Genomic DNA, 121,113 nt, shown 5'->3' on the forward strand with positions numbered 1-121,113 from the left:
TTTAAGGTTTCCTCAAAATCTGAAAATCCTTTAAAGAGTTATGATGACCTCATCCAATCCTTAAGGCCACTTTTGGTAGGTGCTCAAGAGGGAAAACTGGTCAAGACCAATTTGTCATCTAAACCTGGGTTTGATCAGAGCTGTATTTGTGCTAAAAATGCTTTAATCTATGCCTATAAGTTAGCACTGAGAGCTGATGAAAAGACCAGACAAGATGCATATAGTTCTCTTTCATTTTTTAAAAAGAAATATAAATCACTGGTTGCCCGCTGTAAGAAAGAACATACCAGAAAACTGTGGGCCAATAGCAGCTACGAGCAAAAACTCAGTGGTGTTCTGGAAACTAGTGTCAAACTGCGCCTCCACAGCCGCCTCCCCCTTGGCTTCCTCTATCCCCCCCCAGATAAATGGACTTCTTTTTTCGAAAAAATGTATGATGATCCTATTCAACCCCCTCCTGCCCTAACAATAGAAAATCTGGCCAAATGCCCCCCAGTTCAAGCCGAAGAAGTAAAAGCTTATATTAGCCAGTTAAAGAATGCAAAAGCCCCTGGGCTTGATGGAATATCTCCAGAATTACTAAAAACAAATAAGGACTGGTGGGCAACTTTCCTAGCCTCCCCATTTACTTATATTGATGAAACTGGCTACATCCCCAATGTTTGGGGAATGGCTATAGTAGTCCCCTTCCATAAGAAGGGAAAGAAGGAGGATCCATCCAATTATAGACCAATCAGCTTACTAAGCATTGTAAGCAAGTTGTCTACGAAACATCTGCTGAAGAAATTTTTAGACTGGCTAGAACAGGAGGAAATAATTGCTGATGAGCAAGCTGGGTTTAGAGCTGGCAGGTCAACAATAGATCACTGCCTAGTAATGCAACACCTTGTAGAGAAATACGCTACAGGAAACCAAGCATCACTTCACCGGGCATTTGTTGATTTAAAAGCAGCTTTTGACACAGTCTCTAGAAATAGACTTTGGAGGAAACTGCAGGCCTCCTCTATTGATAGGCGACTGCTGTCCCTTTTGGGGGCTATGCACAAGCAAACTGCCTTGAGTAAGGTGCAGCTGAATTGGGCATTTGACTGACCCCATTCAAACTTACAGGCAGGTGTGCCTTCTAGCCCCCTTTCTGTTTATCTTCTACATCAACAATTTGGTAAACCTTTTAAATGCCCCTGGAGTGCATCCTCCCAAATTAGCAAATAGGCACATTCATGTACTGCTCTATGCAGACGATGCTGTATTACTTTCTAGGACCCCCATAGCGCTGAAACGAGCCCTAAAAAATTCTCCCAATTCTGTGATACTGAACACCTTCTAACTAATTACCAAAAAACTAAGATCCTGGCTTTCGGTAAAAATCCAAAGATCAGACGATGGGAGCTTCAGGGGCATCAGTTTGAACAACTTACCAGCTTCAAATATTTGGGTGTAGTTTTGCAAGCCTCAGGTACCAAAACAACACATAGCAGCTTCATTGCTGATGTGGGAGAAAAAACAGCACATGGTATACTGAAATTCTATCGATCACAAGGGGGGCAGTATGTACCGGCTGCGCTCAGATTGTTTAAAGCCAAACCATTGGCCCAATTAGTATACGGATCATTCTTGGGGCTGCCATCCTCCTCTTTCTCTCAACTTGAGAGAGTGCAGTCCAAATTCCTTAGAGCCCTATTACAAGTGCCCAAATGCATGCCTAACTCATGGGTTAGACTGGAAACAGGAATGTTAAGGGTAGAGGCCAGAATCACCATCCTTTCCATTTTCAAATGGCTGTCAGGACGTCTAAACCCGCAAGGTCTGCTCCCTCTGTTATTCCAAGACAAATTTCAATCTAATTGGCAAAAGGCGACTCTGAAATCCCTGGGAAAATTGGGTCTTTCCCCTCAAAGTTTGCTAGTCATGGGGTTAGACCGAGAAAAATCACTCATTAAGCAGAGAGTGACAGACATTGAAAGACAAACATTTTCTTAGAGCACCAGGTTTTATTTCTTCAGATACTACTAAATATATTGCCGCTCCTGCAGCCTATTTTTACTTTCTTGAATCCAGTAACTCCAGAAGGGCATTTACTTTAGCTAGAAGTTCAACTCTACCCTCTGCCGTTCTGGAAGGAAAGTTTAAAGCTGTCCATTACTCTCTTAGGCTTTGCTCCTGTCCCCTAAGAGAAACTGACTCAATGGAGCACATCTTCTTCAACTGCCCAAGTCATAGTAAAATTAGAGCGGAAACCATCAGTCCATTAGTAGAAAGATTCCCTGTAAGTTCAAATAAAATCAAACTTGATTATCTTTTGTCTGATCAGAATCACCAGACACCATGTCAAGTAGCAAGATTCTGTGCCCAGGTCTACAAGCAACGTAAATCACATAAGGCAGCTTAAACAACTAATTTATGATGATCTTATTTTTTTACTCTTATATTTATTCATCGTTCTTCCCCAGTATCCAGTCTCAACTGTTTTTAAACTGATTTGCAAATGGTTTTATATGTACTGGTCCCAGACTGTAATAATAAACTTGACTTGACTACCTCTGCACTAAGAACAGCAGAAATACCTGAACCTACTTCATGGGGTGAAATATCCTAGCTACCACCAGAAGAAGCTGAGAAATGGAGAAAAGCAGAGGGTGTGGTGTCGGTGTTGAGGAGAATGATAGCAACAACCAGTTACTTCCAATGGGACAACGAATTCTATGAACAGATAGATGGGGTGGCCATGGGGAGCCCTCTCAGCCCAGTTATAGCAAACTTCTACATGGAAAATTTTGAAAAAATAGCTCTAGAATCAGCACCCCACAAACCTAGTGTATGGTTCCGGTTTGTGGATGATACATTTATCATTTGAAGCCATGGGGAGGAAGAATTGATGGGGTTTTTGAATCATCTCAACAACATCCACCTGAACATACAATTCACAATGGAGAAAGAAATCGAGGGAAAACTCCCATTCCTGGATACCTTGGTCATCCGCAAAGCAAACTTTCAGTTAGGTCACAAGGTCTACAGGAAACCAACTCACACTGATCGGTACTTACACAAAAACTCCAATCACCACCCCCGACAGAAAAGAGGCATAATGAAAACATTAGTGGATCGTGCAAGACGGATATGTGAGCCGCACTTTCTCAGTGAGGAAATTAATCATCTAAACCATGCACTTCAGGCAAATGGCTACTCCCGAAATGAAATCCGAAGAGCAATCAAACCCAGGATGAATCAAACAACCAAGGAAAAGCAGTCTCCTACAGGAAAAGTGTTTTTGCCATATATCAAAGGAATTACTGATCAGATGGGAAAGCTTATGAAAAAGCATAACCTTCAAGCAGTATTCAGACCCACCCGAAAAATACAACAGATGCTACGATCAGCAAAAGACAGTAGAGACCCCCTCACCTCTGCAGGAGTATACCGTATACCCTGCAGTTGTGGACAAGTTTACATTGGGACCACAAAGCGTAGCATCCAGACAAGAATAAAAGAACATGAAAGACACTGCAGACTTGGACAACCTGAAAATCAGCAGTGGCTGAACATAGCCTAACTCAAACAGGGCACAGTATCTTATTCCAGGACACCAAAATACTGGACAACACTTCCAACTACTTTGTCAGACTGCACAGGGAAGCCATTGAAATTCACAAGCATAAGCAAAATTTCAACAGGAAAGAAGAAACCTTAAGAATGAACAGAGCATGGTTTCCAGTTCTGAAAAACACCAGGCCAACAAAACATTCTATCCCCGACAATAGCCCTGCAGAGAAGATTAGCACATCAAGTACCAATCCATATGCAAAAGAACCTCCTCAGGATACAGTGAAGCCTCCCGCCATTAGCATTCCACACCCTGGGAAACTCTTACAGGATGACTCAGCTCAACCCCACCCCTCCTGAGTAGATACAAATGACCTACATCTTTTCCACACTGTGACACTGAGAGATCTCTGTCTTTTGGTGCTACACCTCTGAAGGTGCCAGCCACAGCTGCTGGCGAAACATCAGGAACTACAATGCCAAGACCACGGCAATACAGCCTGGAAAACCCACAACAACCAGAATGATAGCACATTGAAAGAGCTCCATCTCTCCCATGCCGGAAATTTAAAATTTATGTTGAAAGGGTAAAGTAAAAATATTTACCCTTCCAACGTAAAAATACACTAAGAGATCCGAAAGGCAGATTCATATTTATTAAAGGCACTATAGAAAACCAAACTTACACATTTGGCTCAATTTATGCCCCAAAACAAGACAGCCTAATGAAATTCTAAAACAAAGTTCATTAGAATACACATGTATCACTTAGTATAATTTGCTCTAAACCATATTTTCATGACAAACCCACAGAAACAGCAGCAACATAATCTAAGAGTATAATGAAGAGCAACAAATAGAAACAGAAGGATTAAAAATATCCTGCTTACTAGGTTGGAGGCAAGTTCTGACGACAACAGGGCCAACAACAAAGATTCTCAGGTCAAACTCCATGGTCAAGTAACAGATTCCAAAATCAAAGACTGTGACCCACCAAGGCTCAGGCAGCCAGAACCTAAGAGCTCACCAACAGCTAAGTCCAGAATGCCACAATTCTGACTAGCTAATCCCATGCTAGCTGCGGCCTTATAAAGGGAGTTTCTCCTACAGGTGAGGCTGGGTTCGTTAAGCTTCTTTCTCCAAGCTGGCTCATCTCTGCTACTCAGGAGGAGTAGATCAGATCCTGTACTGGCTCTCCTGACATTTCCTCAGCAGGGGGAAGGCCGTGGGCTGCCAGGCATGCGCTCCTGTACTTGGCCCATGACTCTGCCCTTACCCTCAGCCTTCGCTTCTCCTGGGGTTCTTTGGGAGACAGTGGCAGTTCTGGCAGCAGGCAGGACCATGCTAAGGCCGCCTGGCTTGATGACACTGTGGTTGTCAACCCTCCTGGAGATCCCCACAAATTACAACTGATCTCCAAATGACAGGTTTTAACATTCTCCGAAACATGGAGGTTTCTTAGGCTGGCCTATGTGGAATTATACCCCACATAGGTACTACCTGACAATTGATGCCAACCCACCTAGAGAACTCCGAGAGTTACAAATTATACCCCACAGAGGACCCTCCATATTATGATTGCCGTACCTGGAGATCTCCTTCCACTTCAGCTGAACTCCATATGGCCTATTTTACCTAAATTGGAGACAATGATGGTATTGGGTATTGGCAACTGGGTATCTGAAGCACCTCCTTACAGTAGTTGCCAACTTGGGGTTTCAGGGGGCTTATATTTTCACCACTACCTTATTCAAAGCCAAGTCTAATACAGAGTGCTTGAAGGGAGGCCACATTCGAGGCCTTAGGTCCAGAAACAGAGACTGGATCAGCACCAGCACATGTCCTCTTGTAGGGGACAGTCTCTGGAGTTCAGGGGTGTGTGATTTGGGGTGATCCAAAGATTGTTTTGATTTTCAGAGGGCTTAAATTTTCACCACTTCCTTATTCAAAGCCATGTCAAATACAGGGTGCTTGGAGGGAGGCCACATTCGCAGCCTTAGGTCCAGAACCAGAGACTGGATCAGCACCAGCACATTTCCTCTTGTAGGGGACAGTCTCTGGAGTTCAGGGGTGTGTGATTTGGGGTGATCCAAAGATTGTTTTGGGTTTCAGAGGGCTTATATTTTCACCACTTCCTTATTCAAAGCCATGTCTAATACAGGGTGCTTGGAGGGAGGCCACATTCGAGGCCTTAGGTCCAGAACCAGAGACTGGATCAGCACCAGCGCATGTCCTCTTGTAGGGGACAATCTCTGGAGTTCAGATCTGTGTGATTTGGGGTGATCCAAAGTATTTTTCTGCTGCAGTTGCCACCCCTTTCTTCTTATTGAAATGTTCTGGGGGCATCCTATTTTGCAGCTGTTTACTCAAGATCTGGGTTTTGTAGTATGACCCAGTATAGGTCCACTTAAGAGTGCTGAGTCTTCTGAATATGGAGGTGTATAATATGTGCCCCTGCAAACTTCATTTTGGAACTATAGCTTTTCAGTTTTCCCACAATATTTTTCTTTGGCTTTGCGAATAAGGAATAAGGAAGAAGAAACTGCGAATAAGGAACTGGGAACCAACTTCAGCTTCGTCCCCAAAGCGTGTCTTGCGCGCCGAGAGCAATACTTCTAAGGCTCAACCCGCAGATCTCCTCAGAAGTAAGCGCCATGTTAATGAGTGGTGCTTACGCTCAGGAAAGAGGCCTCAAGACTGCAGCCTTAATAAAGCAGAGGGAGGGCAGCGATTGACGCTCCTCCTGTGCCGCGGCGCCTCCCCGGTATTGCAAGCTAGAGGGAGGAGCAAAAAGAGGCCTCTCTGTAGCGTGCAGCGGGGAAAGAGGCTGGCCGGTTCGGTTCTCTTCTGCCGCAGGCAGGTTTCTCTGACGGTAAGGTGGCGCTCGGTTCCCCGGCCGCGGTGAGCGTCTCTCCCGCGCCCTTTCGTCCCCTTCTTCCCCACCCCGTTTGCTCGCTGCAAAGAGGCCAGGCTGCGTTTTGCATGGCGGGCACGCTTGCATGGCTTTGCACTCCGCCTGCTTTCGGCCTTGGGCGAGTGTCGGAGGGCGCCGCAGTTTCCAGTGTGGGCGCGCAGACTGGGAGGCTTTACAGAGCGGGGCGGCGGGGGGCGGCTTTCGTGGCGTGGCGCGCGTGTCTGCAAAGCCCTGCTTTCTCCTTTAAGAGCTCCTGGACCTTTAAGAGGGACCCTGGGTTGGGAGATGCTCGTGCTCGGAGATAGGTTTCCCCAAGGGCGGAGATTACGGTTGCCAGCCTGCAGGCGGGGCCCAGAGATCTCCCAAAATCACAACTGAGCTCCAGGCAACAGAGATCAGTTTCCCTGGAGAAAATAGCTGCTTTGGAGGGGCAGCTCTATTACGTCACACTGAGGTCCCTCACCGAACCCTGCCACTTCCCAAATCTCCAAGAATTGCATAACCCAGAGTTGGCAACCCTAATTTTCCAAGCAAGGCGGCAGAGGATCAGAGTTATTCAACATCTATCTGCGCCCCCATCGCTCAGTTGGTGTGGAGTTTGGGGTTGGTCTGTCATCAGTACACTGATAACTTCCAACTTTATCTCTCGACATGGGACTTATTACAAGAGAATGCTCACCTGAAGGGAGTTAGATGCCTTTATTTGAGCATCCTCTTGGAAGAGGTCTAGTGTAGAGAGACTCTTTATCCACTGATGGGCAGCAGGCCGAACAAGTGGGTGATGTGAAAGACCTATCATTTTGCCAGGCCTGTAAGATGGAGATGATCCGGCCAGGCTTATGGGGGTTGAGGCAGACGAATCATCCAACGGCCCCTTCCAGTGGGGAGGGGAGACATGTGCCCCAATCCTGTATTAACTAAATCTTAACCACCCAGCCCCATGGATCTTGAGGATGCTGAGATGAAGGGTGCAATGTGAGCTGCCTTAGTATTCTTTTAGTGCTGTATTTACATGATTGCTACCATTATTTTATTTGTTTTTATTATGTGTTTATATGCTGTTAATCCGCTCTGAGCCCGCTTGCAGGGAGAGCGAACTACAAATAAAATATATAATATATAAATAATAACAATAACAATAATAATAATAATGATGATGATGATGGCAGCCAAACCCCACCCTTCAACTCTTGAGAATTCCCTACCCTGGAGTTGGTAAATCTATGGAAGACCCAAAATGGGCATCTTTCCAAGCCAGGTTGTATTGCAAGTCATCAAATTCTAGTACAAGGCTGCCATCTCATTAAAAGGCTCTTGCGCCCTTAAGAGCTGGCCCACAGAAAGAAGTTCCACTGGTGCAGTTCTCTCCTGTTAGAAGAATTTCCTTGCGCTTGCGCACAGTGGTTCCCCCCTCCCATTTGATTTCAGCAAAGGAAGATTGTTGTGCCAAGTTAGAGTCCAGCAAAACGTTACAATGCTTACAGATGCTGTCAGCAGACCTTCAGTTTGCCGTGACTTAATGAAGACATTGGCTTTAGGCCACATTTGTTTATTCTGGAATAAAAATAGAGGGTTGTCTCCCCCAAATCTCCCATGCAATTAGGGGGTCTGCTCATTGCATTTGAGGAAAGGGGGGGGCTTTAGTTCACAAAAAGCTTGATAACAGTTTTCTCACTCTTTAATCCAGAGGAGTTAGCCGTGTTAGTCTGTAGTAGCAAAATCAAAAAGAGTCCAGTAGCACCTTTAAGACTAACCAATTTTATTGTAGCATAAGCTTTCGAGAATCAAGTTCTCTTCGTCCGATGCCTGATCAGGCATCGGACGAAGAGAACTTGATTCTTGAAAGCTTATGCTACAATAAAATTGTTTGGTCTTAAAGGTGCTACTGGACTCTTTTTGATTTCACTCTTTAATGTGTCACAAAATTGAACACAATGCCTGTAGCACCTTTAAAGCTAAGAAAATTGTATTTGAGCAGCCGTTTCCATGAGTCAGAGCTCACTTCATCAAATGTATTGGGAGTGAGCCCCTTTCAGACTTTAAGGTAGCACTGGATTTCTGTCCCCTTTTTGCTGCCTCAGACAAATGTGGCTCCCCTTTGGATTTGCTATGGGGAAGGCTCTGCCAGTCTGGTTGCTGTGTTGCATACGTGTAAATCGATGCTCTTGTTGCTGCCTTCTCATTTCAGGGCTCCTGTGCTCTTCACAGGCTGACTTTGCAGACAGAAGGGCAACAGGTGAGGTTTTCCAGACTGCATGCAGTGCGTGTAGGGGCAGGGGGGTGGTCTGCCCTTGTCGTTCATATCGAATTTCAATGTGTGGCTGACTAGGGGATGGGGGAAGAGTGGAATTAGTAACAGGAATCTGAGTTCTGAGGTGGGAGCTTGGCCTTGTAAGCTGGGGTTGCCAAATCTGGGCTGGAAAATTCCTGGAGCTTTACAAGTGGGGCCTGGGAAAGATGGAGTGAGTGGGGGGCTCAGTAGGGATACAATACCATAGAGTCCACCTTCCAAAGTTGCCATTTTCTCCAGGACAGCCAATCCCTGTAGTCTGGAGATCAGTGTAATCCTTGGGGATCTCCCTGCCCTACCTGGAGGTTGACACCCCTCGATACCCCCATCTTTGGCTGTGCTGCACTCCTGAGTGACGGGGAACACCACGCTGAATGGTTTCTAAACCAGCTCTGATAGAGAACTTGGGCTGCCTTTTGGAGCCCACTGAAGGCTGGTTGTGTCCCTTAAGGGCTTGGAGAAGACCGGCTTTGGGAGATTCTAAGCTCTTTTTTGAATTTTCAGAATTCCCCCCCCCCAATGGAATAAGTGTTTAGCCCTTAGAAAAGCATACTGGTGGGATTCTACTAGAGGTGTAAAATTTTTGGAAATTTGGGAGCCTTCTGGGGGGGAAGTAGTGTGGGTGTGTTTTCCTGGAAAACAAATTTTCCAGAAGGTTGAAATATGTGCAGCATTTTTCTCATCAAGCCTAAACTTATTTTAGTCCTGTAACAACACAAAATAAAGGTAGCAGTTAAAAGCATATTGTTTGGCAGGTTTATGGAATTTAACAGTATAAAACAGATACATTTTCTGCAAGCAAAACTGCAAATGCGCCCAATGCTAAGAGAGAGAATTGCAAACTACAACACCTTCTACTATCTTAGCATGTGTTTAGTTCTTGCTGGTTGAGACGTGGTTGAAAAAGTTGAAAAAAAAATTGCAGTACAGAAAACTTTTCTGTCCAAATAACACATCTCCTATAGTAATAACTGGACTAGCAGCATTTTTGGATATTGACAAACTTTATAAACATTGAAAACTTTTATCTGCTCAACAGGAATATCATATATATAATAGCATGTTAATTGAACATTATTTGCTTGTAAATATTATTAGAAAGCTAGATGGTTTGGTACTTTGACTAGATATTCCAAGGATTTATTTTTGAGATAAATCAATACCTTTAGATAAGGAAATTGAAAAGCAATAGGTGAAAAACAGGTTAAATTTCAGAAGCTACGGAGGGATCTTCAGGATTATGAAGAGCAGGGCTTTTTTTAAGCTGGAACACAGTGGAACAGAGTTCTGGCACCTCTTGAAAATGGTCACATGGCCGGTGGCCCCGCCCCCTGATCTCAGACAGCAATCTAAACTCTCCTCTGGAGATCAGGGGGCGGGGCCACCGGCCATGTGACCATTTTCACCGGGGTGATTTAAACTTTTAAAAACTCCTCCCTTGTTCTAGCTGACCCAAAGTGACATCATTGTGCAGTCCTGAATTCCACCACCTCTTTTCCCAGAAAAAAAGCCCTGATGAAGAGACTAGGGTATATAATTGATGGCAGCCAGCAGGTCATGTTGGTGTTAGGGTTTTTTCATGCACGCGTTTTCTTTCTTCTTCAGCCGTTAAAAGTCTTAGCCATGGCAGCCAAACCTGTTCTGGCCTCGAAGCAGACGGAGGAGGTGGTACAGGGTGTCCCGACGGAGGTGGTATGCACGGCTTTTGCTAACACCCTCCTTGTGGTGGTGACACAGTATGGGAAGATGGGCACCCTCGTCTCAGTGGAGCCTGATGTGGTGGCTGATGGTATCAGCAAGCCATTGTTCACTACGAAAGTCCTCCTCGGCAAGGATGAAGTAAGAACTGGAAGCAGATAATCCCGGGTTGAGGGGGAGAAGTCTCATGAATCAGTGAAAAATCCAAAATCGGAGCTAAGATGCTTGGGAAATGGGACTGTGGTTAAGATCCACCCTATAGAGGTGAAGTGGGTGGTGATGACTAGAGACAGGGTCTTTTCAGTAGTGGCACCTCACCTGTGGAATGCCTCTGGCACATCTCTTTTCTCCTCTAGGTGCCACGCCGTAACTTTCTTTCCTCCCAGGCTATTCAATTAAGAGGTTGATCTTTTAAAATTGTTTGCTTCTGGTCCAAGGACTGTTTTATTAGGATCATTTCAGGATGCTAAACATTTTATGCTCTGACTGGTGTTTTTAATAGTTTGTTAATGTTTGATGCTTTTTATGATGGATTGTATAGTATTTTAATTTACAAGTCGCTCTGAGCAGGTTCTCTGGAGAGGCGGCATCTAAACTTTCTAAATAAATCATTGCAAAAAGCCACTGAACCAGTTTCACTACCTGGAGGGCTCCCCAGGTATGCAGAAAAATATGAGCATGCAGCTGAAATATGAGGACTGCTTTTATGGGGCTAAGCCCCACTGAATAAAATGGAAAGTTACTTCTGAATAGACATGCCTCAGCTTGCTCTCTAAATTAACCAGAAGAAACCTAGACCTTTAGAAAGTATCCTGATGAGGCATAATATGCCCCAGAAGGGATGGAATATTAACGGCAGATAGATCAAAAAGTAGCCTGGTAAGGACTAAATATGCCCCAGAAGGGATGGAATGTTGAGGGCAGGTAGATCAAAAAGTAGCCTGGTAAGGACTAAATATGCCCCAGAAGGGATGGAATGTTGAGGGCAGTTGAACATCGTTTGAAGAGGAAAGGGGGAGGGAGACTCTCTATGTACTTAGGGGACTCTCCAATCATGCAACTCTGTTTTTAGACAAATTAAAAGGAAAACCTCAGAGAACAGCCTGATGAGATCTGCTGTTTATGAGAACTCAGTCCAAGTTAGAGCACTCTCTTATACATCTCCATGCTATGGGGTGCCTTTCCAAGCAGTCAGATAGAATTTACAAGGTTGTGTTGCTAGAAGAGAGTCTCTGAGCATTTAAAGGATGGGACTATGATCTTCCAGGATTCCGGGGGGGGGGGGGGGCGAGGACATCTGTATCCACCTGTCAGGCTTTTGACCCTGACCCCTCTCTAAATGGTACCATCTGTCTGTGCCATCGCAGTACTTTGAGGCAAAGGTCCCCAACGTGGTGTGTATGGGCATCATGGCACCCACTGACAACATCCCTGGCACTCACCAAATGTTTTTAGAATATAGGTGGGGCCAAGTGGGGCTTTTGTCCAGCAAGGCTTCTGATTGGCCATTGGAGAGTTGATTGGCTGTGCAGATTTTTTAAAAAGGTTGTTTTGGCAGCAGCTGCCCCAACACCACAAGGATCTTCACTGTGCAACTGAAGGTAAGCTGTAGCAGCCATCTTGAGGTGGCCATTTTGTGGTTGCACCCACTATGCTATGTCAGAATTCCAGTACTGTTCGGAGACTCAAGAAGGTTGGGGACCCTGCTCTGGGGTCTTGCTATTGGACAGGACCCACCCCAGCTTGGGAGAGGGCGCCTCTGAAAGACTGTCTGCTTTGGTTTCCAGCCTCTTGTCCACATCTGTGCCAAACATCTGGTGACATCCGTTTCTCAAGAAGCTGGGAACAAGCCCGTTCTCCTCTCCATGGCCTTGAAGGACAGAAGCATCGAGGGAATCCAGACTTTGCGGGAGGTGATCCAGAGGTGCCGGGTGTGGTGAGCTCACACTGCCAGCACAGAAGCAATTCCTCCTGGATGAGTCAGCTGCCTCAGTGGGAGGTAGACTTTGACCCTTTCGGTTGAATCCTGGTTTAGATTTGAGCTGCCTGCCTCTGCTATGCAGATCCACTGTGTGAGGGGAGGAGGACAGGATCCTGGTTTGACCATTGGGAGTTCAAACACCAGTTTCAAGATAGATACGAGAATTTCATCTGCCATCAAGAGCTGTATTTTTTCTTTTTAAGCATCAGTCTGATTTTTTAAAAAAACTTGTCCTTTAATTTTGCTTTTTGGAATACACAATCCAGCTGTCTTTCAGGGGTGTTAGTGAAACTTGCAGCCTCTTTACTCAAGTAAGTCCCAGTGAATTGAGTGGGCCGTACTGTTTAGGTTGTATGCTTAGGAGTCCTGAACTTTGGCTGCGTCAGGCCCATAGAATTTCAGAAGGCATGTGTGTGTTTCCTGGTTTTTTTTTTTCTCATTTCTGTTGTGGATGGAAAGTAGTTTTCAGAAAACCATACTATGGTTGAGATTGAGAAACGGAACACTTCCAATGTGCTTTTTGTGTCTTTCTCCACTCCCTCCCTTTCCAGAAACAGCCTCCCTTGAAACTGCATAATCCTGAGGCAATTTTAGGAGACTTTCCACCAGGAGCGCGAAGAGCTGTGGTTTTGAATATAAACAGGGATTGCCCTCATTTGTGACTCGGCCCATTCGGCATGCCCCGAGAGATCTTGGGATCCTAGCCCAAGAGGAAAAGAAAGCAAGGTTCAAGCCTGTAGGCTGGAAAACAGTGTTTGACACACTATAGGGAAAACACTGATATCGGCAAATACCTTTTTGCCTACTGAATGAACTTGGAGATCTGTCTCAGCAGCACAGTTAAAGGAAGCATTTCAGGTTGCAGTGGAAAAGATCTGAATGGTCTTTGAAACAAGATATGAAAAACATTTTCTTGAAATGTTCTAGGCTGACATCTGTACACCTCTGGCACTGTGTTAGCCTCTGTGAGATACAGGGATATTATCAAATAAAAAATAAAGTTATCTTTGTATGTCCTGATTCTTTCCCAGGTGCCTTATTGACAGACACTTGTGTTCATTGGCTGCCTTGTTGAATCAGCTGCTCTGCAGCCATCTCAGTCTGCCCTGTCGATGCTTGTATCTCCGTGCCTGATAATAGTGGAGTAATGATTTCCCTTAATACTCTAGATTGTCTTACATAGTTGGTAACATATTGAAGGGGTCAAGTGTAGCTAAAGTCGTATTTAAAGCCTTATCTTGAAGCATTTTACTTGTTCTGCAGAGAAGAAATATTTCATAAGACATTTTATTATTTTTTCACTAGAAAAACGTTGGGGATTAAAGATGAGGATAAGTGGGGGAACTCTCTATCCTCTATTTCCCAGGCCTCCCCAAGTATTAGAATATTGAGCTTCCTGTTGCTTCAGCAGTCCCCACAATGACCCTGCAAGGAAGGCTGATATTATTCTCCCAGTATTGCAGAAGGCTGCTTGAGAGTTAGAAACTTGACTTAGACTACCTAATAATTTTGTGACAAAGTCTTTGATGAACTTGGGACTTATTTATTTTGTACCATTTTAACCTGCCCTCCTTCCAGTGAGCTGAGGGCAGTGCCATTCTGTGCTCCTCAATTTTATCTTCTCAACAACCTTGTGAGGTAGGTGGGCTGAGGAGGCATAGCTGACCCAAGGTCATCAGGTGAGCCTCTACGGCACACTGGAGATTCGAACCCGGAGCTCTCGGATCCTGGTCAGACACTAACCACTAACTATACTGACTTAAGATAATAGAAAGCACTTCAGACTGCATGGAGATGGTTGCATTTGGAGGATGATCCCCTGGTTAAATCCTGAAAACAGAAAACAAACTCATCATCCTAACCTACCTCACAGGGTTGTTGTGAGAATAAAGGCAAGAATGTTGTAAGCTGCTTTGGGTCCCCATTGAGGAGAAAAATGGAGTATAAACGAATTAAATAAGGGGGGAAGCTTTTTCTTTGCAGCGCCTGTTTTCTATTAGCAGTGAGTTTTCACAAAGAAGCCATCAGAGTTGAAATCTGTCACCCTCACTTTGAAGGGGCAGCAGTCCATTCTCAAATTCCTGCCACCTCATCCCGGCCTTGGTCCCTGAATGGCCTTGTCTCTGAACATCTCTGGGAACTGAGATCCCAGCTTTCCCAGATCTCGGAGCATAGCAGAAGGCTATTGGCGGGGAGGGGGTGCCCTGATGACAATCATGTGTGATGGTCATCCAGATGAAGTCAAGCAGGTGTTCTAGCGCTGCTGTAGATTTCGCTTGAATGGGAGAGAAGTTATGCTACTTAAGTGTCCATCAGCGCTTCGTGGTAATTCAGAGGGAGATGGTGTACCACGTTGGAAGAGGCATGTTGCTCTGATGTTTAAATGTGCCTCAAATGCAGTTTTGTGGCTCCTTCAGCTAGTCCTTACAGAGGGATAAGCGGGAAAGCTGCTCAGAGGTCCGTCATGTGCATATATTTTTACAAGTGGGGGTGGCAACAAAACTGCACAACAATTTGGAACGTCCAATCTTGCCTTTCCATTTTTGCATTTAGATGTACACTTGCTCCACCTTCAAAGGTTGCGGGTCTGTGAGCAGCCTGTCTCCTGGTTCTCTTGATTGTTGGCACGTGTGAAAGAGGAAAACTCAACAGCTCTCTGCACTCTGTCCTAAATGCCACTGCACATCCACTGTCAAAACAGTAAATGCCGCTAATTTATGTCAATATTTAGGCCCTGCTTTATTTCTCTGCAATGGGGACACAAAACAGCGTACAACGCTGTGCTCCCCTCTGTTCTATGCTTGCAGTAACAGCCCTGTGAGGTAGATATGGTTGCAAAAGTGTGATGGCCCAAAGTCACCCGACAAACTTCCATGGTGGAGTGGGAATCAAAGTGGGGTCTCCCAGATCCTAGATAAACATGCTAATCATTCGCTCCACCGTGACTATAGGATATGTTACTTGCTAAATATTATTATTAAAATACTGAAATCCAGTGTTCAAGTTGAATATTGAAATCAAATTGGGTACCATGTACGGAAATGAAATATTTGGCCATATTTGTTAGGTGAGACAGGAATGTCTTGATAAATACTCAGAAAATATCCTATGAAGCAACATACGAATTTTAAACATGAAATCGGGGAGAAAATGTTTCAGTTCTCATATATGACCTTGGTACTCTACAAGTACTAGGCTGGAGACTTGGAGCACAAAATTAACCTGATTTTTTTTCTGCAACAGGCTCTTCTTTTGGGCTTGGGGTAACACTTGTAGGGTGTCCCTTTCCTTCTAATGATAAATGGTCACCTCTGCTAAACTTTTTATTTATTTCATTTATAGTCTGCTTTCTCACTGAGGCCCAAGGTGGATTACAAGTTGTCTCGGACTGCCGCAGAAAGGCCTCTTTGTTCAGCCATCTCAGACGCCTGATGCTTGATAACATGCCCTTGTACTGAAATCTTAAGGGATCAAGTCAAAACCTCTAGAAGAGCCGTAGTCTTTAACAAGCTTCTTGCTGGGTTTGAAATAAAGCTCTCTCTGAGCCTAGGCAGAAGAGGGGGGGGGACAATCTACAGGAAGGGGTGGAAGGAGTCCTTATATTTTAAAAAAAAATGTTTTTGGCATCCTTTTTTAAATGTTTTGTCAAAAATAAAAGTCTATGGCTGTGACCCACCGTGGGTCCTGAGATGCTTGAGAGAAAGGGGGCATATAAAATTTTTAAATAAGGCAGGAGAAGGGCATAGAAGCTTACTTTTTTCAAATGAAAAGTGGAGTTCTTAGGAATCCACGTAGGGTACAATGACCTTGCTAGCATGGATGGAGTCTGTACCAAATCAGTTGTTTCGGGCAACCGAACAGGTGCTCGCTTCTTTTCCCAAAATAGTATCCGGTCGGTCGTGCAAACAGGAAGAGCGAGTTTGACTCCTCCTGAAACAATCTACAGGAAGGAGGAAGGAAGGGGAGCAAGTTTAATCATCAACGGTGGGGGGGGGGAGATAAGAGATGGATTTCCTGCCCTTCTTGTTATAGAGCTACTCGTATGCTTGGTACCACCTGACATCGGCCTGGGCTGGGAGGCATCATAGAAAAATTACAAATGTCAGAAAAAGAGCAAATTGAGACATTTTTGTATATAAATAACCAGAACTCACAATTGCCCAAGAAGGCTAGATTTCGTCAGGGCAGCTAAAGGGAAGTCCTTCATAATTATCTTGCAGAACTCACTGCCGCATGCCGAGTGCTAGCTTAGATGCTATAAGGATATTGGATGGACTGAACGGAGTCCGTCTACCTCTGAGGATCAGGTGCTGTGAACATGCTTGAGGACTTTGAAGAGGAACTCCTGAGGATGCTTACTTTAGAATAAGCCACACTGAATTCAGAGAGAAATCTATGTAAACAATCCTTGACCCCTGCTGCGAAGAACTCTCTATCCTTTGGATGGAGCTGCAGTGAACTCTGAAAGTTACTTGCGAGTAAACATGCTTAGGGCCAGCCTGCAGAAGCTTGAAACGCTTCTCTCACTGTTCTTGTGCCTATTTACTCTGAAGGAAGTGCTACTGTTCAGTTGGGCTTATTCCCGCTAAGTGTACATAGACTCACAACCATATGATGGTTTGGTGCAGTGGTTAAGAGAGGCGGGACTCTAATTTGGAGAGCCGGGTTTGATTCCCCACTCCTCCACTTGAAGCCAGCTGGGTGACCTTGGGCTAGTCACAGCTCTCTGGAGCTCTCTCAGCCCCACCCTCCTCACAGGGTGTTTGTTGTGGGGATAATGACATACTTTGTAAACCGCTCTGAGTGGGCATTAAGTTGTCCTGAAGGGTGGTATATAAATCGAAGTTGTTGTTGTTAGAGAAAAGTTGCATGGATCTCCGTGTCTTGGGGGAAGGGGAGTTGGTTTAAAAGAAGAGCAAGATTTGAGACCAAAAGCACATTAAAGACCAACAAGATTTTCAGGATATAAGCTTTGGAGAGTCAAAGCTCCCATCTTGTGTCTGAGGAAGGTAGCTTTGACTCTGGAAAGCTCCTACCTTGGAAATCTTGTTGGTCTTCAAGATCTATTGGACTCCCATCTTGCTCTTCTATTGCAGACCGAAATGTCCCAAGAATAGTATTTCTATCTTTTATCAGGCTGTAACTAAAATGCCAAAAAATTACCATGCAAGGGTGGCCCATAGATCGTTTTCATGTGGCTCTCCTGCCGGCAAACGTCCAAAGAAGTGGTGTAATATCTTTTATTAGTTCCAATTAAAATATCCCAAAGTAACTCGCAGGCTGGTGCATTCCGCAAGCTTCCACTAGGTTATCTTCTCCCACCCCCAGAAATAAAACCGAGAGCGCTCCAGAAATAAAACCAAGCTAATACTCTGGAAAATCTTGCCGGTCTTTAGTGTGCTGCTGCTGGACCCCAATCTTGCGCTTCTGCTACAGACCAACACGGCTATCCGCCTGAATGGGAAACCCCGAGGCAGCCGCCAGTCGCGGACTTCGGCGGAACTCAAAACGTTGCAGTAAATTACTGTTTATGTCGGTCGCCCTAAACCGTCGGCAGCGGACGGACTCTGGCCTTGCCCGGAGGTGCAATTCCGTGCACACCTGCGCCAGGTGCGGAGGGCGGGGGAACCGGTCCGCGGCCAGCCTGGCCGGGCGTTTGTGGGCCATCTCTAGGGAGACGGGCAACAAAGCAGGCGGCGGCCCCGGCGTGGAGCTCGGCCGGCAGGAGGAGGAGTCTCTGGGGAAGGAAGCCAGGTGGAGGTTCGGCCAAGGGAGGGCTCTCTCGGGGCGGCTGGGAAGGGAGGCGGCGGCCGGGGCCTGGCCCAGCGTTGCGCTTCCAGGAGCTGCGCTCGCCCTGCGCTCGCCCTGCGCTCCAGCCCCCGCGCGCCCCCGCCGCTGCGCTGCGCCTCCAGAGCGGGGTAAGTTACTCCGGGGGGCGTCGCGGGTGGGGCTCGCCCTGGCCGGAGGGAGAAGGCGCGCCGGCGAGGCTCCGGGGCGCTGCCTCTGCCCGAGCCGACGCTCCCGGGCCACTTGCGGGGGACTTCGGTAACTTCCCTAAACGCCGCTGAAGCTCCGGAGGAGGTCTTTGGTTAAGGGGCGCACGCCCGCCTCTTTGAAGACTCACCACGCCCCGCTTTCCCGGGCACCCCGTCCTCATTTCTGCCCCTCCCAGCCCCGAGCGCCCCTTTGCTTGCTCTCCTACTCTATAACTGCCCCTTTAGCAGTTCTTCTACATCGATCAAGTGGGTAGCCGTGCTGGTCTGTAGGAGAAGCAAGATTCGGGTCCAGCGGCAGCTTAAAGACCAGCTAGATTTCCAGGGTCTGGACCCGAATCTTGCTCATCGATGAACCTGCAGCCCCAAAAGATTCGCTTCTCTAACCTGAAATATTTCCAGCCGTCTTTTTTCTGGGCGTCCAACCCGTGTTTAAAGGGCAGGAGCAGCCCGGGCTGGCTGGCAGCCCGAGAAAAGACTGCGTCTGCACATTGCTGGGCTGCGTTTCAGAGGTAAGCACCTGGATTGCCTGGTGCGCACAGGAAAATCCAGTTGCTAATGCCTGCTACAGTCAATACTGTGAGGGTGCAGCTCCAGAGAATCCCCCCCCCCCCCCGCAGCAGAGGTTTAACCATTTCTTGGAGTTTGGGGGCCTTGAGAGTGCGAGGAAGGGAGTGGATATACCACCACCCCCCATTCCCTCCTAAACATTGTTTTCATGTTTAACATTCTGAAATCCTATCCGGCTCTCAGGAGCGATGGGCTTTATAATTCCCATCTTGGTTGTAGAGAACTGTGTGTCTTCGTCTATGTAAACAACCATGTAAAAAGCAGCTATTTTATTGCATTAGAGATTTTGGAGCTGGGAGATATAGAAGTATATTGCTTTTGTAATATGGAACGCAACCAGAATTAGGGGACACCAAGGGAGAGCTTCCTGATACAGTGCCACAGGCACCTCGCAATCCATTGACTAAGTTCAACATTTCTGAGTTGAAACCTCTGTACAATATGCCAGTCAGCAGGGTGCAATTGTTTACTGTTTATTTCATAACTTTTTTCATGGGACCCAACATCTTACATCATGCTCCTTCACAAACAGCAGCGAGGTGGATTAGGCAGACAGCATGGGACTGGCCCAAGGACGCCCAGCACACTTTTGTGGCAGTGGGGATTCGAACCAGGATCGCCCAGATCCTAGACCAGTGTTCTGTACCTGAAGCTTACTCCCAGCTACAAGTGCACAGGAGTACAGTCTTTGGGCATACGTACTTCCAGGGTTCTGTGCTCAACGGTTGCACCGTTCCACAGAACGTTATGGAGAAAGCCCGTGGACAGAAAGGAGGGTGATGTGTGGCAAGAGGTAATTAATCAATGTTACATGACCTCTGTGGTGCCAGCGGTATTGCTTCCCAGTGGATGAACCCCATTGATGGAGAAAGGCCAACCAGTTAAATGTCCTTTAAGCTGTGATCTAATTTACAAATGAATATATGAAGCTGTTTTATATTGAATCGGATTATTGGTCTATCAAGATCAGTACTGGCCTGACAAAAGGGGGTTTCCAGGGTCTCGAGAATGGTCTTTCCTATCACCCATGACCTGATCCTATCAACCGGAAGTGCCAGGTATTGAACCTGGGACCTTCTGCATGCCAAGCAGATGCACTACCATTGAGTCGTGGCCCTTCCTTATTGAAAACAACACTGATGCTGGTTGTTGTGGGTTTTCCGGGCTGTATTGCCGTGGTCTTGGCATTGTAGTTCCTGACGTTTCGCCAGCAGCTGTGGCTGGCATCTTCAGAGGTGTAGCACCAAAAGACAGAGATCTCTCAGAGATCTCTCTTTTGGTGCCACACCTCTGAAGATGCCAGCCACAGCTGCTGGCGAAACGTCAGGAACTACAATGCCAAGACCATGGCAATACAGCCCGGAAAACCCACAACAACCATCGTTCTCCGGCTGTGAAAGCCTTCGACAACACTGATGCTATTTGGAGGTTGTCTGAGGAGTTTCTCTTGAACTAAAAAAAGTGAATGAATTCATTATCCTGTTCTCCCTGCCCCCCTTCCAAAGCATTTTTGAATGCTGACTGAATTGAGAGGCGTTTTGAGAAGCTATGGAGACCTTGGGGGAACATCTCAGTCCAGCAAAAGCGGAGTTTGCTTTAAGTGGTTGTTCTAAGCTCGGGTGGATGTAAGCCTCAAGGTAGATCAGCTGGGCTTGTTACTAGACGTGTTCAGAATCGTGCTCTTTGTCTTAATGGTGCTGGTTGAACTTCTGCCAAAGTATGACGCTGAGTTAGACCATTGGTCAGTGCTGGCTGCTCCAACAGACCGGTCATCTTGGGCGGATTTGTGCCTCCTTCCACTACTCTTCTTGCTCGACAGCCTTCAAGTGTAGATGCTGGTGATTGAACCAGGGGCCCTTTTGCGTGCAAAGTAGATGCTTTGCCACTGAGCCACAGCCCCTTGTCCATACTTTTATCGACATCAGTGTTTCCAAAACTCAGGCTAAGCAAAACAAGGTAACACACAACACTCAGCACCATTGGGGAGCTGGATTTATGTCCCATGGAGCTGTTTTTTGGCAAACTGCTTGTGTGCCATGTCATCTTAACTGGGTTTGCTTGGAAGGAATTCCCACTGAAGGTCTTTCCTTCAAGGAAGTGTGCTATAAGACTTTGCCCAACAGCCCCCCCTCCCCATGTAGGTTTGGAATCCCAGAGAAATGTAAAGGTGTGTGTGGGGGGGGTTACGTGCACTTAAATTTCCTCTGTGATTCTGCATGAAAAAAATGATTGATCATACCTGGATTCAAATCTGGCTGAGTGGGAATTTCTTAGCTCTGCTAGTTCCTCCTCTGGCAATTGGGAATCATAATTAGCATATCAGCTGTGTGGGTGTTTTATCTAATCTGCACCTTACAGTCCCCATCCTCCTCCTCATAGGTGTCTAATTTTTAATGGAACTCATATTTCAAATTAAGCATTCTAAAGACTTGAGTGCCTGCTCTATTGCAAACAAGCAAAAGTGGAGGAGGGCATTGGGCTCGAACCCCCTTCCTCTCTGATTATCCCCTTGGGCAGAATTTCCCCCTTGTGCACATTAATGTTCACTCTCATGTGCTTGTGGCACTTCACAGGCAGTGAGGGAGAGCAGCTGAAATGCATATGGGAAGGTCTTTTGCCCAGGGCCTCTGTTGCTGTTCTCGCTGGTTAGAGTCCTTTGCTAGCATTGTGGCTCAGAAAAAAGTGGATGCGGTGCATGGTGAGGGGGGGGGGGAGTCCATGACATCAGAGCTGTGCTAGGGGGCTGGGTGGGAAGCTGTGGGGGGAACCAGATTGGACCTCTCCAGCCCCACCTTCCCTTTCTCTCAGTAGGTGATTAGCTTACACCGTCACAGCACATGATGCACCATGACAATTCAATTCATCACGCTGATTAATCAAGAAGTGTTTACTACCCTCAGTTGCAATTGGTTCCCGCTCAAGATTGGAGCCTAAAATGTGCATGAAGCGCAGTGTTGGCTAACCTGTCTAGCTGGTGATGCGATAGATGATTCGCACTGAGCACATGTTTAGCTCAGGGCAAACAAAAGCTTAAGGTGCGGCAAGCAAAACACGTGCTTTGCTTATTTACTAGGGTTCTGAGTAGCTGTAGGGTGAAAGTGACAGGCTTCTTTCTGAACTATGTCAATGTAAGAGTGGGAAGGATGAGAGCAAAACACTGTCTTATTTTTAACAGCATGTGTTCTTGCTGGGTCTGCCTGTTTGTACCAAAAACCAGTTTTCTAATTACAGCGTGACAGCATGATTGCGCCGCCGATGGAGCTCTGGGCTGTTTTGTATCAGGATAGAAACAAATAAGGAAAGCTTGCTATAACACCTGTGGAACATGGAGTCTTTGACTCTAAATTTGACTGCTTGGTGCATTGGTGGTTCTGACAAATACCTATATTTTATCAATTTATTGATACCCTCCTGTTAGATCCAAAGTGGCTTGTAACACCGTAAGAACGTAAGAAGAGCCCTGCGGGATCAGACCAGAGGTCCATCTAGTCCAGCATCCTGTTCCACATAGCGGCCAACCAGTTGCCCTGGAAGGCCACAGAGGCCAATGCCCTGAGATATAGAGGTTGACTGCTTCTGAACATGGAGGTTCTCTTTAGCTACCATGGCTAGTAGCCATTGATGGACCTCTCCTCCATGAATCTGTCTAACCCCCTTTAAAGCTATGCTTGTGACCCCCCCCCAATTTTATCCTCACAACAGTCTTGTGAGGTAGGGTAGGCTGCGAGTGATTGGCTCAAGGATGCCCAATGAGCTTCCATGACAGAGTGAGGACATTCTAACAGCTACACCATGCTGAGGGCTTGCCCTAATATTACCAACTTATAGCCCTCCCCCCCCCCCTCCCCAAGTTTCAAGCTCTTGGCTCTTTAGGTACCTGAGTTGGAACTTGCACCTTGGGTAGGGCTGAGCAAGTCTCATGTCCTAGCCCTTGCAAAAGTCCTTCTAAGCAGGACTCAGTAACCTGGATGGTGGTATACTGTGCTGAGACAGAAGTCCACCCCCCACTCCACCAGTAGCCTGGATTGTGCAATTGTGAGCTGAAAAAGAGAGGTTGCAAATGTCACCAATGTGTTGAGAAAAATGGATGTATAACCCATGTGAAGAATACCCACAAATTTTAGTAACGTGAAAATTATGCAGCTATTATATGTGCCTCCTTGGCCCTTTTAGCTTTGACAAGGTGTTACTTACAACCTTTCAAACTTCTCTTCACGGCACAGAGAATGAGAAACTTGCTTTTTAAAACAATGCAAGTGGCAAGCAGCTGGTTGTTGAATGTCTTGTCCGATCCCAGATTCCGTATTGAAGCTTCCCTTCTGTAGCCCTTGTAGTTTGGTGATAGAGGTGCTTTGTGTCTAGGAAGTCCCAAGTTCAAGAGAAGTATTTCCAGTTAAAAGAATCTTGGGTAGCTGAAGTTTTTCGGGAATGGGGGGATTTTACTCTGCTTTGGACCCTGGAGTCCTGACTGCTGCTCGGAGTAGATAATGCTGAGCAATGTGGACTCACTATAAGGTAGATTGTATGTTCGTAACTATAATAATTAGCAGTTGCCTATTGGGAAATGGAGACTAGATCTCTCCAAGGCCTTCCAGTGCATCTGTGTAATGTTTCAACTTGGGTTTCTTGTACTCAAGTCCAGCTGTGGATCATGATTTATTTCCTTTACAAAGTCCCAAAGTGGGAGGATTTATAGACTTGGGGATGTGATGCTGCCAGATAAGCACCATCTTGATCTGTGTTCTAAAGGTTGGCCACAGAGTCAACAAGGAAAAAGATAACTGCCGGAAAACAAAAAAGCAAACCCCTTCTTTCCCAGTGCCTTTCTCGTGCGCTGGAGCTGGCACTCTCTCTGCAGCCTGGTTAATGTTTAGGTGGCAGACTGTGCCATGGTGTGCCAGGCTGGCTCAGAGGACTATTTCTACCGCCAGCTCCCCAATGACCACAAATGAGCTGGTGTTGTTGACTTAAGCAGGGCATCGACTCCTCTGGGGACCCTCGTGGTCAGCTGCTGTCTTGGTAATCCTAGCCTCTCTTCGAAGCAGGCGTCCATGGGTGGAACCTGGAGCCCTTTCCAACAGGAACACCCAGCCCCCAGCAGCTGATTCTGTTCCTCTCCCTTCGCCCAATGATTTCCCCTTCTATTTGGGGCAGGGTGGGGAGTATTTTTAGATGCGAAGTGTATATTCATCTGTGGCTCGAACACATCAAAAGTGCTTCCTTTGCAAAGTGCTAAGGCTTTGGGGTAAGTAGCTAAGCCCGTGTGTTGCAGTTGGGGTTATGTAGGTGAAAATGGTGGCCAGCCAGGGCTAGTGATGTTAGTGGTGGCTAACAGTTTTGGTGGTAGGGGCTCAAATGCTGGGCTCAACTTGCAGAGGAAATGTTTTCTCTAGGAAAATCATGACAATGATAAAAAGCTTAACTTCCAGGTGTTTGGAAAGGGACAGAGTTAACCAGGTTGTGCGCACCGATCAGTTTAATTGGTAGATTAGACTATATGAAATCTTCTATTGATCAGACAGAACAGGTTTTAACCTAGGGGCCAGAAGAACACATGCTTGGGTGGGTACTTTAAAAATGGGTTTTGTTGCGGCATGTTAACTCTAGCAGAAAAATAAAAGGGAATATTTATTTAGAACAGGTCTTGATGATTTTTCTTTGGCGCCTGCCCAACAGTTTAGGAATCTGACTCACTTTTAGCCTTCAGGCTTTCATATTTTACTGACATTTTTAAAATAGCTGCTGCCACAAAATGGAATCCTAACCCCTTTGCCAGTTTTTTCATAACTTTATTAATGCTATGGCAAAAATATTCAGATATTTATACCTTTCTTTTCTCCCCAGCAGGCGTACAGCAACATTCTCCCCTCTTCCATTATATCCTAACAACCACTACACCATGAGGTAGATTAGGCTAAGAGAGTGTGATTGACCCATACAGGGAGATTCCATGACAGTGTGTGGAGTCGAACCCAGGCCTCCCAACTGCTGCTAGTCTGATATTCTAACCACTATACAACTCTCTCTCTCTCTCTCTCTCTCTCTCTCTCTCTCTCTCTAAACACAGGAGTAAGCGTGGTTGTCATCACTGCAGCAAAAAGCTATCCTCTAACTCTGATGTAAAATGCTTTTTTTTAAAGAACTGTTTTTAAAAAATTAAATTAGGATCTGGAGAGTTAACTTAGAAATATGCTCAAGTGGCTAAGATCTCAGTATATATACACCTTCAGGGTTCTAGATTCCATTACTTAGCTTGTATTAATGAAATAGGAGTGCAAGATTATGTCTTTTCATGCCACGAATCTCCACCCAGTCCCAAACAATCATAGATGGACCTTTCTGAAGGTAGCAAACTAAAGTTCGGAGGGAGGAGTGGGTCAGGGCTGCTGGGATCAGCGACATCCAAGCTACAAGATGAAGGGCTTGTGCTGGACCAAAATTCTAGGTGCCGTGATCAATTTCTAGGTACTATGAGGACTCGGCGCCTGGGGTTTGCTGAACCCTGTATAAAATTGCCTGTCCTGTGGAAAATGAATGGTAGCATTGGGTTTTAAATTGTTTCCTGATCTTTGAGGCTGTTTTTTCTTGAGGCTTTGCCAGTATACAAACTTAGTTCAGTATGATTTATTACAGAACTAATCAATCAACTGCTGAAATTACGAGAAAAATAATGGCTGTTGTGGGTTTTCCGGGCTGTATTGCCGTGGTCTTGGCACTGTAATTCCTGACGTTTCGCCAGCAGCTGTGGCTGGCATCTTCAGAGGTGTAGCACCAAAAGACAGAGATCTCTCAGTGTCACAGGCAGCCACAGCTGCTGGCGAAACGTCAGGAACTACAATGCCAAGACCACGGCAATACAGCCCGGAAAACCCACAACAACCATTGTTCTCCGGCCGTGAAAGCCTTCGACAATACATCACTGATATACTTGGTGTCTTGTAGACCTCTGCTCCAAGGGAGTTTATATTCTAAAGTTTTCCCTGTGGGAGGGGGGGAGCTAGAAGGATTGAAGAGTGGTAACAGAAGGATGAGATAAACATGAACAGAATTACATCTGTCATTTTGTGGTTGGAGATGTCAGGGTTAAAATCAATACAACAGGAGAAATAAATGGAAATGTTGAAAATGGAGACATGCAGAAAGCCAGGGAGCATTGTGACATTTTAGACGTTCTGTCTCTGTCCACTGTAGTGGTTGGCCTAACCTACCTCATAAGGCTGTTGTGAAGATATACAGGGAAGGCGGAATCGTGCAACCCTGAGTTTTTTGCAGGGAGGACAGTATAAAAATGTACCAGATCAAGATCTTAAAACATAAGCATGCACACACAACTGCTAGACAGGCCAGCTTCCAAGTGCACAGATGCAAAAGCCTTGTAAATACTGCTCATTTTAAACATTTCAAATAAATCATCAATGCAAGCATATGGGTTCTTGACTCGGGCATGTGGGGGGATGAGCATTACAAGTTGCATGAACTCTTTTGCCTAGAGATCCGTTGTAATTCTGGGGGATCTTGGCCTGGCTGCCTCATAGCACTGGTTGCTTTGTCCAGTTCTTTGGCCTTCGGCACATGTGTTCCCTATGCACTCAGGTCTTCATTAGGGTAGCATTGTGGGTGTGGAAACCACACTAACTCAGCTCACCCTCTTCTTGATCCACTTTGGGCACTTGATGACTTTGCTGGACAAGATGCCTACAAAAACATCAGCCTCGGTGGATCCGTTTGTTTGTAGTGTCGCAGCACTTCCTGAGGGTTTGCTTGTGTGTGGCTGCTTCTACTGGGGTGAGCACAGTGGCTCCCAAACTGCCTGCTTGGAGGAACATCAGCCATGCCCCCAAAGGAGCCAAAGTTTGCCTTGCAACACTGCAGGGCTGTCATAAGCAGAGTTACACCCTTCTAAATCCATGAATTTAGAAGGGTGTAAATCCGTGGATTTAGAAGGGCGTAACTCAGGATTGCACCATAAGTCGACTGATCTTGTCAGTTGTCATGACAGGGCAGTCCGTGCAGCATTGATTTTTTGCCCCCACTTCTTTGCCCATCCCTTTAGTATGTTAGCAGTAAATACACCAACTACCCCTTCCTTTCGTATGCCAGAGAGGCAGGTGTAGCAGTGCTCCCCCAGCCTAACCCCCATGAAAGAACAGTAAAATATGAAATTTTTATGCCACCAGTTGGTGTGGTGGTGATTTAGGGTTGCCAGCCTCCAGGTAGTGGCTGGAGATCTTTCGGAACTGGTCTCTAGGCCACAGAGATCAAGTCACCTGGAGAAAATGGTTACTTTGGGGGGTGGACTCTGTGGAATTATGCCATGCCAAGGTCTTTTCCCTCCTCAAACCCCACTTTCTCCAGGTTTCACCCACCCTCCAGGAATTTCCCAACTTGGAGCTGGCGACCCAATGGTGATTAGAGTGTCAATCTAGGATCTGGGAGAACCAGGTTCAAATCCCTGCTCTGCAATGGAAGCTTGTTGGGTGCCCTTGGGCCCGTCACACTCTTCCGGCCTAACCTAACTCTCAGGGTTGTAGTGAGGAGAAAATAGTATAAGTTACTTTGGATCCCCAACTGGAAAGAAAGGCAGGATATAACTGAAGTAAATTTTAATATGAAATATTAATTTGAAATATGCATGGAGAAGGTGATCAAAACTTGTGCTTCCATTAAACCCTTGGGGGTGGAATAAAGTCGGTCCAAGGGTTACTTCAGTATGTGGACTAGCGGTAGCTCTTGTCTGCTAGAGGAAAATATCCATTATTTGGGAAATTTGACTTTATTGGGGATGGAGGCAAGGCAGGGAAATGACCTGTTTGGGGCTTGTTTCTGTGCTCAGAGCAGATGAAAGTGAGGAATGGACCTCTAAAGATGGAAACGTCTTCTCCAGACCCTCGGCTGAGAGATCAGCCTAAAAATAAAAGTGTATTATTAGGTGGGATGCTGGGAATGAGATGTCTAGAATATGTGGGGAGGGTGTTGCCGTTGCTACTTTTAATGGCAAACAATTAGGGGGCATGGTGTGTGTGGGCAGTGCACATTATTATTATTATTACTATCATTTATTAAATTTATAGTCTGCCCTCCCTGCAAACGAGCTCAGGGCGGATTACAACATACAGATAAAAACACATTAATAAAACAGTACATCGAATAATAATAAAAGCCAGATTTAGCAGCATAAAAACAAACTCTGCACCATGTTCCTAATATCCCAGGACGGGATTCACTCCACCCTTCCCTGCCAACCATAAGGGGAAGAGAGGGGTGAAGACGTGAGTTGGGGCAGATGACTTGCATAGTTCAGCATTTCCTCTGCTTCCTAACACTTAGCAAGAGGAGCAGGTCTCCAGAATGGCTGGAAGCCACTGACCTGTGAGCTGCCAACCTCCAGGTGATGGCAGGAGATTTCCTGGAATTACAACTCTACAAGTGACTGGGATCATTCCTCTGGGGAAAATAGCTGTTTTTTGGGGGGGGGGGGTGGACTGTATACCCTGCTGAGATCCCTCCCAGACCCTGCCCTCTCCAGACTCCACCCTCAACATCTCTCAGTATTTCACAACCCAGAGCTGGCAACCCTCCTTTAATTCCAGGCATTTGCACTGCAGGGTCTGGGAGAGAAAGAAACTCCTCACAGGCTCAGAAGCGCTTTCTTACTTATGTGTTCCGGGACTGAATTTAGGGCACTAAAACAGATTTCAGGGAGTTGGAGCTTTAAGCTATTTGTGTGTTGGATTCTCCCCCCCCCCCCCCTCACCTTCCAATTTCTCCTGCTTTTCCCAACTTGGTGATCCTTTACAGTGATTTTTAAAAAATTTTAGGCTGTGTATACTTTAAAAAAAAAATCTGTCCAGAAAGAAGCTGGACTCTTCGACCTAGCGAAGCTAAACAAATGTTGAAATAATGATTTTGCCTAATTTAGTCTATGAACTGGAGGGTGTGGCGATGTCTTACATAGGGCACTGAAACCCAGCCTGCAAATGTCAGAAATCTCTCCCTCACCCCCCCCCCAGCTCTCTCTCTCTCTCTCTTACTGCCTTTGCCAGGTGCTGCCCAGCTTCTTTCAAGTGTCTTCACAATCCTAAGGACTAGGAACTTTTGATTATTTTTGTTTTTTAAGAAAGAAAAGCTCAGATTCTTGGGTGGCTAAACTTCCATTCAGTCTTGCTTTCTACATTCATGTGGGGTCTCTGAATACCCCAAATCTTGACTGTTGTTGCAAATGATCCCTCTTGGCATTTCCCTTGTTTTATAGGCTGTCCTACATTTTCTTGCTGCTTGCTTCTCCGCCCCTGATTTTGTTCACCTTTGCTCCTGCAGATGAATAATACTACCGACACTTCCGAGTCTTCTCCCACTGAGAGAGGGAGGGAACCGACCAGCTTGGTCCCCACCACAATGGGGCTGGGCTTCTTCCCTTCGGACGCCAGTCGTTTGATCGTGGGTGATGGCTCCCAGCTAAGGGCCAATCAGAACAACTCCCAGGACGGCCAGCATCTCTTCTTGACCACTTCGACAGCCCAGGTGATCTCAAGCCTCTTCGTCTGGTCCGCTCTACTGATTACTTTCCACCAGGTAAGAGGAATGTGGTGGCGATTGGAATGAATCAATACATTCTTCTTTGGTGGTGTTTAAGCAGAGGCTAGGGGGCCATCTGCCAGTAATACTGATTCTATGACTCAGTAGGAACTTAGACAAGTTGGGAGAGGGAGGGCAGGAGCCAGTGCTTGGCTCTCCTGGCCCTTTCTTATGTGCCCAAGGTATGCTGTGGTCACTCAGGGTCAGGAAGGCATTTTCTCCAGGGCAGATTGGCTAGGGATCCTGGAGGTTTGGGGCATTGAGCAGGTCCCCTGGAGAAGTCGGGAGGGGGTAGCTGCGAATGTTCTGCATTATAAGGGGAGTCGGACTATATAACTGTGGGGACTCTTCCTGCTCTATGAGGGGGGCATAAGGGAGACCCATGAAAATCACCCTCAGCTTCTTGGAGGATTAAAACACCCAATAGAGTCTAGTTTGATCTGTTTTATGCTACCAAAAACAAAGTCTTGGGACAGTGATCTCCAAGATGGCACGTGGAATGTCTTTCTCGACACCCACTTTTTTCTCTCCCTCAGTAGACAATCAATCCTGGCTTTCCCCCACCTTGTTGGAGCAGGAGGTGCTTCAAGAGAGCACCATTTTGGTAACAACTGCCTTCAGCCAAGGAGGACACTTAGCTTGGAGCCTTCCAGTATTTTGTAACTGGCCTCAGACCCCATGGTGGACATTTTGTGGAGGTGCCCCACTCCATTTCCTCAAAATTCCAGAAATGCCAACAGGCTAGTTGATAGTTGGGGATCCCTAGGTTATGGGTATACCTCTGTTGGCTAGAATGTAGCAAGTGACGTCCGGGGCCTGAGAAGCCCCAACAAAATTTTAATCACAATATGGCAACAAGTCTACCTGCTGATTTGGCTCAAAAGAGAAATCGTTTTAATTAGTAAGAAGAGAGATTCCACATTTTAACTGATAGATTGTCTTGGATTAATCCTTCTTCACGTTTGTGTGCAAGCCAGTCCCATGGAGTGCAGTGGGATGACTCCTGAGTACGCAGGCATAGGACTGTAGCTAAAAGGAGCTAGTTGGGCGCTTTCCGATGCTGGCTTTCCGTGAAACAGTGTTGTCGTGAGCTGACTGGCAGGTGCTTATCAGAATGGACCTTGTCCTCTTGCTGTGTGCGTCTAAAGAGTAATTTCTCCCCTCCCAAGTGGAAATTCAACATCCTCCGGGTGATCTTGAGCAACGTGAAACTTGTCGGGCATATGCTTGTACCTTGCGTGTAGATAGACCCTCTGATGTGACAGGCCTGAGAAAGATCCCCTCCATGAGCTCTCGCAGTGCTGCCTCCAGTCAGTGTTGACTGCAGTGAGCTCATCTGTCCATTCGGAGTTCCCATAAGCACGGCTGCAAGTCCATTAGATTTGCAAGTCCAACTGCGGCAAATCTTTTGGATTTCTGCAAAGTCCAGCTTTCTGTTGTGGCTTCTTTTAATGCTTCTGATGCTCTTGACTGCGAAGAAAATGTTAAAACACAAAAGCAAAAAAAAAAAGGGAATTTGAAAGGAAGGAGATTGGAAAATACAAGGGGCGGCTTCATCTTATTCACATCTATCTGTGAAATCCATCCCTGTCTTAGACGGCTGTACTTTTTCAGGGAATTACTGAGCTCTTTGCAATGAAAGCCCAAGAACTCGGCCTCTTTGCGACATAAGAATATAATAAGTACCCTGCCAGATCAGTCTACTGAGAGCCCATCTAAATGCCATCATTTTGTTTCTAGTATTGGCCAGCCAGATACTTATGACAAGCAAGGCATTAGAGCTCGAAGATGACACCCCTTCCCATTGTGTGTCCCCTGCCCTTGGTTTTAAAGGGTATATTGCCTCTGAACATGGAAGTTCCATTTAGACCGGTTGTTTACAGTATTGGTCCAGAAGGAGAATCCAGAAAGCTAACAACACAATCCTTTTATTGGGACTACCCCAAGGACATGTAACAGTGTGCAAGCTTTCAAGTTCCTCAGCACTCTTCATCAGGTCAGATGTTACAAAACAATAACAACAACAACAAAAAAACAGGATAAAAGCTGATTTTTCCCGCCCCCCACCCACCCACCCCCAGGTCATCATGATCTTAGCCAGTGGTCATTTTGTAGAAAAAGAGCTGCAGGAACACATTAGCATATGCCACGCCCCTTGATCAGGCCGAAATGGCCGGGATTCAGCTGCTGTCAGATGGGGGAGTGTTCCCCCACCTGTCAGTGGCCCAATCAGGGCCAAAACGGGCACAAAATGGCTCAAAATGGCCATTTGGGGCACGTTTTGGCCTAGATCTGGCCCCAAATGGCCCAGATCAGGCCAGTGCCAGGCAGGAGAGGGGTCCCCCACCCAGCACCGACCCAATCCAGACCGTTTCGGCCCCGATCGATGCCTAAATGGCTCAAAATGTCCCATAGTCAGGTGGGCGGGGCTACCTGACTGTTGGGGGGACTGCCAGAACAGTGTTCCGGTGCGTTCCCCCTCAAAATGAGCCCTGATCTTAGCACCCTCTCTCACCAGGATATGGTGAAACGTGTGGCAGATGAAGGAAACTCAGGTTTCGGTTTGCTACTGGCTGGGGAGATAAAAGGGAGCGCAATTCTCTGCCTAATGCTCAATACCTTCATGAAATTGCATAACCGTTTTGTCACATCCCCAGAAAATTGGCTCACACAGACTTGTCCTTGGATCAACACATTTGTCTCTTGGATCCCATTATCACAGTGTTTCTCCCCCCCCCCATCCCCCGCTCTCCTCCAGATCTTCTTGCACCTGAAAAACTACACCATTCCCAATGAGCAGAAGTACATCATTCGGATCCTCTTCATTGTCCCCATCTATGCCTTTGACTCCTGGCTTAGCCTGTTGCTGATTGGCAGCCACCAATACTACGTTTACTTTGACTCTGTGCGCGATTGCTACGAAGGTGAGATGGGGTGGGGGTGGGGTTGTTTTCTGGGCCCAGATCTCTTGGTACATAGAGCGGCATTTTGCTGTGACCTGGTCCATATTGTACCCAAACTGCCAGATTTTTAAACGGAAAAATAAAACCTGTTAGTTGCCAACAGCCCATCCATACTGAAAGGGGCTAGGTAACGCTTGAAGTAAACCACAACTGAGAGTGTATAAGGGGGAGGGTGGTCTCTTCCATTCCTGAGTGCCACTTCACAACATATTTTGCTTCTTACTCGGATACTCTCCGTCAGGACAGACATAAAGTTGCAGTCAGCAAGGGCTACACAGAAGGTGGTCTTGGTGCATTCAGGGCATAACTTTTCCTCTTGCAATCACATCAGGCAGTGGGAAGCAATTCAGTAAGCTTGCTGCCCAAAAAGGGCTTGTGTACAGCCCTGACTGGTTAGTGAGTATGTATTTCATCAGCATCCTTGGTTCCTAAAGCGGTTTTGTAACTGACTTCTAATACAGGAAACTTTCTTCTTCTTGGTTTGACAAAAGCAGAGAATACAAAATATGTGTTGACTTGGCATTTTTAAAGAGGGAGAGACAAGAGGGCAAGATCAAGAGATGATTGAAGGTTTGATTGGTTGGTCTGTTGTGCTGACTGAAGCCAGAAGTCATCCCTGTGACTCTTCTCTTTAAAAATACATATTATGGCTGTCTTTGCCCTCTGGCTAAGGCAGAACTCTGCAACGCTTGTTTGTCCGCCACAATGAAGTCCTTTTGTGTGTCTGCAGTAGGCAATAGGGTAATAAGATGTGGAGCCAATATTCTTCTCATCAGCATGTTTCGCATCCTTCAGGTTCCACAGTCATTATCTTTTTGGTAGCTTGTACTTTTGTGTGAATGTGTCTTTCCTTTCTCTCTGGCAGCATTTGTGATCTACAGCTTCCTGAGCCTTTGCTTTGAGTACCTCGGCGGCGAGAGCACCATCATGGCTGAGATTCGAGGGAAACCCATTGTGTGAGTTAGATGATCTGTAGAAATCTTCTAGCTATTGTTTCACCAGCAGCTCTCAGCTCCTGCTGGGTTTTGATCCCGCTTCTGAGGGAGGAGATATTCACAGCTGTGAGGCCCGGTTCCCTCCAACTTGTAGGTGCCGATGTACCTACAAGTTGATATCTACACACAGCTTTATCAAATGAATGCAAAAATACTGCGAAGGAACCTGGACCTTGGAAAAGGTGCAGAGAAGGACAGCCCGTAAGAACCTCGCTGGATCAGACTACCTGGCCCAGCATCTTGTTTCACACAGTGGCCAACCTTGCAGGTGGCAGTCATGTTAGTCTATTATAGTCTTAAAGACTAACAACATTTATTTCTATAGGAGCTTTCCTGAGTCATAGCTCACGTCTCCAGGTATCATTCTGAAGAAATGAGCTGTGATTCATGAAAGTTCCTATTGAAAGAAATATTACTATTTTTTTAAGGTGCCGCTGGACTTTTGTTTTATTCAGTCTTGGACGGACAACAAACAGAACGGAGAGGCCAAGGCTTTCTAACACTGGGATTCAGAGGCTGACTGCCTCTGTTATATGGAGGTTCTTTTTAGGCACCATCAGGGCTTTTTTTCTGGGAAAAGAGGCGGTGGAACTCAGTGATGGAACTCAGGACCGCACAATGATGTCACTTTGGGTCAGCTGGAACAAGGGGGGAGTTTTTTAAAGTTTAAATCGCCCTTGGTGAAAATGGTCACATGGCCGGTGGCCCCGCCCCCTGATCTCCAGACAGAGGGGAATTTAGATTGTCCTCTGCGCTGCTGCACGGAGGGCAATCTAAACTCCCCTCTGTCTGGAGATCAGGGGGTGGGGCCACCGGCCATGTGACCATTTTCAAGAGGTGCCAGAACTCCGTTCCACCGCGTTCCTGCTGAAAAAAAGCCCTGGGCACCATAGCTAACAGCCATTGATGGACCTCTCCTCCATGAATCTATCTAACCCCTTTTAAAGCCATCTGTGCTCATGGCCATTGCTGCTTCATTTGGCAGTGCATTCCACAGTTTGCTCATTGAGTGAAGAAGTACTTCCTTTAGTCTGCCCCAAATCTCTTGCCCCATCAACTTCACTGGTTGCTCCCGAGTTCTAGTATAACAGGAGAGAAAAACTTCACTCTGTCCACTCTCTCTACCCCATGCATACATTTTCTAAACCTCTATCATTTCCCCCCCTTAGATGTATTTAGTTGTCTAAACCATTAAGAGGCTGAAAAAACAGATGAAGCCTTTCTGTTGTAGGGAAAAAAGGCATCTTGGGTGGGGTTGTGGCGGTAAAAGGTTACAAAGCTGTGAAACCTCTATTTTTATGATGCACAGCCACAAATGTGGCCCCTAGCCTAGATGCCTTCCGAAAGGATGTAGTCAAATCCATGGAGACAGGTCTACCTGGTTGTGCTGTGTGTTCATATGTTTTTATTGCATTACTTTACATATATTTTATTTTAAATGCTGTTTTAATATTGAAATGCTTTGATGTTCGCCACCTCGGGGACCTAGTTTGGGTGGAAAGGTGGCATAGAAATGTTTTTAATAAAATAAATTAAGGTCAATGACTATTGCTCATGGCATCTAAATAAATTGCTCAGTAGCAGTGTAGCCAGTGACTCAGGGGTGGATTGGGATATTTTTAAAAATCCGGGGGCAAGCTGAGCTGAGTGACCCCTGTGGCACTGCTCAACACCTGCTACCTATAACTGGAGATTCCGGGGATTGAATCTGAGACTTTCTGTATGCAGAGCAGGGCTGTCTTCCTGAGCTGCAACCTCCCCTTGAGAACTTCTGTTGCAGGGTATGTGGAGTCTAAATTTTTTAAAATCTTCCCTATCAAAGAGTTTTGTTCACTGGGCCTTAGACTGAAGCATTGTTTTCTGTCTGGTCCCAGGTCTAGCTGTATCTATGGAACGTGCTGCCTGCAAGGGATGTCCTATTCTATCGGGTTCCTTCGATTTTGCAAGCAGGTGAGTGTCCATCAGAGCAGAACACCATTTGGGGATAGGTAGAGATTAATGTGAATCTGGGTCCAGTTTTGCCCCTGTGCTGCACTTGGTGGTGGGGGTAGTGGGATTATAGCTGTGTTGAATAACAACAACAACAACATTCGATTTATATACCGCCCTTCAGGACAACTTAATGCCCACTCAGAGCAGTTTGCAAAGTATGCCATTATTATCCCCACAACAAAACACCCTGTGAAGTGGGTGGGGCTGAGAGAGCTCCAGAGAACTGTGACTAGCCCAAGGTCACCCAGCTGGCCTCAACTGGAGGAGTGGGGAATCAAACCCCGCTCTCCAGATTAGAGTGCTGCGCTCTTAACCACTACACCAAACTGGCTCCAGGGAAGGGAACAGCCCTCTGGCAGTAGGTCTCTAAAACTCTGCAACTACCCCTGATGGGGATCTTCAGAGTTGCAGTGGTAGCATAAAACCCGCCCTCATCAACGTTTAACCCCGTTTTGTTCCATTCATCCAGGCGACGCTGCAGTTCTGCATCGTGAAACCCCTGATGGCCGTTCTCACCATCATCCTACAAGCTTTTGGGAAATACCATGATGGTGACTTCAAGTGAGAAATTTTAACATCTCTTTGGGAGAAGGGCTGGGCATGGGCTGGCAGGCAGACCCACAGTAGCCTTGTCCCTCTTTGCTGGGCGTGAGCTGTAAAATGGCATATTTGGAAAGTAGTCAGCAGCCGTTCCTTTATAAACCAGGTGCAAAGCACACGCTGCTAGCCCACTTAAATTTTAAAAAAACAGCTGCCAGAAACATAATGTCCATCCAATCGACCCAAAATGAAATGCAACCGTTAAAATGATTTTAAAGGCAAGCTGGCCAGTTTTCCAGCCAAGCAACTGCTGGGAGGGGGGCGGAGCACAAATAAGGAGGGTGCTGAGGCACCATGGATCTTGGCTCACATCCAGCTGTCAGCAGCATGGGAGGGGACCGGCTTCTCCTTTGGAGCTGGTCAGGCCTAAGCCAATTTCCCTGCAGCAACATGAGCCCAGGTCATGATGGGTGGCTCTTGCTTGGGGAGACACATTACCTTCAATTGGCTGTGCTGGTAAATGTTTGGTACAAATGAATGGGACCTGACTACTAACAACTGAGCAGTGTGACTGTAGTTCTCAAAGCAGCAAGTTTCTCTTTGCTGCATTGCCCTGGACATCCAGTAAAAGCAATTCTCCAGCTTTCTGTCGCCAGCAAATTCTGCCAACACCCAGCTTTCAACGTGGGGCAGTTGGTTTTTCAGCAGGGAGTGGGAGTGAACTGACACCCGTCTGCTCTTCTCATCTTTCCCAGCATCCATAGCGGGTACCTCTACATCACCATCATTTATAACTTCTCCGTCAGCCTGGCCCTGTATGCGCTTTTCCTCTTCTATTTTGCCACCACGGAGCTTCTGCGCCCCTTTGAGCCAGTCCTCAAGTTCCTCACCATCAAGGCAGTCATCTTCCTCTCTTTCTGGCAAGGTGAGTGTCTCGGTCTCTGCTTCCTCTCTCTGACTAGGCTGGGGAGTCAGATGTGCCTGTAGCAAAGGTAGACCCTGTTGGTACAATCATATTGCCCCATTGCAGCATCCAAAGAATGTGCAAACCCAGCACTCCACTCTTGGCTCTTTCTGTATAGTGATGGTAAGATTCTCTAGAGTAAGTGAGCCTAGCTGCAGTTTGCTTTGGTGCTGTTTTGGAGGTGGGGGTGGGGAGCAGGATTAAAATACTGCAAGAAATAAAGGCACACTTGGAGTGGATCTGCAGAGCAATTGTTTGTTGCAGTCTGAATTTGGACAGACTGAAGTGGGGGAAATCTTGAAGCCAGGAGAGCAGGAATCTCACATTTAAATGTATCTGAAGAAGAGAGCGTTTACTCTCAAAAGCTTATTTCCTGTCCATCTTGTTGGTCTTTAGGGTGCTACTGGGCTTGAATCTTGCACATTTAAACGTTGCTACCTTTGGCTTAAAAAATGTCTGCATGTGGAAAAGAAATAGAGGAAGGAGAAGGATCCTGCCCTAGCTTCTCCTGGATGTGGTAGTTTTTTTTGTGTTGAGGAATGCTAGCATGTGTGTCACTGGCTCCCTAGTTCAAGTCTTGTGTCTTATCAGGAGCACAGAAGGGATTCGAACCTGGGTCATCTTGACACTGCACTTATGCATGATCGTGCTTTATCTTTCCCCTTCCTCTGAACTAGTAGGGTTTCAGAAAGATTGCCCTACGTGGTCTCTTTTTAAAACATCTTGTTTACTAGCAAGTGCTTAGATAGGCGTGTATTCACTACTTACAGAAATCCAGATAAACTAAGCTGATTATAGGCACACAGTTGTTCTTCAGTTAGCTCTTCCCCTGCCCTCCCCCTGACTATGTAGGCCACTGAAGCTGTGATCACTCAAGTCCCTTTCTGGCTCATGAGTTTGTGCCGCATACGGCATTGCAGTCACAAGGGCTAGAAATGCGTGGAAGGTTGAGACGTGAGGAAGTCTCTTTAGCCTGCTTCTTTGCTTGCATGGGGCAATTGCAGAAATTGCTCGACTTTCTGAATATTCAGGAGGAAAGAAAAGGAGGGTTGTCTGATATGTATTTGAGGGGGTGGCTCCCTCCTCCTGACTGATGAGCCTTAAGATAACACAAACAAGAGTCCAGTAGCACCTTTAAGACTAACCGACTTTATTGTAGCATAAGCTTTCGAGAACCACAGCTCTCTTTGTAAGATGCATCTGATGAAGAGAGCTGTGGTTCTTGAAAGCTCATGCTACAATAAAGTTGGTTAGTCTTAAAGGTCCTACTGGACTACTTACTATTTTGCAACTACAGACTAACACAGCTAATTCCTCTGGATCTATGGACACAAACAAGGAGATCAGTCAGACCCTGGTGTGGGCTCCAAGGAAATTTGTATTGAGGTTCAAGTCAAAATAAAGGCTCAGTTTAGATATAACTTGGAACCATGGTTTGTATTAAATGCATTGGGCTGAGAAACCAGGATTCAGTTCCCGGACAATTATTCAAAGCCTGGTTTGCCATGGCAAAATGCTGATTTAATCACCTTTGTAGTTGGGAAACGTGTAAGGGTGTCACTAGGAAAATGAGACAGGATGTCTGTGTTTGTACATCACATGAAACCATTGTGAAGATGAACTGTGGTTAATAAACCAGTTTCAGCTCAGGTTATCAGGTGCTAGTTTGAAAAAGCCTAACCAACCCTTGTTGGTGGAGTAGCCCCTATTCCAACTATCACACTAACCATAGTTTAATTAAATCATAGCTTTGCCTTTGTCTGACTTGAGTACAAAACAGATCAGGCCAAGAGTACATTCATATGACTTAAGGCCTGCATAAGTTAAGGGCTGCTTCCTCCCATATGAACCTACTCAACCTCTCTCATATTCAGAGCCAAGCTACAAAAGATGAATTACATGAGGAGGAGCGCATAAAGGCTTTGTCAATTTCCCCTCTCCATAGAGCCAGGGAGAAGCTGCTCAGAGGGTTTATTTCCTCTTTGCCTCTTAGAAGGGGAGGTGAAACTGACAGAGCCTTCTGGAGGCAAAGAGGAAATGAACAAACTCTCTGAGCAAATCTCCCCAGCTCTGTAGAGAGGGGAAATTGACAAAGACTTCCGATCTCTTTTAAAACTCAGCTTCCTGGCTAACATTGTGACTCCCTTCACGTGCTTCTCCTTGTGTAGTTCATCTCTTGTAGCTTAGCTCTCAGAGACCCTGCTTTGGGTGCTCCCATCACCTGAGGCTAGATAGGTGGCAATCCAAGGAAGGATGTCCTTGCCTAAACTTTGGCTCTCCCGCCGCAGGGACATTTGTCAGTCCCCCTCTATTGTCATTTTCTGCTAGCGGGTAAAGACTTTTTAGTTTTTATTTGGCGTCCCCTCTCTAACTCTTATTAGCTCTCCTCCCTATTTGTGTGTTTGTATGTGTTTCGCTTAATTGTTCAATTTCATTTTACATTTTTGTATTTTAAATGCTTTTTAAATGTTTGACATGTTTTGATGTTTTTATGTTCATCACCTTGGGGACCCTGAATTGGGTCAAAAGACAGCATAGAAATGTATTAAAGGAAATAAACGAACACCCTTAGCCAATTGTAGATTTCCTCACTTCACTACTAGTCTGAGAAATAATTCAAGGCATTTAAACTTCGTGATCATAGAAGTAAAAAGGTTTATTTAGCAATAAGCCTTGATGCAGACAATTTGGTAACTGAATGCATACAGTAAAGTACCTGCACCTGTATTTTATACATTTCAGTCAACATAAAGTGTATGCAGTTCATACAGATTTCATATAGTTCTGTAAACAAACAACCAGTTCTTACAAACAATCAAGTCGAGGTGCATGATCTTCTGAACAGTGTAGATTGACAGGTCATAGCCAGGAATTAAAAGGAACATAGTAAGAATAACATTCTTGGATGGCACCATTAATTTCACAACATAAGAACATAAGAACATAAGCAAAGCCATGTTGGATCAGGCCAGTGGCCCATCCAGTCCAACATTCTGTCACACACAGTGGCTAGAAATCCAGTGCCATCTAAAGGACTGTCAGTGAGGCCAGGACACCAGAAGCCCTCCCACTGCCTTCCTTCCAGCACCAAGACAACAGAGCACCACCTCCCCACAAAGAGAATACCATCTATCTCCTGTGGCTAATAGCCACTGATGGACCTCTGCTCCATATATTTGTCCAGTCCCCTCTTGAAGCTGGCAATGCTTGTAGCTGCCACCACCTCCTGTGGCAACGAATTCCATGTGTTTATCACCCTTTGTGTAAAGTAGTATTTTCTTCTATCTGTTCTAACCCGACTGCTCAATAATTTCATAGAGTGCCCATGAGTTCTTGTATTGTGAGAAAGGGAGAAAAACACATCTTTCTCGACCTTCTCTAACCCGTGCATTATCTTGTAAACCTCTATCATGTCTCCCCTCAGTCGTCTTTTCTCCAGGCTAAAGAGCCCCAAGCGCCTCAATCTTTCCTCATAGGGAAAGTGTTCCAACCCTTTAATCATTTTAGTTGCCCTTCTCTGTACTTTTTCCAGTGCTATGATATCTTTTTTAAGGTGTGGCAACCAGAACTGTACACAGTACTCCAAATGAGGCCTCACCATCGATTTATACAGAGGCATTATGATACCGGCTGATTTGTTTTCAATCCCTTTCCTAATAACCCCTAGCATAGCATTAGCTTTTTTTATGGCAGTCGCACACTGTGCTGACGTTTTTAGTGAGTTATCTATCATGACTCCAAGATCTCTCTCTTGGTCAGTCTCCGCCAGTTCAGACCCCATCAACTTGTATTTATATTTTGGATTTTTGGTTCCAATGTGCATTACTTTGCACTTGGCTACATTGAACCTCATTTGCCACATGGATGCCCACTCTTCTAGCCTCGACAGATCCCTTTGGAGTGCCTCACAATCCTCTCTGGCTTTCACCACCCTGAACAATTTCGTGTCATCTGCAAATTTAGCCACTTCACTGCTTAATCCCAATTCCAAATCATTAATAAACAAGTTAAAAAGCATTGGACCCAATACCGACCCCTGTGGCACCCCACTGCTCACCACCCTCCACTGTGAGAAGTGCCCGTGTATGCTCACTCTCTGTTTCCTATTAATTAGCCAGTTTTCGATCCACAAGAGGACTTGGCCCTTTATCCCATAGCTACTGAGCTTACTTAGGAGCCTTTGATGAGGAACTTTGTCAAAAGCTTTCTGGAAGTCAAGATAAACAATATCTATCGGGTCTCCCTTGTCCACTTGTTTGTTCACTCCCTCAAAGAACTCTAACAGATTGGTGAGACAAGATCTTCCCTTACAGAACCCATGCTGAGTTTTCCTCATCAGCTTTTGGTCATCAATGTGCCCACTAATTTTATTTTTGATAATAGTTTCCACCAACTTACCCGGTATTGACGTCAGGCTGACTGGCCTGTAATTTCCCGGATCTCCCCTGGAACCTTTTTTAAAGATGGGGACAACATTAGCTACCTTCCAGTCCTCAGGAACAGATGCAGAGTTTAATGACAGATTACATATTTTTGTGAGGAGATCTACAAGTTCACACTTGAGTTCTTTCAGAACTCTTGGATGTATGCCATCTGGGCCCGGTGATTTATCAGTTTTTAAATTATCTAGCAGTCGCATAACCTCCTCTCTCGTCACCTCAATGTGACTCAGGTCTTTCAAAACCCCTCCCAAAGTCAGTGCTTCCGGAGTGGGCATGCACTTCTTATCTTCCACAGTGAAGACAGAAGCAAAGAACGCATTCAGCTTCTCGGCCATTTCCCTATCACCCTTTAGTAATCCTTTTACGCCTTGGTCATCCAAGGGCCCCACGGCTTCCCTAGCTGGTTTCCTACTTCTAATATATTTAAAGAATTGTTTATTGTTTTTCTTTATGTTCTTTGCAATATGCTCCTCATATTCCCTTTTTGCCTGTCTGATCACAGACTTGCACTTTTTTTGCCACAGCTTATGCTCCTTTTTATCAACCTCACTCCGACTAGTTTTCCACTGCCTAAAAGAATCCTTTTTACCTTTTACAGCTTCTATTACATTGCTTGTTAACCATGCTGGCCTTTTCCTAAACCTATTTGTGCCTTTCCTAACCAGCGGTATATATTTAATTTGAGCTTCCAGGATTGTAGTTTTAAATAGTCTCCAAGATTCCCCAAGTGTTTTGACCTTTTTTACTTTCCCTTTCAGTTTCTTCTTCACGTACCCCCTCATCTCAGAAAAGTTACCCCTTTTGAAGTTAAACATGGCTGTGTTGGTCTTATTTGGCAATTTCCTATTTATACATATGTTGTACTCAATAACATTATGGTCACTGTTCCCAAGTGGTGCAATCACATTTACATCTCTCACCAGGTCTTCAGCATTACTGAGGACCAAATCCAGGATCACCTCTCCCCTAGTAGGTTCTGTAACCATCTGTTCCATAGCACAGTCATTGAGACAGTCTAGAAACTCACTTTCTCTCCCCCGATTCGAACACCCATTGGCCCAGTCAATGTGTGGGTAGTTAAAATCACCCATTACAACACAGTTTTTTTTGTTTAGCAGCCATCTTTAATCCTGTCATCATTTTATAATCCTCCTCTATTTTCTGATCTGGAGGGCGATAACAAACTCCCACAGTTAAGTTTCCATTTGGGCCCGTAATTTCAACCCATAGCATTTCCAGAAGCGAATCTAATTCAGTTACCTTCTCAATCTTACTGGAATGTATACCTTCTCTGACATATAGAGCCACCCCACCACCAACCCTTCCCTCCCTATCCTTCCGATATAATTTATATCCAGGAATCACCGTGTCCCACTGATTTTCCTCATCCCACCAAGTTTCTGATATGCCCACAATGTCTATGGATTCGCCCAACACTAAACATTCCAGCTCCCCAATTTTACCTCGGACGCTTCTAGCATTTGTATATAAACACCTGTAACTTCCCCGGCACACTTTGCCTCGAGACGTAGTTAGGTCATCTGCACTGTTTGTCTCCATCTCAGTTGACAACTCTAATCTATCTCCCTGTAGAAGTGTTATACCTAGCCCTTCATCTCTCTGAGATGAACCATCCTGAACCAGAGACACTTTATCTCTTGTCGGCTTTCCCCTAGCATTTAGTTTAAAAACTGCTCTGCCACCTTTTTGATTTTAAGTGCCAGCAGCCGGGTTCCTTCTCGGGACAAGTGGAGACCGTCTCTCTTGTACAGCTCCCGCTTGTCCCAAAAAGAATCCCAGTGCCTAACAAACTTGAACCCTTCCTCCCTACACCATCGTCTCATCCACGCATTGAGACTCCTGATCTGCGTTTGTCTCTCTGGCCCTGCGCGTGGAACAGGTAGCACTTCTGAGAAGGCTACCTTGGAGGTCCTGGCCTTGAGTCTCCTGCCTAACAGCCTAAATTTTTGTTCCAAGACCTCACGACTGCATTTCCCAACATCGTTGGTTCCAACATGGACCACGACCGCTGACTCTTCCCCAGCACTATCTACCAGCCTATCTATAACACGCGTAATGTCCGCTACCTTCGCACCAGGCAGGCAAGTCACCATACGGTCAGAACGCGGTTGTGCCACCCAGCTATCTACTTGTCTAAGGATCGAATCACCAACTACCAAGAGCCTCCCTCCCGCCCCACCCAGGGATGGTTCCTTGATGCGAAAGGAAACCTGCTCACCAACTGAAGAAGAGGTCCCTTCTGAGGGCATGTTCCCCTTATCCTCAATACGGTGCCCTGATTCCACAAGATCCTCATTCTCCTTGACAACAAGAACACTGCCATTTTTAGAGTGGGACACATCTGTCCTGTCCCTGAGAATCTTGTCCTCGTGCCTATCTAACTGTCTCCGCTTCTCCAGGTCAGCCACCTTGGCCTCAAGGGTACGTACTCGTTCCCTGAGAACCAGGAGCTCCTTGCAGCGAGCACACATCCAGGACTTCTGACCAGAAGGCAGATAGTCATACATGTGACACTCAGTGCAATACACTGGAAAGCCCCCAACCCCCTGCTGGCATTCTGACTTCATTATTCTGTTTTAGGAATAACACACTAAGAGGAAAGAAAACGGCTATGATCCCCCGGCTAAGAGCCACAGGCCAAGAGCCCTTTAGCTCTCGCCCTTCGGCTCGCGCCAAAGGCTCGCGCCCCTGCCCAGCAGTTGCCTTTTCAATGCAAAAGGTCACTTCCTGCTAAGCACAGGAGGTGAGCACAAAGGGGGTGTGTGGCTTGTACTCCAGCAACCCCCAGCAGCCTTACAAACACACTCACCCTCAAACACAATCAAGCCCAAACACACTCAGCCTCAAAACTACACTCAAATCAACACAAAACTACACACAAAAAGCCCCAAAGCTAGAGAGGACCACCCTTAGCTTCTCAGCTTAACCCACCACAGCCAAGAAAGGCAAAAAGCCCTTACCTCCTCTAGCAGCTGCAGACCATGTGCTCCTGAGCCCAGGTGACTCTGCTCTGCCCTGCCCCTGCCCAGCAGTTGCCTAACTGGGAAAGCATACCCAAGGCCAGAGCTGAATATCTCTGGATATAAACCATTTTTAACCTTCAGTGTATAGTGGAAGCAAACTCACCAGGCCCTTTTTTCATGGCCTCTGTGTATTAACGTTATAAAAACAATTGCAGGAACAGAAATGCAAAACATAGGGTGTAAGAAGGATTTTCTCACAAGCTTTGAGCAGTCCAGATCAATTTGTTTTAACTGGAAATAAAGGGGACACCCTAAAATTCCCTAACAAAATGTTTTAAATACCTAAATAAAATGTAGTCCAACAGAGGCCACCTGATGCTTCTAGGGAGCTGACAAGCAGTGCAGTATAGGCAAGGCAGTCATGTACTATTCCTTGCTTCCCAGCATCTGAGAGCTGGGGAATAGGTTGCCTCTGAACAGAATGCATTTTTAACTTTCATGGTGAATCAGTTTCTTCATTTCTTTTTAAAGCCATCTGTGTCCTGACAAACGAAATCCCTTAAGTCAATTACATGTGTAAAAGAGGCACTTCTTCTGGTCAGCCCTCTGTTTGCCAATCAGCTTAACTGACTGATGCTGAATTCTCGTTGGAAGTAGAAAATTTCCCTCTATGGTTTCATAGGCCTCTGTCATGCACTCTTGCTAAGCTGTGTGGCTTTGTTTTTCCCCCTGAACCTTTCCTTGTTGGGAACAGGCTATTGTCACTAAACAGGGCTGCCGAGAAGGGCTGGATAAGGGGACAAAATTCCAAGGGTCATGGAGCTGGCCAAGTTGTGAGACTTTGTTCCTATGAGGTTTGGACTGGGGGGTTGTTAGAGGAGGCCCAGAAAAAATCTTTGTCTAGCGATTCTTGATAGCCCTTCCACAAATGTTCTGGCACCATCAGGTGGCCCAGAAAAATGGTACTTGTTTAAACAGGAATGATCTAATTCAGGTTTGTAGGTTTGAGAAGCTTTGGATGCCGCATGATATGCCTGAATATTAATAATACTTTGGGACTGTTCCTTTTTCTGTAGGGATGTTACTGGCTATCCTGGAAAAGTGCGGGGTGATCCCAGAGGTTCAAATAATCGATGGGAAAGCAGTGGGGGCTGGGACGGTAGCCGCTGGCTACCAGAACTTCATCATCTGCATTGAGATGCTATTTGCATCCATCGCCCTCCGGTACGCATTCACCTGTCAGGTGTACAGGGAGAAAAAGGAAAACTCAACAGGTAATTGTCAGTGCTTCAAATGGTCTCGTGTTCTTTCCAGGCAAGGTTTGTTCAGAGGTGAAGACAAATTTATGGTTAGGATTCTGAATGCCAGATTCTCCAGTGCTACACCCAACATAATTTTTGTTGATGCATTAAATGTGAGTAATTCAAGTGGTGGTTAGGCTCTTCACTGTAATTTTTTAAGGAAGGGAAGGGGCAAATAGAAGAACTTGGAGCTCTGGTTGAAGTGCTGAATTTTCTAGTCATTTGAGCATGGAAGTCTTTCCCCAGCCTACATCGATCTGTGAATCTCTTGTAATACCATCTACCTATTTCCAAGTTTCGAGGTCTCATAGTTTTAAGGAAAAGGCTATGTTTAAAACAAAACAACAATTAAAAACCTCTAAACTGACCCCATAAACTTGTGAGTGCATAGCCCTGGCTGTGAAAAGGGTAGATAGAAATGATCTCCAACTTTCCTGGCATTTAGGTAACTCTGTGAAGCCAAATTTCTTCAGCAAGGTTTTGAAGACAACTAAGCATGCAAAAGGAAGGCATGTTAACTGGGCTGGCCTGCTGAATAGTGTATTTATAAAACGCTGTTTAATAGTAATTTATTGAAATATTTATACCCTGCTTTTCTCCAGTGGGGACCCAATGTGGCTTACAGAATCATTCTCCTCGTCTCTGTTCTCCATACAACCACAGCCTCTGGTAGAGAATAATTGGCCTAAGGTCACCTAGCAAGCTTCCATGGCACATGCAGAATTTGAACCTGGATCTCCCAGATCCTAGTGTCGGACTAACCACTCTACCATGTTGGCTGTCTGCTTTGCTTTGCCTATTTTATGATCTGATTGAGGCAAGGGACTGCAGTTAATACTTAGTTACTATAAATCAAACCATGTGTCTCTGTAAAGAGCCCCGTGGTGCAGAGTGGTAAGCTGCAGTACTGCAGCCCAAGTTCTGCTCATGACCTGAGTTCAATCCCAGCGGAAGCTGGGTTCAGGTAGCTGGCTCAAGGTTGACTCAGCCTTCCATCCTTCTGAGGTCGGTAAAATGAGTACCCAGTTTCCTGGGGGTAAAGTGTAGATGACTGGGGAATGCAATGGCAACCCACCCCGTAAAAAGTCTGCCAAGAAAACGTCGTGGTGCGGCGTCCCCCCATGGGTCAGTAATGACTCGGTGCTTGCACAGGGGACTACCTTTACCTTTACTGATGTCTCTGTAAAGTTGCCTTGAGTCCCCATGTGTAGAAAGGCAAGGTAACAATGTGTTAAATAAGATTCAAATGAATTTGTGTGCGCACACGACTACTTTTTTTATAGAAGGAATGTTGAATTTGAGTTCACACAGACATGATTCCTTTCTTCTTTCCAGTAAACCTGGCCCCTATGCAGAGCATCTCCAGTGGGCTGAAGGAGACCATAAGTCCCCAAGATATTGTCCAGGATGCTATACACAACTTCTCCCCGGCATATCAGCATTACACCCAGCAGTCCATGAAGGAAGCAGAGACCAGTGAGCCTGCGCAAAATGGGAGCGTGGAGCCCAAAGCTGATGGCCCGCACATCAAGAAGAGCAAAAACATTGAGAAGAGGGTGTTGATATTTTCAGATGATGAATTATAAGATATGTCTGAGGCAAGGGAACAAAGGTTTGGGGCAAGTCCCCCTTGTCTCCCTCCATAATTGGACCTCCTCAAAGGAACTGACAGATGGAGAAACTTGAGGGGGTCTCTTATTCACTCAGTCAGCTATTGCTCAGGAAAAATCGAGTACTTGAAAGTCCCGTTTCTCAAAATTGGGTCATATCCGGTCCTAATTTATGCCTGTGGGTCTTTGGGCCATTCTCTCCTGCTCGCAGGATGCAAACTAGTACTAGGAGAGGAGTAAATGGCCTTGCGTTCCAGAGGTGCCAAAACCACGTCATCTACCTCTGGCCTTTTGCTTTGAAGTGGAAGCAAAAGATAGGGGGAGAATTGTACGTTGGACTGTTTGCCACCCCCGGGAGAGAACAAAGACGTGGTGGGGCAGAAGGAAAGAGCGCAGGTGAATGGGCCAGATCTAACCTCCTCTTTCTAAAAGAAATGTACCAGATAGAAAACAGTGGACCCAACCTGATAAGTGTGACTTAAGCACTGTTGGTAGGAAAGGGACACAGCTTCCAGTGGGACTGAGCCAGTTGTGGGATCTGTCCCATTATGTTGGAATGGAATTGAGGAAGAGCAAGGCAGCAGTAGCTGGCTCCTCCTCTTCAAAGGGCATCCTTTGCTACTTAAAAAGGTGGACCCATTCCCCCAGGAGAGCAACTGGAAGCTATCTGAGGAAGCTTCTCAATGTTGCAATTCTGTTTTGGATGCCAAAGGAAAGACCTAAAACTCTGTGTTTGTTTGCTTGCTTGTTTGTGTGTGCATGTGTGAGTGTGTGATTGAAAGAGGTGGCATTGAAACCGAGAGTCATCCAATTTTATGAAACTGGCTTATGGACTCTTACAGCTGGTCAGAAACTTGGGCATCCGTATGTACAGCTGTATGCCCCCGTATCACTTTGTATTGCACAGGTGGGGAAATGGGGCAAATTCCCCACTGGTGATGCTATCCTAAGCAGAGTTTCACCTTTCTACATACATTGAAGTCGATTGGCTTAGACTAGTGCAACTCTGTTTAGGGTGGTGCTTGGAGGTATATGGCATTTCTATGTGGGGTGATTCCCCCCCTTCACTGGATCACAGCCACATGTGCATGCGTGACCACTACCTATATGAAACGAGTATCTGTTCTGACACTACCAGAAGCACCCTGTGACACAAGGGAGAAGTCCATAATTCAGTTCCTTGCTATTCTAGTGTCACCCTCCCACAACCTCTACAATGGTTGACAACCTCAAGACTGAAAATAACTGGTTACTCAAATGCAAGACAGTCCACTCTCTAATCTGAGCTTTGCTACCCCGCTGAGAGAGCTGGGGGGGGGAGGGGGAAGACTTCTTGTTTGTTAAAAGCACAAGAGGTGCTTTGGTGCTCAGCTGGGAATTACGGGAGGGAGTGCCTCCCTCCCCTCTTCCTCCTCCCACAGTTTTGTTTTGTGTGGTAACTTATCATAGCCTGAACATCGCTGGAAAGTTTGTCAGCTTTGGGAAGAGTATGGATTTTTCCATGGTGTGATAAAGGAATGCAGAAATACTGCGGTGGCAACTACCAGGAGTATAAAAAGTGTGAAACTTATACATTTTCCAAAATCTTATTTATTAAAGTTTTTTTTTCTAATAAAACATTTCTAATGCTGTTTCATATACCCATATATTCTATCGATTGCATTTTGATCCTGCCCTTCCTCTAAACAGTGCAGGGCAGGATACATATCTCTCCTTTGTATTGTCAGAATACTTAGTAGCTGTGGGATCCAACCATTACGCTTAACTTCACTTGTACAGAAAACTTACTAGTTAATAAGTACCACTTTTTGGTGGTACTATTACTTTCAGTATGGGGAAGCTGAGGATGGGAAGGAAGGTGGCGTAGTATAGCCCAATTTCGGAAGCTCAGCAGTGTCTGTACTTGGATGGGCAACCACTAAGGAAGACTCTGCAGAGGAAGGCACTGGCAAACCACCTCTGCTGGGGTTGCCATAAGTTGGCTGTGACTTGATGGCACCTAAACTTGTGCAAACTGAGAATGGTAGCATTAACTCCGTGTCTGACAGTAAAATAAGAGTCATCTTGGCTGTTCAGACAGATCCATCAAATCCAGCCCTTTACAGTGAGCAGTGGTTATCCAGATGTTTGCTGGGCCCTGAAAGGCAATGCCTTCCCTTTGATCCCAACATCTGCACGTTGCACTATCCTAGTTACGAGCGCAGGCAGAGCTATTTTAGACTGCAGTTGCTTTATGCTCAGCATATCAGCTGAGGTTACTTTTAGAACACGCGTATTAAGGTAGTGGTATGGTTCAGGCTTTCAAAGTACTCCTGACATCGAGATCACACGGTGCTTTGAAACCCAGAGGTGAATTGAACTGGTGGCCTCCCACACCACAGCTAGTTACCTTCTCTTAGTCATGGTAGGCTAGTTCCAACCCCTTTCTGCACTGAGTTAGGCCATCCCTGTATATTGCACAACCACGGCTGACTACCTTTAAAGAACCAAATGATATCAGAATTTAGAGTAAGAGCAAGGACGGCACAGGGATTTAGAGTGCTGGACTAGGCTCTGGAAGAGCCAGGTTCAAATCCACACTCTTGCCATGGAAGCTTGTTGGATAACCCTGAGCCAGTCAGTCTCTCTTGGCCTAACCTTCCTCCCAGGGTTGTTGTGAGGATACAAGGGGGGAAGAGGAGAATGATGTAAGCTGCTTTGGGTTCGCATTGAGGAGAACAGTGGACTATAAATGAAGTAAATATTTGCATCATTGAAATCAGACAACATTATTGATAGTAGCATAAAATTTGGACTCTCTGACTTTTTCTCCAGTGAGATTTCGGCAGCTGCAATGTTTTGCTGGCTTTGTTGAAATTTCGATTGCAGCTGGTCAAGTTTAGCTCTGTGTACTCATTCAGGCTCTCTTCTGTCAATCATGAATGACAGTTCCAGCTAGGGCAGCTATGAGTCCCTCCACCAGCCTCTGCCCCCCCTGCCTTGTCGGGCCTCTGCCCCCCCCTTCTAGCTCATGGGGGTGAAGTACCCCCTCTGTATGCTCACAGAGCCCTAAGTTGCTGCTCTTTGTCACAGAGGATGTGGGGAAGTGTTCTAGACTGGCAATCCCCTTCAGAAGGGATTGCGTTCAGATATGTTGATGTCCTGTCTTTGTCCACCAGAGGGAGATCAGTTAGCCCGGCATCACTTTCAGGTTGCTTCCCCATCACATCCTCAGCGTTTTCTGCGAGGAATACCTAAAAGAAACTTCTGAGGGTTTCCATGTGACTGTCTGAAACCCACTGCTGGCAAAATGTGGAAAGGGAAGGCTTTGTGTGCGTTGGGTGAGGGCAGACGATGTGGCGGTAGCTCGTGACTTGAAACACTCACTGGCGCACATCAAAATTTTACACACAAAACCAATCTTTTATGGAAAGCGGTGGTGCCTGGGGTCCTGGCAGGGATGCTTTTGGGCATCTCTGAGCCTGCTACGCTTAGCAGGCGAGAGAAATAAAAGAGAGACTTGCTTGAAGTGGGTGAGGGGAAGTTGGTAAAGGAGGGGGAGGCAGTAGCTTGAAAAGTCTTTTGTCTCCTCCCACTGAATTTTAGGGTCCCAATCAGCAAGAGGGAGCATTTAAGAATAAGCTATGAACCCCATCTCTTACCTCTCCTCAACGTAGACGTCTTAGATGTCCTACAGCTACTATTCCATCCATGTAGATCTTGGGTGGTTGAAGTCCATGCTTCATGAGTGGCACCCAAGAAAAGAGCTCTTTCTATCGTGACACCTGCCTTTTGAATATCCTAGCAAGGTATTTAAGTTAGTGCCAGTGCTAGCATTCCATGAAGATGGTTTCCTCAGGCTTTTGGCACACCCTGCCTTGATTATTCTATCCAGTTCAGTAGGCATAATTGCTGTTTTTAAATGTACTCTCTTAGTATGCATTGGAAGATATCATCGGTGTGGATAGTAGAAAGGAGACACTGAAAATTATTTAAGGTAACATGCTCTCGAATGAAAGGAGGGCAACGCTACCCTGCAGGAAGCCATATTCAGGGCCCCAATCCACCTGATGCTGACCCCTATGCTAAGTGTTCCACCTCCACCCACACACAGCACAGTATGGACACAAGCTCTAAACACAGATTCATGGACCCGGGCAAATCTGAAACCAGAAAATGCTTTATTGGAAAGGTACAAAATAAAAGGCATTGCAGCATACCATTTACAGCAATAAATTAACATTGTGGTTTTTGTCAAAAGAGCAAAGTAGGTGGGACACACGCACGCACGCGCGCACACACACACACGCACACACACCAAGTGTATACCCCTTACAAAACAGGCACCCCACGTTACTTGATATATCAATAATTTATTTCATAATAAAAAAGCAGCACAAAAATAAATATTACAATGAAATTATTGAGTGAACCACAGAAGACAGAATGAACAGGGTTATTTTTAAAAAAATGACAAACAGACTTGTGTCATTGGTTTGGAGGATGCAGGGAGGATACCTGTCAGATTTGCCATCAGTGGAAATGCATTCCAACAAACTGAACTGGGTGGGGGGGAATATTACAGAAATAATGTTTTTAGCTTTTTAAAAAGAGGAAAACTTAGTATAAATGATTGGGGGGGGGGATATTCATTACCCCTTTAGGCTTTGAGTGCATCAGTAGCCTAAATCCCTTCGTCTTCTTCCAGTAACAAGCCCAACCACAGTTGTCTCTGGCTATTTGTTTTCCAGTGTCATTGCTATTCTCTCTCTCACACTCCCCTCTTTAATTGCAAGCCTAAATGCTCAAACACCTGGGCCTGGCAAAATCTAAGAGTTATACCGAGCATTAAGTGGATCGAGATGGTACCGCTTCTGAGTGTGGTGACAATTCCCCCCCCCCCCCCACAAAAACCCCCTCTCCTTAAAAACATCTACTAAAACAAAACACGAGGGAGAAAAGTTAAGCAAGGCCTTCTGGTGTACAAACAATACAGTGAGTTTTAAAAAAATCAAAAAAATCAAAATGACACCCCTTGCTGTCTGAAAATGGCACAACCTAAAAGCTACCATCTTACCTTGAGTAAAGTGTGAAACAAACCTGTTCTTAAGCTTTGTCTGCTGAGGGGCAGGTGGTCTTGCCTCAGCCACCGCACAGACTGGACAGGTCCAACTGGCAGCCTGCGGCCTCCACTTCCCACCCAAATGTAGTACCGGCCTTTTTCAAACAATCTCAGTATAAGGTGGAAAGTCCAGTGGGGGGGGGGGGGAGAAGTCAGCACCACAACCCCCAAAGGCATGGCATGACCAATATGGCCATAACATTCAATGCATGGGAATGTGTGCACAGCCTTCTGAATGGCCAGTACCACCTTCCAGAGCCGGGAAGGGCAGCAGAGGAAATGGGAGACAATGCTGGATCATTAAGGTTAGAGCCAAACTGCACGAGCAATTTACACGGCTTGACCCCTCCCCTCCCATGTCATTCCTCAGAGCTCCGTATCCACAGGAGCAATGTTTCCCAGAGATCAGTGGGTCACTGTGGGAGGGAGGAAGCGGTAACATTCTGTCCTAATGATGAAAATCTAGCCTGGATTCAGCCCTTAACAACCTGAAACAGTGGTCTTGCAATAAGGTGTTGTGGCCAACTTGTGTACTGGATTTGGGACTTTCCAGAGCTGAATGGAATGGTCAGACCCATTATCCACAACACTCCAGGGGAGTCTGTTGGAAATCCCGTTAAAATGAAGAGGAGCTGGGATACAGCTGTACTGTGTCTTGAAAACATCCCCTCCCCACCTCCAAACCCCAATACTGAAGGTGGAGGAATGAACCCGAAGGTAGGTAGAATACACTGCAATTAAGATGACAAGCTGAATGCAAGAAGGTACATTTCAAGAGCCGGTCAAAAATCAGCCAACACAATCTGCAGTGTGCCAATCACGTTTCACTTGCACTTTCTTCTTCTTTTGTGGAAACATGCACCCCCAAAACCCTACCACGCAGCCATAGCCATGATGGCCCGGGGGGGGGGGGGTGGCGGCATTTTACTTGCTACATGCAAGAACTTTTGTGTAAAATGGGAAGCATCCTTAAAGGAACTGGCACTGTTGCACAGAAGGAAGGCTTATGGAGGAAAAGGACTCCTCGGACGGCTCCTTCCATGACTCGTAATGCAACCTGCTCTTCAGAAGGCCCCATTCTTCAAGTCTGTGGGATCAGATAAGCTTTGATGGTGACCTTGCGCCCTTGGGAAGAGGTGCCTCAGCTGGCAAAGAGGCCAAGGACACGGGAACAAGGGGAGGAAAAAAATAGCTTTCAGGACCCTTCCTCCAACCACCATCCCAACTCCCCCGTGGCCCTCAAAGAACGGGTCCTCCCCTCGTCCCATTCAGAGCAGGTATGATTTTTTAAAAAATAAAACTTGTTATTGTCAAACTTAAAAACAGAATCTCTTACAAAAGATCAGTATGATAAAACGTATATATAATTATGTATTATATATATATATATATATATTATATATTATATATATTTATTTATATGTCTCTCTCTCAAATAGTTTCATGTGGTCCTTAAACTGATATCCAATATGGATTACCTACCATGGTTATGGTATCAACAGTTTTTAATTTTTGTTTTTGCTCCTAAATGAACTGTGAAGGTACAGGTTCCATTTTTTTTTTACTGTTTACCCCATAAAAGCTGCCCCAGATGGACTACAACTGCCCCATAGAGATTACCGCCTAGTCAAGAGAAAATTTCCCCTAGATTGGTCAAGTTGTGGGGCAGCGCAACCCTAACCTTTCCAACGTCAGTCTCTGCATTTCTTTAGGAGAGATGCATGTGAACATTCAGACATGTTTAGTATACTTAAGGGATACAGCAGTGGAGACTGGTCTGAAGGCAGCCACAGGGAAGGAAGTGCAAAAAAAAGGCCCGGGGCTCACTTTGGGGAAGGAGGCACGGGACACTCCTAGGGAGCTTCAGGGGTGGCTTCTAGCAACGGACCGAGCTTGCAACGACTATCAAGTCATAGCTTCACCACAGTACCTTTGCAAATGCAATGAAAATCCTCACAAAGATTTCAGTGGATTCACAGTTGTCATGCAAGTGTCTCCTAACATTTTTATTTAAAGTCAAGTTATTGTTTGGTTATGTCACGGGCCCTGTTTCCTATCTTATTCTCACCAAAAGGAAACCCCATGAAATGCGGAGAAAAGAAAAGCTGAGCATATGTCAATGGAACTCCAGCACTGAAAACTGGGTACCAACTGGAAAGAAAGTGCCCATTGCCAAGGCAAGGGCCCCTTAGAGAGAGGTGTGGGTGGGTAAAGCAGCTCTTATTGCAATTCCACTCCTGCTCTGCATATAGCAACTTTCAACCTGCAGCCGGAAGCGTCTATTCTAGCCCTTCTTTGATGAAACCAGGGTTAACTCCACCCTCACTCATTTTTCAGGGTTGAAGCTATGAGATAGCCCTGGACTGAGGTGGAGGTGTGGTTTCATGTTCAAGAGCAGAGCGATCTCAGAGGTGGAGAAGAAATGGAAGCATTCGAGCATCCCCCAGCAGCCATATCTATTTGTTTTTGAAAGCTCCTAACAGTGCAAGGAATCTAACCCCTTCCCCAGTCTGCTTGAAGGAAACTTGCAGAGATCTGGGGATTTTCCAAAATATATTAATGAGGAAATAGTAGTTACATACATAGATTGATATAGTATCTTTTTTTCTTCCTCAGCATTTGCCAAGGGAGTCAGAAATGGAAAGGGGAGGAGAATGCAAGAAATTAACTTGCCATCTAAAAGGTTACATTAAAAGGCTGGAAAGAAAGTGAGGTAATCCTAAAATGTTGTTCAAGCCTTTTGCCACCAAAGTAATTGTTAGGCATGAAGCTGTCATATATGGATGACTGTTGGGTTGGGTTTCTTTTTCTCAAGTATATCATAAGTGCTCAATTCTAGCTAAGAATTCATACATGATCTGACGTTGACAATGGTTTGTTAGCAGTAGCCCACATTACTGAAGTGCTTGAGACAGTATTTCTATGATAGGACAAGTTGCACATACTAATGGTGGTAAAGGAACTCTTCTAGACACACACCCAACTTTCAGCAGGGCTACCCCATCGGTCCAGTAATAGAGCAAATCCTGGGCTTCCACTTACCAACATCCGTGATGTTGCAATGGAGCATCAAACAGAGTTCTAGCACACGTTGGATAATGCACTTTCAATGCACTTTATCAATCGTTTGAAGTGGATTTTTTGTTCTGCACACAAGAAAATCTGTTCCAAATGATCTATAAAGAGGATTGGAAGTGCATTATCCAACGTGTGCAGAATCACTACCATATACTGTTCCCAATTGACCTCCTTAGCAGCATGCAACCAACTGGGATGGGGAAGGAGCAAGAGGAACTCTGCACTGTTCCTTTTATCCACGGTGCTTACTTGGGAGCACAAGCGGAGCTCTAGATCACCACCTGGTCAGGTATCAACAGCGACATCTCCCATTCGAGTCCAAGACTCAGGTTTGCATTACACACACATAAGGGACAGATAGCTTGTAAAACAGAGCACTAAAACAGACAAATGGATGCATGTGTGCTTGTATACCAATAAGGGATCCAATATTTGAATGCTCCCCCACCTTAAAAAAACAACCACCAAACCTGCACCAAAGTAGCAGTCCAGGAAAAGAGCACTCAAACGTTCAGTCCCCCACTTCTGCTCTGAAGTGGTACAACACAGCATCAGGTACACCAGGCGGAGAATCCTTTCATCTGTTTTAGGGCTCCTCTTTAATTTGGGATTCTCAAAGAACCCCCAACCCCTTGGGATTCAACAATATCCCAAAGAAACAGCTGATTTGTCTTTCAGACACAACACAAACTAACTTGCAGGAGGCTGTTTCCATTTAAACTCAACCCTCCACTGATAGTCCCGTGCCCCTCCCCCAAACACAGAAGCATTCATTGGCAAATTAACTTTGACCATCAGTCCCCTCTCCTTTCTCTGTCAAGTACACAGAACTTAACTTTCTCCACATTAAACATCCTCCTAACAACCCAACCCAGGCCGACCCAAAACACAGTCATTTTGACTGCCCTTTTCTCTGCCACTGACTGAGCTAACCAACTCGAGTTCCTCCTATCTGTCACATATGCACAACCAACCTCTCGTGCCCCACTTTGCAACTACTTGAAAAATGTTGCATGGACCACTGAAAGCATTTCTTGGGATGTTTTTGTATGCATTCGTTTTTAAGGGGTATCTTCATGGGAACTTTCCTTGACCTCTGTAACTCTCAAGGCCACTTCCTCGAAGACAGTTACTTTCTGTTCTTACACCTCTCTTGACTGTGCATCATCTCTTGCAGATAAAGAGCACTATAAAGTGATCTCACAAAGTCCTACCGATGTGTCAAACTCACATTCTTTCTGCGGCATCCTTACAACTTTCCAGCTTCCTTCGTGTCTACATTTTTCTCAGCCCTTAACGTATGCCATGTCAGAGCACCCCTTTATACCGCACTGACCCCAAACTTAATGGTTCCCCTTTCCTGAATTTCAGTCTTGGCTCAACCTACTCATCATCACCATATCCTACTCTCCTTAGTAGCTTCTCATTTCCTCTTCTTTGCAGCATTATGGAGATTGGGATTAAATTGTTCTTACTGGGAGCAAGAATTGTTTTGGAAGCAGTAAAACTACATAAAAGACACCCACTTCACAGGCACATAACGGGAAAGCAGCAGATGGGAGGATTTGCACTAGAGATACCCCTTCCATTGTGCTAGACCACACAAGAAAACACACAGCACTTGGTAACCAGGGTAGATACTAACCCGTGAAGGGTTTCCAGATTTCAATAGACAAAACCCCTATCCTACAACATTCTGACGAACTCTCGCACATGCTGTTCCAGAGCCAAGCATGCCCACCCAGAGATGGAAATAAAGGCGCCTGTGATGGGTCAAACTTGTTACTATATTTTCCCAAGGGAGGAAGATGCCATTCTTGTTTGTTCATGTTGCCCATTGATTCTGCCAGGTCATTCATTTCTTGGTGGTTTTAGCTGAATTCAACAATACTCCAGAGGACGCTATGACATCTTCTCCCATTGGGAAGCTACCAGGGACCTGAAGAAGATGTAGGAAGGAGTTGAGCAAGATCTCTTGAGAGCAACAAATTGGGAATTCCAATCTTGACCACAAAGGTTCACAGAATTCTAGGTCCACAGGAGAGCAGCTGTTTCATATTCCACTTCGTGGTTTTGGAAAAGTTGGATTCCAGGACACCAATCCTTGAAGATGTACATTCTTCAGCAGTGGACAGCATCCCAACCTCCCATCCCAAAAGGCAGCTACTTTGCTCACCCCAGACACTAGGACGCTGCTGAAAATGGCACTGAACTGGAAGAGATTTCTGCTGATTTCACTATGGTGATGACGCTCGTGGTGGCAACTTTGGCTGAAGTGATCGGGCCCCGAGCAACCGTGCGGGCAAAGGTCTGCAGTGCCTCGTACTTTGAGCGCAGGGCATCCAGCTCGATTTTCATGCTGCTGTTTTCTCGTGCGAGTTTCTCGACCTCCTGCTGCAACTCAACCCGCTGCCTCTCCAGCTCCTCCTTCTGGGTCACGCGCTTGATCCGGCAGCTGGCAGCGTAGCCCCGGTTCTTGAGTGTGCGCCGCCGCTGCTTCAGGCGGATAACCTCCTCTTTTGTGAGGCCCCTCAAATGCTGGTTCAGCTCCCGCACAGACATCGACACAAGTTCATCATCGCTCAGCACTGGGGCATTCTCTCCTGACTCCTCCTTAACCTGTAGATACCAACGTCACAGAGGTGATGGCAGAGGCAAACCACTGTGTAACCTTGCTGCCCTACCACTAAGCTCTGAACAGATCTGGATCGAGACAATCCTTAGCAAATGGACAACTGGCTGCCATGCCTCAAGCAACAGAGCCACCTTTGAGCCTGGGATGTTAGGCACAACTCCTAATCACATGACATAAGGGAACAGGCAAGAGTGGATCATCTCTGCTAGAGCACTCCATAATAACATCATGCTTGGAGGTCCAAAAGATGGGAGGACAGAAATCCTGAACAAGAAATTGAAGTGTTTTGGTTTTTTTAAAGGCCAAGGTAGCATAGCGTTAAATAGCTGGCTTGTAGCACAATCCTATGCAGAATTACTCTATCCTAGCACAATACCACCCTGATAGAATCTTTACGTACAGGCAGAACAAGGGATTAGCAGTAGCTGAGAAAGATACTTGTGAAAAAGAGAGTTACTCCTATTGTGCATGTGGCGACTGCAAATTTATGTAAGCCTGAGCAGACCGTAAGAAATTTTCAGACCTTTTTAAGATGAAAGAGTTCTCTTACAGTCAGGAACTGACAGAGCAGTTCCTTCCTTCCCAGAGGACACATCAACCTCAGGATGTTGTTCGATCATGGCTTTCCGCCCTTCTCCTCCCCAGGGATAAAAAGGCAGTTCAGGTGATTATGCAGGGACATCTGAGGCCATATTAGGCTATCAGGAAACCTGCTACTAGACTTGAATGTATGAAGCTGCCTTACAAAGAGTTGGGCCCTTGGTCCATATAGCCAAGACTAGATACAGCAATTCCTGATGGCTCAAAGGCATTTCCCAGCCCCGAGACCCCAAATCCTTCTAACTGGAGATGTCAGGATCCAATAATATATGCAATTTCCCAAAAATCCCCCCACATGATATGGAACTTTAGCTTAGCTCCAGCCTAGATAAAAAATATTGTTCAAATGCAGTAAGAGTTTTTTTTAAAAGAGTGTTGCCTAAGTCTTTTCTGGAAGAAAAAAAACCCAGCAAAGCTCTATAGCCTCAGTAGAGTCAGGGGAGATAATGGGCAACGGGACAGGCTTCAGTCAGGACGTGAGGAAGGCCCTGACCCTACACTGGCTTCATTGTGCCTTCGAGTGAAGATTGTGTCTTCCTTTTCTTTGTCTTTTGAAGCAGATGTGATATCGTGCTCGGTTTTAAATTTATATAAGCCACTTTGTGACCAATTGACCATAAAGCAAGTGGGATCTATATATATATTTTAGGTAAATAAATAAATAAATCTTAACAACAGCTAAATATAAGGCTAATTTAGGAGACTCATCAGTGCAAAAATTATTTAATACAGAGCCCTGCTGTACCAAGCCTAACTCAGGCGACCAGAGGTCTCTGGAAACTCTTTAAGCAGCACGGTCTTCTGTTTTCAATCCCCAGCATATGATTCTCAGAGGTACACTGCCTCTGCACATGGAGGTTTTGTTTAGCTACTGTGATCTGCTCTCTGTGAATCTGCCTAGCCTTTTCTTAAATCAGACATAGCTCATCTCCCCCTTACCTTTAATGCTTTGTTCGGCTTGGGATTAGTCGTCATAACCTGGGCACAGTCTCCTGGACAGAACTGCTCAGAAATTGCAACTGGGGTGGAGGGGAGGGGGAAAAAAGGAACATGTTAAAATATCCTGCAGGTCTGAAAACTAAAAATCACCCCCCCCCCCAAGACAGCACAGATTTAAGACATTCTAATCTAATAATTTCCCCTTTAATATACAGAAATGAAATCCAGATGTTAGCACCTTTCATTACTACAGACTCCTTAATGTTGTGATTCTCAAACTTATCAAAGTGAGACCTGCTTCAACATTTACTGCCCCTCTTTGGGATCCACTTGCAAAGTATCTCCACACTACTTTCTCCCTCCCCGATATCAAGCACACATCATTTAACAATGCACAAGTTTGTATCTTACGTTGCATGTTTAGTGTTGCTTCGAACTCCTGAGCAGCAGGCTGTATTCCATAGAATTTTGTACGTTTTGAAGACGCAAACCCAAAGTCGCCCTCCAGCCTCCCACAGCCTCCTCCCCAGCTCACCGTGTTAGTCTCCCCCGCCCCCCGTCCTCAAGATCACTTTTGGTCCTGATCCATAGTTTAGCAACCATTGACATAATGGATCTGTTCTTAAACACGTACAACACTTGCTCCATCCTTCCCAAATTCATGCTGATCTTTAGGGTCACTTCAAGCTGATTTGCTGAGGCACTACATGTGTGTGTGAACGGGCAGGCAGGTGTGGGGTGGTGTCAAGCCCAGCTTCTGCTAAGAAAGAGCAGGGCACAGCAAAAGAAGCTTGAAAGTCACTTGTTCCACAAGTAAACAAGCAGAGATCCATGCAAACGTGCTATGGTACTGCAAGTATCAACAGGGCCACCTCTGTAACATGGCAACTGTCTCAGGCAGAAGATTTTGGCAGCCAGCAATCACACAACCTGCCTAGTAGCTGGCTTCTTTCCCACTTGTTGCCCCCGGTCCAAAAGAGACAGCCTTCCTTCCTCCCTTGATTTTCTTCTCATGGGCATCTGACCACCTTTTCTGGTCGCCAAACTCTCGCCAGAAAAAGAACTATTGCGAGAATTCAGGAAGCCCCAAGAAAGCTTGCCCCGCTATTTTTTTTAAAGAGAGACAGCAGAGGACAGTGAAGAGGTAAGGAGGGAAAACTCCTCCAACTCCTGGGTGGTAAAAGCCGTGAAGGGCAGGAGGTGGAGATGGCTCCTACCGCAGGAGAACTTGTCTGAAGAGATCTGGTCATCCTGCAACCACCTGCGACAAAGCACATGGGCTCCCCAGTTCAGGCTCAGATGGTAAGACAGTGTATCTGTGTGTAGGGATGCTAAACCAAGCTTCTGCAGACCAAAGCAAAAGGTAGCCAGGAGCCACCAGAGAACACCAAGCCTTGTAGAGCCTCACACCAGCAAGCTGGCCTGGTTCAAGTGCTCATATAAGAAACCTGCCATAGAACCTGCATCCACCTGTGATGCTCAGCAGCGACACTCACAAAGGGGACTTCTGGACACCTTTTGTCTTGGCCCAGCCAGCTCTAAAAGTGTTGTTGTTGGGATAAAAACAGGAAAGGAGGACAGCTGCATACGGCCCTCAGCTCCTCGGAGGAAAGGTGGGATACTAGTGGAATTAACAGGTAATATCTTTGCAGAGTTATCAGGCTACAGCCCAGGCAGAGAGCTGCCAAGGAAGAGCTAATCCTCCACACCCTGAAACTCTGTAATTCTTCCATTGCCCCCCACCCACCCTGATACTCCATGCTTGTCATCCCACTGTTTGAGAAGATGAGCCTCAACGACAACCCTGATAAGCCATCTAAAAAAAAAAAAACCTTTGCCCCACCGTAGGAACCAAAGTAACAAGATGCCCTCCACAGCCACCAGCAAGGGTAGGCACTGCACCCCTCATGTTAATTACTTCTGTGACTTGCAAGGGGAGCATCTCCCCCATCCTTAATGACCCATTAAGCCAGCATCGTGACGCATGTTTCGGACAGTCCAAGCACATATGACAGGACCTGCTGAAACATTTATAAAAAGGGGTCGGGTTGGGAGGGTCCATAAGAAACTTTTTTGACAAATCCACAGGTTCACAAGAAAATGGTAAAATCATGGAATTTTGACAGTTCTAGCAGAATGCTGAGAAGTCCTGAGAACCTGCCACAGCATGTTCCTAGCCCTGATAGAGGCAGAGGGAAGCTTGATCATACATGTGAAGGAACACATAAATATAATGTGCCTTATATAAATGTCACTGTCATACCCCCCTACTCTCTCTAGCTCAGTACGGTTTACTCCAATAGACACCAGCTCTGCAATTCTTCAAGGTCTTTTCTAGATCTCTTTTTATGTAGAGGTGCCAAAGATGTAACTTTAAAAAAAACGTAAAGCAGTGGCTTTACATGTCAATGTAAACTCAGAGGTTGATGCTTTGGGTGGCTGGCCTGAAAAAGAATTCCAGGTTCTACTGAGGCTCCCAAAAAAGTGTGTGCTAGGGAAGAGATGCTCACCGCTGCAACAGCAGCCAGCAGAAAAGCAAGCCATAACACACAACAGGACCTGATAAACCACCAGTTCAAGTTGCATTTAGTAAGGAATTGGGGTGAAGCTGAAGCAGATGAGGACAGCAGCAATCGGCATCTTGATGCCCTTTCTGCACAACTTTCCTCTACAACCCCTTATATGTCCCATCTCCCATACTATAATACTAGAAAGTCAGCAAGATATAGTAGACTAGGATCTGGGACACCCAGGTTCGAATCCCACTCGACTGGGTGACCTTGGGCCAGTCGCACACTCTCTCAGTTCAACCTACCTCACAGGGCTCCAGTTGTGAGGATAAAATGGAGAGGAGGAGAACAGTGTTGTAAGCTACTTTGAGTCCCCCAATAGGGAAGAAAAAGCAAGGTGTAAACAGCTAAATAATAAATGAAAAAGATCACAAGCTTTAAAAGAACCCAAAGTTAAATATCACTAGCAGCCCTAACCAGATTGTTTCTCCCGGGGCCTTAAACATTTATCGATGGCAATCTGACCCCCTTCCCTCTAAAAAAACCCCCTAGGTTAAGAAGAGGGATTTCTGAACTGAGGACAGCTCCCTGTCTGTTCTGTCAACCTTGCTGGGCTCCATTTGTCCAGAATGTTTGATTAAAACAAAACCCAACACCCACCCTTCCTTTCTCAGTCTCTATCACAAGTTAACGGCAACAGAGATTGCAGTTGCAAGTGGCTGGTTCCTTTTCTAGAAGCCGACAATTTGGAATTTTTGCACCAATTTATTCCTGTAACAGAAACATGATTTCCTGGTTGCAGAATCTGAGAATGAGGTGTTCTTTAAAAACACACACAAAACTTTTAATTCTAGACCACTGTCTCTGCAAAGGTCATGAAAAATGGCCATCAACCGTAATCCCCTCTTCTTCACGACTGACCCTGCTGAGAATCTGAACTACCAGCAACTGGTAAACCACCTCTCTGTCCCCACCCCACCTGTGTACCCCTCAAAAAAGCAACAATTTCTTTTAAAGGAGGCAGCCACACACACACAATTACAAGACGAGCAAAGAGCATAACATCAATGAACAGGTTGCAGGAAAGAAAAAACACACACACACAGAGAATGCTCTCTCACTTGGCACGGTTCTGTAGAGGATGGAGGGGGGACCCACTGACACAGAATGCCTGTTCTTTTTCGCCCCCTTTCTCGCTGAGTAAGGCTGGCCCTTTGCTCTTGCCTCGGGCACACTTAAGGAAACTAAACTCCCCTTCAATCGGTGCAGAGGAGACAGTCTGCCTGTCTAGACCTCACGCCACAGCCTTCCACCTGCATCGCGGGCGACACCACTGGAGCGCCTGTTGTCGCGCCACACACCTACCTACCGCCAGAGAAGAGGGCAATGCAGCTGTGACATCACAGTGGCTCCCTGAGCCACACCAGCCGTGGTTGGCACATGAAGGGCAGTTGCTCCAGGGGAAAAGCAGCATGCAGGGACCAGGGCAGACGGAATGGGAGACTGTCTGGACGGACCGCTCCTCTCCCCCTTCTCCCCACCCCAAACTTGTCTACATCATGTCACACATTCAAATCATTCATGAAAAAAAAGAGAGAGAAAACCAGGCAAAGCATCCCAAGCATGATTCCTTTCCGATAGTTGCCATGGTGACCTTGGGAAAGTAGCCAACCCCAGACGGTAGCCATGGAAACAAGAGAAGCCCAAAAGCGAATCATGTCTTGAGGGGTCATCTCTGTGCAAAGGCATCGAGGAGGATGGAGAGTAAACAAACTCATTCATTTCAGGACATTGTTCGGGGCAGGGGGGACACAAGAGACAATGTCTGAAGGGAAGCGAGTGTGCAAAAGGAGGGTGGTTGGCTCAGCTTCAGCTATTTCTTGCTTGGCTTGTGGCCATCAACAGCAGTTTGGTCCAAGTGACGTAGGCACAGCATCTAAAGTGAGAAGGCTTGGCGGCAGAGAAAACGCTCCAGTGGCACAGGCCAGCCCACAAGCATTGCCCCTCCAGCTCAAGCCACACCTACACAGCACTGCCCTCCCACCTATTTATGGCCAGGCCCCTTTACAGAAACAGATACGGAATCTTACAATACAGAATGGAGCCTCTGATCATGTGCAGAGTGCCTCCCTGGCACCGGCTCAGCCTGCATGTTTGGAATTAAAAGCAAGGCTTCCTTTGGGGCTACCCATGAGAACTTGAGCCCCTGCACCTCTTTAAAAAAACCCAAAGTCAAGTCTCATTCCCTCCTCTCTTCACTATATTAGGAGAATCTGGGCCACGTTCTTCGTTCTTTTCAACTTTTCATGCTTTTAGATGAACAGAGCTATTTCCATAGTGTTGCTCAGCCATAGACTTGGCATCCTGTACTTGACTATATCTGCTTGTTCTGGTGAGAACCAGAGCAGAGGAACACAACAGAAAAAACTATCTGGTAATGGAGAAGAGACAGAATGGAGCCTATAGCAGAAGTGCAGTTACTCTTTAAAGACTAACATTTATTCCACTATGAGCTTTCAGCTCACTTCTTCAGATACAAAGATATTTACAAATGCACAAGAAGCAAGAAAAAACCCACATGGTAAGGTGTAAGTTGAAAGATTAAAGGCCAAGAGATCACAGGAAATCAAGCTGTACATTCTGTCGGGGATAAACTAGTGTGGTTAGATGTAGCGCTCCATCAAAACACATGGTATCCTAGAGAATCCCCTGCCCCAGATTTACAACCTGAATTCTGGGGGGAGCAGGGGAGGAATGACAAGAAATCTGTCTCAGCAAATGCAGGCACCTAGTACCTAGACATGGCTGCAGATGAAACCCTAGGGCAAAAGAGTTATGTTTTAAAAATCTTTGTGAAAAAGGTACATTTTGGAGGGAGAAAGAGGAGGTGCTACCAGCTGTACCAGAGAGAGGGTTCCAGAAGAGAAGGGTGGAGTTTTACGAAAGCAGGAAAGTTTGGGGGAGCTTTTTTGGGAGAACTGGAGAAGCAAAAGGCAGTAAGAGAACGGGAAATCAAGGATGGCAAGACAAGGGCGGGGCAGGGTTCTGGAGCGCTGCAGCAACCATGGCCACGAACCCAGGGTTACCTTGGATGTGCATAGCCCTTCCCAGACATTCTGGCATCCCTTTACAGCTCTCCTCGCCTGCCCTCATGGTTGGTTTGCCCACGAAGCTCTTTCGTCGCAGCTCCAAAGAGTGTGGATGGCAGGACGGACGGGCAGCCAAGGCATGAAGGCGGGGTTGCTGTGAAGTGGCAGCCGGACCTTTCTGGAGAGAAAACTCTGGGAAGAGGAGAGGAATGTGGCATGAAGGAAGCAAGCAGCAGCTTCCCCTCCCTGTCCGTGTGTATGTATGCACACACATACACTCACTCCGAGAGAGAAAGCATGCCTTAGATCATGCAATCTAGTGGGGCCATAGCTGTGCAGTGAGTCACCAGCTGTTTACAGAGCTGGAGAGAGAGAGAGAGAGAGCTCGCATTCCCACAGAACCAGAAATACTTCCTTCTCCTCCTCCCTGTCTCCCCCCCCCCCCCATCCCTAAAAGGAAAGAGAGCATACTGGACTCTCCCTGTTCTTGGCCAAAAAAAAAAAAAAAGGAAGTTAAAGGAGAAGTGGGGGGAGGAACAGCAGGCAAAGTCAGGCCACACCCCTGGACAGCACAAACGGGGGCCTGATCCTCAACCAGGAACGCTTCAAAGTCCTTGCTCTCCATCAGCTGATGGAAAGTGCAAAGAAACTTGATCAGAAAGGTACAAGAGAGCTGAGACAGCCAAAGGCACCACATGCAGATAGAGAGAGAGAGAGGAGAGAGGGAGAGAGAGACCCACCCCAACTCCTCCTTCCTCTAACTTTCTATTTTTGAAAAATACCACCACCACTACCCTGTGACTTTCTCCTGCCTTCTGGTCACCTGCTGTATTTCACCATCTGGTGCCTTTGGCTGTTATTCTGATCTGGAACATGTTTTTGGTCTGTGCTCCCCGCCCTTGCCAGAACAGCCAAGAGTTCCAGAGGCAGTGCTACAAGGGCTTAGCTTCCTCTGGTGGGGAGAGAGACAGAGAAAGCGTGGAAGCACTGAGGATTTATGGCGCTTTAGTGGTGTCCCCTTTATTTACACTATATGCACAGTCTGCACTAGCCAGTAAAGAGGCCTCAGTTCAGTGCTCCTTCCTTCTATCACCCATATCCACATGCATGCATACCCCCCTCAGAGTTTGTGCTTGTACACCCTATCAATTAAACTGAGCCGCTACCCATGCAAAGCAGTCATGTGACTCAGGTAGCTGTTTGTTTTAACTGAGACACTGCACGAGTGCGAAGTTCCATGTGCAATTTCCTTTGCCTTAGCAAGCCTCCAGTTTAAAATTAGGCCACATGCATCCCTGTGGGGTGTGGAGGGCAATCTAAACTTCCCTCTGTCTGGAGATCAGGGGACGGGGCCACCAGCCATGTAACCATTTTCAAGAGGTTCCGGAACTCCGTTCCACTGCATTCCAGCTGAAAAAAAGCCCTGGTTTAATTCATTATCAAAATGAGCTGATAGTCTTACTGGGACTGACTGTATGAGGCTGTTTCTATCCAGAGAGTGCTCTCTCAAATATTGAGTATCCTGGCAGTTTTGTTGGCAGAACATTAAGGCATTTCTACTTTTCAATGTCACAGAAATGCCAAGTAGTTCTGTTTTTTATGGTAACAATATATGAAGGATGTGTTGTGTGTTGTTAAAACAGTAAAATGAGTCTCAATAAGAAAATAAGCATTGCATTTGCAACTTTTCAAGTTTTTTTTTTTAAAATGGGGCAAAAGCCTGGGGTTTTCTCCTACAGGGCTTCAAAATTTCCAGAATTTTTTACACCTCTACAATGCCTCAAAGACTATTTTCTCATCAGCTACAACAACAACGACAACATAACAACATTCAATTTATATACCACCCTTCAAGACAACTTAATGCCCATTCAGAGCAGTTTACAATGTTGTAGATTATCCTATCCCCACGACAATCTCCTTATGAGGTGGGTGGGGCTGAGAGAGCTCTGAAAGAGTAGTGACTGACCCAAGTTATCCAGCTGGCTTCAAGCGGAGGAGAGGGGAATCAAACCCGGCTCTCCAGATTAGAGTCCTGCCGCTCTTAACCACTACACCAAACTGGCTCTCAGTTACATGCATCTTGCATTTTCTAGTTGGTATTGTGCCTACTTGGCTGGCTTCATCCCTTCCAGCTGTTACATTCACAGGCCCTCACTGGTCAGCCCAATTCAAACGGGCAACAGAAACATCTTCCATCCATTACTGTAAGGTGAGGGTGGGGAAAGAGAGGCTATGGCAACCAATTATCACCAAGCATTACCAAACAATCAATTATACAAAAGATAATAATAATAACAACATTCGATTTATATACCGCCCTTCAGGATAACACCCACTCAGAGTGGTTTACAAACTATGTTATTATTATCCCCACAACAAAACACCCTGTGAGGTGGGTGGGGCTGAGAGAGCTCTAAAAGAGCTGTGACTGACCCAAGGTCACCCAGCTGGCTTCAAGTGGAGGAGTGGGGGATCAAACCCGGCTCTCCAGATTAGAGTCCCGCGCTCTTAACCATTACACCGAGTCAAAAGAGAGCCAAAGATAGTCATGCCAGTGATTTCTACACCACAAATTCCAATAATTATTTTTAAAAACCCTCTGCATTATTTTCCCATCCCTGCCCTAATACCTTGCTCCTCAACAAGGGTATCTGCAAACCAGTACCAAGTCCAAAGAACTCTCTTCACCTCTCACCACCATTCCTCTGTACGTCTCAGGGGCTAATGAGTGACCCACTTCTGGATCCCCTATTTGCAGGGGTGTGTGTGTGTGGGGGGGGGGGAGTTGCAATGAATAAGTAAATTGAAATTTTGAACTGAGATGGACAACTTTTTTAAAAAAATTATGCTGTTATTGTACAGATGGCTGACAAACCTGTGGAAGCTGGCCCTGGATAACTCTGGCCCTTCTGACATTTAAACAATGTGAGATAGATGCTTTACAAACTTGTTCCAGCCCAGGAAAATTGGAATGGATAGAAACGCCTCTAAATCTGTTTGGCTGATTCAGATTTCTTTACCTCCAAACAGAAGAAACCAGCTTTTGATCAGCAAGTTGATCCACATGGGTGGGCTGGGCACAGCCTTCAGAGCTAAGAACTCAAAAACTGTTCTAATTACCTCTGCAAGTTATCGTCTCTGGTCTAGTTTAAATTTGCCAAATCACATCCCTCTGTCTGTTAGGCAAGAATAAAAAATTCATTTTGGCTGCTCACTAGCTACTTCATCCAATCAGGGTCTCCCCCCACCCTTTTGGCAGCATTCCCTATTCTGAAAACACTCCCTAGCACATGATCTATGCATCTATACTGTGCTTTTCGGATGTTCCCCCAGAATCTCAACATGCACGTGACCCTATCATGCGTCATGCATTTTTATACTTGTAAGCACAGGGGCAGTTGCTGGTGACATCTCAGCAAGTGTGGCTGGAATTAGATTTATAGTAGATAGCAGTTGGACTTCAAGCCCCACAGAACTCTTTAGCCATCCCAGTGGCTCGCAAAATAGGAATGGAATAAGGCAAACATTAAATTATGCAAATGGGCCTTGTTCAGATAAACTTGTCAAATACAACTTTTTTTGCCTCTAGAATTTGGATTTGAGGTTCAAATCTCCACTTGGCCACAAAACTCTCTGATGGGTCAATCATTCTCGTTCAGCCCTGTCTACCTCAGTGGGTTGTCGTGAAAAACTGGGGGTTGGGGGACTGCGTACATTAACCTCAGCCCCTTGGATAATGTTCAAATAGACGTTTTTTTAAAGCACAGAATACACAGAGTGTTAAGGGCAGGCCACGTGTCAGTGAAAAAGTGTAAGGTTCACCAAACTCCTTGCAAGCTCATTCTTTTCACCCCCGGAAACCCACTGTCTCTACTTTCACAGCCCGAGAATGCCATGTCTAAAGTTTTGTTAGTGAGAGCTGCTGGCATTGTTTACTCTTGAGGATTTATTTATCGATTGATTTCAAATATCACTATGCTGCCTCTTCAGAGTCCTCCTCGAGATGGCTTACAATTGAAAAACCACAGCATAAAAAGAACAAGCCATTTTTTAAAAAAAGCCTAGTTCTCTCCCCAAAGTCTTGAAACATTAAATCAGCGAGATCCTTAATTGTAGAGTATAGGCACATTAATCCACACACATTAACTTTAAGGCTGAACATTAATTTTAAGACAGTCTGCTATTTCTCACAATGTGGGAACATTTTTTTTTATCCTCCTAGAGCATTCTGTTGCTGATCCAAAAGTCCTCTTACAGCGCTAAACTGCTGAAACAGAATTCATTAGCACATTCAAGATAATGAACATACACACGTACACATACACAGGCTTAATAAGGACTGGAGATTCCTAACTCACTATAGGTGCTAATATCTTGCATAACCCACCCCTTAGAGATACTCATTATTTTGACTATATGTCTGCTTCTCTCATAAGTTTTGCGTGACGTCGTGCGAGAAAACGTGATCTTCCGCGTTTTTGCCGGCATGATCCGCAATGTTCCGCAACATCCCGGCTTCAGGTAAGCCGTGTGGAATCAGCTCTGGTGTAGTGGTTAAACCAGGATTGATTCCCCACTCCTCCGCTTGAAGCCAGCTGGGTGACCCAGCTCTCTCAGAGCTCTCTCGATGTGAGGATAAAAATAACACACTCTGAGTGGGCGTTAAGTTGTCCTGAAGGGCAGTATATAAATCGAATGTTGTTATTATTATTCCACACTGCACTCGGTTTTCCATTTTGTCTGTCTATCACCACTTGCGAGTGTATCACATCCATCCTGATTTACACTGATTACCCTGATTACTCTTTGGATTGGATGAGACCGCCTCTCTTTTTAACACTTCCCCCTTTTCTGTACCATATACCAAGCGGCCTGCTGGATTTACATTCCAAGGCACCTGATGAAGTGAGTTCCCACTCACAAAAGCTCCTGCAAAAATGCAATTTGCTAGTGTCTGAAGTGCCACTGGCCTCCTGTTTTATCCTGCTGCCACAGATGGATACGGCTATCCATCTGGCTTTCTCACATTGCAGATGCAAAGATCAATTTTGAACTTACAGGTATCCAGTTGTAAGACATTTATGGTTTCCTAGCATATCTTTAACCTAAAGAACATAAACTCAGCTTTTAAAAACATACGCCGGTTAGGCAACAGCACAGCAAGTTAAGACCACACCAAGTAGGTGGCATTCAGCCTTTGGCAGTAGGTAATAGGGTGAAGTGGGGAGGCATAAGGAGAAGTCATTAGCATGAGCATAGGATGTTTCCAGCATGCCCCTATTTTCACCTGTGAAATTCTGGAGAGTTACGCAGATGCTGGGAAAGGCCAAGCTCTGCCTGAGACCCTGGAGATCAGCTCTAATTAGAGGACTGACCCAGTCGTATCAATAGCCTGGCTGAGTAGAAGACATGTCATATATTCAGAGCTGAGGGACATAAATGTAATGCTCAAAATCCACCAAAGGGAACCGCGAAGGCTTGGGCGTTGCAGGAAGCAAGGTGAAATTTCCCTGCCAGTCAAGAAATAAAGTGGGCAGGTGTTGCACTCCGATAGAACCCTCTTTTTCTTCTCCCCTTTTCAAATCTTTCTCTCTGTAACCCAACAATCCCCTCTTTCCTGCACATACATCACATCAGACACTTATATATCATCCACCAGGGTGATACTTGCAAATGATGAAAATTAGATGATAAGGCATATGCAATACAGTTAATTCTGCATAAAGGGGGGGGGGCGGAACTAGCAGACTGGTGAATCATGGTGTTTACTGTTCTACAGAAAAGCAGCAGGAAGCATTCGCCCAACTGGCCAGGTTCCTGCTTCCCCCTGTGATCAGAACCAGCGGTAGAACAGGCAGAGTCAGGAGCCACCATAGTGAAAATAGATTTGTGCCAAAATATGGCTCTCTGGAGGAGGCTGGAGAGTGTCCACAGAGTCTCCCACGGTCTGGGAAGCAGCCTGGATGGATGCTTGCGATTGCCAAGAAGTTGAATGCAGCAGATACAGAAGGAAAGGCACAGAGACAGAGGTGAGGTGATCCACGCGAGTGTCTTGTGAGGATCAATAACCAGGCATCAAAAAGCACAGCCATCTCTGATGCTTAGCCTAGGAGAGTGGTTTGCAAAGTGTCTTTTGGGGAACCCCTTTTGGGGTTCTTCAGAAGCTTATTAAGGGATTACTCACAGAGAAGATCGATAATGAAGGACAGCTTTCCATGAGAGAGAGCCTAACCATCTTCTTCTGCAAAAAGTAGTGATGGGGACACATCTGGCATGCTTTAAGGTGCGCTCTCTGTTCAAGATGATGATGGCACAGCCCCACAAACATGGGCAAACCCTGGCATTTCCAAATGAAGAAAGTCCAGCTAAAGGATGTTATTGAACATCTTCTTATGTAAGCTGTTTTGAGCCCTCAGTCTCGGGGAGGGAGGAGGATAGATGGATAAATAGACAGATCCTTTCTTATCATTGCCTAAAAGATTGCCTTTCCTCATCAATACCTTGACAGCCACTGTTAGTGAGATCATTACTGAACCAGATGGACCAGAGGTCTGATGCAGTTCAAGGCAGCTCCATACATGGACCAGAACTCCGTGTGAAGTGTGTGTCCTAGAACTTGCAGGATCTCTTGGACAGATGAGGAAAGGATGAAGAACTTGACTCCCCTCCTTAGGGAGGGGCGCTGGTTCAGTGGTAGTGCCTCTGCCTGGCATGCAGAAGGTCCCAAGTTCAATCCTCAGCATCTCCTAACTGGAACAGGTACTAAAAGGATCAGGTGTCAGAGGATGTGAAAGACCCTGAGACCCTGGAGAGCTGCTGACAGTCTGCGTAGACAATATTGACTTTGATGGAGCACTGGTCTGATTCACTATAAGGCAACTTCATGTATTCATGTGTGTGTGTGCATTAGAAAGCAGGGGGACATCAGCTCCTCCAAGACCATTCAACAAGGTCATGTACCAAATCAGAGCATGTTCTTTTAAACTCTTGTGCAGTCTCACATGAAGGGTGGGGCCCTGAGTGCCTTGGGGATATAACAGCGAAGTGGAACGCTGGATTTCTTCAGGTCAGCAGCTGCCGTTCCTTGGGAGCTCACAGACTGTGTCTCCTCCATTCCTTTCAGGCCCTTGTTAGACTCTCAAGGAGTTAGAAGCTTGACCAGAACAGGACAAGGAGCGCAGACAGCACAACCCACAGCCTGCTCATCACGCAACATGGAAACGCGATGAACCAAAGCTCGTTTACAAGACACCTTGGTTAAAAGTTTTCACAAAATGAGATTCTTGCATAGGCAGTGAAGGGAGCTGGCTCATGTTTCATTCAGGGTTGGGTCCCACAGAGGACTTCCCCAAATGGAAGGGGGAATCGATTTATGCCAACTCCCCTCCCCATATTGTTTCTGCGGTGGGTGGGTCCAACCCCCCCTGAGCAGCATGGGGAGGAGCATTTTGAGCTGCGACAGGAAGGGAGGGACAAGAAAGTCACATTCTGTGGACTCCCCACACAATCTTCTATCTACGGAAATTGTCCAGGGGATCCAACACCTCCCCTCGTCTTCCCAACAGTATCAAGCACACGATGAAAGAAAACTTCACACCACAATCCGAGCACAAACACCACTGTGCGATGCTACCCTTTTCCAGACCTGTTATAAATAAGTGACTTGCTGAGGGGCAGCTGCCAAAACAATCTGCAGAGCCCAATCTGGATCCACAAATCTGTTTCACAGATGCAGCGTCCCTCCCCAAAGCTTCCATCAAAGTCAAAATCCTCTCTTCCTGTTTCTCCACAGGCATACAAAGGGTTAACTTTTCCTTAGCCCTGCTGATAACACACACTACAATTGGGTAACAGATGTGTCCATCATGTTTTTAGGAAGTGACTGCCAGGCCGGGAGGAAAGCTTCCCTGCATTACTGCTTATACACCAGAGGAACAGTCGCAGTACTGAGTCCCTTTTCAGCACCGTGGAAGCCACAAGGTAAATGAATTAAATACCAGGCAGTAGGTTCCTCAATGGCTGGCCAGGGCTAATAGTTACAGCAAGGATGCAGGAATTCAGCAGCAAAGCGAGAGGGGTGGCGGCCACGGCTTGGAATTCCTCAAAATGGGCACAATTTTCCACCCCATGAGGCTGGAATATTCTTGTTTTCTCCTGAGCCCCATCTTAAATGCAAAGATCAGCTCAAAGATCAGCACAGGGCTCCTGCCTGAGTGGCTACTGGGGTTGTGGATTGTTTTGCTAATTTCAGTTTTGCAAAGGCCTCTTTTCCGAGGAGGCAATAATCAAGAGTACTCATCAGAGAAAAGAAAAAGGGTTCTGGAAAGGGGGAGGTGAAGTTGCTTAGAATCAAAACAGCGTTCGGAAGAAATCCTGGTTCCCTTTTTCTGCAAGCTGGGGTGAGCGGGTTCCTCTAACTCAGGGTGGGAAGCATTTGTAGCGTATAGTAATAATATAATTAGCAATTAGCATATATACGTGCTTTTGTTTTTCTGTAGTGTTTCTAAGTGCTTTGCAGATGCCATCTTGATAATCTTTGGCAACATCTTTCTAATGCCACTCTGGTTATTCCCTGGGACACAAATTCTGAAAGAATAGTAGCCTTGGAGCTGGAAACCACCCCTCCCTCCCAAACATACCCTCTCCTCCAAAGCGGCACTCTCAGTTTGGGCTCACTGTCCTTTTTACCACCATCGTCCCTGGCAAAAACCCACATCCAATCCATGCTATTCAAACCAGAAGTTCCTCTTTAATATTTATAGGGAGGCTTGCAGGATTTGCTGACAGCTGCTTCCTCCGCCCACAATGTCTATTCCCTGCTTTTAAAAAGAACACCACTTTCTCATGATAGATCACTACAGCTAGAACTGAACTACCTTTTCTCCAGTGCAAGAGCTGTGCATCATCTTTCTCAGGTACAAAAACAGAGTGACTGAGATGTCAGCAGTCGTCTGTTTGTTAAGAGTACACAACGCCATACCATGAGTCTACAGGATCTCCCCCCACCCCCCATTAGGAACAGCAGTGTAGTATCAAGATAATATTGGACTAGGAAGAGGGAGACCCAGGTCCCAAATCCTACATGGCCACAAAGCTCACTGGATGACTTTGGACCAGTTGCGGTCTCAGCCTAACCTATCTCACAGGGTTGTTGTAAGGGTCAAACGAGGACAGGAGAACCATTATACGCTGCCCTGAGCTCTTTGGAAGGAGGGTGGGATGACAATGTGATCTGTCACAGTCTTAGGACATGGTGATTTAATATTTTCATTTTGAAACATGTAATAAAATGGTATTGCAACAGCTCTTCACAATCAGGATGGCCACCTATTTCCTACAAGGCACTTGTTCACTTGCTGAATTTTACTTTTGTGCAGATGTTGCAGACACAGGAGCTCTGCTAGGCCAAAAAAAAAAGTGGGCTGGGGGGAGATCTCACCCTACTCACATATAATGATTACAAACATCCAGCAAAAGGAAGAAACTTGTTTTGTTACTTGCACATGGGAGCAGCTAGTACTGTGTTTCCCAAATGCCAGAGATGGAATGCAGATTTTTCCTGGATTAAAATAGCTAGTGTGTGTGGTGTAGTTGTTAACTTAGAACATTAACACACATGCTGCAGTCCTAAGCAGACTTCAATGGGCTTAACAGGGGTAACTCTGTTTAAGACTGCACAGTAAGGGTAGGGAAACTCAGATGTAAATCCTCATTTAAATGCAGAACTGGGTGTCCTATCTTTTGCTCTTTATAGGGAACTGCGGGTGAAAAATGCAGTAGGTAGGCATATTTCACTCTGGCTGAGAAAGGACGTTTGAATATTCCCTTGATCGGCTCTCAGAACTACAGATTGGCATCCACCTGCATAGACAAGATAGCAACTTTGCCCCCCAGTATCCCAGCCTCGCCTTTCTCAAGCCTGCCACAGTTGATGGATGGTACCATGCTTTCTGGGATTCCACCACGTGTGATAGATACAGGATCATGGCTACGTCAGGGAATCCCAACCCAGCTTTCTTCCCCGCCCAGGGCATCCCCAGTCCAATAGTTAGAATGGGAATACGGACTTGTTTAATTTTTCAAAACACCCTTTAGCCACTCTCTTGCTTTTGTGCGCCCTAGCACAGGGTATTGGGAATCACTGAGTTTGTGGATAAAAATCCAGTCTAAAGCACGCTGGTAAAAAAGTTGGAGCTATAAAACCAAATCATTGGTTTAAGACTGTTACAGAACCTGACTAGTGCTCAGCCAGCTTTTCTTCTCTCAGCTTTGACAGCACAGTGCCCTTGTTTTGTTGTGCAAATGTTTTGACCAACACAAAAGACAGAAAGCTCCAGGCTACTTTCACACATACCACAAAGAACACATAGAGAACAATCCTAAACAGGCCAACTCCGAATCCTACTCAAGTCTATGCAGTGGGGCTTACTGCCAGGAAGGTGTTCTTCGAGGACGCTGCCAAGCTGCCATCATATGAATGCTCTCCTGGAAGTATGCCCCACTGAATAAAATAGGACTTAGTGTCGAGCCAATGTGTTCAGGATAGGCTCCCTCAGGGCTTTTTTTCAGCTGGAATGCAATGGGACGGAGTTCCAGCACCTCTTGAAAATGGTCACATGGCTGGTGGCCCCGCCCCCTGATCTCCAGACAGAGGGGAGTTTAGATTGCCCTCCACGCCGATCAGCAGTGCGGAGGGCAATCTAAACTCCCCTCTGTCTGGAGATCAGGGGGTGGGGCCACTGGCCATGTGACCATTTTCGCCAAGGGCGATTTAAACTTTAAAAAACTCCCCCCTTGTTCCAGCTGACCCAAAGGGACATCATTGTGCGGTCCTGAGATCCACCACCTCTTTTCCCAGAAAAAAAGCCTTGGGCTCCCTTAATGTCGTTTTTGTTCTGAACTTGTGAATGCAGTTACCTAGCAAGATTGTTATACAAAATGCTGTAGGGCACGGAGGAAAAAGACGGCAAAGGTGCATAATTAAGTTGCTGATCACTACCTTTACGACAGGTAAAGGAAGTTATCAGAGCTTTTCTCCAGGAGGCACAATATTTCTAAGAACGCAAAGATGTTCAAAATTAAAGGATACAACTGAGCAGCTCAGGTGCCCAAGAGAAGAACAGAGCTGCTATTCACCTGGGAGAAAGGAAGACATTAAAGAGCATTTTAGATGAGTCTCGGCTTGGGAGAAAGCCATCCAGAGGTGACCTGAGAGTCTTTCTGGGTCTGAACGGGACTCCTGACCCACCAGCTGTTGGTCCCTAGCTCACTATAAGAAGTAAGTAAGCAGTGCGATGTAAGTGGAAGTACACTTTTATTAACTGCGTTGTTCTGTAATGCAAAGCCTTGCCAAGCTTTGCAAAAGTCTCATGTGCGGCCACGTGAGTGTGTGTGATTAAATGACAACTCCTTAGTTTAGGATTTCAACACTGAGCTGTCATATGAAGGTATGACCACTTGCCAGAGCTAACAATAGCTCGTAAATCACAGGCATGAAACAGAGTGGGGGGAGGAGAAGCACCCTTGTGTTTTGCAACAGACTGCGGCTTCACGTTAGATGTGCTGCTGCATAAGCCTTGTTATACATGCCATTAGGTTGCACAGAGATTAGACTGAGCTGAATATACTTTGGGGCGGGGGACGACGACAACACATACCTATACCAATTTATAATTATTAAAAAGAAAAGAGCAATAAGTCTATTGCATATCACAACATATATCAGAACAGCCAATAATTCCATTCTGTATGAAATATTTATTTCCTTATTTTCTTCTTTTATACCCCACCTTTCTCCCCAATGGGGACTCAAAGCACCTGACATTTTTCTCTCCCATTTTTCCTCGCAACAACCCTATGAGGTAGGTTGGGCTGAGTGTGTGCATGTGACTGGCACCAAAAGGATTAGCCTAAGGTCAGCCAGTAAGCTGCCATGGCAGAGTGAAGATTAGAACTCAGGTCTCCCAGATCTTAGTCTGACATGCTAACCACTACACAACCGCTGGCTCAACTTATACCAAAAACTTAGGACAACCATCTCAGTCTGTTACTTCTGGCCCAAATAAACAAAGGCACAGCCATACCCTGGACTTCACTATTGCAGTATATATTGAATATGGATCATTTCTCCACAAACATATCAAAGATTATATTAACTAAGCCATTAGACCTTGTATACCATGTCTATTTTATCATTAAGACAACTTTCCCTGATCTGAACATACTTTCAGAGTCAACTGGCTAAGATATATGAGGTGTACGTGCATGCTGTCACTGTAACCGAAGAACCTTATCACCATAAATATCTAAAAAGAGCTACTCTGCCAATTCACCCCGCGCAGGACTAAAGAGCCTTATGGGTGCAAGTCCTCACACTCAGCTTTCCTAGTCACTAATCAAGATATCCTCAATTACAGCTCATTCTATAATACAATTGGTTTGTTATGTGCCTATATCCATGAACTTTTTTTAACCACTACAGGCAACTTTGATGCATACATAACCTTGCAACAGCAATGGCTCATGGATCCAAGGCTGGGAATGATGGAGCTTTCCCAAATTCTCCCAAGAAGCCCCCCACCCATTAGAACTCCCATTTCCTTCATGCTCCCCACCAGGCTCAATCTTGCAAAGCGGGTCCTGTATAATTATCCCCCATTTTGTAGATGGTGCAGGCTTGGGTGATAACGGCTTGCTTAAGGTCACTTTCTAAGTAAAATTTATTCATTTAGGAAATTTGTATGCCACTTCTCCAGACCTGCTCAAGGCAGCTCACAGCTAAAATAATAAAACAAAACCAACCCAGGCAACAAAACAAGCCAGTAAAACAAATCACACAAGCCAAGTCAATAGAACAAACAGATCAATTAAAAAAGCCAAACCTGTTATTTTTTATTTACTTCATTTATATCTCGCCTTTCTCCCCAATAGGGACCTCAAACAACTTCTCTCCTCCGTTTTAATCTCACAACTCTGTGACGTAGGTTAGGACAAGAGAGTGAGAGCCTAAGGTCACCCAACTAGCTTCTGCGGCAGAGTCAGGTTTTGAACCCGGGTCATCCACATCCTAGTCTAACACTCTAGCCACCACACTTGTTAAGCACATAAAAAGAACAATCTAAAATGATATTATTAAAACAGTTCTTAGGTTAGGATCAGACTACAAAAGAACTTAAAAAACAAAAAACCCTTTGTTAAAAGTTTTGGCCTAGCACCTAAAAGAAAATAAAGTAGGTGCCAGGGAACCATTAAGAGGGAGGGTGTTCCAAAGGCGAGGTGCCACCACTGAAAAAACCCTGTCTCTGCTCACCGCTTGCCTTACTTCTGCAGGCAGAGGAATTCTTTGAATGGCTGAGGTTAGATTTGAACCTGGGTGTTGCCTTCTCTTAACCAGACACTTGAACCAGGATGGGGATGTGCATGGAGATCCTAACAATAGGCAGAAACATGTCTCAGACTTTGAAGAAGCACTAGTGAATGCATTTAGTGCCATCAGAAAGCATGCAGCTTCACAGAACAAGATAGGCAAGAGAGAGGTTGCTGCCTCAAAGAGCAGGCGCACAAGTTAAATATTACCTGTAGGTTTCTCAACAGGCACTCTGTCACTCAGACAAGGACGTGTAAGCAAACTGGAAAGAGTCAGGGCTTCCCACCTTTCATGCCACCAGTAAACCATAAAACAATCTAACTGGATGAAGGCTAATTTAAAAAAAAACTGGTTGTAAAGTGTTGTAGATTTACTTGCAAGGTCAAAATGTATCTAAAATGCATGTTATAAATGTAAATACATATTCAGCAGAAACAGAATTTGGGCCGCTGGGGAAGCCATTTCAAATTTCAGTTGCCAATGGGTATGCATGTAAAAATAATCCAGCCACTGTGAATCCAACCAAGCACTAATAAATACACCCCCCCCCACACACACACAAAGAAACGTAAGCCACAGATACCTTTTCACAAAGGAGAACAAAAAGAGGAATCCTGCAACTCCCCCCACCCCCAGCTAATAAATGTGACTGCCATACACACACACACACCTGGTTATCATTAATAGCTGAAGTGTAATCGTTACAATGTCTGTTTAGGATAAAAGAGACCCAGGTTCAAACTGCACTAAGCAATAACACTAATTCGGTGGCCTTGGGCCAGTCATTCTCTGTAAGCCTCGCCTACCTGACAGGGTTGCTGTGAGGAGAGAATGATGTATGCCACCTTGAACTATAATGCACGTAAAATAGGAGTCCAGTTGCACTTTAAATTCCTCAAGTGCAGGATACTTTTCTGTAACTTTATCTGCTTAACAGGTGTTTATCCAATTCACTCAAGTTTACAATGGAGTAAATTTTGGTTTGTTTTCAAGGTGCCATAGGGCTCCAATTTGCTGCAACAGACTAACACTACCTGCCCACCAGGGACTGTATGAAGCATGTGTGACAATTATACATGTCTGCAAAACGCAATATTAATTACATTTTGTGGAAGTGTCTATTTCATACACACACACACACACACACACACACGAGGACAAATGTACTGACCTGGATAGCCCAGGCAAGCATGATCTCGTCAGATCTTGGAAGCTAAGAAGGATCAGCCTTGGTTAGTACCGAAGTGGAGTACCGAATCAGATTCAAGGTTTTGGTACTAACCTATAAAGCCCTAAGTGGACTGGGACCGTCGTACCTACGGGACCGCCTCTCCCCATATGAGCCCCAGAGGACTCTTCGCTTGAGCGACAAACATCTGTTAAAGATCCCTGGCCCTAGGGAGGCCCGCCTAGCATTGACCAGGGCCAGGGCGTTTTCGGCCCTGGCCCCAACCTGGTGGAACACTCTGTCTTGCGAGACCAGGGCCCGGCAGGACTTGTTATCATTTTGCTGGGCCTGTAAGACAGAGCTGTTCTGCCAGGCATATGGGTGAAGCTGGGCGTTGCCTAGTGGGGGGGGGGGGCTGAGATTCTGTGCCCTCCCGCCCAAAGTCATCTCACATCTTTATATGATCGCTGTAATCTGCGCTATAAATGGTGATAGGTGAATGTATAATGTGCTGCTATGTTTTTATTTTTGATAGCTATATTTACATGGTGCTAATATATGTTTTAAATGAATGATATGTATTATTTATATTTTTAACGGCTACTGCTGGTGAATTGTGTAGCATGTTTTAAATTGTTGTGATCCGCCCTGAGCCCACTTGGTTGGGGAGGGCGGACTATAAATTTAAGTAAATAAATAAATAAAGTAATTGGATGAGAGACCTCCAAAAAAAACCAGGGTTATAGAGCCAAACAATGGCAAACCACCTCACTTACAGCTCAATCCTATGGTGGGGGTGGGGGTGGGGGCACCAAAAATGCTTAGGCAGCCATCGGGCCCCCATGTCAGTGTATCTGCCCACTACATTTGTGGTGCATCGGGGGCATAAATCTTTGTGCCAGCAGGTGGGATCTGGGGTACAAGTTAGTCCACTACCTAAGCCATTTCGAACTTGAGAACATACCCACTGCAGTGGTGGAAAGTTACACCTCGAAAAATGATGGCATAAGAGCTTCCCTCTTCTCTCCCTTGAATTTACTTCCACTTCTCTCCCTTGAATTTACTGCAGGCGGCACGGTGGGACTTGGAGCGTTGCTTGGGGGGCACCACAGAGGATTCTCATGTTCTGACAGCGCTGCTGGGGTCTTGCAAACCAGGCAGAAGACCACTGCATGTAGGGGGCGACGTTGATGCCGGGATGTGAGTGTATGTGTGTGGAGTGACATCCCGGGATCTTTTTTTTTTTTGTAAAATTTTTATTGGGTTAGAACATTAATATTTTTACATTACATTGCATTCAATTATCCCCTAATTTTTCGTTTCTAACCCCCTCCCTTTCCCCCCCTTTTGTTGACTTCCAACAGCTTTCCCACCCTCTGTCCCTTTTCCCTTACTTCTATTAATTTCCTCTATCTAAAACAAATATATATTCTCCATTATATTAAGCAGTACATCTTTAACTCTTTTACTTACTAAACATCCAAACTATACTTCTTTAGATAAACAATTTATCCCATTTTCCAGTTTTGAATATTTCTGTATGTCATAAACCATAAAAATTTCCCACATTTAAATCAAACAATTTGATTTGTTCTCTCTATATTAATCATTTCTTCTTTTTATAGTATTTCTATATAACTCATCACATAGTCAGTCATTTTAACTCTTCTATACATTCAGTTTGGTGCATATAAGTCTTATCAAGTAAAAAAAAATATTGTTAATTACTCAATCCTCATGTTTAAACCGTTAATTATTCTCTATCAATATTCTATCAATTAACCTCTACATATCTATATATATCTCAATCAATTAATTAATCTAACTGCTTATAAATTCACATTTCTCTTCCTCCCCCGGTAAAGTCACCCCTCTCTTTTATACTTTTATTGTACTTCAGTAGTTCTCAAACTGCCACAGTTTTCCTCCCACCTCCCACTTCTTCTCCAGATATTGTTTCAGCTTCTCCCAGTCTGTGTTAAACTGCCCTGAGTCCAGATCTCTCAGTTTTCTTGTCATCTTGTCCATTTCAGCCATATACAGCAATTTGTAGATCCAATCTTCAATAGTTGGCACTTCTTGTACTTTCCATTTCTGCGCATACAAAAGTCTAGCTGCTGCAGTCATATAAAATATCAACGTCCTGTGGTGGGCTGGGATTCCCTCCATTCCCAAGTTTAGCAGCAGGAGTTCTGGGTTCTTATTTATTTGAAACTGTAAAATTTCACTCATTTCTCTTATTATTTCCCCCCAGAACTGCCTAGCTACCTCACACGACCACCACATATGATAGAGGGAGCCCTCATGCTTTCTACATTTCCAGCATTTATTAGAAGTGTTCAAGTTTCCTAGCGCAATCTTCTTTGGTGTCATGTACCAACGATAGATCATTTTGAAAATGTTCTCTTTAATATTAATACATGTCGTTGTCTTCATTGTAGTTTTCCACAAGTATTCCCATGCCTCCATTGTTATTTCTTTATTAAAATTTATAGCCCATTTCACCATTTGTGTTTTAACTGTCTCATCCTCGGTATACCATTTCAACAGTACTTGGTATACCTTGGATATTCTTTTCTTGTCCTCTTTAAAAAGGGTCTGCTCTAGTTCCGAATTCTCTGTTCGTATACCTCCCTTTACAGAGTCCGAGTTATACAAATCTCTGATCTGTCTATACTGGAACCAATCGTAGTTCGGTGATAGTTCCTCTTGCGTCTTTATTCTAAGTTTAGACACTTCAGTTTTAGTTATTTCTTTGTACGTTAAACATTGTTGTTCATTATCAACAGCTCTCGGATCTATCACCTCGTATGGAACCACCCACAAAGGGGTTCCTTCTTGTAGGTAAATTCTGTACTTCTTCCAGATTGTATATAAACTTCTCCTTACAAAATGATGCAGGAACATCGAGTTGACCTTTACTTTGTCATGCCATAGGTATGCGTGCCATCCAAAAATTTTTTTATATCCCTCTAGGGCTAATAGTTTCTTATTCCTTAATGTCATCCACTCTTTTAACCAAACTAGGCAGATTGCATCATGGTAAAGTCTCAGGTTGGGCAGTTGCATTCCGCCTCTTTCCTTTGCATCTTGTAGAACTTTTACTTTCACTCGAGGCTTCTTGCCTGCCCAAACAAAATCTGATATTTTCCTCTGCCATTTTTCAAATTGTTTAGAGTCTCTGATGATTGGTATTGTCTGTAGCAAAAACATTACTCTTGGTAACACATTCATCTTAACTGCTGCAATCCTGCCCAACCATGACAAATTCAGTCTATTCCATTTGATCAAGTCTCTCTCTATCTGAGTCCATAATTTTTCATAATTATTCTTGAACAAATCTATATTTTTTGCAGTCAGCTCAACTCCCAAATATTTCACCTTACTAGTTACTTCACAGTCCGTTGTTTCCATTAACAATTGTTGTTTCTGCTTAGTCATGTTTTTACATAATATCTTTGACTTCTTTTTGTTAATGAAGAAACCTGCCAAGTCACCAAACTCCTTGATCTTGTCTATCACTTTTGGCATGTTCTCCAATGGATCTTCTACAATTAACATTATGTCATCTGCAAATGCTCTAACCTTGTATGAATATTCCTTTATTTTTATTCCTCGTATTTCCTCGTCTTGTCGTATTTGTATCATCAGAATCTCCAATACTAAAATGAACAACAATGGAGATAACGGGCAACCTTGTCTTGTTCCTTTACTAATCGTCAATTTCTTGGTCAGTTCATCATTCACTACAATTGCTGCAGTCTGGTCTCTATAAATTTCTTTAATTGCTCTGATGAATCTTTCTCCCAATTGTAGCTTTTCCATAGTGGCAAACAAAAAATCCCAGTTTAAATTGTCAAACGCTTTTTCAGCGTCTACAAAGAAGAAACCAACCTCTTTGTCACAACGCTTATCATAATATTCAATAGCATTGATCACTGTCCTTAAATTGTCTCTTATTTGTCTGTCTGGCAAAAAGCCTGCTTGTTCCTCCTCTATGACTTCCGAGAGCCACCCCTTCAGTCTCTCCGCCAATATCTTCGTAAAAATTTTATAATCATTGTTAAGTAGTGATATAGGTCTGTAATTTTTCACGTTAGTCAAATCTTGGCCCTCTTTTGGGATCAATGATATATTCGCTTCGCTCCAAGTGTCTGGAATTCTTTGATCCCTAAAAACTCCGTTCATCACCTCTTTTAGGAATGGTGCCAGTTCGTTGGCCATTGTCTTATAAAATTTAGCCGTAAGTCCATCTGGCCCTGGCGCCTTTCCTAGATTTGCAGATTGTATTGCCTTACTTATTTCCTCATCAGTTACTTCGCTATTCAACTTATTTCTCCAAGCTTCCGAGATCTCTGGAAGTTTGGTTTTCTCCAAATATGATGCTATTGATTCTTTGGTTACTTCTTTTTTATTATACAGCTTAGCATACAATTTATAAAAGGCTCTACTAATGGTAGTCTGCTCCAGGTACGTTTTATTTTCTTCACAGATTTTATTTATTATTTTCTTTTCCCTTTTCTTCTTCAATTGCCATGCCAAATATTTCCCAGGTTTATTAGCACCCTCAAAAGCTTTTTGATTCAGTCTTTTAAGGTTCCACTCCAATTCTTTATTACTCATTGCTGTTAACTGTTCTTGAAGAATTTTAATTTCCTGATGTATTTTCTTTTTCCCTGGTCTCTTTTTTAACTGTATTTCTTTGGCCTTTATTTTCTCCTCAATCTCTTGTCTTTTCTCCTCTTTCTTTTTCCTTGCTCTGCCATTTAAGTCCATTAGTATGCCCCTTACAACCGCCTTGTACGCGTCCCAAACTTTACTGGTTGGTACTTCTTTATTCACGTTATATTGTATAAAAAACTTTGTCTCTCTTCTCAATATTTCCATATTTTCACTTTCCTGTAGCAAGTCCTCATTTATTCTCCAGGCTTTCCTTTTTCTCCTTTTTCCAAATTTCCACATAATTGGATTGTGATCTGAGCCTACCATCGGCATTATTTCTACCTCCTTAGTCCATAACGCTAAGTCCTTTGAGGCCCAGATCATATCAATTCTTGATAATGTAAGATGCCTTGCAGAATAAAAAGTAAACTGTTTGGTTTTAGGATATTCTCTCCTCCATACATCTTCGAGAGTCTCTTGTTGAATCAACTCAAAAAAAAGCTTTGGCAATAGTCCTCTTTTCTTTTGTGTTGTTGTAGTCTTTTTATCTAGTTCCAAATCTGTCACTCCATTGAAATCTCCAGCAAGAATTATCTGGTCATATATAAGATCGTCTAAATGCTTCCTTAAATCCTCAAAGAAGCTTTCCTTTGCACCGTTAGGTGCATAAAGTCCGACTACCAACACTCTCTTTAAATTCCAATTACATTCCACCGCTACAAATCTAGCTTCCACATCTCTCATAACAAATTTTGGCTGCAGCTCCTCTTTTATGTACAACACCACTCCTCTTTTTTTCTTGTTAGAGGCCGCTACAAATTCTTTGCCCAATTTTCCAGATTTTAAATATTTTACATCCTGTTTTCTAATATGGGTCTCCTGCAAACAAACAATATCACATTTTTGTTTTAGTAGCCAATGAAAAATATTTTTCCTCTTATTCGGTGAGTTTAGTCCATTTACATTCCAAGATAATACATTACACTCCATATTCATGGTTTTGTTGGTAAGTCTTTTTCATTGTCCTTGATAAATCTCTCCATCTCCCGCTCAGATCTGATGCGTTTTTTTGCCCCTCCAAACTCAAAGGACACTCCTTCCGGTAACTCCCATCTGTATCTGATATTCATGTCCTTCAAAGTTTGAATTAGCACTCTATATTTTTTCCTGTCCAGTAACACTGATCTGGGCAGTTCCTTCATTATGATAATCGTCTTGCCATCAATCTCCAATGGATCTTGAAATTGTTTTGTCACAATCCTCTCTTTCATGTTTCTAGTTGTAAACTGCACAATCACATCCCTTGGTAGTTTCCTCTGGGTTGCAATTCTCGAGTTCACACGGTACGCCACATCTAGGATAGCCACAATTTCCTCCTCCTCCTTCCCCAGGTAATCAGCCAACACCTCAGTCATCTGTTCTTGCGCTGACTTCCCTTCCACTTCTGGCAGACCACGAAAACGAAGCTGCTTCTCCATGTGTTTAGTTTCTGCAACTGACATCCTCCCCTTCACCAGTCTCATCTCTGTTTGTTGCGTTTCTATTAAATTCTCCATCGCGTCTTCTACTGTTTTAACTCTCTGCTGCGTTCCTTGTAATTCACTACTAATCGTTTCCACGCCTTTTTTCACTTCTGACAGCTCCGACTTTACTGTCTGTGTAACTTCTTTGACCTCTTTAATAAGCTCCAATTTCGTGTCCTTAAGTTCTTTCATCATGTCTATAAGCTTTTTGTCCAAATTTTCTATTGCCGATTGCCACTCTTTTTTCGACATCGTGGGGCTTGCTTTAGCTCGCTCCCACGAATCTGCTCTCTTCCTTAGCTCCGTGGCGTATGTTTAAACGTTTTCCTTTTTTTCAAATGTCCCAATCTTTGCCAAAATTAATTTTTTGTATCCAAAATGTCGGGCGTCTTTTCTCTATGGTTTCTCTATGTTATTGTAATCCAAGATGGCCTACTTCCTCTTCCGCTGAAGCCGCGACCCTTCCCTTTTCAAAAATGGCGATTCCCTACTTCCTGTCCGTCGGCAAGGGCCGCTTCCCTCCAGCCACTCTATTGTTGTTACGCACTTCCTGTCTCCCGTCTTCCCACAGCAGGTCTCGCGATGGTGTCTTTTTCCCACAGCTCCAAAACCACAGGTATTCAAAACAATAGTCCGATTTTTGCAATAACTTCTTTAAATTTAGTCTCTTTTAAAATACAACTCCTGCCGAGTCTTCACCTCCTTTTCACTAGTCTGTTGCAGTTTAAAAATCTACTTTCTTTCCTCTCTGTTTTTATCAATCTGTCCCGTTTCAAGAGATAGCGATCTTTACCTTCTCTTCAACTTTCTCGGGTTGTAATCGCTGTTTCGATCTTAAATTCTCCTCTCGACTTCCCTCCCCGATCGAAGCTTGGGTATGTAGGTCTTATGCCAGCCGAATTGGCCCCAGAACTGCCGCAGAGATTATAGCCGACCCGTCGCAAGGTGGGACCTCAAGGATTGAGGGGGAGACTCCTTGAGTAGAGCCCCCCCTCATCCGAGATCTAACTCACCCTAGGGTCTTGAGCGTTCTTTGCCTGCTCCCCGCCTGAGAGCAGTCGGCCGCGGGTTATTTTCACCCCTCCGGCCGGTTAAAACGGCAGTCCGGTCAGCTCCGCAAATGGAGCTGCGTTAGACCTCCATGAATCCCAAACCGGAAGTCGACATCCCGGGATCTTTGCGGCTCCTCCCCTGTAAGGCCAGACCACTCTCCCTTTTGCTGTTTGTGGAGGCAGAGGTGGGAGAGACCAAGCGCCAGAAATCTGCAGGCAGCCCCACAACAGCAGCGGGCCAAAGTTTAGGGTTGCACTGAACATCTCTTGCCTTGAAACCCTAGTAGGGATTGTCATGTCAGCTATGACCAGACAGTACTTCCCACCACCACATATACTCACACATACATAAATACATATATACGCACCTACATATATACAAACTCAAGCACAAGTGGTTATATCGCTTATATGATAATGTACAGATTACATACACATGTTCTCTATACAATTATCTACAAATATAGGTAGGTGTATTCTCCTTCATATATCTATAGACACCTGTACACAATCTTTGAGTGTATGTATATATGTAATATATCTTCTTGTGTTTATACCTGTGCATATGCTTGAAATAGACACTTCCATAAGTGTAAATAACACACTTTTCATTTTTGGGGACATATATAACTGTTAGGCATGCACACATATTTAAAGACACTTCTTTAAAATGTGAGCAACAATGGCACTAACTACAGCCCAGTCACGTGGCATGTCATCATGATCATAACAAAACCGGCGTCCCGCTCGGTAGACCTCGTGCCCGGCCGGACCATGACTCAGCGAATTCCTTGTTTGTCATCTCATCCTCCCAACAAGAGCCGGATTTAGCTCCGCCCTCTCACTCCTGGCTTTCTCTATGCCTATCGCGCGTGCGCCCGGGAAAAAGGGGGCCCAATCAGGGCCTTCCCTCCTCGCCCCGCCCCTCAAAAAGCCAACGAACTCCCCCCCCTATTTTTTTCCTTCCCCTCGCACAGACGGATTGAGGTGCCTTCGTTGGCGTCCTTCTTCTCTTACCTGAGGCTTGGCGGGAGCGCGCCTCGGAGCGCGCGCGCGCCCTACAAGAAGTGAGGCGCGCAGCGTTTCGGGGGGGGGGATAGACTAGCCGTAGGCGGCGACACGGGCGCGCGCGCTCCCCCCCCTTCGGCCGCCTCGGCCGCCTCCCCCCCTCCCTCTTTCGGCCGCCTCGTTCGCCTCTGCTCTTGCGCGAGCGAAGTGAGGTTTCTCCTCTTCCCCCTCCCTTTACCGCCGAAGGGTGGGGGAATCAACAGTGAGTGCGCGGCAGACTCCGCCCCCTGGCGGCCAAGCAATCAGCGCTCAGGCCGCTTCCGATTTGGGGCGTCACCGCTCCTCGCCACAATAAACGTCGTAGAACAAAGTCACGCCCCCTCCCTTAGCGAGCTCCCGCTCTTCCCTTAAGCTCATTCGGCCCCGCCCACTCTGGAACTTTCATTCATGTGGCGTGGAGGGGTGGGGAGAGCGCAGCCTCGGAATAGGGGCAGATGCGGGGGGGGTTCATTCATTTATTTTTGGAAGGGGAGGCGCGCGCATGCCAATCTTTCCCGATAGCTTTATATGCCAGGGCACGTGTTTGCATTTCTACGTTGGTACGGCAATGGCAAAGAACGGAGAGGAACCTTCAGATAGGCTTGGAGTGAATTATATACATTAGTGCATGGACGTTTTAATAGTACCCTCCAGAGCTTTAAAAGGAACTCTGCATTTCCAAACGAAATAAAATGTTTGAATCTGATTTTTTTGACGAGCAGTGGGTTTTCTTTTCTTTTTTTTGCTGCGGCATGCAGGACCTACCGTAAAAAATTACATTAATTTTAGTACATAGTTTGTGAACCAAAACAGGATATAAATTCAGATTTTTATATATGCTTTTCGTTCCCGTTTGAGACCGGAAATTCCTACCTCTCTCTCTTCCACAGCATCTCGCATATTTCCGATCCGCTGGAAAAGTTCGAGTTAAGAAAGACGCGTTTGTTTATCAACCCCTTTTATCATTCAACCACCCCTCGCATAGTACAGATAGAGAACGGTCAGATAAGGGGAAAAGTCCAGATGAAAATGGAGTAACAGAAAGGGAAAGGAACGATGGCGTGGGAAAGAAACATTGAATCGTGTGCGATTAAAACTTTTTAAATGGTGTATACATCTGCACAGTATTTCCTGATTTCTTTTAGGCCTCTTTCCTGCGCCGCTGCTGGGTCCATTAAAATCCAGGAGTCAATGTCTAGTTCTGTTGTCTCTTTGCATTTGTTCTACAAAGACTGCTGTTGTTATTCAAACCTTTAATTTCTAAACACTGGACATGTCTCTTAGTATGAATAGTTAGAAGCATTCCCTAAACATTCCCACACATTCCTCAAACATGATTTGATATATTTACCCCTAATTCAGTTCCTAGATCTCCCCACTGCACATATTGCAAAATGGCATTGTGTTTCCCACACCTCCAGCCAAGCATCAGTGGTATTCTACCCTTTATTTAATTAATATCCTAGGAACCCATTGGAAGATTTCCAGTGCAGTCGCTTAGACTGGAGTAACTCTCCATAGGATTGCACTGGAAATCTTTGCCAAGACCTCCTCCTATAAGTCGTCTTTTAAACTTTAACCGCTAGTGGTATCAGTGTATCAGTATTCACTTTTCCTCGGTGCTTTCAGATGTTGGTAAACAACTTTATTCATTTGAGAAAATAGAAGCCATTTCCTTCAACAATTTTAATTTAAATGGGTTTTGTGATGCAGAACCCAAACAAGTCTCAATGCATATATTGACAATTCAGGTATAATTTTAGGTGTTATCCTTAAATGATCGATGGTATAGAATTCATCTTACGAATTAATCAGTTGTGAAACTTAAAATAGCCCTTTTTGGATCCATTGATTCCATAAAATCATTTTAACTGTACAAATTTGATTCCTCCTCCACCCGAGTTTCCAGCTCTGCTTAATAATTTCAGAGGGGTAGCTGTGTTTGTCTGCCGCAGCAACCATTAGCAGAGCTCTTGTGGCAATTTGAAGACTGAGTTATTGTAGTATTAATTTTTTTTATCAAGCCCGGTTCAGCAAAATTCTGAAGATTCTTCTTCCGTGTTATCCTTCTTGTCTGACTATCAGCGTGATGATCATACGTAGTGCAACATTCCAGAGCATTATTAACGAACACTCCAAACAACTGTGGGGCTTGGCTGGCTGGCTGGAAACTCCCGGCTGGCCAACCAAGCCCCACCCGCAGTTTAAATGGACATTTCCCCACCACTCCAAGAGGCGGGGAAATGGCTATTTAAACAGCAGGGCTCCCGGCTGGCCAGCCAAGCCTCACCCGCTCTTTAAATGGGCCCCAAGCCCTGCTGTTTAAATGATCAGCTGCTTGTTGGGGATCTCCCCAACAAGCAGATGATCCGTGGGTTTAAATGCCCACGTTGCTAACAGGAACCAACAACATTGCTAAAACGAACCAAACGAACCAGGACACCAGTTCGTGGAAGGTTGTGGAAACGAGCTTCCGCAAACCACTGGTTCATGAACCACAAATCGGGCTGGTTCATGGGGTTCTTTGGTTCATATTTAGGTTCGTGCCCATCTCAGGAGCAAATCCTGTTCAGCCCATTGGGATTTACAGTGAAATCCTAAGCATAGTTACACCAGTCAAAACCTGCTGAAATCAATGGGCTTAGACTACAGTAACTCTTCTTAGGATTTCACTTAGTCTGGAATAAATATGGAAGGCGAGATTTGCAACCCAGTGGTACTTACTTCTAAGTAAACACGCATGGGAACAGTATGTCAATATTACATACCATTTGCAGAGTTCTTCAGTTGGTGTGGACTGCTAACCTTTAACTCCATTCACTCTGTTTTACTTTGGAACTTGATCTGAGAATTTTGCTCGCCTGTCCCAAATTTCAGCTTGACAGATTTATTTCCTCAAAAAAAACCCAAAACAATAACTGCCCTGCTCAAAAGCCACCAAGGGTTCTAACTGACACCCGGAATGGAGTTGCACCCTTCCTAATCCATTGAATTTAGAAGGGAGTAACTATTTAGAATTGCACTGGAAAAGGTGTATGTGAGAGATCAAGGTTTATTGAATTAAGCAGTATTTTGAGAAAGCGACTAAGGCAAATTTGTTCTCTCCATCAGCTATAATAGGGATTGGACAAAAGGAAGTATTTCTGTTATTAACTGACCCACAGAATTCACTGTCACAAGATCTGGCAATCTCCACTGCCTTGGGCCACTTTAGAAGAAGGTTAGAAAAAGCCATGGAAATTGGGCTATCGATAGCCATGAGGACTGAATGGAAGCTCCCAATTTAGAGACTGTGAATCCCATATACAGGGGAGGGGAAAAAAAGGAAAGTTGCCGCCGCCATGCTCTGCTTATGGACACTCTGGAGATTGGTTACTCTAGGGACTGAATGCTCAACCAAAGAGCTGTTTGGTTTGATTGTCTACTAAGCAAAAAGGACAAAAAGGAGACTTGTGGCACCTTAAAGACTAACCAAACAGAAGTTTTAATGTGCTAGGCTAGAGCAAGGATCCCCCATGTGGTGCCTATGGGTGATCGGGTACCTTCCAACACCTTTCCTGGTGCCAACCAAGGTTTTTTTTAGAAAGAGGGTAGGCTTTTGCTCACCAGGTCTTCTGATTGCCCTTTGGAGATCTGATAGATTTATTAAACAGAGTTTTTGCCTGAAACGTTGAAGAGTTACTGTCTCACTCCTGGATATTTTCTGGTTGGCTCTGCTTCCTGTGGCAGCCATTTTTGGTGGCACCCACCACTGTGTGGTGGTATCTTCAGACTCAAAAAAGTTGGAGAATCCAGGTTAGAGCCTGTTTTACCCAATATTGCAGAGTTATTTGTTGTATTCTTAGTTAGTGTGAAAAACAGTTCACGTTGAAAAGATCTATTGAGGAGGACTGGTGTGTGTCCCCTCACAGTTTTAGAAATGTTTTTCATTTTTGTTAAGGCAACTATATTTCCAAATTGTTTTTCTTCTGCTAGGCTTGTAAGTAATTTTATCTGTCAGTACGTCCTCTGAGATTTTTAGGTAGCCAGTAAATGGGGTGACTGATCCAATAAGAAGCAATAGCCTTTTCAGCAGCAGGTAAGAAATATATCATCAGGGCAGGATTATTTCTTTTAAGTGGAAATTTCTGTGTAAGTTTTAAGCTACAGCAATCTGACTCTTGCACACTGGGAGAACTCTTCCGCCTTCCGCTTGACACCCTATCAGGAGTAAACACATGTGGGTATGGTTTGGGGGTTGGTGGTTTTTTTAAGCTTTCCGAGAAGAGGCACAGGCTGGTTGCACCAAATTAACCAAGCGTACCGTGCAAGGATGATTGGCACTTGTCAGTAAAATGAAGTTACTGATCAGTAAAGCCAGAACCAGATATAATTTTGAAGTTTGGTCATTAATATTGTTTTCCCAGTAGAGAGTATTTTTTAAAATCTTTGAACAGGACATTTTGGTCCTGGAGGCAGAAGATCCGAATGGCACCTCCCCTGCTGCTAATTAACTGGGACCCAATCCGCCTGGAAGTTCTCCAGCGAGCAAAACAGAGACATGCTTGCAGAGATATGCTTTCTGCATTGCTCCTTTCCCTTGCTACAGGGATTGCATAGGAAATGTCCTGGTGGATTGGGTATTGTGGGCCAAATATATCTCCTGCTCAGTCTTGAACTGATATCACCCAAATTCTGCCAGCTGGGGCTTCTGATTCTTATTTTAACAGCTCACTCGGGCTATATGGAAAGATACAGGAAATGCACCTAGAGTTTCCTAGAGTCAGTAATATATAGTGATAGGTTTGGGGAGGGAGAGGCATGAAATGTCACCCAGCTTTCTTGAGTGCATTCCTTCCTGACATGCAGAACTTTAGAACTGGAGCTTTGAATTTCTGCACGACACATTGGGCTCCTGTTAAAGACATAAGGATAGAGCCAGTTTAAAAACATAAAAAGATGGCAACTCAGTTCACCCAGTTTTCAGTCATTTGATGTTCCCTTCCTACATGGACTGTCTAAGGCTTGAGAGCTGCTTTGGGATGCTGAAAATGCCCTTGAAATGGTGAATAATATTGTGTGCTACATGTAGAGCTTCTTAGAAACAAATCAATGCAGAAATTAACCCAATTATTGTTTATTTTATACATATATGTGTGTGTGTAGACTTTCCAGCCAAAAATTGGTTCCCAAAATGCCTAATGTGATCATGGTATCTCCCCTGCCAGGTAATGGTGGATAAAAGTGTTGGAGTTTGTGTCAATGGCAAAACTTACTTCACTGATTAGGGAAAAGACATTAGTTACAATTTTGACTGAATGGAAACTGTTTATAGACTTTTTACATTAAATGGATAATAAGGACTTGATGACATCTGGATTTATGGATTAAGAATCATGAACAAAAAAAAGAGGGCTCTTATGTTTAATTTAGAATAAGACTGAAAATGATCCATATTTGTGGCTGAGAAAACTCAATCTGTAGTTTAGTTTAAGGTTTTTTCCCTTTTATTTCATTTTTCACTTGTTTATGTATTGTTAGTGTGTCTTCTTTTTAGAATGTTGTTTTTTATCTTCTATGTTTGTTGTCTATAGCTTTTATGTTATTGTTTATAGTTTAAATAAAGGAAAATTCCACTTCAAAATACCTAATGTAAGGTTCCCCTGCTATTTTGAGCCTATGGGTACCTTTGGAATTCTGACACAAGGTAATGGGGGCAGCCACAAAATGGCTGCTGCAAGAGGTGGAGCTATCCACAAAATGGCTGCCACGGGAGATAGAACCACAGATAAGGAGGAAGCCCAAGTGGAGGGAAGGATTGAGGTAATTTTTAAAAAAAAACTGGGAAAGAAGAGTGAGACAGAATAAAACCAACCTTGTGGTGGCAGCTGCTGCTGAAACATTATTTTAAACTGCACAGCTGATCAGATCTTCAGTGGCCAATCAGAAACCCTGCTGGACAAAGGCCCCACCTGGTTCCACCCACTTTCTAAAAACATTTGATGGGCACCAAGAAAGGTGTTGGCAGGGACCCTGGCGCCATGAGCACCATGTTGGGGAGCCCTGGTCTAAAGCAAAGAAGAATGAAAATATTTCTTGGAGAGATGATTGTGTTGTGCATAGAGTTGCCAGCCTATAGGTGGTAGCTGGAAATCTCCTGGAATCATAAACTATCTCTGGACAATGGAGATAATTCTCTTGGAAAAAATGGCTAGTTTTAATTGTGGATTCTATGACATTATGCCCCATTGAGGTCTCTCCCCAGTCCCCACCCCTGAAATCTCCAGGAATTTCCCAACCCAATGTTGGCAACCCTAGTTATGCATTAGATTAGAAATATATCCTTACTATTGAGGCTTGCATCAAATTGTGGTTGCAGAGCACTGGATGAAACCATGCTCAAGCGGACAAGAAATGAAAATATAGTTGCACTTACGGGCATTCCTTTTTCTTTAGTACTTCTCAAGTCTTGCCCTGTAGAGCATCCAGTCAGGCAAAAGTTCACAAAAGTTACCTTGGCACAGAGGGCCTTCCCCTGGCAGCGTCTCAGAGCATCTTGGAAAACACTGCCCTTAGTGGAACAGATCTGCAGGATCCAACCCACTCTTTCTTCATTTCCCTATTAACCAAAGAAATGTCAACAGGGCTCAGCTGTGTTAGCCTGTCCCAGCCAAACAACACAGAATGTCTTGCAGGACCTTAAAAGACCAGCCAGGTCATTGAGGTGTAAGCTTTGGCAAAACTCAGACCCAGCTCCTCAGATGAATGATGTGTTTTCTCCATTGGCAAATGTCATACCTGAGTATAAAAGCTGTAAACAGTGGGATTGGAAAGGCAACAAAGTACATGAGCGCCAGCCGTGACATTTCTGCACAAAGCTCAAAGGTCTGCAAGATAAGTTCTGCTAAACATTGTTGGCATTCAGGTGGTCACTGTTTGAGCTTGTAAAGCATTTGAACCTTGCATGGAAATCTCTGAAGACGGGACCTCCAGTATTTATTTGCATTTCCACCGACAATTTTTTTTTCTGTCTCTGTACCCCTGTATTACATAGATAACTGCCAACTGAGGACATACCATACATCTGATGAAGTGGGCCGTTTTCCGTGAAAGATAATGCCACCATAAACTTTTATGGTGCCACATGATTATATATATATATTTATATATTTGTCTCTGTGACATTTATTCCTCTCTTTCTCATCCAGAGTGCAGAAAATGACATCCTATCAGAAGCTGAACACCAGCGTCCCCCCAGAGGCAGGGGATGAAGCTGCTGATGAGAAACCCTTGTGTCACCAGAAGCTGTCGGCATGGTGGCTGGGTGGAGGCCTCCTGATGGTTGCCGCCCTGCTCAGTGGGGTGACGGTTTGGGTCCTGGGCCAGATTTGGTGGAGCCAACATAAAGTGTTTCCCCTTCCCAAGTGTGCCTCCATCCCCGAAAACTTGCGCTTTGACTGTTACCCAGAAAGAGGGACCGTGGTGACGAGAGAACTGTGTGAGAAGCGGGGATGCTGTTTTGTTGAAACCGACCGTCCCATAGGCAGGGCAAGAGGGGTCCCTTGGTGCTTTTACCCCCCAGATTTCCCCAGCTACTCCTTGGGGAGTATGAATGAAACGCAGATGGGGATGGTGGGCTTGCTGACCAGGCAGACGAAAACTTATTATCCAAGCGACATTGAGAAGCTTCAACTCAGCGTGGAGTTTGAAACAGACACCCGGGTGCATGTTAAAGTGAGTAATTTTCTGTGGGTTTTGGCCTCCCCTCCCCAAGTTTCTCATTTTACTGTGCTGAATCTCTGAAATTAAGACTGTAATTAGCTGATTTGGGTAGGAGACTTCAGATTTAGTGCCTGGTAATGTATAGAAAGCAAAAGAGGTATTGTCAGGTCTTTCCAGGTAAGTCCCCAAGCACTTCACGTCAGACACTCGTGTAAAAGTTAAAGTTGCTTTATTAGAGATATATCAGTATTAAAGGACTCAGACAGGGTCATTGGCAGAATTGACGGAAGGTGGGTGAGCAGTGTTAATTATAGGGGAACGTTCCTGCCCCTGGGAATGGGAGACCGTTAAGGTTTTGGCGTGAAGGGGCCAGGCCTGGGAGAGAAGGGAACAGGGAGGAATGAGTTCATCACAGTTCTCAGGGAGGACTGGCTCCAGCGGCACTCCAAGGCCACATTCTCAAGCCGGCGGGGAAAACAAAAGCAAAACACTTTGAAAATAAGTAGCTAGCAGCCGAGTAGCAATTAAGATCCCTTTACATTCTCAGAGGATCAGAGCATTATGTATAGAAACAATCATGGCAGATACACAGGGGTGTATCTGACAGGTATTGCATGGAAACCAGACGGTCTTTAATAAGCTGCCATGATCCCTCTTTTCCTCTGTGTCACCCCCACTCCCTTGGTGTGGAGATCCCTCCTGGAACATGTGCATGATTCAGTTTCTTCCTCAGAACCTCACTTTTCTCACTAAAGTATATGATGGCTAGAAGTCAGGCGTATGAACCAGGACTGGTTTGGATCTTGGGATTGCCACAAATTTAGCCTCAGACAGATTAGTCCATCCCTCCTAAAAAAGAAAGGATACTTCCCTGCTATCAATGAAATCCTTGGCATGCCCTAATTCAGGATTCTTTCCATTGGCCTGAGTAAGTTGGGGGGATCTCTTTTCTGTAGATTATCGATGCCACTAGCCCTCGTTACGAAGTGCCTCTTGATGTTCCTCGGGTGGCGAAGAGAGCAGAGAATCCCGTGTACACCGTTGAGTTCTCCAAGGACCCTTTCGGGTTGATTGTGAAGCGCCGGACTTCAGGGGTTGTGCTGTAAGATCTCCGTTCCCTCTTTCTACAATGCGTTCTCAACAGGAAGGTAGATCGAGATTATCATTTGATATCATCCCCTAGGAGGCTTAGGGGCAAGGGACATCACTCTTCCTTCATGTAACCCTCAATGCAACCTTGCGAGGAGAGAAAGGCCCCTGGATTACCCACTGCATGGCAAACCGAAATTTGAACCTGGGAGTTGACAAGCCTAGTCCAACACTAACTGCTACACCATTCAAGATGAACTTCATGTACCGGAAAAAGAATCAGACCCCCCCCCCCAGTCTATATGAGAGTGTGCTTTTTAATCTCTCTCTTTAGCTTAAGCTATGTCCTGGGGGCAGCCTCCAGTTGTTGCATTTTTGGAGTATGCAACTACTGTTCAATTTTGAGCCTTCTACTGAGTCAGACCCTTGGTCTTTCAAGATTTGTCTACTCTGACAGGCAGCTGCTCTCCAGAGTCTCACATCATCTGTTACATGCCCCTTTTAACTAGAGATTGAAGCTAGAACCATCTGCATGCAAATCAGATGTTCTGACACTAAGTCACAGCCCTTCCCCTTCCCCTTAGTCTGAGGTTGAAGCACAGGAAAGGGGGTTTGGTATACTTTCCCAGGGATTGGGGGTAGGCTGAAACCCCCTTACCATGTATATTTAATTGTCAGAAATAAGATTTTTAAAAAAATGAATAACTCATGGGTTTGGATGGGGTGGGGGAATGGGGCATGTGACACCTGTGATATGCTCCAAAAGAAACTGTGCTTGGGCCCTTGAAGGTCTTTTTAAAGCTTGGTAGAAGCAGCTCTGTGTCTTTGAACTGAAAGTCAGGAGATTATTCTTATGTTCAGAAACAGAGTAGATGCTAATCTAAAGTGCGTCTTACCTGTCTTCCAATTGCTTTGAAAAATTGGCAGGCACAAAGGCTAGAAACTTAGGTGAGCAGGCATTCTTAGAAGGGCACATGTAGCCTCTTAACATCTCCTCTCTTTTCCTAGGATAAACACAACTGTGGCACCCTTGTTCTTTGCGGACCAGTTTCTCCAAATTTCTACTCTCCTGCCTTCCACATTTCTGTATGGGCTTGGAGAACATCGCAGCAACTTCCTTCACAGCCTGGAGTGGACCACTTTAACTTTCTGGGCCCGAGATGTCCCTCCCATGGTACTGTTTATGCATAATCGGCCAGTTTAGCTATGTCCAGTCATGCTTGTTTACCTTTTTTGCTCCAAAGCTGCAGTCCTGTACATACTTACCTGAGAGTAAAAACTGTTCAAGAGTCTCTCTATACAAGACATCTTACATGGGGACGCTCAAATGAAAGATCTTACACTTGTTCTCCAATTGTGGATACACATGCACTGCTAGGGAGACAGAGTACACTTGAATATAAGACCACACAGAAAGTAAGGCACTTGAGCATCCCCATGTAAGATATCTTGTGTAGAGAGAGTCCAAGTCTCTATGGCTGACTGAGGTTGTTTCCTTGCCGGGGGGGGCGGGGAGGGATCAATCCCCCATCTCCCCCTGGATGTGGGCATGTGGTGCAAAAGTCCTCATCTTTTCTTCTACTTTTCCCCAAATCCAATTTTAGCGAGATCTTTCAGGAAAGATAACCCCATAGCAAGCTCAAGGAAACCCGCAGCAGAACCGGGGAAAACCTGGAAGGTTGATGGAAGCACGATGATGTTGCATGGAAGCCCCAGTCAAATATGCTGCGGTTTGGGGGTGGGGGGAGAATGTAGAGCCAAAACTCCACGCAGAGGCAACGTGAATTCACAGGATCAAGCTTCAAGGATGCTAACTCAATTTTTTAAAAAACTGATGTATTATAAAATTGATCAGGGGTACTACCACATTTCAGACTCACAATCCTGAATGCCTGTTGGAATCTTTGCTTCTAGGGAAATGGGGAGAGGATGGGGTTGGAGTAAATCATTTTAAAACACCCTTAACAAGAGGGTTAAGAATGTTAATTTTGCATGAAATGATCTCTCTGCATCCCACTGTTGATCATAAAAAATTGCTGCATACTGATACAGATCAGGAATTTTGCACTGTCTAATCGACAGTCTGTGATCTAAGCTTTCTGGCAGTGGTTTTCCAGGGTCCTTTCCAGTCATGCTAACTAAAACGCTTTTAAACTGGAGGGCTTGAACCTGGGACATCAGACCTTATCTAGTACTTCCCAGTAAACCAGATCCCACCATTATTAACTGTTGACTGGAAGCAGCTTTTTACCTCAAAATTCCTGGTATTGGTTGAACATAAATAGCATATCATTGAGCTATGGACCCCTCCAATAATGTACAATGCAAATTGAGAGTTCAGAAGCAGATATTTGAAACAAGACTGCTTTTTGGTTTTCAGGAGTCCTGCAATCTCTATGGCGTTCACCCATTTTACCTGGTCATGGAAAACGGTGGAGATGCCCATGGAGTTTTCCTTTTGAATAGCAATGCAATGGGTATGTATTTCTTTTGCACATTTGGAGGACTGAAGCGGGAGGGGAGCTACATGTGCACCAATTAAAGGAATAGGAGAATCTCATCATTTGGCATGCTGTGGTGTACATATATTCCAGTGAGTAGTTTTCCAGCTTATGTTGATCATTTCAGCTATATGGGGTTTACTAATTAATATGGAGGCACTTTACAAACCTCGTACCCCTGTGAACAGCAAGATTCAAGTCCAGTAGCAACTTAAAGACCAATGAGATTTCCAGGGTATAAGCTTTTGAGAGTCAAATCTCCCTTTGTCAGAGCTCTGACTCTCAAAAGCTTATAAAATCTTGTTGGTCTATAAGGCGCTACAGGACTTGAATCTTGTTATTCTATTGCAGACCAACACAGTGGTCTACTTGAAAATACCTGTCTACCTGTGACTAACTCAGAGTCTCTGTACACAGAACGCCTTGGCACATGTTTGTCAAGTATAGGGAGACGCAGTGTTAGCTGGGAAGTGTAGTTTAAAAAGACAGAGCCAGAGATAGCTCCTCAGACGGTTTGTTAATTTCTCCTCTCCAGTCTAAAAGTGTGTGGGATCACAACCAGAAGGCAGCGAGGAATGGAAATGGGCTGGAGCTGCGTTCCAGAGCTGGGCTTGGACCTGGAGAGGTTATAATGGGCTGAAGTTTCCCTTCTGGCATTTCACAGCCCCTTCACACAGCTCCAGTGTATAGCAAAGCCTTTGCAAATGGGCTGAAGTTTCCCTTCTGGCATTTCACAGCCCCTTCACACAGCTCCAGTGTATAGCAAAGCCTTTGCAAATGGGCTGAAGTTTCCCTTCTGGCGTTTCACAGCCCCTTCACACAGCTCCAGTGTATAGCAAAGCCTTTGCAAATGGGCTGAAATTTCCCTTCTGGCGTTTCACAGCCCCTTCACACAGCTCCAGTGTATAGCAAAGCCTTTGCAAATGGGCTGAAGTTTCCCTTCTGGCGTTTCACAGCCCCTTCACACAGCTCCAGTGTATAGCAAAGCCTTTGCAAATGGGCTGAAATTTCCCTTCTGGCGTTTCACAGCCCCTTCACACAGCTCCAGTGTATAGCAAAGCCTTTGCCATGCCACTGGATCTGTCTTTTTAAACTCCCTTCCTGGCTACCATTGCATCTCTCGATATATGTTCTTTGCATGTCGAATGTCTCATGTGGTGATATGCATCCTTGGGTTCATGTAGACATATCATCATCATATCTAAAAATGAGAGTGCAACAGCTCTGACACCACGCTTGCATTTTTTGCCAGGCATGAATGAGGGGGAAATAGTTTGGCTGGTTTGTAATGGACAGTTGTGCACAGTATAGATTGGCTTCATCTTGTGACATCAGGCACACCAGAACAGGTTTTCAGCATTAACAAATCAGAATGTTTCATACATGAACACACACGAAGCTGCCTGACGCTGAATCAAACAATCGGCCCATTGTATTGTCTGCTTAGTCAGGAAGCAGCCCTCCAGGGTCTCAGGCAGAGGTCTTTCACATCACCTACTGCCTGGACCGTTAAACTGAAGATGCCAGGGACTGAACTTGGGATCTTCTGCATGCCAAGCAGATGCTTTACCACTAAGCAACGGTCCCTCGCATTCAGGTGTGGGATGAATACAGATGCACATATAAAGCCATGTTTCAAAACAATTCTAAAAAGATGGAAGCATGGAAAAGGAAGTCTTCATCAGAAGCCGAGAGATTCTATGCAAAACCTCTGCTTTCTTTTGAAAGGGCAATGAAAGCAGTGATTTCTTTACACTGGATCTTGCATCCCATGGCGTTTTACAGGTAATCTCATGGATGTAAGACACTTGTGAGGTCGATTGGGACCTGTACGCTCAGGAATGAGAGTTCAAGAAGCAACAGAGGGAAGTGAGCTTGTGGGGCTTCTTTCTGGAGCCAAGACATCTGTTTCCTGGCTCTTTAGCAATCGCTGAGCGGTTTAACCGCATGCTGCTGCTGCTGGCTGTCAGCCACCAAGGCCGGCTGCTTTGCACCTCCTGGTGGTTTTGTTTCCTGATCTCCCCTCTGAGGCCTTTGCCCTTTGGCTATATGGAGACAGTCAAACAGCTGGGAGAGAGAGTGTGAGGGTGTGAGATAAATGACGAAAGTTGCAGGGCTCAGACCTGTGATCATCGTCCCTGCAAGAGCAGAAACCAGGCAAATTTCCAGCAGGCAAAGCTTGTCAGTGAGGTCAGAGGGAAGGAAGCAGGGATCTCAGTGTCTTGCCCTCGGGTCTCTTAAGAACAAGCACGCCTTGCATCTGCACTTTCCAGCTGCATTAAGTGTCATTACTCCCAGGATAAAGTAATTTGGCTTGAGCTGTGAATTTAGGCACAGGATCAGTGCCAGGTTTTTGTTTAATAAAAAAAAGGGTTGGCAGGTTCAGATGGCCGTGTTACAATCTAAGCATGACCATGTATATTCCATGCAAGCAGAGAATATGTCGAGAGGTATATAATACAGCTTCCTGAGACTTTGAGTCTCTCTACACAAGACATCTTACACAGGGACACTCAAGTGAAAGATCTAACACTTGTTCTCCCACTGTGGATACACGTGCGCTGCTAGGTAGACAGAGTACACTTGAATTTAGGACCACACAGGTGAGCATCCCCGTTAAAGAGGTCTTGTTTAGAGAGACTCTTTGAGGCTAATCCTAAGAAGAGTTACTCCAGTCTTCTAACTCTTCTAAGCAGGGCTTTTTTCTGGGAAAAGAGGTGGTGGAACTCAGTGGGTTGCCCTCAGAGAAAATGGTCACATGGATGGTGGCCCCGCCCCCTGATCTCCAGACAGAGGGGAGTTGAGATTGCCCTATGCGCCAGTGGCGCGGAGGGCAATCTCAACTCCCCTCTGTCTGGAGATCAGGGGGCAGGGTCACCAGCCATGTGACCATTTTCAAGAGGTTCCAGAACTCTGTTCCACTGCGTTCCAGCTGAAAAAAAGCCCTGCTTCTAAGTCTTCTCTTACTTCTTACTTCTCTTCCAAGTAAGTCCAGTCTTCTAAGGAGTAACTCTTCTAAGGTTTGCACTGTTCTTTGTAAATTTCTAGTCCTGGGTTCAAAAACAGTCTTGAAGTTGTGTGATGAGATCTCAAAATCCCAGGGTCGTCCCTGGCATCTGCAGAAAAGGATTTGTAGATTGGAAAAGGACTTCTGCTTGAAGGCCGAACTGCACATTGGGTATCCCTGATCAAATTTCAACAGTTTAAAAAAAGTTGGGATGAACTGAGGGGCATTTGAGTCAGGGCCATGGAAGTTTTTTTTGTAATCCTTCTCCCTCCCCAGTACATCACTGTATTTACTTAAAATATCCTAGCCAGCTTTAGGGGAGCTTGCTTAATTAAAAACAGTAAAACATCACAATTTATAAAGCAGGCCTTCAGATGATGGTTTATATATTTTCTTTGGATAGCCTTTACTAAAGTTATGAATTCATTTTTATGGTGTGGAGTCATTGTCCCTGTTTAAACCATCTCTTATGCAGTTCTTTTGTTCCACAATCATATCGATTCCAAAGTACTATAGGCTGGGTTTCTGTGGTGGTACAGATGAGTGCTGTTAAGTTCCAGCTGACTTATGGCGACCCATGGTGCAGTTTCATGGCAAGAGACTAACAGAGGTTGTTTGCCATTGCCTGTCTCTGCAACCTTGATCTTCGTTGGAGGTCTCCCATCCAATTACTAACCAAGGCCGACCTTGCTTAGCTTCTGAGATTTGACAAGATCAGACTTGCCTGGGCTATTCAGGTCAGGGCAATTACTGGGGTTAGTGGTTTCATAATACATATCTTGTGGTGTTTTTGTTTTAATTTTTGTGTAAGCACTTACAGGGATATCCGTTTGGAGAACGTGGCTCATAGAGAACAGGCATCTAAAGTCAAAGATTTCAGTCTTAGCAAAATGTCCCATGTAATCTGCCCTAAATAAGACTGCAGTTCTCTAACTATTCCCTTCTTCCAGTCAGTGTACTATTTGTTAACTTTTTTTCTTGATTTGGTCGTCTGTGTCACCATGGAGGAGGATATTTTGATGCTTCTAAAAGACATTTGGGCAATGCTGATTAAAGAGGGGGGGGGTCAGAGTTCTAGTTCCATGGGGCTGCCATGATTTGTGAACTGAAATGACAGTACTCTTGCATTCATTGCCCAGAGGTGGCTCTGCAGCCTGCACCGGCCCTCACCTGGAGAACCATTGGAGGCATTCTGGATTTCTACATATTTTTGGGACCGGATCCCAACTTGGTGGTCCAGCAGTACCAGCAAGTAATTGGTGAGTTATCTTCCTTCAAGGAGTATTTCTGTTCTCCATTTTATCCTAACAATGACCCTGCAAGGTAGGCAAGGCTGAGAGAGAACATAAATGGCCCAAAGTCATCCAATGAATCCCATGACTGAGAGAAGATTTGAAACCACACAGTTGATAGAAATCAGCCTTTCCTAAACCATCCGCCCTCCTCTCTTGTTCCAGGGTTTCCTGCCATGCCACCATTTTGGGGACTGGGATTCCATCTGTGCCGCTGGGGCTACGGGACAAGCAATGAGACCTGGGAGATCATAAAGGCAATGCGGAATTATCAGATCCCACAGGTAAAAAAAGAAAACTTCCACAATCGGAGAAAGAGAGGATGATGGTTGTATGTTGAGACAAAGGGTTGCAGGAAGATCTTCCCAGGGGAGTGACAGACTTGGGGAAAGGAAGCAGAGGTTGCTTTGCCCGCAAGTGGCCCCGTCCTCCACAGCCTCGTTCCTTCTGTCTGCTTTAGGGTAGCATGACTTGCAGACATTGTGAAGGGATAGCATTCATTTTCCAGTGTCGCATCTTTTTAATTGATTATCGCTGAGTTTCCTCCCACGTTAAAACCTGCCAGCCCAACAAAGGTCTTCCAAGCATACTGCCATTCGGCCTTCCTTGGTTCTTAGCTTCCCCTTCTCCTGCAACCCCTGGAAAAACTGAACCGGACACCCAGTTAGGAAGCCTGTCACCAGGTAACATCACTCAGAGAAATGGTTCTGCGCTGAAGAGTTCTGTTGTTTTGGCTTGTTTGCTTTTTGGTAGGATGTACAGTGGAATGATATCGACTATATGGATGGCTATCGGGACTTCACCGTGGACCCCCAGAAGTTTGGCACTCTTCCCCAGATGGTGGAAGACCTGCACAAGCATGGACAGCACTATGTGATGATTCTGGTAGGGTGGTATTTTTGTTCTGCTGTTCATTCTTCTGGACTCAGAACTGCAGAGCAGTTTTTAACTTCTGTAGCAGAAACACCCCCTATGCCTCCCCCCACATAAGGAGTCTCAGCATTAAGAGTCGTTTATTAATTTATTGGAATGTCTTTTACGTATGTTCCTTCATGAAACTCAAGGCAATGTACATGAGTGGGGGGGATGTCCAAGGAGAATTTTCATCACACTCCAGACTCAAAACCATTTGGCTTCACAAGATGGCTGGATCAGGTGTGCTCCAACCCCACCTTTCCTGATTGATGCTTTTTTTGTTTTGTTTTGATAACGTTGTATGCTATTTAATTGGGGGAACCCCTTGTAAATAAATCCCAGGCTCCAAAGAGCTACTTCGGCTACAATCCTGTTATTTACTATTCCTACTATTTACTATTTCAGAGCAAGTCCACCTGAACAACGTGAGACTTGCTTGCGAGCAAATAGGGTTGAGTTGCAAGGTTTACACAAGAGGCTTGTACTAATCTAATACGATATTTGAGTTTTTGTTGTTCATTTTACCTCGGAACAGCTGACCAAAGTTCTTTAGAGTGCACTGAACAGTTCTTTGAATTCTTCCTTGACTAGAAAGCCTGCTGGGTGTGTTTGTTGACTTGGCTTTACCTTCCTTTTTTCCAGGACCCTGGCATCAGTAGTACTCACCCCCCAGGTTCTTACTGGCCTTATGATGAAGGTTTGAAGCGTGGAATATTCATCAACACTACCCAAGGGAAACTTCTAATAGGGAAGGTAAGACTGAAGATACTTTTACCTGGGAGTTTAGGCAGCATCTTAAGGACTTAAAAAAAAATCCGGTCAGTTCTACTACAGTAAATGGGATGTTGCATTCTGGCATGAAACTTATATTCTACAGTTCTCCTGTGTGTGTTGGCTATCAACACAATGTTGTCTAATGTTCTTCTAGGTCTGGCCTGGTCTCACTGCTTTCCCCGACTTCTCTAACCCGAACACTCACCAGTGGTGGTTAGAGAATCTAAACCGTTTTCATGCCCTCGTTCCTTTTGATGGTGTTTGGATTGTAAGTATCCTTGTCTTCCTGGGAGGGGTGGTGGTGTCTGAAATTAGTGTGACTTGGTAGTGCTTTCCAGACCCTTATAGCGTAGACCATAACATTAGAAGGGCCCTGCTGGATCAGACCAGTAGACCACCTAGTCCAGGGAGGCTGAGCTTATGCCTTCACGCCATTTTCCTTACCTTAAACAGCTGTTATTTGCCCTGTTGGGAAAACTTACATACAGCTGTCTATACAATTTAAGTACATCAGTACATGTAGTAATGATGGCGATGGGGAAATCTTCCCCTTGTTTGTCTGAGTTAGTGTACCTCGTTACATTATCTGGAAGTGAGATCTGCAATTTTGAGGGGAAATGTACTCCCCCCCGCCCCGTCCCAAGATTTCCTGCCCATCAACTCATTGGGAACCACTGAGTTCCACTAGTATTGCTGTGGTAAAGCAATCTGGACCAGTCAATTTCACTGGTTCAGTCAATTTCACAGATGGTGAAGCTTTCTTATTGGGTCTGCTTATCTTGTTTCATCCTATGCTTTTCCTAGATTAGATTTTTATGTGAATCCTCCTTAGCCTGTGGAAAAACTGTTGGGATCAGTCCTCATCCACTTTGATTGGAATGGTGACTCTTTTGATTGAATCTGGTTTTGAACTGGGGGCTGTTTGTAACATCTCCCTCCTTCTGCCTTTCTGTTTGCAGCTTTTAGTATAAATGTGTCTTCCTAGTGGATGTACACTCCTTTGCATCTGATGAAGTGAACTCCAACTAACAAAAGTTTATGCTGAAATAAACCCTCTGAGGCGCTACTGGACTCCTATTTATTTTGCAGCTACAGACTAACATGGCCAGTCCTCTGTACTTAGGGTGAAAGACTCTTAAGTGGGAGAGGGAAGAAAAAGTTCTCTCTCTCCTATTATGCATAATTTTATAAATCTCGGTCATAAACCTTTTCTCCACCTCGTGCATAATTTTATAAACTTCTATCATGTTGTCACACCCACCCCCAATCCTGCTGAGTTTCTAAACTGTACCAAAGAGTTTTGCATTTCCAAATAGGAAAGGCGTTCAGCAAGCCTTCTGGAAATTCGAAATGTTGTGCTTAAGATGATCCTGTCCGCTGCAGGACAGAACCTAGTACTTGCAGCTGACCCCCGCATGAGGAAAGTACAGCTTTCGATGGTCGCCGTTGGAACTGTCAGCCATTTTAATCCGCCTCGATCTCTTTCCTCAGGACATGAACGAACCGTCCAACTTCATGGATGGGTCTCAGGAAGGCTGCTCCCAAGGAGAACTGGATAGCCCACCCTATGTACCTGGTAAGAAGAGAAATCCCATAAACTCTCTTTGTTTTAAGAAGGTACAGTTTTTACGCTCTGCCCTGAATTTGTTGAGAACGGGAACCATTCATGCTGCCGATGAGTTTAGTCGGTGTTCTTGTAAAGCCTTTGTTTGCACGAAGCACCATCCTAAATACCCTTTTCCTTGCATAGACCCGAGCCGTATTCTGAGTAGACCTCCTTAGGATCGCTCCTCACAGTGTCTGGCAAGGTAGAATTCCCTGAAAAGGGGGCCATTCACATGTTGATCCTCATCCTCAGGGCATCCCTGGTAAGACCTGTAGAAATCCCATCATTGACCTCCACCTCCCATTTATTTGAGTTCATTTTATCCAAGGAGCTCAGGCTGGCTACCATGGATCTCTTCCCTCCTTTGTTTTACTCTCACAACAATCCTAATGCAATGTACATTAGGCTGAGAGAAGGAATGAGTTGGTCACCCAGTAGGTTTCACAGCAAGCCGAGATTTGAACATAGGTCTCCCCAGGCCTAATCTGGTACTGCACTGCCCAAGTACTATTCTTTAACATGAACAGATGCCATCAGGCTCCACCCTTATCCCACCAGGCTCCACCCCTGGTCTGCTGGGCTCCACCCACTTGCTTCCAGGCTCTGTTCCCTGCCTCTTGGGTTCCCAACCTCAGGGCACCTGGGGGGAAGTTCTGAAAGGCCAAGCATGAGCTGAGTGCCTTTGCAGTCATGGTTGAAAATTCTAGTTGTCAGTGGCAGCAAGGGGGTACAATGTACCCATCCTCTTACGGTCGGCCCCATTTTCAAAGTCCAACCTCAGTGTCCTCTGTGGGCTCCTCTTCCAGCGGTAGTAAAGAAGGCTTCCTACCCTATATGTGTCTTCTGTTTTTGCCATGATGTTCTGCCTTGGCTTTGCCACAATATTGCCTTGGCCTAATGGTTTGCCAGTTGCCATTGTTTGTTTTTATATCACGGTGTGGTCGCTGAACACATGCTGCATAAAACGGGCTCTGCCCAGATGCATTGGCGTGTGGCAGGGCAAGCGTGTTGAAACTGTTGCCATGGATGCGTGGCTGGAGAATGGAGCTTGCTCTTGGTTCCTCTGCTGTATCCTCCTCTCTTAATCAGCCTTCCTTCATCTGCTTTAGCCGTAATGGGAGGCTTCCTTCCTGCCAAGACGATCTGTACCTCGGCCAGGCAGAGTACCTCCGTGCACTACAATCTCCACAGCCTTTATGGGCTGATGGAAGCCAAAGCCACCGCCAGGTAAACAGCCCATGTTGCCCCTACTGGCAGCAGACCTCTCCTTTCTTTGCAGTACTACCTTTTTGCTCACTTCCTATCCCTGGAGGTCCTACCAGCGGGGAGACTTGGTTCTCACAATGCTCTGACTTGGTTCTCACAATGCTTCTTAAAGCTACACTCCATGGCAGAGGCTACCCCTCTGTGGTTTGTTGCTTCCATAGAAGACCACCATTCTCCTGGAGGGGGACCCTTGTGGCTGAAAAACCTCGAGTTGAGGGTCTTCATCCATGTATTCTCTTTATCTTTCAAGTGCTTTGATCAAAATCCGAGGGAAACGGCCCTTTATCATCTCACGCTCCACCTTCCCAAGCCAAGGGAAGTATTCGGGACACTGGCTCGGAGATAACCGGAGCGAATGGAAGGACATGATTTGGTCTATCCCAGGTCTGTACATATGGTCATGCATGTATTTTGGTCTTCCTCAAACTTGGGAGCATAGCTCACAAGGAAGACAGGCCATGCTGGAAGCCTGTTCTCTTCTGGTTTTGTCTGGGATTCCTATTTAAGGGGAGATGTTGTCCCTACAATGGATGTAGGCTAGAGAACCAGGCATTTTGCAAACAGATGTTGGAGTTGAGCATCCCACTAATGGTGTGGCTACCTGCTTCCCTTGTTTCCTCTCTGGCATTTCCCTCCAGGTTTGCTCAGCTTCAGTCTCTTTGGAGTCCCATTGATTGGGGCTGATATCTGTGGCTTCTCGGGCTCCACCTCTGAGGAGCTCTGTATTCGCTGGATGCAGCTTGGTGCCTTCTATCCGTTCACACGAAACCACAACACACAGATTGAGAAGGTAATGGCTGGAGCAGGTATGCCCATGTTGTTTTCCTTCTTTGTGCCATTTAGAGTAAAGTTTATTGTCTGTGGCCAAAGGCCGTCACAATCCAAACACATAAAACAATCAGATATAAATAAGTGAATCATATATACAAGTATCCATGATTAAAATGATCTAACCAGGAAGTACTGACCAAATAAAAATGTTACTTTCTCTAGATACAGCTCTAGCCAGGACTTTTTTGGCTGCTAAAGCAAAAAGTGACACTCTATAAGAAACAAATGGATCAGTGTCTGAGAGAAGAAAAAGCAGCTTCTCTGAATCTGAAGAAAAATTTAGGCCCATTTAAAGCTCTGTGAAGAATTTAATCCTTGGTTCTGCATAAAGAGAACAGGATAATAAACAGTGTGGTAAATCTTCTAGAACTTGGGCTCCACAAATGCAATAGTGAAGGACTTGAGGTGTTTTAGCGTAGCACCCAGCTAACAGCACTGTTGGCAGAGTTTGAAACTGAACTGAAGTAAAGGCTATTCTAAGGTTGTATCACTTAAAAGAGGTAACTTTCCCCAAACTTCAGGTAACTCAGGCACACTTCTTGTTTGCAAATTAGAACTTGAATGGGAAGTTCAGCATACCCTTAATGCCATCATTTCCCCCACCTACATTCCTTGACAGCTGGGTAAAACTTTATGCTCAAAAAGGAAGTCCAAATTCAGGTCCTGGCTAGGCATCATGGGATTGTCAGCAAGAAGAATCCTGCACAAAACCTGCTGTATATGGTCCTGTTTTTTGCGCTGTTCTATCTGCTTTCACTGAAGCAGTTTCTCCTCTGTTCAGGCCCAGGATCCCATTGCATTCAGCCCTGCAGCGCGAACTGCCATGAAGGAGGTGCTAGAGACCCGCTACGCCCTGTTGCCGTTTCTGTATTCCCTCTTTCATCGGGCACACCTGCAAGGGGACACTGTCGCCCGTCCTTTGTTCTTTGAGTAAGTGGGTATACTTGCTTGGGGTGGTTCCTGTGCAGGTGAGAGTGATCCAGGCTTGAGTAAAAGGCTTGACTGGTGGTCGAGAGGGACCCTCTGCAGCCCACCCTTAAAACTGACATATATAGCCATGATTCTCATTAGTTTTTCTATTAACCTATAAGGTGTTCTCCAAAGCAGAACTTTGGGCCTAGAATACTTAGAAACACTATGGATGAGTCCAGCTCAGCTTAACCAGAAGCTAATGGCTTAGGGATGTCTCTTTCCCCACTGTAGATTCCCAAAGGACGTGGCTACCTACTCAATAGACAAGCAATTTCTGTGGGGGAGGGGACTGTTGGTGACCCCTGTGCTGGATCCTGGCATGGATTCGGTGATTGGCTACTTCCCCAGAGGCATTTGGTACGATTACTACACGGTAAGGGTGTGGTCTGTGGCTTGACCTTGTTGTCCTCCTGATTTCTCTGCTTTGGCCACCCAGATGGGCTTTGCTGTGCCCCCCTCTCCAAAAATCTTCCTGAACTGGTTTTAACTTTTCTTGAAATCCAGCAGCGGCCTCGCTTGAGAGAGGCCTTCCAAATCGACAAAGGATTTCACTTTGGGCACAGCTCAGTAGTGATTCTAGCACCCCCTGCTTCCAATCCTAGGATATGCGTCGCTTCCCATGTGGATGGGGGAGCCCCTGACTTTGTTGGTCAGAGGTGGAGCTGGGGTGGCAGTGGTGTCTCCTGTCCTGGGGATCCTCTTCTCACAACCTCTTCTCATTGTTTTGACTGCTCACCCTCTCGCTGCTCCCTGCAGGGCTCATCAGTGAACAGCAGCGGGGAGAGTCTAAAAATGGCGGCACCTCTGGACCACATCAATGTGCACCTCCGTGAGGGGACCATTCTGCCGACTCAGGTGAGATGGATTGGCCACCTCCTCCTTTTCTGCCAGTGTGGGGCTTGGCTCTTGAAGAGACTCGCTGGACAATCCTTCTGGTGGGGCCTTCTGTGGCCTCAAGTGAGGTTCACAGGGTGGGGGGGGGGAGTGAGGAGATGGACTCGAGCTCTTCTGCTAGTGGGGACCCTAATCACAGCTGCGATGCCAGCTGTCTTGCTTGATATCCTGGACTATTGAACGTTCTGCTGCATCATGGCTCGAAAATGGCCAGCTGTTGATGGACTGCTTCGCTTCTCATTTCTGCCCCTCTTCCTGTCATCCCATGAGAGGAGGACTGTCCATTCTCGACAGTCTCAAGGGCTGTTGGTGTGCCTGAGCCAAATCTCACATGATCACGGTCTGTCCCTCAGAAACCTGCCAGCAGCACTTCAGTGAGCCGCAGGAACCCTCTGCGCCTGATCGCAGCCTTGTCACAGAATGCCAACGCCTGGGGCGATCTTTTCTGGGACGACGGCGAAAGTTTGGACACCTTTGAGAAGGGCGACTATTCTTATCTGGTGTTCAACGTCACGCAGGTAAGAGAGCCCCCCTTCCCCCCATCAATTCATTTGGTCCATAAAATGGCAGCAGTGGATTTGGGGAGCTTCAGTTTGCCTGAGAGCCGAGGCGGTACAGAACATTTAAACCATTCAATCTCTAGTCCATTTCAGCTATTTGAAACTGGGGCTCCGCTGCTTTGTTAGTGTTTTAAAGGAGAAACAACATGATCCCTCCTTTTGAAATACTAATAACAGTCTGGAGTAGAGATTGAAGAGTTAAATGTTCTGTCCCTTCCTCACATAGCTCTGAGGCAAATTGAGGTTCCAGAAGCCCGGAGTGTGGTTTACATTTTTTGGACAAAATCTGATCCTCATCTCCCTGATCTGATCTGTTTGAGTCCTTACTCTGCTGCTGGAGGCTTGAAGAGGAGATGATTATGTGCCGCACTTTTCTCAAGAGAGTGTATCCTGGGTTTATACTCCATGCAGACAATGAAGCCTGCCTGCCCACTCTTTCTTAGTAGTTTGCCAGTAGAATGCATCATCTTTTAACAATCTAAAATCTTGGTGTAGTGGGGCAGAGAGAGAGTGTGTGTGTGTGTGTTATGTGCCGCCAAGTCGCCTCCGACCTATGGCGATCCTATGAATGAAGGACCTTCAGAACGTCCTATAATTAACAGACTTGCTCAGATCCTGCAAACTAGAGGATGTGGCTTCTTTTATTGAGTCAAGCCATCTTATTTTGGGTCTTCCTTTTTTCCTACTGCCTTCCACTTTTCCTAACGTTATTGACTTTTCCAGAGAATTTTCTCTTCATCTTCGGTCTTCTGTGCAGTCCCACATGGAAGTGCACATGCGCAGGCCTGCCGATTTTGGAGGTTTTATAGCTAAAATACCACTGGGGGCGCTCCCGCCTCCTACTGCGCCTGTGCGGCTGTTTTCCCGCTGAAACAGCCCCTTAAGAGGTGGGGTGCCCCGTGCTGCCCTCAGTTCCTCTTTTGCCGCTGTAGAGAGAGGTTCTAGCTTGTTTGTGAGAGATAAGTACTCCAACTGTTTCTTCTTGTTATCATCATTGTGTTTTGAATCAGGATGTCGAAGAAAGCTCTGTTCAAGCGTTGTGTGAAATGTAACGCTAAAATGACAAAAACAGATGGACGTTTTCTCTGCTTAAAGTGTCTTGGGGAAGGACACAACATGCAGACTTGCAAACATTGCCAGAGCTTTACTACAGAGGTCCTGGCAGAGAGAGCTAATCGGCTTAAAGTGGCATTGTGGGAGAAAGCCATGGTCGTGCCGGGACCTGCGCCCAAGGCAAAGAAATCAGCTTTGGTTGATGGTGCCGAATCGTTGGATCCAAAGTCACCTTCAACACTCAAGACCATCTTCAGGGTCGAAGACACCATGGTGGTGTATAGGGTCTTCTTACTTGTAGAACATATGGATAAAATAAAGAGTATGGTTAGGATGTTTCAATGCTGTTGTTTTCAGGCAGCATGGAAAATACAGACCCTATTGGGATTTGTGGCATCAGCCACGTCAGTGGTGCCTTACTCCAGACTTAAGATGAGAGAACTCCAATTGTGGTTCATATCGACCTTTCATAATGAAAGGGCTTCCCAAGAACGGAAGTTCAATATACCTAGAAAGGTAATAAGATCGTTACAGTGGTGGCTAGAAGATACACATTTATTAGCTGGGGTCCTTTTTGGCCATAGAACATCTGACCTGTCTATCACCACGGATGCCTCCAACCTGGGTTGGGGGCGCACTGTGGAGACCTCTATGCTCATGTTATGTGGGATGACCTAGAGAAGGGGTCTCACATTAACCTCCTTGAATTGAAAGCTATACACATCCTTTTCAGATGTGATAAGAAATAAATCAGTATTAATACTTACAGACAACTCCACAGAGATGTTTTATATCAACAAGCAGGGAGGAACCACATCCAGAAGCTTGTGCAGGGAGGCCATTATGATATGGACTTGGGCGATACAAAACGGAGTACATCCGAGCGCAGTACATATACCAGGGGTAGAAAACATCATAGCAGACTGCCTGAGCAGGCTGGAAGACAACCCCTACGAGTGATTGATAAAAGACTCATATATAAACTATGTTTTCCACCAGTGGGGTTTCCCCGATATCAATTTATTTGCCGCAAGGGAATACCGGAAACAGATCTCTTCTGTTCAAGGGGAGGTCAGGGGTACAAATCCCTGGGAGACATATTTCAGATCTCATGGTCAAGTCGATTCCACTATTCATTCCCGCCCATCCCCTTATTAGCCAGGGTAATAAGCAAGATCCAAACGGAAGGATCGAGAGTGATTCTGATAGCTCCATTTTGGCCCAGGCAACCCTGGTTCCACGGACTAATGAGAATAGTGAACCAGTTTTACCCTTTACCCAAGGAACCAGACCTACTGTTATGGAAGGGAATTCTCCACCACGACACAGGGAAACTCAAACTGACTGCATGGCTAATACTTCCGAAGGGTCATTCTCCGAGGGAGTAGCACAGGTCATCTTGAACGCCAGACAGTTGTCTACCAGACAGTCCTATGGGTTGAAATGGGAGAAATTCAAGTCATGGACAGAAGAAAGAAACTTGAATGCCACTGACTGTGCACTGACTAATGTTCTAGAATTTTTATTAGAACGTAAGAAGAAGGGCCTATTGAACTCATCAGTCAAAGTGTCTTTGGCAGCTATATCAGCCATTCATGCACCAGTAGACAATAAGACAGTCTTCTCCCATTTTACTTCTAAGTTGTTTCTGAAGGGACTGAATAACATGTTTCCAGTTGCTAAATGTACAGTCCCTAAGTGGTCATTACAATTAGTAGTGACAAAATTAATCGCAAAGCCCTTTGAGCCTCTAACAACCTGCCCTCTGAGAATTCTATCCATGAAGGTGGCTTTGCTGGTGGCTGTCACATCAGCTAGGAGGGTAAGCGCGCTGGCAGAATTAAGCGTGGGACCCCCTTTCTTGAAGGTCTACCCAGAGAAGGTGGTTTTGAGGACTAAATTGGATTTTTTTTGCCAAAAATTGCTTCAAAATTCCATGTCACAGGAGATAATCGTACCTATTTTTTCCGTGATCAATCTAACAAAACAGAAAAGGCCCTATACTCTAGATGTCAGAAGGGTGATACTGTTTTATTTGGATTGTACCAAATTGTTTAGGGTAGATACCCAACTTATTTGTTTTGCTGGTCCCAATAAAGGGGGAAAGGCGAGCACTCAAACCATAGCGAGTTGGGTGGTACAGGCTATAAAACTATGTTACAAGAATGCTAACCTACCTTGTCCCTTAGAGGCGCATGCACATTCCACGAGGTCACAGGCATCTTCAGCAGCCCTGCTCAGAGTTGTACCGATTCAAGACATCTGCAGGGCAGTGACGTGATCGTCAGTTGACATGTTTGTCAAGCGCTAGTCTTTGGATATCCTTGACAGAAAGGAAGCAGCGGTGGGTACAGCAGCGCTCCAGTTGATCTTCCTGTGAAGGAAAGCAAGCTCCATCACCCAGGTAAATAGCTTGATAAATCCCCACGTGGGACTGCACAGAAGACCGAAGATGAAAAACAGGGTTGCACTTACCTGTAATTGTTGTTCATTGAGGTCTTCTGTGCAGGCACACGTACCCTCCCTCCTTCCCCGCTATGGCTGTTATATTCCTTGGAGAGTACAGTGGCAAAAGAGGACTGAGGGTAGCACGGGACGCCCTGCCTCCTAAGGAGCTGTTTCGGCGGGAAAACAGCCACACGGGCGCAGTAGGAGGTGGAAGTGGCCCCTGGTGGTATTTTAGCTATAAAACCTCTGAAATCGGCAGGCCTGCGTGTGCACAGTCCCATGTGTGCCGGCACAGAAGACCTCAATGAACAACAGTTACAGGTAAGTGCAACCCTGTTTTTCTTATGATGTGACCAGAGTACAATAGCCTCAGTTTTGTTATTTTAGCTTCTAGGGGGAATTCAGGCTTGATTTGATCTAGTACCCACTTATTTGTCTTTTTGGCCATCCATGGTATCCGCAAAACTCTCGTCCAGCACCACATTTCAAATGAATCAATTTTTCTTCCTGTCAGCTTTCTTCACCATCCAACTTTCACATCCATACATAGTAATGGGGAATATCATAGTTTGGGTTATCTTGATCTTGGTTCCCAGAACCAAGACAACTTTATCTTGAAGGATCAGGTGCGGGGAGGACATCAGAGGGAGTAGCAAGTATAGGAATGGAAAAACAAATTCCAGTCCTAGATATTCGGAGAAAGAGTCATGTGAACCACATTGCAGACATCTTTTAGGGACCTGATCTGGGAGAAGAAATATATGAATTGATTCTGTACATTTTTAATGTTGAACAGAATAGGGGATTGTGGAGTAGGGTGTCTAAGGCCGCATTCCTAGGGACACTTTCCCCGCACTAAGCCCGTTGAATAAAATGGGACTTACTTCCATATTGACCTGCTTGGGATAGCTCCCATAATGAATCAATGGCACAGGAGAGGGCATTCTAGCAGAATGGATTAGAGATTGCACAGAGAATTCAGAGGCAAATATGTCGGGCAAGGAGGTGGATGTATAAATCCATTACATAGCAGTAATGGGCAGGAGATGAATTTGCTAATGCAAATTCAAGGTAGCCTGAGCCTAGCTTGACTTAGGATTCTGCTTCTTCCTTCCATTTGTTTAGAACACCTTTATTTCCACTGTCCTGCATTCCAATGTAGAAGCAAGCTACATCATGGTGGAGGCGCTGACTGTCTACGGGGTCCGAGATGAGCCAAAGAGAGTGACAGTCAATGGGAAGGAAGCACCTTTCTCCTATTTGAAAAACCAGGTACTCGGCCATCGAGTCATCACAGGGGAGACCCTGGCTAGTCTTTCAGGCTTTCTGCCCCCAAGCTAGTTCCACTCCTTTCGGGTTCTTCAGTGGGCTTTCGCACATGGATTTCTTGTGTCTTACTGCCTTCTGGCCACAGGATGTTGGAAACAGATGTTAGCCAGACAGGATCACAGAATAAGGTCAGATTTAGATCAAGGAGACTAAAGTTTAAATCTTCACTTACTCTCTGTGTGTGTGTGTGTGTGCACGCATGCGTGTGTGAGTGGAGAGAGAGAGAGAGAGAGAAAGGGAGATTAAGGTGTAGGAGAGCTCTTGGGGTGGGGGTGAGGGCAATAAAAAATCAAATCAAATTCAGAATATCCCCAGTTCATTTCATCTGAGAACAACGTTGATCTATAAACACAGATTGTGGCTCCATCACCAGCTTTGCTGACCCGCAAAAGAGGAGTTAGAGGGTGGAGAGAAAGGAACTGTGTCATGTGTTACCATACTGCAGTGGTCATGTAGGGATGTGATGAAGAGACAAGAGTACAGACACCAACTTTTTTAATCTGCGAAGACCCTAATTATGAATATAAGGCTAAATGACCTCTGATCTCCCCTCTTGGAGGTCACAGGGCTCAGAGTAACTTGCCCAAGTACCATTGAGATTTCATGCTAGATGGTGGAATACTGGAGGCTTCTTAACGGCCTGGCTCTGTTACTGATCTTTCCATTCTTTCTTTATAGGTTCTCTCCGTGAACAACCTCCAACTTAACCTTAGCCACGGATTCTCCATACGATGGATGTGAGGTCACCCCAGTTGTATGAATGTACTGCTGTGAACAAGCGAGGTCTGTTGCTGTAACTGAGCCTGCAAGGAACTTCTGGGCAGGTTTGCCGCTCCAAGCAGGCTTGCTGTGGCCTCCTCTCCCAAGTCAAGGCTTGCCTCCTCTTGCGTCTGCCTCAGAAGGAAGCCCTCATTGCTTGTGCGTTTCCAGCCGCAAGTCTCCATCTTGCTTCTGTGCTTAACTCCGTGAGCATCCTTTGCATGTTGCCAATTATCCTACGACCCACCCCTCGTGTTGGATGGGGCTTTGTGATTTCATTCAAAAAGGAGAAGAGTCGGTCGTGTTTGCTGGGCTAGAGTTCTTGGGACATAAGGGGTTTTTTGTACAGCAACCCACAGCCATGATGTGCCACAACTCCTGTAATCCCGACTGTGCTGTTTCACAGAGAAGGTCTATTCGTCAATGAGGGAAAGAGGGCTTAGCATGCATTTGAAGGCCCGGGGCGAAACAGATGCAGGTAGTTCCAGTCTAAGGGACCTCAGGGAGGAAGAGGCCGTGGAGTGCATCTGCTTTTGAGTATGGGGCAAGACGATGCATGGGTCATCGTCTGTTTCGAATGGGTTGTCCAGCATCGCAGCTGTGCGGGCTGGACTTCCGCTGGAGGGAAGCAGAAAATGCACCATGGCCAAAGTCTCTGTGCCATCCATGCCTGGCCTTTGTACTGCTTGCCAATAAGAGGGGCTGGTATAACGTGCACCCTTTGTCTCCTTGAAGCGCAGAAATAATCTGTTAACTAAATCCCATCCTACGATGACAAGGTTCCTGGTTCACAGTCCAGAGTCCTGGACAGCTTCCTAACAGCCTGGTCTCAGTGGTCAATTTTGCCAGTATTGGTGGGAAAGCCAGCTGGTCTTTTGTACCCTTTGTTTTGTTTAGTTCCTTCTGGCAATTTTCACATTATGCTTGAAGATGCTGAGCAGAGAGATCAAAATCAGTGACCTCGCTCTGGCTGGTAAGGGTGGAGGTCTGTGGCTGCACCTCTGGCTTGTTGTGCAGCAAGATGGCAGGGCCACCATGTTTAAAACACGACACACAAAGCACCCGGAGGACCTTTGGCCAACTGGTGAGGCTCTGCCTCAGACAGGTTCGCCCTCAGGATCCCTCGCAGTGCTGCAGAGGTTGTTGGGATGCAATGTGCAGGGCAAAATCTAGGCCCTTACCTCTCAGTCTCTCATACCTCAGGAAGCAGTTAGGGTGCTCAAGGCGATTGAGCTCAGCCCTAAACTCACCCTCAGTTTGAATGTCTACGATGCGTTACAAGGCTAAAAAACACCAAACGCTAATCCCCTTTGGTTGCACTATTTTTGCACAGAAGGTCTTGTTCCCTTCCCACACAAGCAGAAATTCTCCCTGCTTAACGTTGTCCATCAGCAGATCTCCCCACTTCTAGATACTTTAGAAAAAATCGATTCTTGGCAGTGCACGTGGTTTTAAAGTTACGTATTATTATTAGGCGACACCTCCTACCCCACCTCATTTCTAGTCCTGGGCCGTTTCCACACGACTTACCGGCCTCCGGAGTATTGCGTGAAACATGCGGAAGATAGCGTCTTCTCATGTGAAATTGCGCCAGGAAGATGCAATGTCGCGCAAAGCTCCCAGATGATAGTGTGTTCCTGGCGCAGTTTCATACGAGAAGACGCTATCTTCCGCATGTTTCACGCAATGCTCCGGAGGCCGGTAAGTCATGTGGAAACGGCCCTGGTCACAGCATCACCTATGTTCAGGCTGGCATCTCGAACAGTGGAATACTAAACATAGTCCAGTCTACGCCTATTTGGGTTTAGACTGGAGTAACTCTTCTTAGGATTTCACTGTCTTTTAACTGGATTCCAACATCTTAATGCACTGGAGAAATTATAAGGAGCCGTGTGTGTGTGTGTGTCCCAGACCCTACCTCATGTGATAGCCTCTCCGTAGGCTACTGTTTTAGAGTGCTCTAGAGGGGTCTTTCATTCACAGGGTTGCCTTAGGTCGGAGGCAACCTGACAGCACATACACACAGAGCGGGCATGATCCACTGCTGTTTTCTCACTGGAAAAAGCCCCCCTGGTTGCTTCACCACCGCCCCCCATAGGGAAAAAGTGGGTCCCTGTAGTTTTTCCCCTAGCAGGAAAAAAGCTGGGGGTGGGGGCAGGTTCTAGTAAGAAACCTTCAGGGGAATAAAGGGTTATAGGTTCTCCCTCCGATGCAGTTCTCCGTCTTGCTAAAACAATCCTGACAGCCGAAGAGATCACGTAAACCCCTTACATCCACAGACAGCTGAACGGACATAAGGTTTTTGGATGTGTTTGTGAGGTGAAGAGGTTTGGGGAAAGAGGATTTGGGGACGCTGGATTTTTTAAAATCAATACATCTCGATTCTTTTCTGTATGTATTTCTGTGTCGATAAAGAAAATATAAAAGATGAAACTGAAAGTCCTCAACCTATCAGGTGTGTTTCTTTGGAGAACGGTCTGAACTGTTGAGCGTATCATCCTGATCTTCCCAGGCAGCAGGTTTTCAAAACTTTTTGTCGGTTGAGGGACCCCCGAGTATCTGCTGTGGAATCCCTGTATGCTGCAGAGAATTCTGGGACACTTTCTGGGGCATAGATTCAGTGCTGGCAGGGCACTGGCTAGTTGGGATCTCACAGTCACATTTAAAACACACTGCAGCACCACCTGCCGGGGTAGCAGAGGGCACATTTGTCTGCCATGACTGGTTTTCCTATGGTCTTCAAAGCGCTGGGGAACCTCTAACCCAGAACACACGGGAAACAACAGTTCTGAGAAACTATTGGTGAGAGATATGAAGTATTCCTTCTGATAGCCTTTTAAGAAAAATCAAGGCCGAACAGTACACATGTGCGATCACTATAATGGGGTGGTGGTGGTGGATTGGGTCAGTTGTTCTTTCTCAGCCTAATCTACCTCACAGGGTTGTTGTGAAGATAAAACAGGAGGAAAGGATGGTGTTGTAATCTGCTTTGGGTTCCTATTGGGAAGAAAATGCAGTAAGAGTAAATTAAAAAATAGAATGTGGAAGGTGAAAAACCCCAAGGAAAATAGCATTTTAAGAAATGCTTTGTAATGACTTTCCTCCCACGTAGATCCCCCTCTTCTGTTAAGGCTGCCAACTCGAGGTCGGGAAATTCCTGAAGATTTGAGGTTGGAGCGTGGGGAGGGCAGGGTTTTGGAAGAGACCTTGGCAGCAAATAATGCCATACAGTCCCTCATCCATAGCAGCCCTCTTCTCAAGAAGCCTTGATTGCTGTCTCCTGGAGATCATTGGCAATTCCAGGTAGAGGTTGACAATGCTAGAACACCCAGCTAAATCAGCCAAATCACACATTTGACAAAATGAGCGACTGCATTTGTGATTCTTATGTAGCTACGAAAAGCCACACAAGTGACCCATGAAAAAGGCAAACAGGAGGCTAGTGTTGCCTTTACAGGCTAACAATGTTTATTCAGGCATACATGTTGGTGGACTTCATATGCAATGCAAGAATCGTTGCCATGCAGATATTTTTATGTAAGAGAACAAAGGAAAATAAAAGTGTCACCGAAATTGCAAGATGCACATAACTATGTACAATTAAAACTGAATCAAGCTGATAGTGTTGCAACTCTTTGCTGGCGAATTCCTGGCGATTTAGAGATGAAGCCTGGGTAGGGCATGGTTTGGGGAGAAGGACCTCAGTGTGGTATAATGAGATCGAGGCCACCGTCCAAAGCTGCCATTTCCTTCAGGAAGACTGATCTCTGGAGATCACTGGTAATTTCGGGAGATGTCCAGGCCCCATCTGGAGGTTGGCAGCCTAAGAATCAAGAGACCATTTGTGCTAAACCAGACCTTATCACACCCATCTATCATGGATAAGGAGCACCGGGTTGTTAAAAGACAGGGGACACCTGGAACAAGTCTCTGCATCTGAGGAAGCGAGCTCTGGCTCGCAGGAATAAACTTTTGTTGTTAGACTATGTTC

At 45.4% G+C, this 121,113-nt stretch overlaps 4 protein-coding genes across 11 annotated transcripts; 3 read left to right on the forward strand and 1 right to left on the reverse strand.

Moving 5' to 3' along the window:
• Positions 1–6,332: 6,332 nt before the first annotated feature.
• Positions 6,333–13,429, forward strand: PSMG3 (proteasome assembly chaperone 3). 3 transcript variants are annotated; one of them, XR_008597973.1, is made up of 5 exons: positions 6,375–6,412; positions 8,643–8,690; positions 10,350–10,583; positions 12,230–12,441; positions 12,975–13,429. XR_008597973.1 is itself a non-coding variant. In XM_054993437.1 (4 exons), the coding sequence occupies exons 3-4, from the start codon at positions 10,368–10,370 to the stop codon at positions 12,380–12,382; spliced, it is 369 nt and encodes a 122-aa protein (XP_054849412.1). In that variant the 5' UTR covers positions 6,333–6,412; positions 8,643–8,690; positions 10,350–10,367; the 3' UTR covers positions 12,383–13,429. The 3 variants fall into 3 exon arrangements, 2 of the variants coding, with proteins under 2 accessions (XP_054849412.1, XP_054849411.1); XM_054993437.1 differs by having other exon boundaries at positions 6,333–6,412; positions 12,230–13,429; XM_054993436.1 differs by lacking the exon at positions 8,643–8,690 and having other exon boundaries at positions 6,334–6,412; positions 12,230–13,429.
• A 4,830-nt stretch (positions 13,430–18,259) lies between these two features.
• TMEM184A (transmembrane protein 184A) lies at positions 18,260–48,983 on the forward strand. Of its 2 annotated transcripts, none has more exons than XM_054993433.1 (9): positions 18,260–18,341; positions 29,304–29,558; positions 32,320–32,485; positions 33,390–33,480; positions 35,394–35,469; positions 35,981–36,072; positions 36,807–36,976; positions 45,518–45,715; positions 47,078–48,983. In XM_054993433.1, exons 2-9 carry the CDS (start codon positions 29,304–29,306, stop codon positions 47,326–47,328), a joined length of 1,299 nt encoding a protein of 432 aa, XP_054849408.1. In that variant the 5' UTR covers positions 18,260–18,341; the 3' UTR covers positions 47,329–48,983. The 2 variants fall into 2 exon arrangements, with proteins under 2 accessions (XP_054849408.1, XP_054849407.1); XM_054993432.1 differs by lacking the exon at positions 18,260–18,341 and adding an exon at positions 24,154–24,231.
• Positions 48,984–51,516: 2,533 nt separating this feature from the next.
• MAFK (MAF bZIP transcription factor K) lies at positions 51,517–88,297 on the reverse strand. Of its 2 annotated transcripts, none has more exons than XM_054993435.1 (3): positions 88,096–88,297; positions 59,706–59,785; positions 51,517–58,150 (listed from the first exon to the last, which is right to left on the reverse strand). In XM_054993435.1, exons 2-3 carry the CDS (start codon positions 59,739–59,741, stop codon positions 57,716–57,718), a joined length of 471 nt encoding a protein of 156 aa, XP_054849410.1. In that variant the 5' UTR covers positions 59,742–59,785; positions 88,096–88,297; the 3' UTR covers positions 51,517–57,715. The 2 variants fall into 2 exon arrangements, with proteins under 2 accessions (XP_054849410.1, XP_054849409.1); XM_054993434.1 differs by lacking the exon at positions 88,096–88,297 and adding an exon at positions 65,302–65,565.
• On the forward strand, positions 73,210–118,678 carry LOC129338890 (lysosomal alpha-glucosidase-like). Of its 4 annotated transcripts, none has more exons than XM_054993428.1 (21): positions 73,241–73,287; positions 80,911–81,047; positions 95,313–95,838; positions 96,783–96,928; positions 97,924–98,089; positions 99,296–99,392; positions 103,563–103,682; positions 103,881–103,999; positions 104,469–104,600; positions 105,273–105,383; positions 105,559–105,672; positions 106,896–106,980; positions 108,120–108,237; positions 108,527–108,660; positions 108,915–109,066; positions 109,889–110,037; positions 110,311–110,452; positions 110,836–110,934; positions 111,327–111,491; positions 116,160–116,306; positions 117,042–118,678. In XM_054993428.1, the coding sequence occupies exons 3-21, from the start codon at positions 95,323–95,325 to the stop codon at positions 117,102–117,104; spliced, it is 2,775 nt and encodes a 924-aa protein (XP_054849403.1). In that variant the 5' UTR covers positions 73,241–73,287; positions 80,911–81,047; positions 95,313–95,322; the 3' UTR covers positions 117,105–118,678. The 4 variants fall into 4 exon arrangements, with proteins under 4 accessions (XP_054849406.1, XP_054849403.1, XP_054849402.1 ...); XM_054993427.1 differs by having other exon boundaries at positions 80,911–81,041; XM_054993429.1 differs by lacking the exon at positions 73,241–73,287 and adding an exon at positions 76,498–76,585 and having other exon boundaries at positions 80,911–81,041.
• The last annotated feature ends 2,435 nt before the right edge of the window (positions 118,679–121,113 follow it).

Source organism: Eublepharis macularius, chromosome 12 (genome assembly GCF_028583425.1).
Source record: "Eublepharis macularius isolate TG4126 chromosome 12, MPM_Emac_v1.0, whole genome shotgun sequence".
Classification (NCBI taxonomy): Eukaryota; Metazoa; Chordata; class Lepidosauria; order Squamata; family Eublepharidae; genus Eublepharis; species Eublepharis macularius.

Coding starts and splice junctions, on each gene's coding strand:
- TMEM184A (XM_054993433.1), top strand. CDS start 29,304: ATGAATAATACTACCGACACTTCCGAGTCTTCTCCCACTGAGAGAGGG. Junction 36,073..36,806: donor TACCATGATGGTGACTTCAA/GTGAGAAATTTT, acceptor CATCTTTCCCAG/CATCCATAGCGGGTACCTCT. Junction 36,977..45,517: donor CTTCCTCTCTTTCTGGCAAG/GTGAGTGTCTCG, acceptor CTTTTTCTGTAG/GGATGTTACTGGCTATCCTG.
- LOC129338890 (XM_054993431.1), top strand. CDS start 95,323: ATGACATCCTATCAGAAGCTGAACACCAGCGTCCCCCCAGAGGCAGGG. Junction 96,929..97,923: donor CGGACTTCAGGGGTTGTGCT/GTAAGATCTCCG, acceptor CTCTTTTCCTAG/GATAAACACAACTGTGGCAC. Junction 104,601..105,272: donor AGCACTATGTGATGATTCTG/GTAGGGTGGTAT, acceptor CCTTTTTTCCAG/GACCCTGGCATCAGTAGTAC.
- PSMG3 (XM_054993437.1), top strand. CDS start 10,368: ATGGCAGCCAAACCTGTTCTGGCCTCGAAGCAGACGGAGGAGGTGGTA. Junction 10,584..12,229: donor TCCTCCTCGGCAAGGATGAA/GTAAGAACTGGA, acceptor TTTGGTTTCCAG/CCTCTTGTCCACATCTGTGC.
- MAFK (XM_054993434.1), bottom strand. CDS start 65,368: ATGAGGGCAGGCGAGGAGAGCTGTAAAGGGATGCCAGAATGTCTGGGA. Junction 59,786..65,301: donor AAGGGCTATGCACATCCAAG/GTAACCCTGGGT, acceptor CCTCCACCCCAG/TTGCAATTTCTGAGCAGTTC. Junction 58,151..59,705: donor AGCCGAACAAAGCATTAAAG/GTAAGGGGGAGA, acceptor TGGTATCTACAG/GTTAAGGAGGAGTCAGGAGA.